Source organism: Triturus cristatus, chromosome 6 (assembly GCF_964204655.1).
Source record: "Triturus cristatus chromosome 6, aTriCri1.1, whole genome shotgun sequence".
Lineage (NCBI taxonomy): Eukaryota > Metazoa > Chordata > Amphibia > Caudata > Salamandridae > Triturus > Triturus cristatus.
Genome location: NC_140589.1, coordinates 1,025,261,192 through 1,025,405,370, shown reverse-complemented (window position 1 = coordinate 1,025,405,370; position 144,179 = coordinate 1,025,261,192). Strand labels below are relative to the sequence as shown.

Below are 144,179 nucleotides of genomic sequence, written 5' to 3'. Positions count from 1 at the left end.
AGCGACATGGCCACTCTTAGCCAGCTACACACTGCATCCTAATGTTGATAGATTACTAGCAGCAGAGGTGCGACCACTATACAGAGATCTAGTAACAATATACAAACGCTTGACACAGTTTATTATGTGAACATTAACACTTAACAGAGCACTCAAGCTTTACTACCACAATTGGCTACTCCTGACTTATGCAAACAACAAGGAGCTGCAGAGGGAAACAGACCACAAGTCGCCCTCCTCTCAATCAATAATCCTACACAATAGACTGGGTCTACGAAGGTATCACCACCATGTATCAGAATAAGCTGCGGTACAAATGCCTATATCTTTTGGTATTTTGAACTCCCCTCCTTTCTTAACTTGAGGTAGTCACCGACAGCTTTTCACCTTCAGTTTTAAGAAAAGCCTACAGAGTTTTTTTACTAATGGCAATCCCCACTTATAATTCTCTTAGCAAAAGTACAAGAAGAGAATATCAAGTCCCAACTCAAATACACCAAGTGTTTTGAATTTTGAAACAAATTTTTGAAAAAAATGTGAAAAGACAAGATGACACCTCACGTGCGCACCACCAATTGAGCCTGCTGATTGGTACTCACCAGCTATGCCCACTTTTATCATCATTGGTTGTCATCTTGCTCATAAAAAATATACATAAAGTGTCCACACAATTAAACCCAAATTGTGGTATTAAGTGGTGAGGCAATCACATACCAAGATGCGACCGAAATGTAAAATAAAATTGAAAGAGATGCACTTTTCACAGAACCAATTTTATTCTTCCTTATGTGTGCACCTAATTCAAATTTAAAAAAGGTTAGATTGTTGAATTTTATGGGAATAGGTGGAGAAAAAGACACCTGGGCATCGAGAATGCTTTTGAGAAGTTCTTTTAAAAGATAAGGGGAACAACTATAAGCAAGTGAAAAACATGGCAGAGAGAAATGGGTGAATTGCGATAAATAATCAAGGCAATGTGTGAAGTTCCCAGTCACCTCAGTCAGAATTTTGTTCGGTGAGTGTTAGATGCAAGATTGAACAGGGGTGTGCAGCGTCTAATGAGATACTCTGTTATTCCTAGATTTGCATTACAGCTGAATGCGAATCCATTGCGAGGACTCACATATGGAGCTCGTGTTGTGACCTGTAGAAACGAGCTGGTACGAGGAAGTGTGGCTCAATAAGGGCAAAAGAATATGTTTGTGTTCGAGATTCAGAGAAAATGACCATTTATCGAGAATTGGTTATTCAGCAAGAATTGTGTGTGTTTTGTCTTTTACTTTTGGCAGTCCCCGGAATAAATGTTAAGAAGTGTCCCCGACTGGTGCCAGGCGACTGTGTTTGCCCTGAAGAAATCGCCACAAATTTTTCATGGCGATGAAACATGTCGGCATAATACAATGGTATGCTGCCGTATATACTAGAACACATGGTACCTCTTCATTGAATGTTTTTTCTGCAGTGCTGAAACAGATCCAGAATGAGTATGGGGCAGAACCTGCCCTGGACTTGGGGATGAAACTGATGGGCAATTTTGCCCCAGTGTCTGCACTTATGTCAAGCAACATAAAGGGGGAAACAGCGGCGTTAGCTATATGCCAGGGGCATACAGTATTCAGCTCTTGCACAGCAGGCACGCAAATTACCTAAAATTATCAAAGCAATCTATGCTACACTGGGTAGAAATAATTTGGGAGCCAAACCTGGGAAACGACTATTAAAGAGTAATTCAGAAAAGGGTAACTCTAAGCAAGCACCCAATTCTTCTTTAAAGAAGAAGTGGGGTCACAGAGAAAAATGAAGAGAAGACTAAGATTTGCCAATGAATAACGCTATAACCTGCGTAACCGTGATAATATTAGACAACTTAATAGGTATCAGGATTGATTGGGCGGGGTGGGGGTGTGAGTTCCACTCGTGTTAGGTCTGGTCCTGGGGCTCTCTTTGGTATGTAATAACAAGATGTCTTGTTCAATTGAGTACACGAGAAAAGGGGGATCTAGTGCTGAACCTGAACCGAGTGTGGTATTGTTTTTTTTTATGAGATCTGTAAAACTGTTTCTGTGCAACTTTCATCATTTAACCTTCCTCAGGGTCCAAGACAAAATAAATGGTTCAATAAGTCATGCATTCTGACACTTAGTACTTTGAAAAAAAACCTTAGCAGTTCAAATAGGGTCCCGGCAGAAATAAGGAAGTGTAGGAAGCTTTACAAAGAAGCTGTCAAATTAAGGAGGGAAGAGGTTAGGAGGGAGGCTTAGGAACAGTTGGCAGCTGCTTGTGCAATGAACAACGGGACACCGTAGATACAACCATACATGAACATCTTTGGGTTGAGCACTTTGCTAAATTGTATGACACTAATGGGTGGGATTACCCTGAATACAACATCATAAAGAAGGTCCAAACACAGAGTTCGAGGAAGAATTGACAATCTCCCTTGAAAAGATGCCCTAGTAATAAAGCACCTGGACCAGATGGGGTCCCAGTTGACCTCTTCAAAGACAATCCAGCATTATGGGCCCCAATATTGATAAATGAGCTCCGAAGTACTATCTGTGTCTGGTCTGGGGCAATCATTTACCAAATTGATTCCACAGCCAAGGTGTTGGGCAGAATTTTGCTGGATAACCTTGATACATGGGCAAATGAGAAGCAGATTTTAACTATGACACAATATGGTTTCAGAAGGGAATTAGGAACCGTTGAACAGTGCCTAAATCTGCATCTAATTATCAGCAAGTATGTGGTTGCCAAAGAGGGGTGTCTTTTTAGCATTTATGGACCTGAGTGCAGCCTTCGACAATGTCTCTAAGGGGAAGCTTTGGAACATATTAATAGTAAAAGGTGCCAATCCAAACATTATTCATCTTCTTTCCAAGCTGCATGCAGAAAAAGAAGGCAGCATCATATATGGCACAAATGTAGAGTGCACTCCTTACTTAAAAATTAGGAAGGGGTCAGACAAGGATGTGTGCTGGCCCTGTTTCTTTTAAACCTTCATATTAACGATTTAGATGCGCCCTGATGGATGCAGCGGCTGATCCTCCTAAAATGGGGTCTCAGCAGTTACCTGTCTTAATGTACGCAGATGACTGTGTGCTCATGGCAAGAACAGATAAGTATCTTCAAAAGCTTTTAGACACCTTTGTACCTTTTATATCCAAAAAGGCCTCTCCATAAATTAAAACTAAATCCTTTGTCATGATTTATGGCCATCCTCAAATGTGCACCAACATATACCTATTTAGTGGTCCCATTTGATAGCTCAAGCACATGGAAAGATTTGAGAAAGGTGAGAGGAACCCAGTATGAACAAGCTATAGCTTCTGTGTTTAAATAATCTGCAAAGTTAAGTTCTATGCCCTTAGACACTGTTACTACTATATACAAAGCCAGACCTGTACAAATAGCCACCTATGAAGCTGGGGTGTGGTGATACAGTGACACTGACAAGTTTCTGATCCAAATTAGTGAAAATACATTTTGCGTAGATTATTATTACTCCCACCCAATGTCGCTTCTATCTTTTCTTTTCTCCTTCCCTCTAGGAATTGAGGCTATGCTATGTGGGAGATACCATAAGGTTGGCACCCAATATGTTATGGCTCTCAGTCTGGTCTAGACTAGAAGCAATGTTAGCCCTAATAGTCATTACTGACTGTATGAAACTCATAGAAGTAAATGAAATCAAATGGCTGTCATATATTACAAGTAAGTTGCGAACCATTAATAGAATTGTACTGTTTGTAAATCCAATTGGCATTGTTCAATCAGAAAGATTAGCAGTAAAAAACGAACTACTAGGGTCTATAGCAGCTGAAAGATAAGAGGGTAAACTGAGGAAGAGAATGCTGGTGCTATGCATCCCATTATGTACATCACCTAGCATTGAGCTGTATTTGCTGACGGTGACACACCAATAAAGATATTATTTATCAAGATTTAGGCTTGGCTTAGCTAATTTATTGGTGTTCTTATCCCTCCAATATATATGCTGACAAATATTTGATGCCATGTCCATGTGCTGCAACCTCCTAGCAATCACAAATACATAGGTTTTTGAGTGTGACCTGTATAAGGACCGAAGAATCCAAATATTAAAACCGCTCTTGAGGTATCTAGGTATTAGGAAATGTGACGAGGCCATGGAATATTTGCTCTTGTTGCAAACTGGCGAGGTATCTGTCACTATTTATAGATTTATTGCAACTGCAGTAAAGCACAGGAGCGTAATTTGGAAATAGAGCAAATTTGTTGGCTGGCTCCCCTTGTTCTAAAAAGCATTTTAAACTGGTATTAATGAAAAACATTTTTAAACTGGTATTAATGAATCTTTTTATGTTATGTTAAAACCGTATGCACGTTTTGTGATTGTTGGCAATTTGCCTGATTGATTGTGCTTATCTTATGGAAATTCTTATCTGTTTATATTTTATGATGTGCTTTTATGGTTTATTTTAAGAAGAATAAAGCTTTCTATTGATTGATTGATACACGTTTCTCCTGTTCCTTTCAGGATTCATCCAATAAACATTTGGAGAGTGGTGGACGGTCAGAGCGCAGATCGGAAGAGCATGTGAAACCAAAGAACGACTCACAACGCTCATCTGACTACATAATTTAACAGGAAGGCAGACAGAAGCCTTCCAAGCCTCAACTCACATAGAAGAAGGTGGCCGGACTTAAGAGCAGGCAGGCCCTAAATATTGAGGACTCTGCTTCTGTGCGGGGAAAGGCCAGTGACAATGCTGGACAGTTTGGTAGAAGCCTTGATAGTTTGCCAGAACCTGATGGACTGTTTGGTGGAAGTAACACTGAGTGAGTTTATGATGGCAGAAACACCTTATACCAGGGTAAGTGTCCCAAATTGTCTATATGAAATACAACTCCAGTTGGAGGGGGACATACCAGAAACATCAATGTTCTCTTTTGGGAGAACTTAACCCAAGGTTACGACATTCTGTTGGCTGAAAATGACTGGCCACCTGATTTTGTAATGGAGTGCCCAAACGGGGAAACAGTAAGTGTATCTGCTTTCTCAGACCTAGTTCCAGAATCGGTAAAACATTCATAGGTCAAGGAGTGGGTGCTAGCGCTAGCTTCTGCATTATATTTTAACCATGTGGGGTGGGATGACAAATCCCTTTACCATGAAATACCACTGAGGACATCCCCACAACCTCAAAGACAGTATCCAATTAAGCATGAAGCTAAAAAACAAGTTAACGAAATACTGCAACAACTTGAATGCTAAGATGTAATAGAAAGTTGCCCCTCATCAATGGATAATCCCTTGTTTCCTGTAAAGAAACCTGGTCATTCATACCGTCTATTATTAGACTACAGACACTTAAACAGCTATTTGCACATATGCAGTACAAAATGCACACAGTGCCGCACTAATGAACAACATCATGAGGAAGAAATATAAAACAACTCTTGCTATCTCGAATAGATTTTATGCAAAATATAGCACCCAGAAGAAGATATCTGACTACATTCATCTCTCAGAGTCAACTTCTTTGATGACCCCTAGGTTATAAGAATAGCCTTGGACTGTTCTCAGCCACAGTAACAGAGCTACTAAAACATTTTGATGACCAGGCATTGTCCTATGTTGATGACATTTACTTAACGGCTGATTACCTTTTGGAACACTTGACAACAGTAGAATGCATAGTTTTGGGGTTTAATGAAATGGACTACAAATCAAATTTAAAAAAATCGAAACTTGCCTATCTCAATGTCGTTTCTTTGGGAAATGAGCGGTCAAGGTAAAAGCCTTAGCAACACACTATTTAGAAAAGTGTGTGTTTCTGCAACCTTCAATTATGTTGAAGAGATTACAGTCCATATTGGGATTTCAAAATGTTGGCAGAATATATATTCTAGATTATGCAGAACAGGTTAAACTGTTCTACAAGCTAATACGTCCAGAATTTTCCAGTACATATTGGACTCAGGAACATACAAATATCTTACATTTCATACAAGCTGACATGATAGCTTCAAAACACTTACACACATGTAAACACAATGAACCTGGTGATCCACATCATCGCTAGAACATCTGGGTATAAGTACGTCACGTTCATTGAAGGTGACACAGTACTAATTGCATATAAATAACACCTATACACCAATGCTGAATTGCATTTTGCACCTACATAAAAAATACTGACAGCAGTACAGACTGCTGTGGTGAAAGAGCGAGCCCTAGCTCAGGGAAAATGCATCATTGTTGTTACCCCTGTACTGACTTTAGAGGCTGTGACCAGAGCAAGCCTTCCAAACACTAAGGCATTACATCCATGATGGCTGCAAAGGGCTAACTCACTCACCGCAACAGATGTAGAATACAAGTTTGATTCTACAGTACAAATGCAAGCCTTCCTGCAATATGTACAAGAATATCCTCTGCCTAATGAAATAATGCCTCTAGAATGCTATGATTACATCATATATACTGATGGTTCTGCCAAGCCTGCCGTGGGGACACCAATACTCAGCAGGGTGTACTATTGTAAGAGAAGCATGCACGGTGGAGAAGTCCACCCTGAGAAAACCTACACGCATTTACTTGGTGACTGCACTAGACATCTGGCTGAACTTAGAGACCTAATACTGGCACTGGCAAATACTGGATCCAGGATTCCCCACAGTTATAGTGTGCGATTGGAGCCAGAATGGATTCAGAGACTCAAAGGTTTGTACAATCAAGCACTAGATGCTTTGGGAACCGGTGGCAAAGCTGAAAGATTGCTTGCCACAGATTCATGTAATACACACATTGAGTCTTCAATGTGCTGATGTACACATTGCAGGGATTTCCATGGCTGATGAAGCCGCAAACGCAAAAGTTTGCACTGCTGCGGTTGCTGCAATCACTCTTTCAAGTAAGAGGATAGACAGAGACATAATGGTGGCTGTCAATGCTGCTCGCAATGACACCCATTTGACGAAAGGCTTTCCACTCAAGTACTCCTACAAGTTAGGTGCGCCAAACATTTCATATGTTCACATTCCTGGAGTGGGGGCTAGAGTAATACCTAACACTGATCACCGGATGGGTTTAATCCTAGTTGCACACGAGAGTCTAGCATCTGCACACACAAGTGGCAACTACAATTTCGTTATTGCAGCAACGTTACTTGTAGCCTGCTCTTTATAAACATGCCAAGGACTTTGTCCTTAAATGCGACATCTAACAGCAGATAAAAGGGTCTTCCAAGGAGCGTCCACCACAGACACCGCTACTGAGCCCCTGGCTTGTATTTACCTGGACCACTATGGCCCTCTGTCATCAGATGTACATCTTGGTAGCAGTGTACTCCTTCTCTTGATCCCTATGAGTATAGACATAGCGTGTAGCTCTAGGGCGTACAAAGAGGCCATGAGAAGTTTGGGTGTGACCCTACGTTTCTCATCTCCATACCCTCCTCAGGAAAATTCATTTGTGGAGAGGAACAACTGGGCTTAAAGCAGTCTTTAACAGCGAGGCTACTAGGCTCAGGCTGCAGTTGAGTCCATCATCTGTATGGGATCCAGGGGGTACTTAATAATCAGTCTAGAAAATCCCTGGGTGGTCTAACTCCCTTTGAAATCCTATTTTGTGTAAAGGTGTGGGTCCCAGATACACACCTAATATCAGCACAGTGGTGGCAGAATTACCGTTTGACACCACTGAATGTTTTGCTGTTTTATATTAACTGAATGAATTCCAGGACGAACATAGCAATGACCAAGTAAAATGCACCACCACTGAGGAAGTGAAGGAAGTCCCCTCAAGACCTGCCTGGGTCCCAAAGGTTGGGGACTTGCTCAGAGAGAAAATTTTGGACAAGAAAGAATTCAGGCCATCTTACAGCGCACCTGTTCCTGTCCTGGCTGTTGAAGGTTCCAGAACTGTACTTCCTTAGTCCCTTGCCTGCCTCAAAGACAAACGATTTGGTCCCCATTGATCTGATCAAACCATACCATGTGGCCGATTCTCAAAAGTAATCCAGGTGGTCTCCTGGGTAGCTACATGCCTCCTCTCACTACTGTGAAAAAAGTTCAGATGAAAACTTTAAGAACTAATGAAGCATCCTCTCTCTAACGAGAGACAACAATTAACAACAAAGAAGTATGCCTTCTACCTGTTACTACAGAAACAACTTTACAGTCAACTAGAACAGAAACACAGATATCAATTTGTAAACATGAAAAGAGCACGGTCTACATCAATGTACCACATATCGAGTCTTCTCCCAGTTTTACGAAACCTGCTAAGCTGCCAAAAATAGATCGAACTGCCTACCCCATCGACTTTGATGACTTCTCTTCTGACGCATCAGATCCACCACCACGGCCGCCTCTAACATTCAGGTTGAAAGTGTAAGTTTTCTATTTTAGCCTGAAAATGACATTTTGTTTCTCCATGGTTACATCTTTAGATTTCAATTGTGTTACTATTCCTATTGGATTGGTGACAGTCTTTTTCTTGCTCCTAAAAGGACACTATATCTTCCAGAACGCTCTGCAGTACAACTGGTGAACTTGTTTCTCAAACCACATCCATCATCACATGGTGAACAAAGAGACCTTTCCCTGGTGAATATTTTAGCTGTTCCAGTTCCCGATGGGATTGTTTGGGATAGGGTATCGTATGATGTGTACAACTCCAATGAACTTTTACAAATTCCACATCTGTTCAAAACATTTTTGAATGATGTCATTACCCTTAGTACTGTTTCTGATCATTGGGACATTGATATAGTGTATCAAATGCTAGAAGATCGGGAGCATTCTACTGTGCTTTCTTCTGTTGAATTGTTTGATGGTTCATCTTATTATGATAAAATATTTTGTTTTCAACATTCAACATTACAGTCATCATTTTCTGCATAAGGCAAGTACTTCATGTGTGGGGGGCCCAGAGAGCCCACGGTAAGATGGCCGCACTTTAGTGTAGCTCTACCGGCCGGGGCTCCAATCCATCAAGAATCCGGGTCTAAATGAGCCACCCATGCTCGAGCAAAAGAGATAAGCATCCTAATAACTGTCTGCAACTGATGAGGACTACGATGCACCATGTGACACCCTAGCAGCGGGGAACAGCTAGGTGTGGCAATTGAGCGGAATCTACACCTAAAGTGGCAGCATCCAGTTGGTGACGGCAGCGCTGAAGGGTGAACAGTTCTGAGCTCGATATCACGAAGCAGAACAGAAGCAAAGTGCCATCTCCCACCCAATTTTAAAGTTACTAGCCAGCAGTGGGAAGGTTGCAGCGGTTGGCTATGATTTCCTTGCCCATGCAGTGGTGTCTTCTACACAGGGTGGCGCAGTCAGTGGGCTTGTGGTTTGAAGCCCGCTATGTGGATCGCCGACCTGAGGCTGGTGGCAGTGATGTCTGCTGCGCCTGAGGGGCACTGACTAAGAATGTCAGCGCCTTTTCTGCTGCCTGTCCCGGAACCAGAGGTGATCCTGTGGTGATATCCTTAGACTCCATGGCGGTAGCCTTGATGTGCTACCAGAGCTCGTGAGGCCTGAGATAGTAAGTGTGGCTGCTACATCGGTTTTCCCTACAGCTCGAACACACTGAGGCCTGCCCACTTGGCACAGCGGTGTATGAAGCTGGTCTCCCCCCTAATCTAAGTGAATACCTGTCATTGGGGAGAAGCTCGACCACCATGCAGGGTTTATGAGCGCGTACCTTAAGGCCCCTAAGACAGCGCCGGCTGGGTGAGAAGTGCGGGAAGGTGCATGCCCCAAACTGCAGTGCCTGTAGATCCTGCCAGTGACTGTATTTTACCACAACTAGTGAGTTTTGGTAAAACAGAGGGGTTTGAGAGGGGGTTTGACAGGCATGCTGAAGAGCCCATTGGGTCACATGGTTCTGACAACAATATAGCCCCCTTCTCTCAGCTTATCAAGCTTTATTTACATCCTCAGGAGCCACACATTGCTGAGAGCTTGCCCTTGACAGAGAAATAATTGTGCAGCGGCACCCATCATTACACCACACATTGTTGAGGAGCACACTATTGCTCAGCATGGGGAAGGTGGATAGGCAGCAGACCTATCTCACGTTTGAGTCAAAGCAGACACCAAAGCCTTCTCAGCAAGCACACTCACACTCAGAGCAAGAGCTGCCGCATATCCTTGGAGACCACCTTACTGCCCATGCAGCAGGTTCTGCAATCTATAGACAGGAAGATAGATGCATTAAATATCCTCATGGATACTATGGCAGCCAAGCTTGACAATCACGCCACGTGCCTCCCCACGGCAAAGCAGCATATATCTGATGCGTAAGATGATTTGCAGGCTTGCATGCACAATCAGCTAACATGGACAAAATATCAGCTGTCATTCAAGCCAATAATGAGGACTTAGAGGCGTGTTCACACCGCAGCAACTTGCGCTTAATGGGTGTCCCAGAGTCCAACAACGTGGGCCGTCTCGAATGCTACATTGAATCTATGCTGAAAGAGATGTTTGGTAGTGAGCAATTGTCCTTGGTGTTAATAGTAGAGTGTGCTCACAGGACTCTGTAGGCAAAGCCTCCTTCGGGCCCCCCCCCCTCTGAGACTGATCATAGCAAAGATCCTAAACTACTGGGATTGGGACAAAGTGCTGCACCTGTCTCGGGAAAAAGGCACAATACAATATCAAGGCAAGGAAATCACCTTTTATCCCGACTTCACTGCAACAGTGCAAGCTGCTTGGAGAGAACTAGTTCCAGCAAAAAAGAAATTACAGTCCCTCGGTTGTTTTAATGTCATGCTGCCAGATTGAGTGTGGATTATCAGGGCACGCAAACTATTAACATCCCCGAAAGCAGTCATGGATTTCATTAAGTCTAAGAAGCGAGTCCACCACACTGCTCTGAGACCTGACCCGGATGCCGTGAACACTTGGGACTAACGATATATACACAGTGTAATCATGGCCCCCTGTAGATAAGGGTATATGCTGAATGATAATATAGTCTAAGGCTCACAGACTATGTTGAGTGCCTGTTGCACTTCATTTTGGTGCCTTGCTTTTCACAAAAGCCAATTGGTAGATAGTTTGTGTGCTTTACTTTATGCAATGTGCTATGTAAATTGTAACAGTTAATAATGTTGTGTTGTTTAGATAACAGCTTTGGAGGCTCCCCCGCAACCCCACGCTGAGCTGCTTCTCATGAGTTGGGCAGTTATTAACCATATCCTGACCCCCTCTATTCTGCAAGAGGGTATTTAGCATCTTGCTACCCCACGAGGGTATGCCCCACTAGGTTCTGATATATTTCGACTGTCCTTTTAACTGTTTGTGATTAATGCTTATGTACAAATATGTTTGAATTTTCTTTTTGTAATTGGGATGGCTTTGGCAAGTTCTTAATGCTGGAGTGTGTGGAAGGTGGGTATGTTACTAATTCATTGACACTCTGTGCACACATCTCCTATCTGATGATTCAAGTATCGTGTCCCACTGCCCTCCTCCTCATCAGTGTATGATGGGTTTGTTGTGTAATGGCTTCTCCAGTTGGTCATCTTAACCTACTTTCTTGGAATGTACGAGGCTTCAACAGCCTCAAAAAAGTCCGGCAGGTGTTCACGTACTTGGACCACCATCAGGTTCATGTCTTAATAATATAGGAACATAATATAAACAATGGTTCCAAAGGGAAACAAATAATTTCAATTGCAATAAATCAAACAGCAAAGATCAAAGAACAACGATCAAAAAGCACAGCATTGAAAAATCAATCAAATAATCAATAATAAACAATGAATTACAATTCGAAAAACAACAATTTATTTTGTATTGTCAGTTGGATATCAGCTTATTTGAATATAAACAAAAAATGAAAAAGGCTGTATATACAATATTTTAGAAAAACGACGCAGTGACAAAGTGAATAAAGTGACTAAGTGCAATAGTGAAAGTGTAGGTATTTACAGTATATGCACGTGATTATCAATAAAATCAAAGTATACACAAAATACAAATTTTACAACAAACTTTTTGTTGTAAAAGTCCTCAACTTCGTTATGAATATAGGATAAACCTTGTCAGACACATGTCCTATCTTTTTATGTTATACACAAGGAGTTCCAATTGGTAAGGGACTGTGGAATCGTCAACGTTTCGACCCTATATTGACCAGTCATTGTAAATAGTCATATCGGGTCTTCTTCAGGACCCAGAAGGTGTATAACAGCCTAAACAAAATAAATATATATAGATAAATATCTGTGCTTTATTAAAGACTTTGAGACAGGGAGAACAAGAGTATCCCCATACACTCACCTAGATTGCAGGTGATGGGACAGACTTTCACCAAAATGTCGCAGTTGCTACTCGTTACCAATCGGAAGGGACAGCCTGGTGACATGTATACATAGTAGTAAGAGTATAATAGATGCAAGGGATAATTTAAACCATTGAACCCATAGATAATTAATTACCAGGATCGGAGAGAATCTTGATTGTAAAGGAGAATCGTCTTAGTCTAATCGATAACTCTTTATTTTCTATCTTTTTACGCTTCGAATAGCAGAACCTGCTAGGGACTACTACAATTGTAGACCCAAATAGAAATAAAAATGATCAGAATAATATTCAAAAGACCAACAGTTAACACCATTCTAGGTTAGTAATGACACACGTGCTAGCTCACCTGACTTCAAGGTAGAGACTTAACGTGTACCACAGCAATCAGGACACGGGTTCAACTACAAATGCATAAGGCAAAACATCTTTAGTTCCACAGCTGAGGTCTAATCTGTTCAACATTTCTTTATCGATCTCGACATTGAGTCATAAAATACAATTGACAAAGTATGGCTCAATTCACTGAATTAGCGAATTGTGATTAGCATTAAAACAATGTATACGATACCATCCATACTAATAGGGTGATGTAGCATGGTTTAAGATAGATTTAATTACTACCCAAACCCACCATCCATTTCATGGCACACAATATAAAACTGCAATTCCACGGCTAGCCCATGTCTATCTAATGCAAGCGAAGAGCTCGAATGGCAGTCCATTTATCAAAAATAAGCTCACGGCCTACTAGACACATAATACCAACAGGACAATTGTAAAACGGGCGGTTGAGTCGCCTCCTACCTGATGCTTTTAATTATTTCACGCACTCAAGGGGGATCCGTTCACTCGAAGCTGCCAGCCCTGGAGGCGCGCGTGCAGCAGCTATATTGTTGCTGTCAAGGCACATGGAAACAGGACTGGTGCGGACCGCGTCAGCTGATCTAAAAGGCGGCTCACTCGGAAAATGCTAAATCTTCGTGCGTACAATACCAGACACAGTACCAAGGTGCAGGTGCTCTGTATTTCTATACAAGATATTTCAATCGTGCAGATATAAGGTATTTTGGCAGACGATGTAGGTTATTAATATTACGAACCTACCCATGTGACGAGTGTCATTTCAACTTATATTTTAAGTTCCGAATCTCTAATAGACCTTTCCTAAGTTAAAAACAGGTTTTATTATCCGAGTAGGACAGACAGCCAACCAGCAATAACATAGGGTAACTTGACAGAGTCATAGCTCAGGAGATATTGGCAGTTCTGATTCATAGTGCATAGACATTAAGACACAGTGTAACCCCTCAGATAGTTCACATAATCCAGTTTTTTTGAAAATTATTTCAAGTAAAGTATGTCAGATACTCATCAATACAGCGGAGGGATTTCACTACCGAACCTGGAGGCCTACTATTGGGCGGAACACCTGACCCCCATTAATGACTGGTTGCATACTCCGGCAGATCACCCAACCTATGCTTTGGAGAGATATAAACTATCCACACACAACATACTCCACTACCTGTACGGGGGTAAGGCGGAGAGAACGCTCTTGCCAGCGACTTTGATCACGCTTAGAGCATGGGCCCGAGCGACTAGATCCACGGGATGGGAGGGGAAGCCAACACGTCAGACTCCACTGTGGCACTGTACATGGTTGAAGGAACTACATAAACTGAGAGGCTTCCAAAGGTGGGATGACATAGGGATCTCCACCATCGGGGACGTGATTAGTAAAGGGGAATTGAAGACGTTCGCGGTGCTTCAGGCAGAGTTCGGATTAAACAACACTCAACGTTACAAGCACCTACAGCTAGTTCACGCCTGGAAGACACAGCAGGTATCCATACAGGGCATACCGGAATACTCACCTTTGGAAGGGAGACTCCTACAGGAGCAGATGGTACATCAGGCAGTCTCACTTACATATAAAACCCTCACAAACAACATGTTGGGAAATCTGGCGAAACTCAGAGCTACCTGGGAGGCAGACATAGGGCAGTTGGAGGACTTAGACTGGGAACTGATATTGATGCACCCCCGGGAAGTCGCCATTAAATCAAGGCTGAGGCTGATCCAATTAAATATACTACACAGGACTTACTTCGACCGAAGGCGTCTCCAGAAGATGGGTAGGATAGCGGACGCTACGTGTCTTCGATGTCATACGGAACAGGGAGATTTCTACCACACCCTATGGTCCTGTGAGGAAATTCAAACGTATTGGTCTCACATCTTCACAGAATTGGGGGAGGTGCTGGGAGTTGAGCTACCACTAGACCCGAAACTGGCATTACTGGGAATGGTGACCGACATAGACCTGCCGCGCCCACATATCATTTTCCTGGTGTTGGCGCTGGTGGTAGCGAAAAGGGACATCGCGAAATATTGGGGGGTGGCGGAGAGGCCGGAAATAGAGGAATGGAGGAGAGGTCTGGACCTCTATATGGCAGCGGAACGAGTGACATACAAAGCGAGAGGCTGTCCCAAAAAATTTCGAAAGATATGGAGCAAATGGAGGCAGTACCATGGCCTAGAGGTGGGACACATAGGAGGACACACATAGAAGGGAGGATGGGGGGGACGGGAGGGAGAGACAACATGATAACGAGGAGGGCCAGTGCAGGACAGTGACGGCGATTCATTGGGAGAGGCCACACATGCGAGGTGCCATATTAGGCGGTGGGGGGGGGGGGCAAGCGTGACTACACTATACCAGTATGACACCGGTGAACGGGAGACTCATAGTTGGCGCGACGTGGGAGTTGTTGTTTCACCCTGGAGGGAGACGTGCTATTGGTTCTGTGGGCAGGGGGGGGGGACGGGGGGGGGTGTTGTGGGAGAAAAACAATACAAAAGCAGGATTGTGGGGTTCTGTAACAGCTATGATCTCGTAACAAGCTATCAGTTGGTTATGTGGGTTGAGATGTGCCACAGCTGTAATCTTTTTTTCATGCCTGCACAAAAATAAAGTTTAAAAAAAAAAAAAGTATGTCAGACACTCTCTCCTATACAGAAGAGTATATAGCAAAACTGATAGCTGAACAAGGTGAAGTAAATGCTTTTGGAGTAGAGTTATCCGCTATTAATACGACTCTAAATGATAAACTGGTAAAATTGGAACGTTTGGAAAAGAAACTAGTACGAACACGATTACACGGACACTTCCTGACTAAGTATCTGCAGGCCAATATTATCCCTAAAGGTCTCCAAATCCGAAATGAACCCGCCATTTTCATTGACATCCCTAAATTTAGAGAAGGCTTTAGTTTTATTTCAAATAATTGCTACTGGTACTGGATGGTACTTGGAGTTGAAACTGCATTGGAATATTCAAAAAAACTAATTCAAGAAATTAATGACCTTAAAAGGGAAATAGTGGGAGACAATACATTGACAAACGCTAAAGAAGCTTTGGAAAAGGCAGAGAAAACACTTGCTGAATTCCATACATTTACGTTACACAAAAAGGCAGACAAGCTGCAGAAGGATATACAGAATTACGACAAAAAGATTACATATCCATACATCTCAGACGATTACTACCAACAGGATAGCCAAGGTTTCTATACCAATCGTAGCAGACAGGGACCACGAAGGTTTACTACTCTGTCCAATTCCTCTTTTGGGAGCAATTCTGAAGGAGAAACTGAACAAGCGTCGACAAGTACAGCACAGAGATCCCAAGGTCCTCAACAACAGTCTTTTTTAGGGGACGGACCATGGAGTTCCAGCAGAGGAAGGGGCTATCCAAGACAGAGAGGATGGAATCGTGGCAGGGGAGGGAACCAACAGATGTACACTCACAGGGTGAATCAGAATCCCCCACCCCAAAGCGGCAACCAACAAGTGAGATTCTTCGATCAGGGGAATCATGGGGAAATTTCAACGAGACGTCAGACATACCGGTGGTAATTTCGACCCCCTTAAATGCAACGTCCGATACGTTACCCTTCGATGGTAACAATGCAACGTTGCCACACACAAATGCCCCTCCCCGAGCTGAAGACACTAGAGACGCTCTGATTGCTAACAATGCCCACAAGAAATCTCTGGTTCTGAATGATAGTGACCCCATTATTAACCTTTCTAACTATAGTTTGTCACAAGAGGAAAATAACATTCTTTCTAAGGGTCTGTCTTTTGTGCCCACTCAAAGAACGGATCCCTTTATGGTAAAACTTGAACTTATGCAATTTTTTAGAAAGGTTAGACTAAAACACTTTTTTGCGCAAAGAGAACCTTGTCTTCGGTCGATTGCAGCAACACCTTTTAAACCTGACTCTGTTTTTACACCTCCCACACAGACTATGAGCCAAAAAATTGTAGCCTTTGAGCAAATTGTAACACAAGAGGTGTTGTCCATATTGGACAAACCTAGATTTGTTCCCTACAACATCTCATTAAGAGAAAAATCATCCCTTCAGTCCCTTGAGAACAACGAGCAGATAATTATTAAAGCTGCTGATAAAGGGGGCTCAATTGTAATACAAAATCGGATAGATTACATCAACGAGATTCAAAGACAACTTAATGATCGTGACAGTTACCAACCTATCACAAAGAATCCAACATCCGAAATAAAGATTCTGATAGACTCCCTAGTGAAACATGGCCTTGAATTAGGCTTTCTGAGTATCCCAGAGTCCAAGTTTCTTTTGAAAACTAATTCTAGAATTCCAACAATTTATACCTTGCCAAAGGTCCATAAGAATCTTGATAAGCCACCTGGACGCCCAATTATATCGGGCTGCGGTTCTTTATTAGAACCTCTTAATCAATACATCGATTATTTTTTACAGCCATTTGTGACTGCAACTAAATCTTATGTTCGGGATTCTACACAAATGATTCAGTTCATAGAAGATTATCCCTTCGACAAGGAGAAGCAACTGCTAGTAACTTTAGACGTGTCCTCCTTGTACACGAGCATTCCTCAGCATGAGGCACTTGCTGTGGTACAAGAGGTACTCAATACAAGACCAACTCCCCACAGAGTTCCCACGGAATTCTTAATAGCTATGTTGGACATTGCAATGACAAAAAATTATTTTGTTTTTCAGAACCAGTACTTTTTTCAATGCAAGGGCGTTGCTATGGGTGCGAGCTATGCGCCGTCCCTGGCAAATCTCTACATGGACAATTTTGAGTGGGACTATTTGTATGATGAGAATAACCCGTACAGAGACAGCATCGATATGTGGAAAAAATATATCGATGATGTCTTTATGATCTGGACCGGTACAACTACGACCCTAACGGCATTTTTTGAATGGTTAAACGAAAGATCCAACGATATAAAATTCACAATGAGTGAGAATAATGAAGCCATAAGTTTTTTGGACCTCAATGTGAAAACGATGGATGGGGTATTGTATACTGGGCTCTATAGAAAACCCATTGAGAGAAATGCTCTTCTCAGATACAATTCCAATCATCCCCGCAGTCTTCGTGATAATCTGCCCTACGTCAGTTTCTCAGACTGCGTCGTAACTGTACTCACAGAATAGACTATTTTACTGAAGCAACAGTTCTAACACAAAGACTAAGGAACAGAGGCTATACCAGTACTCTTCTGAAACGGGCTAAAAAGAGAGCGTGGTATTGTCCGCGGGAGACTCTACTAGAGACCAAAGAAAATGAAAAGGTAAATGACAGAATGGTATGTGTTACCACCTTTAACCCAGACAGCCAAGCAATCAAGAAAACAATAGTCAAATATTGGAACTTGGTAGCTACAGAAATTGGGACTACTGAATTACCATTGTTTGCTTTTAAACGTGGCAAAAGTATAAAAGATGCTGTAGTTAATGCCTACCTTCACAGTCCCCCTACACCAGACTTACGTTCACAATTATCATTACCACCGATCTTGGGCCACAAAAAATGTGGCAATTGTAAAGCGTGTGGGTCAACGATAGAAGGCCCGTTATTTGCTTATGGTACAAAAAGTTACACACGATCTGCATTCACTAATTGCAACAGTAACAACGTAATTTATGCAATATATTGCCCATGCGACAAAATCTATGTAGGGCAAACTACACAAAAAATAAAGTGCAGAATTTTACAACACATGAGCAGGATCAAATGTAAAACACAAGGGGCACCTATGGTGGATCACTTCCTCAGTTCCAACCATTTACCTGATAGTTTGAGATGGACAGTGATTGAGAGGGTGCGGCTGCATCCGAGAGGAGGAAACATTCACTCCATCCTCAACTATCAGGAGAGTAGATGGATCCACTCTCTGGACTCTGTAAATACAGGGCTAAACGAAAATGAGGAGACTAATAAACAACTAGGCATGTTATGTTTTGGATGAGTAGAGTTACAGTTGAAATTTTGCATGTCTTAGACAAGCCTGTTTATTTTGTATACTTATGTATGGCCCATTGTCTTTTTGTCTGTTTGCTTCCGACAAATATATGATATACACACTTTGTGCCCAGTGACACCATCCTGTTTCTGTCAAATATGTGGAAGAAAGAGTAACAACCTTTTAAAAATAATTCTTTTCCCAAATAGCCATGGTTTTCATTCAAAGCACTGTCAAAACTGGATTATGTGAACTATCTGAGGGGTTACACTGTGTCTTAATGTCTATGCACTATGAATCAGAACTGCCAATATCTCCTGAGCTATGACTCTGTCAAGTTACCCTATGTTATTGCTGGTTGGCTGTCTGTCCTACTCGGATAATAAAACCTGTTTTTAACTTAGGAAAGGTCTATTAGAGATTCGGAACTTAAAATATAAGTTGAAATGACACTCGTCACATGGGTAGGTTCGTAATATTAATAACCTACATCGTCTGCCAAAATACCTTATATCTGCACGATTGAAATATCTTGTATAGAAATACAGAGCACCTGCACCTTGGTACTGTGTCTGGTATTGTACGCACGAAGATTTAGCATTTTCCGAGTGAGCCGCCTTTTAGATCAGCTGACGCGGTCCGCACCAGTCCTGTTTCCATGTCCCTTGACAGCAACAATATAGCTGCTGCACGCGCGCCTCCGGGGCTGGCAGCTTCGAGTGAACGGATCCCCCTTGAGTGCGTGAAATAATTAAAAGCATCAGGTAGGAGGCGACTCAACCGCCCGTTTTACAATTGTCCTGTTGGTATTATGTGTCTAGTAGGCCGTGAGCTTATTTTTGATAAATGAACTGCCATTCGAGCTCTTCGCTTGCATTAGATAGACATGGGCTGCCCGTGGAATTGCAGTTTTATATTGTGCGCCATGAAATGGATGGTGGGTTTGGGTAGTAATTAAATCTATCTTAAACCATGCTACATCACCCTATTAGTATGGATGGTATCGTATACATTGTTTTAATGCTAATCACAATTCGCTAATTCAGTGAATTGAGCCATACTTTGTCAATTGTATTTTATGACTCAATGTCGAGATCGATAAAGAAATGTTGAACAGATTAGACCTCAGCTGTGGAACTAAAGATGTTTTGCCTTATGCATTTGTAGTTGAACTCGTGTCCTGATTGCTGTGGTACACGTTAAGTCTCTACCTTGAAGTCAGGTGAGCTAGCACGTGTGTCATTACTAACCTAGAATGGTGTTAACTGTTGGTCTTTTGAATATTATTCTGATCATTTTTATTTCTATTTGGGTCTACAATTGTAGTAGTCCCTAGCAGGTTCTGCTATTCGAAGCGTAAAAAGATAGAAAATAAAGAGTTATCGATTAGACTAAAACGATTCTCCTTTACAATCAAGATTCTCTCCGATCCTGGTAATTAATTATCTATGGGTTCAATGGTTTAAATTATCCCTTGCATCTATTATACTCTTACTACTATGTCTACATGTCACCAGGCTGTCCCTTCCGATTGGTAACGAGTAGCAACTGCGACATTTTGGTGAAAGTCTGTCCCATCACCTGCAATCTAGGTGAGTGTATGGGGATACTCTTGTTCTCCCTGTCTCAAAGTCTTTAATACAGCACAGATATTTATCTATATATATTTATTTTGTTTAGGCTGTTATACACCTTCTGGGTCCTGAAGAAGACCCGATATGACTATTTACAACGACTGGTCAATATAGGGTCGAAACGTTGACGATTCCACAGTCCCTTACCAATTAGAACTCCTTGTGTATAACATAAAAAGATAGGACATGTGTCTGACAAGGTTTATCCTATATTCATAACGAAGTTGAGGACTTTTACAACAAAAAGTTTGTTGTAAAATTTGTATTTTGTGTATACTTTGATTTTATTGATAATCACGTGCATATACTGTAAATACCTACACTTTCACTATTGCACTTAGTCACTTTATTCACTTTGTCACTGCGTCGTTTTTCTAAAATATTGTATATACAGCCTTTTTCATTTTTTGTTTATATTCAAATAAGCTGATATCCAACTGACAATACAAAATAAATTGTTGTTTTTCGAATTGTAATTCATTGTTTATTATTGATTATTTGATTGATTTTTCAATGCTGTGCTTTTTGATCGTTGTTCTTTGATCATTGCTGTTTGATTTATTGCAATTGAAATTATTTGCTTCCCTTTGGAACCATTGTTTATATTATGTTGATGAGGCCCAGGTTCCTTGGGTTATAGGGTTACCCCTGTTTATTTAACTTTTAATAATATAGGAGACACACCTCACTGAGCAGTCAGCTGCTACTATTGGGATGCGATGGGCACATACCAGATTGGCCTCCTCCTATTCCTCTTATTCTAGAGAGGTCCTTATTTTTATTAGGAAGGGTATCCCCTTCAACATACTCCATTCAGAGACAGATGACAGGGTCAGTAAAAAAAATGTGCAGGATAATTGTGAGGCAACTGTCCTGACCTTCATTAACCTATAAGGACCCAAGGTTGACGACCTCAAGCTGTTAACTAAACTATGCACCCTAATATATGATTTAAAACTCGCCACCCTATTATGGGGCAGAGATTTCAACTTTTCGCTAGACCTGACTCTGGACAGATCCGCTGTCTCGACATGGCACGATAAACAATCTCCTACGGAGCTACAATAGAGTATAGGGGATTAGGGCATCGTTGATATATGGCGGGTCTGTCACCCAGAGGATTGGGAGGGCACGTTTATATCAACTGTGCATAATATGTGGTCACGGCTGAATTATTAGTTGGTGACCAGAGAGGCAGGCACATGGGTGTCAGACGTGCACCACTTACCTAGAACACTGTTGGACCACTATACCGTGCGGATGTACCTTAGGCTCCCAAATCACGCACCAAAACCCTTTCAATGGCGGCTCCATGCCCGCTCTGTTAGATGCAGAGTTTAGAGACGGAGTTCAAATGGCGATCATACAATATTTTAACATTAATAAGAGGTCAGTTGAGGGAGCAGGCGTGCTATGGGAAGCATTTAAGGCCACTATTCGCGGATCCTGTATTGGGCTCCTTGTCAGGGTATTCTGTTCCATGTGCTCTCGCCCACAATTCCTCAAAAATACTTAGCATAGTTTGAAAAAAGCCTATGCAACCATACAGCGACATTAACAAGAATCAGAACACACCTAACTGAATATACTGAAGTGGCAGATCCAGAGGCTGAATATATATTTAAACACTGGGTGGCGAGGGCATTTTGAGAGGAGGGTCCCCCTGGTTGGAGCCTAGCGGCTAAGATTAAAGAACCCTGGGAAGCTAACCATATAGTGACCATTACTACGCCTGACGGGGAGCATTGTCATGAGTCTCACGCTATCCTGAACAAATTTGGAAATTTATTTACTCAGCTGTACAGTGCACACCCCTCAGCAGATGAGCATGAAATGGCCACGTAATTGAAATATATTGCACTTGCCTAGATATTGCCGGGACAGAGAGAATTTCTGGTTCAGTCGATAACTGAAGGGGAGATTGGGAATGCCATACACCTACTTCAGAATATAAAAGCACTCTGAAGCGACGGGCTCCCTAGTGAATTCTACAAGATGTATTCGGATTTTCTGGTGCCCCACCTCATGGACATGTATTGGGAGGCCTATGAGAGACACTCGTTGCCACCCACTTTGAGAGAAGCCCTATTAATTACGTTGTTGAAACCAGTCAAGGCGCCCAAGAGGTGCAACTCTTATCACCCGTTATTGCTGATAAATGCTCATGTTCAAATTCTGGCCAAAACTCATGCAACTTGGCTGCAACCATTGCTGCCTTCACTGGTCTTATTGGACCAGTCATGCTTTATTGATTCTAGATAGAATGCCGCAATCTCTGCACATTGTTTGCAGTTCAACACAAGTTAGACCCCTCGATACAGGTTGTGGCGGTCTTTCTAGACACCATTAAGGCGTTCAATTCCATACAGTGGCCATATCTGTCTGCAGTGCTGGCTAGTATGGGGATACCTCAGGCCTTTCTGCGCTGGATTTTGCTATCGTATAAGGACCCTATAGCCTGTGTCCGAGTGAATGATGTAACGTCCGACCCGCTATGCATTACAAAGGGATGAGACAGGGATGCCCACTCCCACCCAATTTTGTTTGTCGTAGCGTTGGAGCCGCAGGCTTGGATCATTAGGTAAAGGCACTCAACCCCAGCTCTGCGATTTTGTCAATGCCCTTTGGCCATATCACTGTGTGCGGACGATATGGTGGTGTACCCGAGAGATCCAATCGCCAATTTAGCCCCGACGGTGTGTGAATATGTAAAATATGACTGAGCATTTCTTGGTCAAAATCAGTCATCTTTCCTCGAACCCCCTCCACAGTTCCCCATGCACTATAATATCCACTAGAGTGATGTATGGAGTCTTTAAAATACTTGGGGGTATGGATACACCATGATCCTATGGTTGTATCCACAGCCATATCTAAAGTGCAGGATCAGATAGTCTGCAGGACCTGTCTTCCCTTATCGCTGGCAGACAGGTTAGCAATTAAGAAGATGGTTGTATTTCCCAGATTTCTGTATTTCTTTATCAATATTCCCATCCCTCTGACACAGGCATTTTTTTAAGCCACTTCAATCCTGCATGTCGACTTTGGCATGGGCTGGAAAACAGTCTAGAATAAGCTGTCAGACCCTCATATCGGTGATGGGTGATGTTTTCCCTGGGATCCTATATTACGCCAGCTGAGTTTCACGGGGACTGTGATCACACCACCTTCTGCAGATTTGTATATAATAGACTGGGGGTGGATATGAGAACACTGTAACCCTCTTTTACGTAAGAGGCAGCAGCGTTGAGATCCCTGCAGATAGTAAAAAACCTATCACCAAATTATGCAATGCCTCTCAATGTGAGCGGGATGAGTCTATCGACACTGCATATGACAAGTGGAACGCTATTTTGGACATCCCATTGTCACTAGAGGGTTGGGAGTTCCGCTGTGTCCTGCTGGGTAAACTCACATCCAATTGTAACTTGAGATTCATACACTTTAAATATCTCCAGCAGGCCTACTACTCCCCTCTTCAGCTGCAAAGATTTGGGTTATGGGTGCTCGCGTCTTGCGTATGCTGTGGGACCACAGCAGCAGATTTTTGGCATTTAGCATGGGCTTGCTGCTCAGTGGCTCAATACTGGTCACAAATCATGCAGACTCTATCTGATATGATAACTGAACATGTTGAGTGTACCCCCAGAGTGTGCCTCTGGGCCTTATAAAGTCGCTTTGTAGGGCGGGCCCCTAAACATGCAGAGTGGCTTCCAGATATGCTGTATTGCAAGGTTTCAACTAATAATCTATAGAGAGAAGCTCCCAACGGCCTCACGGCTAAAGGACTTCCGGGGTCTCTCTGTTTCCTATTTATTGTCTAACTCTGCTGACAAGTTGGATTACCTGTGGTCATTTAAGGCATCGTATATATGTGGGGAGGGTGGTCTGGGGTGAAGGAAAAAGTCCAAACTGTATTATCTATGGGGTTGAAGCATCAGAGTCTAAGATGTGCTGTTCATGTACTATTTGTTTCTTTAAAATCAGAAATATATATTTTTTTAAAGTACTCCACGTGCTATTTAAATAATGAACAATAAGAACAGTGCCCTACACCACCGCGGAGTAGTTGAAAAATGTTTGCATAGAAGTTTGCGTATTTTTCTGATTACGATACATATGACACAGCCTCTTATTATTAAGGGGTTGCACCATCACCTGCAAAGAAAAATATGCTAACTGACACCAAGCTGATATAATCTGCTTCTTTTCTTTCCGAGCTGTCCGTACAAGGTTTTGACTTTTGGAAGGACACTATAGATGTAAAATCTACTTGGGGACCAAAGACTGGCAGGTTCAGGGAATTTAAGCCTTGTTTAGAGGGTGCCTAATACCACACCAAATGATTTACCTGAACAAAACTGTGTAACAAACAAATTTCCTAGGATTAGCCAAGATGAAAGATTTGAACACATCACAAATTCCCACATTCGCACATTTCGGAAACTGGCAACAGTTTTCAAAATACAGTGAGGATACATTAGATACAATGCAATGTACTGGTACATGCAATTCACCAGACCCTAATTGGAAGGAATGGTTAGTTTGCTCATTAGACATTAACCGATGTCAGGCACGATTCCTAGATAACATCAAGGGATTCAAAACTGACATGCGGTACGTGCAGTCTGAACAATCAGGGGTGGTGACGACCTACAGTGTTGGGAAGTTGTGCACTAATTGGCTAAACACCTCAACTGTGTCCCATGTGACACAACACTTTTCCCTTTTATCTGATAACATGGAACTCCAGGACTTTTTATTAGGTCCTTATAAGACACTGTAAAAATGCTTCCTATATGCAATATAGAATGAAATATGGAAGGTTTCTCAGCAGGAAGCTGCTGAAAGACTATGCAAAACTGACAGGACCAATTAAGAGAAAGCTCTAGCGTTGGTTGACAATGGTATGACCACCGTGCCCTCTAGAATATACTCTTTGGGAAACAGTTTCATCAGCAATAGACATTGTTCAACAAGACATGTCCTCATTACAACATGGGCAGTCACAGCTTAGGTCTATTATGCTATTGAGCTGAATATTACAAACAATACATTCTGGCCACATGCCATGGTAACATGTTAACACTACTAGCTTGTTTGCCCAATACCAACTTACGAAACAGAATATGCATATGGTGCACAAAGATGCAAAATACACTATTCTACACATTGAGAAAATTACCGTTCACCATTGCTGAGGCACCATCAGTGGATTGGATAATCCATGGGTATATTACTCTGCCAATTTCGACATTTTATTTTCAGTACTGTCTGAAACACCACCAATTAAGCAGATATGAAGCATTGGGGGAAGGGCTTCTACACAAGTACTGGAATCTACCTTTCAAATTTCGGTGTTGAAATAGGGGCACTGAGGTTTTTCTCAGTGGTTCAGACTGCAAGAATACTTTGGTGTGCAAGGATGTTTCACTGTGCGGAGCCTGTAGTGCTTCTGTGGCAAACTTATCTTTCTACTTGAACGGTTACCCAGCGGCTGTGATATGCCCAGCTTTCAGATTCCGCTCTAATAGAAATTACATGATGCTAAACAGTCAAGGTTGCTGTGGGATGAAACCATGGGTTGCCTATCTGGTGGCGGTTTCTTCCATTGTTACTTGTTGTACACAAATACTGTTTCTGCCTGCCCATACGGTTAGGGAGTATACGCTTTGGCCTTCATTAAATCTTTCCAATGTGTGTTTTGATGCCCTGAGCAAACTAAAAGCCTTACTGTTTCAGAAAGAAGTGGCTTTAACTTCTGCTAGGGAGATGTTTGATCTTCAGGTTGCAAGGTCCTCTTCACAGAATCAGGCGCTACTCTCCATTAACTTTCCACAACATTTTGGAGAGCAGGTGAATCGTATTTTTTAACATATCTAGTACAAAGGGAATAGTACATTTCTTTAAAGGTTTAGGCTCTGGTTTAGTAAGCACCTACCAGACAGTTTTCAAAGTCATTTCCCCTTTTATACACTCCCTGCTCTGAAGTATCTTTGGAGGTCTTCCACTGGTACTGTTCTTGAGTGTCGAGACTGTGATTTAATGTTTCCTGCTCTGCAATGAATGTCCCATTTTAAGTACAAATGGGGCAAGCACTACCACATGTGGTGATGTGCCGTGAGCGCATGGTGCATTGCTTTGGCACACCCTTGCTTCAATAATTGAATGAGCATTGGTTCTTATTACTTCGGCCTGTGTGGCTTCACTGCGTACAGCCCATGTTCCGCTGTCTGCTGTGCACTTTAGAGTGTGCCTTGGATTTGTGCCTGGGATCGCAAGTAGTTGAGCCTTGAAACCTAAATGTACTGGTGGACCCCTTAAAGGCCCATATGGATATCTGTCCACTGTGTATTCCAATGCCCCTGGTGGCATTCTAGAAGCGTTCCTGAGATGCATCTCCTCCTGGTAAATTGGATCCTGGCTCTGGTTTGGCGGGATTACCCACAGCTGTAGTCACTCACTCAGTGGCTGCTGTGGGGGTTGAATGGGAACACATCTGCTCTAGAAACTTGCTCCGAGGTGTACCTCTGGGATCATCATCCGCGGATGCTGGGAACAGAAATGTTTTGTCTACCTTTCAGAACACAAACATTTGGATATTCTGTTTGGTGGGAACTTTAAAATTTGGCCTGTGTTTAACATCCTAAATTCTTTTTAAATCGTTTTTTTTTGCTTATATTTCGAACTGATTTTTTGTGCTTTGGGCTTCTAAATCACATGATTTACTTTTTTAATGGTTTTTAGCTTACCTTTAAAAGTGAATTTTGGGATTCCTTTTTACATTTATATTTGCTGAAGCATTTTTAGCCATAACTATCTGTTTATTTAGATAGCTTAGTAGTCGACTTATGTTTGTCGAATGGGTGTCATGTCTTCCAGTTAGGCCTAGAGGGAAACATTGCCATTTTACATACATAAGGGTTTCTCCTAAGTTGCCTTAAATCTCACACAATTACTTTTGACACACATTTGCGACTATGACAGAGCGGATTAGTTTCCATGAAACTATACTTGCTTACAAAATAAATTTCGTATGAAAACGGTCATGATACCTTGAACTTCAAGGTATACATACAGTGTGCAAATGTGATTGTTTGTTTTCATATCAGAAAAACTACCTGAACGAGTCAGGTAGACAGGAACCTAACCGGGAGAAACAAAAGGTGTAGGAAACAATTTGATCCTTAAAGACACCGTTATCAGAAAGAAAGGGAAGTATTATCTCTTTCTATAGTCCCCTCACTCACCAGGGTATCCCCACGGTGACATGCTTCATCATAGGGGTCCTCCCAGTCCTCTACGGACTGAGGCGTGCTACGACTTGCGGTGTTACGTAGGAGCACTAGAAATTTTGTAAACTATGTGTAGTGCAAGTGAAGTAGTGGTGGAGTGGGAAAATTAAAATAATCAGCTAGTGGGCTACAAAATAAACTTTATTGGTGCTCTAAGCTGAAAAAATTAAAAACGGGGTAATATGACAAGGGACCCTAACTATAATGGAAAGGTGTGCCTAGCATATCTTGAAGTCAACTAGTTTCGAGCTCCCCAGCTCTTCGTCAGGACTACACTGGGACCAGCCCAGTGTCGAGAAACTTGCCACTCCTAGTCAACCTTAATAGGGTGAAATAAGTGTGATGCCACAATAGTAAGGCATGCGTTTTTTTAAAAAAATATATACATACGTAATGTACGTTAGCACACTGATCTGTAAAGTACAAAATCACAGTTAATTGCGAGGAAAAAAATATAGATATATATATGCATAGTGTAATACGTAATTGTCGCTAAAGTTGTGAGCACACTACACACAGGTGGATGCACACTTCCATGACTGACGTGCCGCTAAGTGAAAGACAGAAGAGATGCAATTATTCACTCCATGCCGGCGTGGTGATGGAAAAAGTGTGCTGAAATTGAATAAATTATTAGGTCTGACTACATACACAATAACATACAACATAAAACATGTAACATACTTAAGAAAAAGCAACACTGTGCCTCATGGTCACTGGAGGGGATGCGGAGATCTCGTACATCTAATGGAGGATAGGAATCGAGATCGTTAGGGAAAAAGGCGTGTACCGTAATGACGGATCGCCCAGCATGGTGTGAGGGAGAAGGAGAAGGGTCTCCTCGCTCTGTCCGGGAGTTGAGAATGGCAGCACTTACTTGTACGTTGAACCCCGCATACTTCTGACACCTACTGGAAGCCAAACCTCTCGGACCGCATTCTGGCGTGTCCTCGTAGCCGCAATGTTTTTATGTGCTGGCGGGCGTGTTACAAGGCTAGAGATAGAAGAGGGCAAGCTCCGGTGCCGGTATGCGAGTGGAGCCGCCATCTTGGAAAAGGATGGGACTGTTGATTTTGATACTATTAAGTATTCAAATATATTTTCTGTAAGGTCTCAATGCTCCAGCGTGGGTATGTAATCACTCGCAACTCAAAACAAGTTATGAGGGCGAGAGACGGTGAAATATGGAGCCATAATATGATAAAGCTCATATATTGAGGAAAACTCGAACTTTATTGAAAAGACAGGCTGGAGCTGCTCAGACCTAGGTCAATGGGATCGGCTGAGATGAAAGCCGCCATCTTGGAGTGGGAAGGGGAAGTGATGAATAGTCATGAGGAATGGGATATTTGTTCCAATTATACGCTTGTTACAATTCGCTACGGGGCCGTGGAGAAATAATAATCATACCCGAAAGGGAGATTAAGGATGCAGGATTGAAATATGAAGGAGGGATATTGGCTCATGGAATGACGTAAATGTTACAATAATGGATAACAACGAGCGAGGTTATTGCCAAGTTCGGTGGTCCCATACTCCGTGTATGGCTCCTCGTCACCTCTAGTGGTTGGGCCCACTGTACTTGTTGTCCCTGTCTGGTTTTTCCTCTTCTTGGGGTCTTGCCTCTTCCTAAAAAAGACTGATTTTGTCCTTGATTTTGTGGACCATCCCAGTATGGGTATGGTTGGGGTGGGAAAGATTGATGAAAAGGTGGTGGTCCATAGAAAAACTGTGGGGGTGGGGCAAATGGTGGAATGTTCTGATAGGGGGGCCAACCAAATCCAGGTCCACCTCTGTTTCTCTGACGTCCTCCTCTTGATCGTCTGTTCCGATTATTGGGGTTATAGTTTCTGCTAGTATCAGATAGATCCGAACCTGTGTCTGAGCCATCGCTATCAGTATTATAACCTGGATTGCGATTAGTGGGGACGTAATCATCTTTGGTGTATGGGTAAACCTTTTCTAGGGAGAAATTCTGCTGATCTTTGCGCAGTTTTATATATTTTGCGTCCTTCAGACTTATTTCGAACTCGGTCATGGTCTTATTGAGTTCATCTAGTCTTTTTTTCAGTTCAGCTGTACTCTGATATGTTTTGAGGCGTATTTCCAGATCATGAATGTTAATTTTCATTTCTTCAGAGAGGCGTGCTTGGAACACATCAAGAATCACCCCAACATAGAGAAACAGCTACATGAGAAGGAACAACGTTGGGTGTTCAAGCTAAGCTCGGACGACAGGGGTCTCCAAGGTTGACATACCCTGGTGCCAGTTTACTTAATCACTGGAATACCCGCTGATTAAGTCATCATTTTCTATCAGGTTGGACTTGGCAATAACCTCGCTCGTTGTTATCCATTATTGTAACATTTACGTCATTCCATGAGCCAATATCCCTCCTTCATATTTCAATCCTGCATCCTTAATCTCCCTTTCGGGTATGATTATTATTTCTCCACGGCCCCGTAGCGAATTGTAACAAGCGTATAATTGGAACAAATATCTCATTCCTCATGACTATTCATCACTTCCCCTTCCCACTCCAAGATGGCGGCTTTCATCTCAGCCGATCCCATTGACCTAGGTCTGAGCAGCTCCAGCCTGTCTTTTCAATAAAGTTCGAGTTTTCCTCAATATATGAGCTTTATCATATTATGGCTCCATATTTCACCGTCTCTCGCCCTCATAACTTGTTTTGAGTTGCGAGTGATTACATACCCACGCTGGAGCATTGAGACCTTACAGAAAATATATTTGAATACTTAATAGTATCAAAATCAACACTCCCATCCTTTTCCAAGATGGCGGCTCCACTCGCATACCGGCACCGGAGCTTGCCCTCTTCTATCTCTAGCCTTGTAACACGCCCGCCAGCACATAAAAACATTGCGGCTACGAGGACACGCCAGAATGCGGTCCGAGAGGTTTGGCTTCCAGTAGGTGTCAGAAGTATGCGGGGTTCAACGTACAAGTAAGTGCTGCCATTCTCAACTCCCGGACGGAGCGAGGAGACCCTTCTCCTTCTCCCTCACACCATGCTGGGCGATCCGTCATTACGGTACACGCCTTTTTCCCTAACGATCTCGATTCCTATCCTCCATTAGATGTACGAGATCTCCGCATCCCCTCCAGTGACCATGAGGCACAGTGTTGCTTTTTCTTAAGTATGTTACATGTTTTATGTTGTATGTTATTGTGTATGTAGTCAGACCTAATAATTTATTCAATTTCAGCACACTTTTTCCATCACCACGCAGGCATGGAGTGAATAATTGCATCTCTTCTGTCTTTCACTTAGCGGCACGTCAGTCATGGAAGTGTGCATCCACCTGTGTGTAGTGTGCTCACAACTTTAGCGACAATTACGTATTACACTATGCATATATATATCTATATATTTTTTTCCTCGCAATTAACTGTGATTTTGTACTTTACAGATCAGTGTGCTAACGTACATTACGTATGTATATATTTTTTTAAAAAAACGCATGCCTTACTATTGTGGCATCACACTTATTTCACCCTATTAAGGTTGACTAGGAGTGGCAAGTTTCTCGACACTGGGCTGGTCCCAGTGTAGTCCTGACGAAGAGCTGGGGAGCTCGAAACTAGTTGACTTCAAGATATGCTAGGCACACCTTTCCATTATAGTTAGGGTCCCTTGTCATATTACCCCGTTTTTAATTTTTTCAGCTTAGAGCACCAATAAAGTTTATTTTGTAGCCCACTAGCTGATTATTTTAATTTTCCCACTCCACCACTACTTCACTTGCACTACACATAGTTTACAAAATTTCTAGTGCTCCTACGTAACACCGCAAGTCGTAGCACGCCTCAGTCCGTAGAGGACTGGGAGGACCCCTATGATGAAGCATGTCACCGTGGGGAAACCCTGGTGAGTGAGGGGACTATAGAAAGAGATAATACTTCCCTTTCTTTCTGATAACGGTGTCTTTAAGGATCAAATTGTTTCCTACACCTTTTGTTTCTCCCGGTTAGGTTCCTGTCTACCTGACTCGTTCAGGTAGTTTTTCTGATAGATATATTTGTGGAGGGTGAACCTAACTTTTACCTCTACTTTCCCCTTATTTCTGGATAAATTGTTTGTTTTCATCCATGCAATGACACAGCTATCTATAGAACAAAAGCAATGGCGGCCTGACTAGAATCTCGGCCCAAGGCTAGGATGCTTTCTGATATAAATAAACAAGCATTTCCAGGTTTAGGCAGAGGAGCACTTGCTGTCATTTGCAATGTCACTACACGCTGAAACCTCAGCCCAACTGTTAGCTGGTCCCTCGGTGAAGGATGTTCAACTTGTGACCACAACGGGGACCTACATTCTCTCCCCTCAGGTAATGGGGTTGGATCATCCAATGGTAGGTAATATATATGCCTGCCTATATACATTGTCTTAGCAAAATGGGGTAACTTTTCATTCAGTTCACTGTCCATATATTGCTAATCGCTTTCATCTGCTTCTGCCTATTGATCATTGCAGCACATATATTCTATACAAGAATCACAATGGTTCATTAAAAATTAAAAACGCCCCACTGTATATTCTTTGTACTTTTTTCTGAGAGAAAGAGAGCAAAAGTTACTGAGCGAAAAGGTTCTAGATCTGTTACCACGATCCCTGGCAGAGCTCAGGATTGTCATGTTCTATGGTTGCCAAACCATTTGATACCTATCTAGGTTTACGGGTGCATATGGTGGATCTGTGGGCTAGCTGGTCTCTAGGATGGCATATCCTGCGGGGTGTATGGAATCATTCTGGCACCATCCCTCCTTTTAAGTTGCCCAACAAACGTGCAGTTCATACTTAAATAGGACCCTGGAGTACAGTAGCTTAAAAACTATGCACTGTGAGTAATGCGAGCAAGGAAAGTTGTCCCTTTGACTGATGTTGGGTTAGAAAAATATAGCATTTGACGGGGTTCAATGACCCGTCAAAGTCCTATGCTTTGGTGCCACTGAACCTGCTGTATCAATGGTTGCTACGCTTTCGCAAATGTATGATGGCTGGTGACACCTCTAGAGGTTTCGAGGGGTCGCTGTGGCCCACATGGACCAGGAATTGTCCGTTCCTCAAGAAGCTGAGGATACCCCCTAGCTTCAAATTGATATGGAAAGGGGATCTAGGCCAGAGCCCTTGATCCCTCCAGTTGTTCTGTTCCCAGCTTCTTAGAAGCACCTCATCATTTGTGCCAAGGACAACCCCAGTATGCCTAGCTCAATCGGTTCAGACCCCGTGGGGCTTAGGTTTCAATACTGCTTGGCCCGCTCCACATTCTGCAGCCATGAAATAATTATCACCATGCTGCGTGATGTACACACCTATTGCTTGCGCGCCAAGACACAAACTAGTTTACATGTCGGCAGTGATGCACTTCATAGGCACAGTCCAGCCGACCTTAGGAAGGAGGCTACAAACTAGCACTCAACACACGGTCAGAATATGCACCACCTGCTCTGATGTGATCTTACCTATAGGCAAAAATGGCAAGTCGGACAGCTAGTGGAAGCCAAACACGTCAGTACGCCCCACTCACCACACCATCCATTTTCCCTACTGTGTAATTTGAGATGTCATCAGTGATGTACTCAGTGATGCCACTGACCATGTCATGAGTGATGTAATATTTGCAGTCATAAGTAGTGCATTGCGGGGGCGTAAGTTATAGTTAGCTGAGGTAACTATAACTGCTGAACTTCTATGGTGTTGTACAATATATATCTATATCTATATTCACTTAAAAAACCATAGGTTTCACACATGTTATAGTTACCCGGACATTTCACTCGTAAAAAACCAATGAAATTCCCCCGTTATAGTTAGTGCGGGCAACTATAACTCACGCGACCGCAATCCTCTGCTGATGACGTCAGATATTACATCACTGTATTTAGACACTTATTTACCCATGTCTTCTTCCATTAATCTTTAGCTATACATATATTACAAATATTTATTTTTCAGAAAGACACATATGTCATCAGTGTTGTAATATCTGACGTCATCAGCAGAGGATTGCGGTCGCGTGAGTTATAGTTGCCTGCACTAACTATAACGGGGGAATTTCATTTGTTTTTTACGAGTGAAATGTCCAGGTAACTATAACATGTGTGAAACCTATGGTTTTTTAAGTGAATTTGCAAGGTTTTTTAAATGCTAATTCGTAACTATAATGTGTGTGAAACCTATGGTTTTTTCAGTGAATTTCAAAGGTTTTTTAAATGCTAATTTATGTATGTATTTTTTTTTAATGGAATTTTCAGCTTGAGCGCACCATGCGCGCACTCGCGAACTTCGCGGAATTTTTTCAGTTTTTTCACCGTGCGCGCAGAGTGCGCGCACTCCGCGATTTTTTGAAAAAAAAAGAATCTTTTTTTTGCCCTTGGGGGTCCTTCTGGGACCCCCTGACAAAGGCTAGGGGGTCAGGAACTGTCCACCCTGCCCCCTTTTCACGTTCTCCACCTTTGTTTTTCACCCCCTCAGACTGCGAGAGACAAAATGGCGGCCGACACTTCCTGGTTTCGACCGATTCGAATGTTTACCGACATCTAACAACCAATCAGAATTGCGCTCACGCACGTAAGTGTGCGCGCACCGTGCGCGCACGGTGCGCGCGTATAGATATTGATATGGTTTTAAATGCTATTTTCTCAGGAAATACTGAACAGATTTACACGAGACCTTCAAAAGGCACTGCCTTGACCTTATGGCTACCTCTCTGCCAAATTTCACGTAATTCTGTTCAGCCGTTCGGGCTGTAGCTGCGACTAAAGGTCCTATGGAAAAATGCATGGGGAAAACGCGTTTTGGGACCCCCCCTTTTTCTCGGCCCCCGCTTGACGAATCACCCCGAGGCTTTCAGGGTAGGAGCTGAACGGAGCGCCCCGTTTGTTTTGAAAATTTCGCGAGGATTCGTCAACCGGCGCCAAAGTTATTCAAAGTAGAATTTTGAGACTTCCTATGGAAAATAGGTTGTAACTATAACTATCTACTGGCGACCGCCAGTAGATAATCTATATATATATATATATATATATATATATATATATATATATACATACGCATCTCCACTCCAAGACACCCCTGCCTACCACACTCATAGGCAGGTGCTGGACTCACGGGGTGAATCTGCGATCCCTATCACACCTCCAATTGAAAGAAAAGGTCAGCACTCACAGAGATGGAACAAATCCAATTTTTTAATGGATCATTTGTGCAAACAGACACGTTTTGGCAGACGGCTTTCTCGATGTTGGCGGGCACCCCGTTACATATGTCATTATATGCATCACCAAATGCGCTACTTAAAATTAATAGAAATCAACACAGGACACTATTTCATTCAGATTACATGTGTCGTATGGCTGCTAATTATAGTGCACCATCTTAAAACATGATATAATCAGATTAATACATCCTATAAACATACATTTTACTTTCTTGTAATGGTGTGAATACATTTATATCTTGCCAGATCTCCTCCTAATCAAAGTGTAATGTGCCTACATTATTACTGGCGATCTACACCTCAGTCAATCTCCATTCCACTTCATATCCCCCTGTATGGGCTATAGTGAAATTACATTGTTTGTATTTCCTAATATAGCACAGTCCTAGTCAGGTTATTTTTCAAAGTGCAGTCGGCTAATTCAGAAGTGTATTGTGCCCTATAGGAGTATATTTGAAAACACTTCATCAGTGTTTTCAAATTGTATACCACATGTTCCTTCATATATTATTTGTACACAGTTATGCTGCCCTGTATGGGCAATTCTTACATTGCAATTTTCCCATAAATAACTCCTGAACTGCACCTGTCACTTTCAATATTCTATAAACTGCTCACAGACAAATGCTATATCCTTTAAAATCTACACAAAGCAGAAAGCTCTATCATAAGAATCCATGTTTTCTAAGGATACATAATAAAATATTGACACTTATTGACTTTACTAAGTAGTGCAATAATAAAATTAAAAGAAACCAACTAATAATAACTACTTCAGACAATTCATTGCATCATTCATCTCGAGAAAGTCATATTTGATTAAGCTTCTGTTTAGCGCTCTGACTTATTTACAAGTGTACCACCATTTCTTCTCCACTATTCAAGCCATTGGGGTCTTGGTTTGCAGATCTATGATATACCTTGATTCTAGTCTGCGGAGTTTCATCACTCTATCCCCACCTCTGGCATCTGATGGTACATGATCTAGGCAAAAGTAGCATAGACGATCTTTGTTGCTGCTATGATGTGAATTAAAATGTCTTGCTACTGGGTATGTCATGCCTTTATTTGCTATTGCTTTCAGATGTTCGGGATACATACTTTGGTGGGATGAATGGTGCTGCTGATGTATCTTAATTGGCAGTGACACACTACACAATAACCCGTGAAGGTTGTGTTGCAATTCATAAATTGAATTATTTGCTTAGTTTTTTTCAAGCCTGGAATATTATATGTCTTATTCCAGGAACAGCTTTACAAACAGGCACAGGGAACAGCCATGGGCACCTGCTTCGCCCCCAGCTACGCAAATTTATTCGTGGGCTGGTGGGAGAAGCGGATGACCTGGTCACCTGATGCCAGGTAAGGTGGTTTGGATTTGGTAAATATTTCCTGGTGCAAGATGAAGCTCCCTATGTAGATAATTATATCTCTAGGTCTATTGTCCAAAGTGTTTTTTAGAAGTTGCTGCCTAAGCAGATAGCTAGTACCCTTCCCTTTGTTCATTTTGCTTTTACCATCAGCTGTGTTGGCGGTATTGTCCATGTTTAATATAACCTGCCCTGAGATGGCATTTCAGGCTTGTTCGCATAAGTACTCATTTGCTTTGTAAGACCTTGAGCTGTCGATTTTACTCCCTTTTGGATACTATTATCAGTCGTTTTCCAAGCCTGGCTAGAACACTTTATACACCATTGCTTTGCTCCTCTCTTCTTATCTATCTGAGGAGGAGCCATTCGTGGAGAAGGATATAGTTTTGCGGACTGTGAATGGCCTTGAAAGAAGTTGAATTATTGCAAAAGGGCCCATGGGCACATGAAACATGGTGGTGCATGCATTTGTGCTCAATATTTGACTACCATCAGCTTAAAGGTAATAGCCTTGCTGATTATTTTGTAAAAATAGATGTGTTTGGTTCAATCACTTGGTGCAGGTGTGGTGTCTATCATAGTTGCATGGTTGCTGTCCTTTAACCCTGTCATTTCTTTGGCAACTAAATGAGCTGCACACCACCTTTGTCTCATTCACTCTGTTGACATTCTACTATCTGTTTCAGAACGTGTCTGATGCCTCTATAGAACACTATTTCTGAAAAAAATATTGAGCTTAACTGGGCCATCTTAGAAGCATAAATGACATTTGTATGGGAGGCAATATGACCTTCTCTCTGAAAATTATAATCAGGAAACCAGTCAATCAAACTGTTCTTATATAGCATCTTATCAGCAGTGAGGGTATCCAGGCATTGGGCTTTGGGTCTCAATCGCAGAACCAGGGCTTGAGTCTCTTCTTAAAGTCCCTCAGAGAGAGTGATGTTCGAAGGTGGAAGGAAAGGGTGTTCCAGGATTTGGCAGTGAGGTGGGAGAAGGATCATCCTCTGGTGCGCAGCGGTGGGTGTGCGGTGTCTGTGCGAGGGCAAGGTGGGCAGAGGTTTGTTTGTGGCTGGTGGAAGTTAAGGCTGTGGTTCTTGTATGCCGGCCCTTGGTCGTGGAGGGCTTTGTAGGCGTGGATCAGGAGCTTGAAAAGGCATCTCTTCTAGATGAAGAGCCAATGGAGGTCTGTTTAGAAAAAAGGGGACCCCTACATAATTAATAGACTTGCTATACGTAAGGAAAAGAGCTATTTAGGTAAAGTACTATAGCAAGTGGCTAAACATATAACAAGACAAATGCTAGGTGTGAGCCATGAAAGAAACCACTAATAGTACCAAACTTATAAATGAGGCTTTCATACACAAATATAATTTAGAAAAATATATAGTATTTATTTTTCCATTTTTTCCTTTTTTCATCTGATATTTTTAATTGTTGTTTGTTCTTTTTTATATATCATTATTTAGCGTGATACTCAAATAAAAATTATGTATCAGTGGACTGAAATTTCAATAAAATATTTCATCAAACACAATATCTGTTATGTATTCCAAACAAATGATGCAGACAATTTATACATATATAGTTGATAGAGGCAATGCGGTAGATGGAAGCAAATGGAGGTCTCTCAGGAGCTGGGAGATGTGGTTCCTTTTGGACAAGTTAAGGGTCAGTCTGGCTGCTGCGTTCTGGATTGTTTGGAGTCTTCTCATGAGTTCACCGGTAGTGCCTGCATTTAGTGCGTCGCCGTAGTCCAGATGGCTGTGATGAGGGTCTGTGTCACTGTTTTTCTGGTGCCAGGGGGTAGCCATTTGAAAATTCTGCAGAGCATGTGGAAGCAAGCTGAGGAGATGCCATTGACCTGTTGTTTCATGGAGAGTTTACTGTCCAGGATGTTGCAGAGGTTGCGGGCATGTTCTATCAGAGTGGGGGTGGGTCCGAGTTCCGATGGCCACCAGTTGTGCCAGAGGGAGGTGTGGTTGGCAAAAATCAGTACTTCGGTTTTGTTTGTGTTGAGTTTCAGACAGTTGCCTTTTATCCAGGCTGAGATGTTCTTCATGCAGTTGTGAAATTTGGTTTTCATCATAGTGGGGTCCGTTGAGAGTGCGAGGACAAGTGGGTTGTCATCAGCATAGGAGATTATGTTAATTTTGTGGGCTCCAACTATGTCTGGTAGCGGCATCATGCAGATGTTGAGGAAGGTGGGACTGATGGACAAGCCTTGCAGAATGCCTCAGAGGGTGCGTTTGGGCTGTGAGGTGAAGGGAGGGAGACAAATCCTCTGTGTGCACCCCGAGAGTAAGGATGCCATCCATCTGAGGGCAGTGTCTTTGATTCCAATCTGGTGCAGTCTGTATATGAGGGTGTAGTGGGATACAGTGTCAAAGGCATAGGAGAGATCGAGAAGGATCAGGGCGGCTGATTCCCGACTGTCGAGTAGGGTACAGATATTGTCTGTCGCTGCAATTAGGGCTGTCTCTGTGCTATGGTTGGCTATAAATCCTGATTCCGAGGGGTCTAGAAGGTTATATCTCTCCAGGTGTTTGTTTAATTGAAGGTTGAAGGCCTCCTCAAGAACTTTGTCAGGCAACGGGAGCAGCAAGATAGAGGAATAGTTCTGGAGATCGTTGGGGTCTGCGGAGGGTTTCTTGAGGAGGGATTGGACCTATGTATGTATGTTTCCAGGGGTCGGGGAAGTTAGCAGGGATGAAGAAGGTGTTAAGTATGGTGGTGTGCTGGTGGCTGATCTCGTCACTTCCGAGGTTGAAGAGTAGATGGGGCACAGGTCGGTGGGTGCTCCTGAGTGGATGGAGCTCATTAAGGCCTTAGTGTTTGCTGTGCTGAGTTGTTCCGATGTGGCAAAAGGGTGGTCGGCAGCTGTCTTTGCGGGAGTGGGGATGCTGAGGAGTTTGGTGGCTTATGGATCGAAGTTCCTGTATATGGTGGCTATCTTGTTGTGAAAGTGGTCTACAAGAGCATCACAGAGTTCTTGTGAGGAAGGCATTGAGTTTTCTGTGGCTGATGGGCAGTTGAACCTTTGGAAGGTGGTGAAGAGTTCCTTAGTCTGGATGGAGCTGGTTTTGATGCAGTGTGTCAAGGCTTTCTTTTTCATGGCTTTGAGTAGGGGGTGGTAGTTGTTCAAGATGGATTTAAAGATGGCTTGATCATGGTCATATCTGCCTGAGTGCCATTTTATTTAACATTTTTTGCATCTGTGTGTCGCAGCACTGGGGTGTACCAGCTGGCTCTTTCGATAGATCCTTGCGTTCTGGCTGTCATCCGCCGGTATATGCACGTAACTGCCTTAATTGTACCCGCCGCTAGCACTACATATTGACAGACCATGGAGGTCTTTGGTTCAGGTGTCTGGCTGGGAGAGACTGAGGGAGTACAATAAACATGTTATGAGTTTTATCAGCCAAATCGTTTTGATTTAATCCAGCTTTAATCACATCTGTAGTTTAACTGTTTGCAGCAAGTAACTGCATAATGTTGTATAAACTTGTATCACTTGGGACACCACCTTCAGTAAATTGCTCCGACATAGTATCCTCACGAGGAGACAGTGAATTGATTTCTCCCATTGAAAGTTGATCCATGCTGCCTGTGCAGGAAGGGAGTACTTGAAGCATTTCTGCTGGTTTTATTTTCACTATGCTGTAGTCCTCGTGTCTGGGAGCAAATTACTGAGTTCCAGGAGAGTGCTGAGCATCAGTGTTGAGGGCCTGTGTCTGTTTGCATGCAGTATTCATTTAAGAGCAAGCAGTAGCAAGAATTGTGGGCTGTCAGACAGTTATCTGGTCACCAAAGAAGGCTCAGTACAGTTCCACACTTTATGTAAGGATCGCCATAGACTTCAATGGAGCAGTCCTGTTGCTGATGATACAGGATACTGTGAATGCTGTAGGATGCACTGGTCATGTGCGGTCAACAGGGGTCTTCCTGGGGTTATAGCTGCGCCCACCAGTGAGGTGGGGCGACTTTGGCCACAGGGGTCGTTGTTCCTCAATGCCCTCTTTGATCCAACAGAAGTCCAGCTACAACTGGACTGCTGGTCTCTGGTCACAGCAGGTATAGCAATTTCTTTTGGTGTTGGCTAGCGTCCGTCTTCGGCGACCAATATGCACTCTGACAACTCTCTTGGATCCAATAGACTCGGAGAAACGTTTGAACACCAAGGAGTGGTCTTGTTTGCTGCATGTCGGTGGTCAGGAGTGATTTGGCAAAGTTGGCTACTGACTAGCCAGACCGGGCTACTTCAGCTTTTATGGGCCTGGTGCTGGAACAGGGAGTCAGACGATTGACCCTCGGAGTTCACCTTTTCTGACTGGGGCTCTGAAATTACTTTTGTATGAGCCAAGCACGACTTGCACTATCATCTTTTTGCTAACCCAAGGAGCTTCATGTACAGTCCAGCTGTGGGGCAGCCTCTCTTGCCAGGTCCTGGGCTCAGGAGAACAGTCCTTTTTCAGTCCTCTCTCCAATAAAGCTGTGATCTGAGGTCTGGGTGCCATGGGTGCCATATTTATGCCCAGAAAGTGCCCCTGTGGGATGAAGCGGTCATTGGCCAATAGGCTACCAGGTTCCCTCCCACTTGATGATGACTTCCAGCTATGTTGGGCATCCTTTAACAGAGTACACTATTTTGCCCACTCCCAAGATATCTGAACTTTTTCAGCTAGTGTGAAGCTTGGTAACCCACCCTAAAGGTTTGGTTAACTGTGGGTTTCACGCCCACGGAAAATACAGCTTGGCAACTGGTTTCCCTTCTCTGATCCTGCCGCTTGCTCCTCTGCCTGAACAAAGGAGCAGCCCCTCTCAAATGTGGTTGCCATTTGCCCTTCGAAGGAGGCTTCTCCTTTGAAGCTCGCCTTTTGGGTCAACAACCTGTTTGGGTTTCTGTGAGGGAGAGATAAAACTTTCCGCTGCGGCAGACCTCTATTGTTCCTGTACTAGGGAATTGTTGACACTCCTCCCCAGGAGGACAGAGGGCTGTCTGGTGGACATCATCTGTGAATTACCACTGGAGTAACTGGGCAACAGAGCGGCAACTTTCTAAAAGTTGCTTTTCTATTAAACTGACATTAAATCTGACATAGGTATCAAGTCGAGTCGGGTGCCACGATTAATGTGATGCTTTCAAGTACCACCTTTTACAGTCTCATTCAGAAGTGACCAGGGCTGAGATGTCAGCCTGTAACCCTGCACGTGCCAATGGGCCTACTAACCGATAGTAAAAACATCAATTTGGGGTTTTTACTGTTCGTACATATGGAAATAAATGTCCTACTTAATTATTTTTTTTAAATATATTTTTATTCAATTTAACAAAAGAATCATCCAACATACACAGGATATCAGGTACCTACATCATCAAGTTGGTCTCCAAATGATGAGTGAATTCCAGCTTGTCATACAGTTCTGGGCTGCTGCAACATAGTTCAGTACTAGCCATTAGTCCGATATATCACATAACAGCTCCAAAATTAGTGCAAGACCATCATATCCAAGTCAAGATAATAACATTCAAGTCAGCAGCTTACAAAGAACAAATACTGAATAAAACCAACTCAATAATCCCCTCCCCCAACAACAAAATCTCCCTCTTCCCCCTTGCCCCTCCCCACCAGACGTGACACGTTTAGCATGCAAATCCAACGGCAATAGTATGTAGGTACATCGTGACAATCAATTACAGCACTTTTATACATTTCTATGGATAGCACTAGGGTCTATAGCACACCTAGGATCAACTACAGATCTCAGCCCGACTTCCACCTATCTATAGCGCCCTAGCGAGCCTTAAGCAGGGGCACTCGAATCATTCAAAGCATTCACTGTAGAGTCCTTTCAGATTCCGTGTCTGCCGTTTTCAGCAATAATGTAAGCGCTTCCCAGGCCCTTGCGGCCTCCAATGCCTTTTCACTATTTTCACGGCTTACTGCTTGCAATCTGGCAGTACCCTCGCATTCTGCCCATCTGAGAAATGCCGTTCTCCATCTTTGATAGCTCAGGCCCTTCTTTGCCTTCCAGTGTGCCGTAATCTCCCTTTTAGCTAACACCAGCCCTAGATCTAGAGACGTGCTAGTTATCTTGCTTTTGGAGGTATGAGGAAACCAGTGAAGCAAACAAGGGCCAGGCGCCAGATCAATTCGTCTCTCGGTGATATCGCAGAGCAAGTCCAGTACCTCCCCCCAGTACATCAATACATTGGGACAGTCCCACAGCATATGTCTAAAATCGGCCCCCTCTCTTCCACACCTTTGACACAGCGCTGTAGTCACCCTAAAGTATTTGTTAATCTTTGCCTGGGTAAAATATGCCCTATGGAGTATATAAAACTGGACCAGTTGAAATCTAGCATTCCTAGTGTACTTCCAGGGTCGCTCAACCAATTCAGCCCACACCTTCTCCGAGATCTCTGCACCCAAATCCGCCTCCCACTTCTGCTTTAATTCTTCTAGGGGGGCAAGTCTCTCATATGTCATCCGCCGGTATATGCACGTAACTGCCTTAATTGTACCCGCCGCTAGCACTACATATTGACAGACCATGGAGGCCTTTGGTTCAGGTGTCTTGCTGGGAGAGACTGAGGGAGTACAATATACATTTTATCAGTTTTATCAGCCAAATCGTTTTGACTTAATCCAGCTTTAATCACATCTGTAGTTTAACTGTTTGCAGCAAGTACCTGCATCCTGTTGTATAAACTTGTATAACTTGGGACACCACCTTCCGTAATTTGCTCTGATATAGTATCCTCACGAGGAGACAGTGAATTGTTTTCTCCCATTGAAAGTTGACCCATGCTGTCTGTTCAGGAAGGGAGTACTTAAAGCCTTTCTGCTGTTTTTTTTTTCATTATGCTGTAGTCCGTGTGTCTGGGAGCTAATGACCGATTTCCAGGAGAGTGCTGAGCATCAGTGTTGAGGGCCTGTGTCTGTTTGCATGCAGTATTCATTTAAGAGCGAGCAGTAGCAAGAATTATGGGCTGACAGGCAGTTATCTGGTCACCAAAGAAGGCTCAGTAGAGTTCCACCCTTTATGTAAGGATCGCCATAGACTTCAATGGAGCAGTCATGATGCTGATGATACTGGATACTGTGGATGCTGTAGGATGCACTGGGTGATGTGCGGTCAACAGGGGTCTTCCTGGGGTTATTGCTGGGTCCACTGGTGAGGTGGGCGACTTTGGCCACAGGGGTCGTTGTTCCTCGAAGCCCTCTTTGATCCAACAGAAGTTACAACTGGGCTGCTGGTCTCTGGCCACAGCAGGTATATCAATTTCTTTTGGTGAGGGCTACTGTCCGTCTTTGGCGACCAATATGCACTCTGACAACTCTCTTGAGTCCAACAGACTCGGAGCAAATTTTGAACACCAAGGAGTGGTCTTCTTTGCTGCACGTCGGTGGTCAGCAGTGATTTGGAAAAGTTGGCTACTGACTAGCCAGAACGGGCTACTTCAGCTTTTATGGGCCTGGTTCTGGAACAGGGAGTCAGTCGATTGACTCTCGGAGTTCATCTTTTCTGTCTGGGGCTCTGAAATTACTTTTCCAAGTACCACAGGCACTGTCCTCTTTTTGCTAACCCAAGGAGCATCAGGTACAGTCCAGCTGTGGGGCAGCCTCTCTTGCCAGGTCCTGGGCTCAGGAGAACAGTCCTTCTTCAGTCCTCTCTCCAGTCAAGCTGTGATCTGAGGTCTGGGTGCCATATTAATGCCCAGAAAGTGCCCCTGTGGGGTAAAGCAATCATTAGCCAATAGGCAACCAGGTTCCCTCCCACTTTTTTTTTTTTTGAAAATATTTTTATTGAGCACTGCAAGTAACATACAGGTACACACAATCGATGATACACATTGGAGTACATTTCAAAATAACCAGTCGGCATAAATCTTGTCTGCATACTTAGGCAAAGCCTACGTGGAGTGGAGATACTCTAAATGAAGTTCAACAATATTTGCATCATAAGTGTACAAACTATATAGTCATAAATCGAATATCGACCTTAATATGTGCGATCAGTTGCAGTACCCCTTACCACCCCCACCCAAAACATCCCACCCCAAACCATACCCAAACTTAAACAAGTAACATAACCACCGCCACAGAGACAATACACCACGCTGATGTTTCTGCGTCCAGTGCGTATCAGGCCTGAGGTCCTCAGAGAAGGGTGTGCAAAGAGGGGGAGGGGAGGGGAAAACAGGGGGAGGACCCCCGAAGGGGAGGGAAGAAAGAAGGGGGACGAATAAAAGGAGCAAAGCCGGAGATAAGGGAAAGGAACGGGAGGCGCCCGGGCAGAGCGTGTACAGGCATTATATCGTTAGTAGTCAGACAACTGTACCATTTTCCCGCACACCACTCTGTGATTCTACAGGCTCATCACCCTCGACAGCCTTAAATTGTTCCACCAGGTGTGCCCAGTCCAAAGAAATCATCCGCTTACCTAGTCCCCTGTACAATTTGCGCTGCAAAGCCTCCCTCTCACCAACCGCCCATCTGCCCACCTCTTTGCGCCAAGTGCCTGCCCGAGGCTCTAGAGTGGACTTCCAGCGCTGCGTTTTCATGCGTTTAGCTAACATCGAAGCCAAACCCGCACATCTGTGCAGCAATTTTGCCTTCTTAGGGAGAGGGAAAAGTCCCAGAAGGCAGGCCTCAATTGTGACCCATGATGTTCGCTCCGTTAACACCGCCAACCCCCGGAAAACCTCTGACCAAAACCCCCGCAGCACCGGACAATACCACATCATATGAAGGAAATCAGCGTCCGGCGTCTTACACCGCGGACATGCCGAGGACGCAGTAGGAAACATCTTTCGTATCGTTCCCGGGGCTAAGTAGGCTTTATGTAATATAAATAATTGAATCGTTTTGAGACGACAATTCCGAGAGACTCGCCGGGGATGTTGCATTTGAGCCCACTCTCCATCTTCTAATTCCTGCCCTAATATCAAGTCCCACTTCTGCCTAAGATGCAATAATGGAGCATGTAAATGTTCCCTCAAGCCTCGATAGAGCCAGCCCACCAAGTGTTGGCCGTGACCCATAATGTGTAGCGATTTCAGCAATTGGAAAGTTGGGGGTTCTGTTTGATCTGCATGCCAGTAAGTGAGAGTGAAGCGCACTACTGCAGCATGAATGAGAAACAAGGTTTCAGGCACTGAGTAAGTATGTGCAAACTCAGCATGCGGCATCAATTGGCCCTCTAAAAATAAATCCCCGACTGTCTGTACCCCGTCTCGTGTCCACCCCTGTATTTGATTCATCGAAAGTATCCCACGCCTAGTAGGCAGTCCACATAGGGGGATATTCGGGGCATATGGAAATGGCACCCTAGCCAGTCTTTTCGCCTGTTGCCAATAATGTAATGCAACGTGCAGCAAGTAAGGAGGATCACGCAGCTTTTGTGCCGCCCGGACAGAGCTGTGATTGAAGAATTCCACGTTTTAAAAATTCCAGGGAGTACCCTATTTCAAATAAATTCTTACCCGCCAACCAATATGCCATCCACTGTAACTGTCCCACTACACAATACGTTTTAAAATCAGGTGCCCCGATGCCCCCAGCTGCACTAGGTAGCTGCAGTTTAGACAGTGCCAACCGGTGCCTGCCCGTCCCCCATATCAACGATGACAACAGTGTATCAAGAAGTTTAAAAATCCAGGCCGGAAGGACCACCGGCAAGTTCACAAAGTAATAAAGGAGGGGGGTAGCATAACCATTTTTGATACAGCTACGCGGCCCACCACTGTCAATGGCAACAAAGTCCAAAATGCAATCTGGGAGCGCAGCGAACCAATGGTGCGAACTACATTACCATCTATAGTATCGGCATTCGTTCTATAGACATTAATCCCCAAATACTTAAAAGTGACAGGCTCAACTCGGAAGTGCATCAGGCCAAATTGTAGAGTGGGAGAATCACAGGTATTGTAGAAGGCAAAAGCGACCGATTTAGAGGCGTTAAGACACAGGCCAGAAATCACCCCGAATCTAGAAAAGGCAGCAGCTATCATGCGTTTATCAGCATCCAAATCTCGAAAATATAACAGCATGTCATCTGCATATAATGATACTGAATGTATCACCCCACACAAGGGGATGCCGTAAGGGAGCATAATCTGATGCAGGAACTGCGCTAGAGGTTCGAGGGCCAGTACAAAAAGCATGGGGGATAGCGGGCAGCCCTGGCACGTACCCCGGGATATTGTATAGGAGGGAGAGATGGTCCTACCTGTCCTAGCGTGCGCCGTTGGACAAGTATACAACAATTTAAGCCACCCACAATAGGACTGGGGCAGACCAAATTTAGACAACACTGCTAACATATACGGCCAGCTCAGAGTATCAAAAGCCTGGCGCACGTCTAAAGATAAGCAACCAGCAAGCGGGGACGTGGCGGACGCTGTGTGTATTAGGCCATAGAGCGGGCGGATATTCAGAGAAGTACTGCGTTGGGGTATAAATCCACCTTGGTCCGTATGGATCAAGCGAGGAAGGAGTGGAAGGAGCCGCGACGCCAAGACCTTACTGAGTGTCTTGTATTCTGTGTTCAGAATAGAAAGCGGCCGATAAGATAGAAGATCAGTTGGTGCCTTATCTGGTTTTAATAAGGACTTGACTATCGCCTCCCTGGTAGTAGGAGGCAGGCCATGTCCTCCAAGGAAGTAGTATAAAGTTGCAACAACCTCGGGACCAAATTATCAGCAAAAGTGGAATAAAACTCCACAGGGAAGCCGTAGGAGCCCGGCGTCTTGTTACGGGCCAACGCCTTTATCACCACCTGGATCTCTGTGGCAGTAATCGGAGCAGCCAAGTCTTTGGCAATTGAGTCAGAAACTGTGGGAAGCTGGACTTCGGACAAAAAGGAAAGTGTGGGAGCCGAGACATCTAAACATGGGGTGGTATACAAACGAGCATAATACTCCTGAAACGCAGCATTGATCTCACTCTGAAATGTAACTAATACAGTATTAATTGTATTCACAGCTAAAATGGGGGTAGGACTCACCGTGGGTTGGATTAGTCTCGCCAAGAGTGTACCCGCCCTATCCACCTCGGAGTGTGTACGCAGTGTGTAGGCATTAAAATCTATCAGACGTAAGCGCTCCAACAACTCTGCATACTTAACCCTGGCGGACTGTTGTGGCTCTGCGCCGTCTACACTCCTCTGAGCCGCTACCTCCAGGGCCTGCAATTCCCCTTCTAGGTCAGTTATGTCCCATATCGTTTCCCTCCGCGATACTGCCAAAGTCTCCATGGCAACCCTACGTACAGTTACCTTGAGGGCCTCCCACTCGATAGATCTGGACGAGGCAGTACCCTCATTCTCCACATAATATGTATCAATAGTTGTAGTCAGTGCGGCCCGATATACCTGGTCTTCCAATTGTACAGGCTGCATTATCCATGTTGGAATTGGAGCAGGGAAACGGCCCCAAGTCAACAGTAATTCTATGGGATTATGGTCAGATATAGTCTTGCCCAGATACTCACAATGTTTGATAGAAGAGGATAAATCTGGGGAGCAAAGAAAGAAATCCAGACGTGTGTGCAGCTTATGGGGGTAAGAGTAAATGAATATTTCCTCATGTTCACGTGCAACGCCCTCCAGACGACTAATAAACTCCAGCCATGTGCCCAACGTGTTATGGTCACTGCCTGCACCCTCGCTGCAGTGTTAACTAAAGGGGGATGGGAACGATCCAGACTAATGTCAAACACCGCATTTAAGTAACCACCCAAAAGCCACGGAAAATGGGACCAGCCAGCAAGTGGGAGACCCGTGTAAAGAATACCTCTTGATCCGTATGTGGTGCATAGAGGGACCCCAGCACTACCTGTCTACCATCCAACGTTCCCAGCAGAAGGACAAACCGGCCCTGATCATCTATTTTGCTCTCATTAAGGGAGAAGGGGATGCCCGCCCGGATCCAGATGGCAGCCCCTCTAGAAAAGGCAGAATATGCTGTTGCATAAAATTGACCCCGCCATCCCCTTTGTAGTTTCGTAGTCTCAGTGGGGATCAAATGTGCCTCTTGAAAGCAAATTATGTGTGCCTTACAGCGATGTAATTGCGCAGCTATTCTATGTGGTTTAGCCATAGAACCCATCCCTCGAAAGTTCCACGAGACAAATTTATAAGAATTAACCGCAGGCATCATCAAAAAGGAATGAGAAACACCCCCGGTCGCAGAAGGGAACAGTGCCATGCTACCATCGGAGTCAGTGTCCGTATTCAACCCCTCGGACGGGCTAGGGCTGATAGCCGGGCGAGTGATGTGAAAAGTTGAAGCAGTGTGTAATGCCCTTCGCCTGCCCTCCAGCGCTTGTTGACGAACCATGGAACTGGAGACTGAACTTTGAGTAAGAAGCACCCTCTTACGCCTCCGAGGGGGGCTGCGATTTGGGCAGTGAGGAGTCCATACGTCTCATAGGTTGGACATCGGGGAACGTCTTGGCCAGCCATTCCCATGCGCCGTCAGGGGTATAAAAAAACAGGGAGCGCTGGTTATAGAGGATTTTCAGTTTTGCCGGGAATAATAAGGCAAACGACAGGCCCGCTGCCCGAGCACGTGCCTTTACCTCCATAAAGGAAAACCTTCTGCGCTGCACTGCCAAGGTGTAATCTGGGAATATTGAGACCTTTGCATTATCAATCTGTAGTTGGCCATTATCTCTCGCCGCCTGCAGTAGGTGATCTCGATCCCTGTAATTTAAAATCCTGGCCAAGATGGGACGTGGGTTGGCGCCTGGAATTGGACGGCGTGTGGGGACCCGATGCACCCGCTCGACCGTGAAGTGCGCGGACAGTCCGGTAGGGGCCACAGCAGACTTCAACCAGTTCTCAATGTATTCCGTAGGCATAGCGCCTTCCGTTCCCTCCGGCAGACCCACGATTCGGAGGTTGTTCCTGCGTGCCCGGCCTTCGCATCATCAGCCCGTGCCTGGAGGGAGTCGATCTGCTGGCGCATATGATTTAATTGCTCTTCATGGGCCTGTACCTGGGGTACCACGGTGTCCACAATCTGCTCAACTGTTTTAACCTTCTCAACAACTTTCTTATGATCATCCTTCAATAGGTTTAGATCTACAGAGATCACGCTCAACTGCGACTCCAACACAGAACGAGAATCTCCGGTAAGATCATGTCCAGCTTGTCCTCCGAAGTGGTGGTCTCCATGACTCCTTCCTTTTGTGGGGACAGGGCAGAAGAATGGCCCGAAGTTGGAGAGAGAGATCCCAATCTCCCGGACCTCGTGGACGCCCTAGGCTTTCCCTTGCCCATAGCCGGCGGGGTGGAGGGGCCAGGCCCTGAACCCCCAGCAGTAGTAATTGGATATCAGAGTCTACACCTCAGACGGTGGAGAGCCTCGCCAGAGAACAAGCAGCTACCCCCAGCCAGCAATACAAGTCAGTGTCTGGTAAGCCACACAACTCAACCACAAGGGCATCCCAGGGTACCCAGGTGGGGTATGGCAGCCAATATCCCGTACAACAGCGAGCCCCTCCAGCACACCGGAACGGGATCAGAAGAAATGGCGTCAATAGGGTTTCATGCAGCTCCCGGGTGTGAAGGCCAAGCAGTCCAGTCAGTCCACTGTGCAGCCCGGTGCTCCCTCACCCAGCACACCAAGGCAGGCCACCCACCACAGTCCCAACACGCCTCCAACCCCAATCCAGCGCTGGGCACCACCGGCCTAGTCAAGATTCCGCCGTGGCCACGTGGTAGGATCGGGCCCCACAGATATGCAGGAATCTCCTCGCCGCAACCTCCAGTGTAGGAGACAGGAGGGGGGCACACCAACCAACCCTGGCAGCCTGCGCGCCTCCAGTCCAACCAGCAGTCCGGGGGGGAAGCTCCAGATGCTGCCCGGCGCAGGGGGGGCCAAGGAACCGCTGCCACAGCGCCCAGCAGCAGTGCTCACCTTGATCACATCACAGATGCGGGGGGTATCAATCCAGCTCTCCTAGCCACACCCCGGCCAGTATAGCGATGCGGGCGCAGCTGGAGACCGTGGCGCGATAAGGTCCCGCAATCGACTGGGGCCTTTCCTGGGGAGCTCCCCCCGCAGCGGGTACAGCAGCACTAGCACGCCAGGAACCCGGAGCTCCCCAGCAACCCCGGGCAGGATTCCGACCAAAGGAATCGGCGGCAATGAAGGATCGGAGTTCCAGAGCCAGGGTCTCGAGTGGACACTGCAGCCAGGATCAGGCGTCCGCAGCCCCGCCGGCCCACAGGACAGCCCGCGGCTCTACACTCCCAGTGGACCGCAGAAAGACTGAGAATCTACGCCGCCCACAAGACCTCTCCGGGGGGGGTCACAGGCGTCTACAAAGCACCATCGAGGCAGCCGGCCAGTCTGGGTATTTCATCTGCACCCTAATCACTTTCCGACAAGGTAGGAAGAGTCGGATAATTAATCGGATGTAAAGCCCCAGTTCGGAGCTCGTCACTTAAGCGACCGCCATCTTGGGCTGCAGACCACGCCCCCTCAGGTTCCCTCCCACTTGATGATGACTTCCAGCTATGATGGGCATCCTTTAACAGAGTACACTATTTTGCCCACTTCCAAGATGTCTGAACCCTTTCAGCTGGTGTGAAGCTTGGTAACCCACCCTAAAGATTTGGTTAACTGTGCGTTACATGCCCACGGAAAATACAGCTTGGCAACTGGTTTCCCTTATCTGGTCTGGCGGCTAGCTCCTCTGCCTGAACAAAGGAGCAGCCCCTCTCAAATGTGGTTGCCATTTGCCCTTGGAAGGTGGCTTCTCCTTTGAAGATCACCTTTTGGGTCAACAACCTGTGTGGGTTTCTGTGAGGGAGAGATAAAACTTTCTGCTGCGGCAGGCCTCTATTGTTCCTGTACTTGGGAATTGTTGACACTCCTCCCCAGGAGGGCAGAGGGCTGTCTGGTGGACAGCATATGTGAATAACTACTGGAGTAACTGGGCAACAGAGTGGCAACTTTCTAAAATTTGCTTTTCAATCAAAGTGACATTAAATCTGACTTGGGCATCAAGTCGAGTCTGGTGCCACGATTAATGTGATGCTTTCAAGTACCACCTTTTACAGTCTCATTCAGAAGTGACCAGGGCTGAGATGTCAGCCTGTAACCTTGCACATGCCAATGGGCCTACTAGCCGATAGTAAAAACATCAATTTGGTGTTTTAACTGTTCGTACATATGGAAATAAATGTCCTACTTAATTATTATTAATATATTTTTATTCAATTTAACAAAAGAATCATCCAACATAAACAGGATATCAGGTACCTACATCATCAAGTTGATCTCCAAATGATGAGAGATTTCCAGCTTGTCATACAGTTCCGGGCTTCTGCGATACAGTTCAGTACTAGCCATTAGTCCAATATATCACATAACAGCTCCAATATTAGTGCAAGACCATCATATCCAAGTCAAGAGAATAACATTCAAGTCAGCAGCTTACAAAGAACAAATACTGAATAAAACCAACTCAATACCCCCCTCCCCCCATCCCCAGAATCTCCCTCTTCCACCTCCCCCTCCCCACCAGACGTGACACGTTTAGCATGCAAATCCAACGGTAATAGTATGTAGGTACATGGTGACAATCAATCACAGCACTTTTATACATTTCTATGGATAGCAGTAGGGTCTATAGCACACCTAGGATCAATTACGGATCTCAGCCCGGCTTCCACTTATCTTTAGTGCCCTAGCGGGCCTTAAGCAGGGGCACTTGAATCATTCAAAGCATTCACTGTAGAGTCCTCTTCAGATTCCGTGTCTGCCGTTTTCAGCAATAATGTAAGCGCTTCCCAGGCCCTTGCAACCTCCAATGCCTTTTCACTATTTGCACGGCTTGCTGCTTGCAATCTGGCAGTACCCTCGCATTCGGCCCATCTGAGAAATGCCGTTCTCCATCTTTGATAGCTCGGGCCCTTCTTTGCCGTCCAGTGCGCCGTAATCTCCCTTTTAGCTAACACCAGCCCTAGATCTAGAAACTTGCTAGTTATCCTATTTTTGGAGGTATGAGGGAACCAGTGAAGCAAGCAAGGGCCCGGCGCCAGATCAATACGTCAAGTCCAGTACCTCCCCCCGTACATCAAAACATCCGGACAGTCCCAGAGCATGTGTCTAAAATCGCCCCCCCCCCCTCTTCTACACCTCGGACACAGCGCTGTAGTCACCCTCCAGAGCCCCCGCCTGAGTAAGCCATTGCAGTTGGGACGCAAGGTAATAAGACTCAAAGTCCGGTACTGCTAATCCTCCCTTCCCTCTCTGGCGTAGTAAGGTCTTCAGGGCCACTCGTCGCCTACCAGTGTGCCAAATAAATCCCGTGATCATTGCACTGTTTAAAAATTGGAGGAGTGTCCTAAAAAAATACAGAAGCCTAGGCAGTGTCACCATCTTAAGCAGAGCTACTCGTCCTGCCACGGACAGTGGAAGCGTTCCCCAGAATGCCATACTGCCATGTAGTTCCCTCATAGCCCTGCCCACGTTGCCCTCTAACAGATCTGCTTGTGTATGATAAATACGGCTCCCTAAGTAAGTCATACAATTATACTCCCAGTGCATCCCTTTAGTAAGCAGCGGGCCCTCGTCCCGTGGCCCAGTGGGGAATAGACACGATTTCCCCCAGTTTACCCTGAGAACTGCCACTAATTTAAGGTCTGCCAGCAATCGCTGCGCCCCTAGGAGAGCACCCTCGGTGCTTGCCAGACACATAAGAAGATCGTCCTCATAAAGTGCGATATATTGGATATTCCCGTGCACCTGAAGGCCCTCGTACCTACGTCCCTTCCTGGCTTGTGCAGCTAAAGGCTCAATAGCCAAGGCAAACAAGAGCAGGGATAGTGGGCGTCCCTGCCGTGTCCCTCGGCCTACCGCACAACTATCCGAAATTAAGCCCCCCGTTTTGACCCTTGCCGTGGACGATCTATATGATAATGCCGTCCAGTTCACAAAGCTGTCCCCAAGTCTGAATGCACGCATAACCTGAAATAAATAAGGCCACTCTAGGCTATCAAAAGCCTTTTCGATATCTACCGAAAAAATAGTGGCGGCTGGTCTCGAATATGTGTCAGCCTCCAATATGCGGAGTAACCAACGCACATTAACCGCTGTGTGTCTTTTCGGGATGAATCCTGCCTGATCCTCGTGCACCAATTGGGCCATGTGGGGGAGTAGCCGAGTCGCTAGAATTCGGCTCAAGATCTTATAGACGGCAGTAGGCATAGACAGAGGCAGGTATGCAGTTCTGTTGGAGGGTGTCTTCCCCGGTTTCAACAATGGGACTATTAGTGCCTGTCGAGTAGATTCCGGCAGCTTCCCCACCCTATTAGCCTCGTTATAGAGGGTCACTAATTTGGGCACCAACAGGTCTATGTAGGTTAAATAAAACTCGATTGGCAGGCCATCCGTCACGGGCGTTTTCCTACGAGCCATGTGTTTGATCGCCCCTCTGACTACTACTAGCGTTATATCTTGCCCTAGTTTTTCAGCCTGTGTTCCATCAAGTTGTGGAAGAGTAGCCTCCCCCAGAAACCTTCCAAGAAAGCTCTCGTCTAGTTGTAGTTTGCTCTGATACAATTCCGCATAATATGCGAGAAACTGCTCATTAATTCCCTGTTGCGAGCGATGAAGTTCTCCCGTCGGGCTAGACAGTTCTAGTATCGATGATCCCCGCCTCTCTGGGTTGGCTAACCAAGCCAATAGGGTGCTGGATTTATCTCATTCGACATGAGCGCGTGCAAGGTATGTTTTATAGTCATTGCACCGTAGCCTCTCAACTTCTATCGCTACTGCTTCTTTTGCATCCAGCAGGTCTTTGTCCCTATGAGATTGCTCGGGCCGAGCCCGTTCCTGGTCCCGAAGCCTCTGATCCGCGACTTCTAAGTCTCTAAGCAAAAGTTTCCGTACCCCAACCACCCAGGAAATGCACAGGCCCCTCACCACTAATTTAAAGGCATCCCATTCGACAGCAGTCGAGGTCGCCGTGCCCCCATTCTCAAGGAAATACTATGTCACCCCAGTGTTCACCACTTCCCGAAACACTGGATCCGTCAGGAGCTCCGGGTTTAACCGCCAGTTTGGGATCACAGAGCCGACCTGTTATGTTATGTTATTATTTTATAAAGCGCAACAGCTGCCCCAGCAAAGGGGCGTCCCGGCATCCACTGGACCCTAATCAGTAGGGGGTTGTGATCGGAAATTGTCCTGGTGAGAAATTCGCAATGCGTGACTTTGGTGTGCAAGTCTGGGGAGCAAAGTATAGCATCCAACCAAACTTGTAGTTTGTGTAGTGCCGAGAAATAAGAATAGTCTCAGTCCAATGGGTGGTGTGTCCTCCATGTGTCCACCAACCCCCAGTGTGCCTGCAAAGCCCTCCTGGCTCCAGCTATTTTATGCGAAGCGGCTGTAGGAAGCGGTGGGTGGGATCTATCTAGAAGGACATCGGTGATCGAATTGAAGTCTCTGCTGATTATTACATCGCCAGTTTAATAAGTCACCAGTTTCCCAGATAGCTGGGCAAAAAAGGACAATTGGTCTATATTCGGCGCATATACGCTGCCCAATGCCACATCCCTACCGTTAAGTCTACCCATCACCATCACATATCTACCCTCCGGGTCTGTAATCTGTTGTACCAGCTGAAAAGGGACCCCCGCTCTGATCCAAATGAGAACTCCACGTGCAAAAGCAGAAGAACCCGTATGAAACACCTGACCCCTCCACCTACGCTGCAACGCCTTGCCCTCTTGTCCCGTGAGATGGGTCTCTTGGAGGAAAGCTATTTGGATCCCGCTATGAACCAAATAAGAGTGTACTTTATATCGGCGGTTTATTGTATGCAGACCCCTAACATTCCATGATATGCATTTTTTATCCATTAATGTGCCCATCTTGGTATCTGTGCCCAACCTATAATAAATAGTTTAACAGCGCCACATCTGGACCCCCATGAAACAATCCCAACTCCCCAACTCCCCCTCCCAAGGACAGTAACTATAGAACGAGCTCCCATCCAAACTGTTATTTAACTAACTCTATAGGAAACCTCCGACTAGTTCAGAGGACATGGTGTACGCGGCTGACCAAGGGCTTGAAATTCTACTTGCGTCACACCAGTTGCAATATGACACAAATATCACAGGGACCATAGGCTTGAATAAAACATAGTAAATTGAGCCATGAGAGAGTCACAAACTCCATCACCTGATTACCCCGTATCTCCAACACTTTGAGGAGTTATCACCGGGAGTTTCGCACTGCTCCCATTTGATGTGTCCGAATCATTGTCGTCGGATTCTCTACCAGTACCTGCGCCATGATCTGTCTGGGTTGGACTCCTGTTCTGCAATAGGGCCACCCCTGCCCGCAGCGCTGCTGCCCGCTCCCTTGATGCTTGTGTAGTGCTGGGTTTCCTGCGAGCTCTCCTCCCTTCTCGTCGTGGACCACCGGCTCCTGAGGATTGTTTCTGCTGTGTGGAGTCCTCATGGGCTGCAGCTAGTGTCAATCCGCCTTTGTAGGCTTCCAGCCAGTCCCATGCCTCAGAGGGAGAATCAAAGTAGTGAGTGGTATTGTCCAGAACAATGCGCAATCGGGCCGGGAACATGAGGGAATATGGAAGCCCCTCTCCTCTGAGTGCTTTCTTGACCTCCAGGTAGGACATTCGCTTCCACTGTACCTCCAAGGTGTAATCCGGGAATAAATTGACCTTGCTATTGTCCCCTAGGAAGGGACGGTTTCCTGCGCTCGTTGCAGCAATATGTCCCTGTCACGAAAATGAAGCTGACGGGCCACTACTGGTCTATGGGGCCTACCTGGTGCCAATGGTCTGGCAGGCACTCTATGGGCCCGCTCCAGCATGTAAAAGGTGTACAGTCCTTCAGGAGCCACTACTGTTCTGAGCCAACATTCCAGGTAGGACACCATATCACCCCCTTCAATTCCTTCCGGCAGCCCTACTACTCGGACATTCTTCCGCCTATTTCAGCCTTCTGCATCCTCAGCCCTACGTTCCAGCAAACCAACTCTATCTGTGAGAGCATGCAGCTGTTGTTCTGTTGCTTTGTGCACTGGGCGCAATTCCGCCAAAGAAGTTTTATTGCTCTTGACCCTTTTAGCCAGTTTCTTGTGTTCCTCTCGTAAGAGCCCTGATGTGAGTACCCTAGGTACCTTCCAATTGGATACTGAGGACACCCTATCAGCCCCTTGAAGATGGTACCCTAGGTACCCAGGGCATGGGTCCCTCAGAGGCCTACCAGGGGCTGCAGCACTTATTGTGCCACCCCTGGGACAGCCATACCAAATGACACCACCAGACCACTACTGTAGTCTGGGTAAGGTGGTGCTTGCACTCCTTACAGGGATATAGGTATCCTGTATCCCACTTAATACAACACATATATCCTCATAGGTCACCCCTAAAGCAGGCTTTGCTAATCCTACAGGGCAGGGTGCTGAGATATGTGTGAGGGGGGACCCCTACCTGAGTAGGGCCCCTCTGCAACCTTCGTAAAATCATTGCTGGGTTGTTTGTAGTGTAGCCATACCATATACTCTTAACCGCATTATATGTATATTGCGATAGCGTGATAACTTGAGAATGGCTACACAGAACCATATCGTGTTTGGTGTCAAACATGTAGGAATCATACCCCCAATCCAGCCATGGGACTGAGGGCATGATCCCCCCCCCCCCCTTCTAGAGGGGCGATATGGGAAAAGCGGCAGAATTTAGACACCAATTTAAAAGTGCACACGTAGTACAAAATGGAAGCTACCCGCCACCCACACGACTCTGGCTGCCTGTTGCTGGGCAGAACTCCAGCCACGGCAGCTGGAAAATAGGGATCCTGTTGCAGGGAGGTGTTCCCACCTCCCCAGACAGACTATGTGGATTAGAACTGGGTGGGTGCACCATAGGATGCCTTTCAGAGTTGCACGTAGGCTTCCCCAGTGCCTACATTCTGCATACACCGCCTGGAACCGGTTCAGGGGCATCCTGTCCCCTGCCCTGGTGGGAAACACACAAAGGGGAGAGGGTGTAGCCACCCTTTCCCGCCTGACCTCTCATTGGTGGGCTCTGATCTGGACACTCCCCTAATCTTTGGATAAAGGTGAATACTGGGTCCCCAGAGCCTCAGATTATTCTTGAACTTCACAGACTTGAACTTCGACTTGCTGCCGCACAGCTACCTGAAGAAATCTCCCTTGGGGTAAAGGAGTTACCCCCCTGCTTGGCAGGCACCTGAAACACTGCAAGTGACCGGGTTGGAACCTCGCTGCTCCTTCGGACATCAACGACTCTTTCCTACCTTGAGGTGGGTTTCCAAGCATCCCAGAGGACAGTGAGTGTGCCCAGCAAAGCTCAGCACCGTGGACCCCGTGGGTGCCAAGATCCCCAATACCCCAGGACACCGGCCACCTCTTGCACAGCACCCGACCCCGACAAGTGGGGAAATTTTGCTTTGGCCCAATATTGAGCCTACCTCTCAACATTATCTGTGCCAAAGATCGATGCCCTAGCCTGCTCCGGCGACCCGTGGGCACATCTTTATGCACGCCAAATTGATGCCTCCTGCGGTCCCTTGTCTCTCGACTTGTGGGCCCTAGTGGAGGTCAATCTTCAATTCCAAGAGTTCTCCAGGTTTCTCCAGGCCTGCTCTTTAGTCTCCTTGCTGGAGACCTTGCACAGACCTCGTGGGTCTGCACCAGTAGCAGTTTTGTGTTTCTTGCATTGGTTGCGGTTGCCAAGGCTTAGTGGATCCAATCCGGACACTAACACTGCAGCGACCCTCATCCTTTGTGGAACAGTTGCCCTCCAGAAGCTGGCCTTCCTTGACGCCTCCTGGACCCCATGGCTGACGATCCAAGCTACACCTCTTCTAACTGGAAGCACCTGACATTGAAGGGCTCCTTCTCTTGAGCCCCCTGGTCACTGTGCCATGACCCAGACTCTGTCCCCTCTGCTTTCAGGTCCTTCTCTACAAGATATACATTTTCATTCTTCACGACAACGCTTTTGGCTAGTAGCAGTTCTTCACGTTTTGCCATTGAAAATCAGCCCGCGACCCGGCATCGAAAACGACCTATGCACCCGGCTTCCCTGGGGCAGGTAACAGTGGTACCTCGGTACTCTCATGGGTGTGGGCCCTTCAAAAGCTTAACTCTAAAGTATTGAACTTGAACTCCTGCTAGAAGTGTTTTTAAACTTGTAAAATTCAACCGCGACATTCTCAATAGGCTTTAATAGAGATCCCGACAGTAGCTTTAGCCACTGCATGCATCTCCCGTGGGTCCCCTTCCTCACTACCTTGGGTGGTTTCACAAGGGGCCAGCCACCCTAAATGCCCTAGGCATTGTCTGTAGAATTGTCGTGGTTCTTATACCACTTTTTAAATATATGGTTTGGTCCCCCCCTGGGGCCCTGTGATTCCAGTGCTATTTATTGTAACTATCAATGCTTGTTTGAATTGTATCTTCACCTCTAGCCTCATAAAGAGACTAGTGGGGTTATTCCTAGAATAAATACATATATTTTATATATATACCTGTGTGGACTACTCTTTCATTTGGTTATTCAAGAGGTTATCTATGGTAAAACAATAAGCTTAACACTCCTTCAAGACTTAGCCTGAAGGCTGCTCTCCACAGCTACCACTAGGATAGCTTTCTATAAAGGTTGTCTTTAACCTATTACCATAAGAGTCGAATTGGACTGGTACAAGGTGTCCCCTTTAACTAGAGGACAGCATATGCCAGGCCAACTTCTCACAGGGTGGCTTTGCTGTCAGTGATGGCGTCCAATATCTGCTTCAGCTGCTGCTGGATTGGGTCTCCCTGGCCCGGGTTTGAGGTCTCATTTGCGCTGTCCTCGGGATCCACTGCAGCCCCGGTGGCCTTATTCTTGGGAATACCCATATTCGCAGGACAGCCCACGGTACCAGGTCTCTCTGATCTCCTAGATGTGCTCACTGGTGGGCCTCAGGGGTCTCTCAGGCTTCTTGTTCGGCCCGGGTGCAGCTAGTGGGGACCACCAGTTCAGGGGAGCCACTCGTGCTGTATTATAGAGGTACAGGCTCTTCCCCTCCCACGCTCAATCCACAGCGCCTCCAAGCAACCTAGATGGGGCTCCCTGAGTCGTGTATGGGATAGGGGTCAGGTCATTCCCATAGGCGAGTGGTATTGGAGAGAGTCGGTAGTCTGCCAGCCCCCTAACGCAGACGGTGGAACAAAGGAATTAGCTGGCGCTTCCCCCCTGCCTTCACCAATGGCTCGGCTTCGCATTCAGATCACCGCTCTCTGGGTTTCAGCGCACGCCAGATTCAAGGCAGCTTGGTTCCAGCTGTTAGGCCCACTCTCAAAATGGCGGCCAGGCCGCGTTGCGCAGCAGCGATTGCAGTCCTCCCATATAGCCCCAGTCCACTCCACTCTTTAATGAAATACGGTGCGCTGCTGTACCTGTTCCGTGATTCCGCTCATAGCCATGCCCACTTCAGGGAAATAATGCCGTAAGGACTAAACTGCGCCCATATCCAGTTGGGCCTTGCCTCCGATGCTCGCAGGTCTCGGCGTCCCGATCCCTCACAGAGTGCGAGCTTCAGCGGCGAACCCGCTTCAGGGTCCTCACTAACTGGGAGCAAGGCGGGTCCTCTCCGTTCCTGGTGGCTATCTCCCAGGACTGTGCAGCACAGAGGCCAGCGGCCCGTATACCTCCTCAAGGCCGGGGCGTCGCGTATTCAGATGGCAGCCTCAGTCCTCCGGCCAAACTGGCTCCTCCCCTTGAGGTCTGCACCAGAATGTGGCGCCGGCTGATTCTGGGGTCGGGAACCCCCGCAGGCACCTCTACTTCGCTTCATCTGGTCTCCTTGGGGTCAGGCAGCCGTGAGACCCCACCGCTCGCTCCTAGCCGGTCCGGGTGACAGGATAATTAGGCAGCCGGTGCGGAGCTCTGCACTCAAGCGTCCACCATTGGCCCCAGGCAAGCCACGCCCCAAAAACTTAATAATATACAGCCCTGTCTTAGGACTTGTTAGGCCTTCCAAATGGGTGACTTATATATAACATATAGGGCTTTGCCATAAGTTTAAATGGCAAAGTCGAACAAGGAGCTTTAAAACTGTTTCTCCATTTTGCAGTGGCAGGTTGGGAGCCATGATCTCCTTTGTCACACTCGGGAGGGGGGGGCACAATCTGTGCTGCAGCCCTGATTGAACACATTAACTCATGTGCCCCGGGTACCTCTGGTGGAGAAATGTGGCTCAATGATTAGAGCGGCAGACCCTGATGCAGAGGTCTAGCCTGGGACCAGGGTTCAATTCCCCGCCTTGGCGGGTCTTGGGCTCAAAAATTCCCCGGACCTGATAATTCTCGCCTCGGTGCCTATTCCAATCATGGAGTCCCACTCTGGGCAATAGCTTGCTTAATCTCCACAACAGCCCCCACAACACTAAGGATGCCTGACCTCCACCTTGGGGGTGCCCAGGAGTGGACGCCTCACAGGGAAAGCCAGGATGGGTTCCACAGCGGTATTCGTAGAAGCGCCTTGAGACCCTTGCGGGTGAGTAGTGCGCTATACAAGTATCAATTTACATTTATATTTTACATTTACATATACTAGAGACTTATATGTAAGTTAACGCATGCCACTTGGGAGTAGTCAATTCAACATATACTTTGTAAAGGGTTGGAACACTGACACTGAGATCGGGTTAGAAGGCCTCAGTGCACTCTCAGTCTCGAAAACCAGCAGCATCAGTTCCAAACTTTGGGGCTGATCATCCAAAAAGAGGCATTTCCCTACAGTACTGTTAAAACAGTAGAATGGACAGAACGGAACAAGGGATTTGTTTATAATCATGAAATGAAAAAGAATGTATCAAGATACTAGCATTTGTATCTCTCTCATATTAAGCACGAATAGAACAATGAGCAGTCTATTTTTTGGCCCCATCCGCCTGATCATGTGATGATTTTTACTAAAGTATTAACGGATACAATTTCCTGAAACTCAATTAAATTCTGTCTAGTATCAGTGAATTTAAGGGCACCGGCAGTATCAGATTCAAAATCTACTTTTGCAGTAGGAAAATATAAGATTAAGTCCAAAGATACCCAGAGCAATCTAAAAAACGAATTTTAAGGCACAGATAGGTGCGGAATAATCTAAAAACGTTAAAGACCTGGAAGAGACCTATTATGTTTAGGGCAGAAGTCGCCGCACTTACTGGGCGCTCATTGCATCCGATACCACACTCAAACTGCACAGAAAGCGTGAGCCTTTGAGCTATTTAAATAACTGGCCAAAAGGTCCACATCGCCATGCCCCCAGCAATAATGTGATACATTAAATGAATTCTGAAGGTCTCAAGCAGATCCTTTCAGCTTGTGCATTACAATAAAGACCTGGACTATATGGAGACATGGGGATGGCCCGCCAATAGGCTTTTGGTGTGATTTCTTACCACCCAAACCCAATTTCAATAGAAAATGTGTTCACTATAAAATGGCCAGACTCAATCATACCACTTTTTAGGAAAAATATTTAGAAAAACGTTTCAAAACACACAACTAGAGACAATCTTCCCACATATTTCTTTAGGACCCCCCACAATGTCCAGCAGGTGGTATTCCTCTCATACACTAGTTCATACAGCAAGATTATTTTTAGCATTGATGCTGATAAATTGGCCAGCACCCCTACTCTGAATTTTTTTCCAGCACCACTGCCTCATTGTGAAAAATAAACTGAAGAGATTTCTTAAATAACCCAATTACTTTGGATTCTTTATATATCAGGAGGGCAATGTATATATGAATGATAATAAACACATGGAATTTAGTGGATAACTGTGTGCCAGGTGAAACGACTCGTGTATACAAGGACCTTATACAACATCTTGCTGAGATACTTCTTTCACTATGCACGTTCAAAAATGAGTAACAAACTGTGATGTAAGAATCCAAATATAAAGACTGTGCAGCCGCAATGATTTAATTGCTTTATTCTTGGATTCGTATGACATATTTGCAAGGATTCTTTTCGATTTCCAGGAAAGTCGTGTCTCCATCAAAATTGTAATGTCTCAGTTATCCCTTTTTAGATTTGCACAATTTCCCAAGTATGTGGCTCCATAACGCTGCAGGCTCTGCATATTTCTGAATTGGCCTCATCTGTTGAGTTATAACAGGGGAAATCATATGCTAGCAGTTGCTTTATTACATTTCTGGTGAATTAATGTTATTTTACTAATTCAAATTCTGAAAACATTTTCTGGCTCGGTGTGGGAAGCATTTCAATGATTTGCCAGAATACAGACAACTGAATTTGCCGGTACTGGTGGTTGGATTGGGAATGCAATCCATCGAAAGATGCAATAACTTAGAGTTCCTTATTTAGGTCGAGCCTAGGCAGCGCGCATTTGCTGTCTGGAAGACCTGTAGTATTCAGTCAAAGGAAGTAGCTCCCCCCTGCTGCTCGCCACTTGTTCAGGGCAGGGTCTGTCTTATTTGCTGCCTTATGACTGGCTTAAGCAGCCAACGTCACTTCTGTTTTTTTCCAAGTGCAGCACCGACTAAGTACAGTTTTCTTACGCTCACATGGCTTATCTGTGTTTTGGGGAGCTCTTTTCTTTGTTAATTGAATTGCTTTAGGCTTGTGTCAGTGCATGTCTGTGTCATCCCCCCACCCAAGCGCCACCCGCCCGTCGCTCCTTGTTTGTCATTGAAGTGCTTGTTACATTTATAGCGAATGATGCAGTGTGAGTAAAATATACTTTTATTTTTCTTACTCAACGAGATTTAGCTTTAATACTGCGCACTCGCGCCTTTCTTTTGTTGTGCACTTTAGCTTTAATACGGCGCACTCGCGCCTTCTTTTGTTGTGCACTTTAGCATTAATACGGCGCACGCGCGCCTTTTCTTTTGTTGTGCACTTTAGCTTTAATACGGCGCACTCGCGCCTTCTTTTGTTGTGCACTTTAGCTTTAGTACAGCGCACTCGCCCCTTTCTTGATTTCACCTTTATACAGGACAGAAAACACTTGATAAAGCACTGCGGGAGTGGGGAGCAAAAGGAACGGGTTAATATTTATAAAGCGTGAGGGAGAATTTTTTATTGTTGATTTTAATATATAATTCAGGACAGCTGTGCCCTTAAATATTTTTGTTTTTAATGCTCATGAGTATACATGTGAATTGAACTGTTTTAAATAGGCACTAAAATGGCTAAGAGGCTCTAGAAATAGACATTTCTACATGCTACCCATCGAACCTCGCACGTTGAGCAATCACAAGTGGCATTTGTTCTCAATGGGGAAATGTTCCTGGTTGCTCTCTGGTGTAACTCCTTGTGTTTCTAGACGTGATTGAGTTTATCTGGTTGTTTGCTTTTCTCCATTGCTCTACTTTAGCAGAATTCTAATCATGGTTGTACGGTACATAATCGGATGTTAAGAATGCTTTAGTCTTAAATAGCCTGTTTCGTTATTCAGTTAAAGTTGTAAACGTGATTTGCGATTTAGCTTTAATACGGCACACTCGCGCCTTTCTTTTGTTGTGCACTCGGCACCTAAACATTGTTTTTTTAATATTTAAATCAACATGACATATGCACACAACAATGGCGCCTGCCACCCGCAGCCCCCTCCTCCTCTGGAATGCTTTCAGTTTTAATCAGCCTGTTTCACTATCCAGTTAAAGTTGTAAACGTGATTACATTTTCTCGCGAATTTCTGTTCTTAGTTATAAAGTGAAAAACTTGTGCTTGTTGGCTGTTAGTAGCCTGACTCCCTCGGCAACAGCTTTACTAATGTCATGATTCACGCTGTAGCTATAATACGTGTGCGACTTGGAGATCTTATTTTTATTTCGGTTGCTGCTATTTAAAGAGAGGGCTGGTTTAATGGACCAAATTTGTGGAAAGCACATGCTGTCTTGAAGCCGCCCTTAGCCATCCTGCACACCAATAACAACCAACCCCGTCCATCTTCTGTACATCATGCTGGTACAAATGCGTTTTGCACCAGTAAAGGTAGGCAATAGGTCTAGCATTTACGCGAGTTTGAGCTATTGGCATTGTAAATGACAAAGCCTTTTATTTATGTTTTGGTTTTTAAAATATAAATAAAAGGCATAGTTATTTACAATGCCGATAGCTTAAACTTGTGTAAATGTGAGACCTATTGCATTGCAAATGCTTGTTTAGGTCTGGGATTAGTCCAGTCCTTTGGATAAGACTAAGATATGTATAATATACTTACATATGAGCTTTCAGCCACCTCTATTCATCCATTGGTCTGTTGTTGCATCATTCACATTTTGCTTCCATCCACTACAGCATATAGCATAGGGCAATGGGTCAACCTACTTAAGCCACTAGTTAACTGCACTGTGAGTAACTGTATTTTCGGACCTTTGCAGCCTCAGACCCTACACCCGAATATAGCCAGCCTGGACCCTTGGCCCTTCGGACAGGGTTTAGTTTACCGGATCCTCAGGTTAGGACTGAGGGCAACTATCCAGATTCAATTACTTTTAAGGAGGTAGAATCTGTGATTGAGGGTTTGCCCCCAAACAAAGCCCCAGGACTCGATAAGCTCCCGGGGGACCTCTTCCGCTCTCAACCTAAAATTTGGGCCCCATATCTGACTGTTCTGTTTAATGCGGTTCTGACGGGTTCTGCATTGCCAGACACATGGCTGAGATTGTACCGATCCTTAAGAAGGGTTGCCCACTAGCCCCATCCAATTATAGACCCATCAGCCTATTGGATTCCACTCAAAAATTGTTGGGCCGAATTTTATTGAACAGACTGCTAGACTGGATGGAGGCGAACAAAGTATTGACTCCCCTACAAGCTGGCTTTAGAGCCGGCATATCTACCTTGGACCAGATCTTTCGGCTCCAGGTCCTTTTTTGGAAAACAGCATATGTGGAGGGTGGCAGCCTCTACCTTGTTTTTGTGGACCTGCGGGCTGCATTTGATCTGGTCCCTAGGCAGAAACTTTGGATGGTACTGAAGGACCTTGGTCTCCCACCATACCTACTTGATGTGTTGATTCGCCTCCACACAGGGAACTTTGCATAGGTGAGGTGCGGGAAGAATGGGGAACTATCTGCACGTTTCCCTGTAACTCGGGGGGTACGACAGGGCTGCGTATTGGCCCCTACATTATTCAGCCTGTACGTCAATGGATTGATTGACGAACTAAATGGTATTAAGGGTACTGATGCCCCACGACTGGCTTCTGGTCGGGTGCCTGCTTTGATGTTCGCGGACGACACATTGTTGTTATCCCGGACATCATCGGGGATCCAGCGGGTATTGGACGGGTTCGCGACCTTCTGTGCTTCGCGGGGATTGGAGATCAACTTGGGGAAAACCAGGTTTATGATCTTCAATCCCCCGAGGCACACACGCCCGAACCCTGTACTGGGGGGTGTCGCCTTGGAAAGAGTCAAGACCTTCACATACCTGGGGGTCACGCTTACTGAGAACTTTGCCTGGGATGCTCAAGTGGTAAAATCTTCTTTGAGGCTATCTCAGATATCGGGGGGTATTGGTAGACTTCACAGAACTTCTACTTTCAAACCTGTTACCCCTGTATTAGAGATCTATAAAACCCAGGTTAGGTCCGCAGCATTGTACGCTGCAGAACTGTGGGGTCATACAAACACATCCAATCTTCGGAAGGTGGAACAAGCCTTCATGCGTGGTCTGGTTGGCCTCCCCCAGAGTACGCCTCTAATACCATTACGCTTGGATATGGATTTGGTTCCCATTAATGACTTAGCTGCCGCACGACCACTGCTCTTTTGGAGAAGGCTCTGGTCGGTCCCTGAGCTTGAATTCTTCAGAGCAGAATTTAGTGCAATCTGGGGGATGCTAAAGTGTAAGAATATTCCCTGGCTACTCCATATAAAGTCTTCCTTTTACCAAATCGGCCTGCCCCAACTTTGGGACACCCCGGATATTAGCTGTATGAGGACTCAAAGGACTGAGACACTGGCAGCTGTCAGACTTTTTAACTCTAATATATTAAGCTGCTCAACTTCTCTGGGCAGGTTGACCTCCGAGTTTCTATTGATGAAAACTGAATCTAAATTGGAAGTATTTCTGGATGTAGTACAGCGTCCACTGGCGAGAAAACTTTATACCCAGTTGAGATATGGTTGCCTCCCAATTGGGGTGTTTACATCAAGCTGGGGAAAATCGATTGAGGCCAACTGCCCAGTATGCAAAACATGCAAAGAAGATGTTGTGCACATTTTGTTCTTTTGTCCAGCATATAGCACGACCCGAAAATGCTGGCTTTTCCCTTTGTGCAAAAAATTGGGCCTCAGAAAATGTGTACAAGCTCGCAGAGTTCTAACCTATGATACCAACCCACTTATTGTCTATGCTGTTTCCCGTTTTCTATTTGCCATGTGGAGGAGAAGGATGAGTTTTATTAATTCATAGTAACGGCTATCAGTTTTTATTTTTCTATCAACTGATCATGATAACTCATTGTTTAATAATTGTCTTTTAAATTAACATTTTTCTATTTATGATCTTATTTTTGTACTTGTATATATTTTATTGTACTTTTATGGTCTTGCGACTGAAATAAAGTTATCAAGAGGTAACTGTATTTTGCTCTTTCACAAGGAACACATCAGCACACAAGGTAGTTCCCTTCAATGTCAATGTTTTTGTTTTGACTTTATAATTACTTAGGGTTGCCTTTTTGTTTAGATCTTTATGGGATAGTGGAGTGTTTCCGATGTGAGCATAGGGCACATCCCATGTTAATTAGATGCCATCTCCTGACAATGCTGTTGTAAATTCCTTTAGGAGTTTTTTGCTATTTCACAGCATACCAGACTGTGTTCACTTGAAACTGTTCTGTATTAAGTTATCCTCTTTTTACTTTTTTCTTTCTCTCCTTTTTCTTTTCTTTCTTTCTTGCCTTATTCCCTTGTCTCTTTCATTATTTCTTGCCTTCTTTGCTGCTTTCTTTCTTTTTGTTTCTTTCTTGCCTTCTTTCATTCTTTCTTTTTTCATCCATCCTTCATTACTTCCTACTTTCTTTCTTGCCATTTTCTTTCCTCCTTGCCTTTTTTCTTTTCCTCCCTCCTTTCCCTCTTTCCTTCCTTCTTTATTTCTTCCCTTATTTCTTGTCTGCCTTCTTTGTTGTGTTCTTTCCTGGTTTCTTTCCTTCCTTCTTTCAATCCATCTTTCCTTCCTACTTTCTTCCTCAAAGACCAGACAATTAGTTCCTTTGATCCTTCCTACAGAAGGAGGGGGGGAGGGGGGGTGGAATTGACTGCTCTGGATCCGGTTCTCAGTCAGGGGTTCGGGTCCGCATAGGTCCCCACAGAGGCCTCTCCTCTCGACAACAGTTTGAACTAGGCAATGGTACTTGTCCTTTACAGTGGTCCCCTCTGGCATACGGGGTTACTGACCTGACTCCGAACATGGGCGACTACTCAATCGGCATGGCAGTAACTTCTCCCTCTGGCAAATAGGGTCGCTGACTTCACTCCACAAATAGGCTATGGCCCAATCATCACAGCAGTAATCTTTTCGGCGGCCCCAGCATATAGAGGTCATTGACTTCACTATGCACACAGGCTACGGCCCGATCGGCACTTTAGGGATGACAACCATGCCTTCTTCATGGGGCCCCATCTGGCATACGGGATTGCCAATTTGAGCCTGCCCATTGGCGATGACTCTATTGGTGCAGCAGCCATCTCTTCACACCTTGCTATAGGGATCCAATCGCCAGGAACCCCACTGGGCCTTGCTTTCTCCAGCGCTCCCCTTTCCCTCACAGGTCACACTGGTCTTGGCAAGCAGGCAGACTCCAGGGGCAGATGGTCTTAGATTTCCCTGCGTGATGTCCCCTCCCTCAACTGGGAGACTGTCAGGCCTTAGGTCCTAGCCCTAGTCACAGGCAGAAGTCTTCTCTTCCTCACACATCACTCATCTTGATAGCTGACAGTTTGGGGGCCTTGAGCTCCCCTTCCTATTGTCCACTTGCAAGACATCAAATACGATTTAGGATCTGAGTCTCTGAAGTTTGTGTTGGGGGTCAGCTTCATTTTGAAGTGACCAATCCTTTACCCTTGGACAACACAGGCTATGAGAGTGACTAGAGATTCACATCTGGATATCAGCCACAGTGTATTTGCATGAAATGGTTAACTCAGGGCCCCATATCTACTCTTTATTAATATCCTATCAGACCTATCTCCTTCCTGAGATCTGCCCAGGTCCCTTTCTAGTGACCTCTCCCTCAACCAAAGAGGACTCGTTGAAATGTGCTTAAGAGCTCTAGGGTATCCCTATACCTCCACATGCTTCTCCTGTCAGACCCGGGTCTCCCAAAATAGAAACCAGAGTCTTTCATAAGTTGAACCATTTAAAGATACACATACACCCAGCACATGCATACAACAGCATATGCGCTGCACATCTCTACTTGATGTAGCTCAAGGGTGAGTTAAGTACACAGGGCAATGCGCTTAAAGGGATACACAATTGTTGTGATCAAAGAAGTCACAAATTCCAACTTCGGATCAACACAAACAGTGTTTTTTGAGCAAAAAGCTCCCAGTTTAAACCCAAAGACAGACAGACGTTTCTCACTGTTTCCGCAATACTAAAGACCCCCAACCTTCTACCACTAGTACTTTTATCATCTAACAACATTGTAAATTCTATTACATATTGAAGGTTCTATACTTACTGTGAATTTACAGCATCTTTCTTTTTCCACAGAGAAAATATAATAAACACTAATACAGAAGAAAATCAGAATATTTCCTTAGCACACAAACCTGCCTTCTTCTTGAGCAACATGGCCGGCTAGTCGTGATCGTTGGAGCTCCGACTGCCCTACAATAATCCTGACTGTAATCCTATTTTATTCGCCACCATGGACGTCTGATTCTCGCTGCTCTCTACCCCCGGTGTTGTGGGAGAGTGTCAGGTGTGGTTTACTGCTGCTGACCCTGCGGCGAAGATATGGCCCGGCATGGAGAGCGGTGTCACTGTGGATTAGCGGCGGAGACAGCCGCACTTATGGAACATCACCTTGAGCTGCACTGGTGCCAAATTCTCGAGAGCATCTGCGGCATGGAGGGCTGATGGGAGAGGCGACTTACGTGGTCGGAGCCCATCCCTGCATGTTGGCAGGCCGAGACCCGGGGGACTCTGGTGGCGGCCTCTCCCTGCCGAGCCAAAGGCGCTGCAGCTGGGTGAGTGCAGGCCCAGAGAACCCAATCTGGTGAGGGCGGATAGGCCACTGGAGATACCGGTCCCGGGGGCACGCGAACTAAGGGATGACCGGGTGCAGACACCGGATAAGAGCGGCCTTGCCGGAAAGGCCTCGGGGACTCGGCACGGCCCGGCCTGCACGCACATTGGGGAGACGCGACGGGACCTCCCCAGGGGGAATTTGCCACCCACGCCCATCTTGATAGAGGCAAGGAATTTAGTCTCCCCAACAAAATTAGGAGGCCAAGACCGGTTATAGCTGGAGGAGCAAGCAACGGGGCAGGAGTACGGGGGGGAGGAAATTACCCTAGAGAATGATTGACCCTGGATAAACAGCCCTTGGACAGAGATTTCCACCCCCTGCGTTGAGAGACTAGTGAAACACAGGCCCCGCTTGCAAATTGTAAAACCAGTGCCATATTTACAAGGCAGGGATGAACAGCCCTACATCTTCCTTGCTGAACAGTCATGGACAATTAATAACAGGAGACAATTATATTCCCACTGCAGAGAGAGACCCAGAGGAAGAAAGGGAGTTACCTCACAGCCCATAGAGTCCGGCACCGGAAAGGGTTAATGTAAGTGCCCCTGCATGGACAGCAACCACAAGATAACCATTGCCTCACAACGCTGGGAAGTGAGAGGCAGACGGCTGATATCCCAGGGTTGAGGCCAGGGCCGTGCAACAGTGGGGCAGGAAAGGGGAAAGGAGACATCACCAACTGACGTATTATCCCCAGAGCAGTCGGGGTGACAACAGATACAGAAGTCACACAGTGACGCCCCATAGTAGAGTCTCCGGTGGGAGCTGCAGAAACAACAACCAACCCACTGACAGATTCCACCCAACCTCCGACAAAATGGCAAGAGACGAGGAAACAAAAACCCAGAAACAGGACAAGATGGACAAATATACGAAAATGATTCCGCCACCCATGGAAACAGAGGAAGAACCCACGGGACCACCAGATAATTCAGCCCTCCTCCAGGCGATCCACGCATCCCAAGATGCCATTGAAGGTAAGATGGCATAAATTGGATCAGAAGTCTCCCTCATACACCACGACATGCGCAATATTGCGGAAAGGGTGACACAGGCTGAAACGCGTATTTCAGAGGTGGAAGACACAATGCATAAACTACACTCAGACGTTAAAGATCTAAGGGCAACCATGAGATTGCCTGGAGAGTCGATGATGCCCAAAAGAGAGCACGCAGAAATAACCTCAGTTTTATTGGATTTTCAGAAGGAACCGAGGGCCTCGACCCAGTGGCATTCCTGCTGTTGTGTCTGGGAGACTCTCTCCCAATGGCCAAGTTCTCAACCTGCTTTATCATCAAGCGGGCCTACAGGATGCTGATTATGCGACCACTGCCTGACGTCCCTCCACGACCCCTGATCACACGTTTCCTCAACTATCAGGACCGTGACATAATCCTCAGGGAGTCACGACGACTGGGAGAGATCAAACTAGATAATACCAAGATCATGAATTTCCCTGACTACTCAAGGGAAGTGCAGAAAATGAGGCGGTCCTTTGACTCGGTGAAGGTAAAATTGATAGCTATGCAGATTCAATATATGTTACTCTTTCCTGCCAAACTCAAAGTTGTATTTCATGGGTACCTCGCTGTTCTTCCAGTGTCCAGAAGAAGCATGGGCTTGGATAGAGGAGCGGTCCATGCCGCGGCAATGCAATGTAAGACCTAGTGAGACACAACCTAAAGACACCGCTTCACAATGGGAAAGCAGGCTCCAAAGAGTAAAAAGGCGACGTCTACTTAGGGGATGACACAGTAAATGGACGGAGACCCCACGAAAAGACTTGCAACACAAAATAGGGACACAGCACTGTTCGGAATCAGAAAAAGACTCGCCCCAGGATCAAGCCCGAAAAAAACACTCCAGTCAGAGAGACAGTACCCACACAGACTACTCGGATAAAGAATCCCAAGCAGACACAGAGAGTGAGTGACCATTCACTTCTCAGGAACATTAATCGCCTTGAGGAACAGAATGCCAGGGAACAAAGTAGAGATGACATAGGCCAACACCATGAAAAAGGTGACGAAGAAGGCTGAGATATGGGCCACGCTGTCGGTCAATAGAGGGTAGAACTGCCACACACCTTCCAGATACTATCGTGCTCTAGTTTATTTTTTTCAAATCGTTTCTTTTGAAGTTCATATCCTTTACTGCGTTGAATAAAACGTAGCAGGTTTGGGAAAGGGTGGGATGACAGACCTCTCAAACAAGTCTTACGCCACAGTTGTCATGTTGACAGTTTTGGGAATGGGCGTAGGGTGGGAGAGAGAGTGGGGTGGGAGGGATCGGGTCTAATGAATGGGTTTTGTTTTATTGTTTGGGTATTACACATGTTACTAACATGGCCAGAAGCAGGAATATTCCATCTGACAGACAGAAATAGAGGTCAAGTGACCAACAGGCAGACCCACCCTGAGATAAAGACAATGAGGCACCATGCATACAGATAATGGAACATACACACCACTGACATGGAATGTTAATGGGTTAGGCAGCAAAATCAAAAGAGGTATGGTCATCAGATACCTTAAGCGACTGAAGCCAGACATTGTCTTCCTACACGAAACCCATCTACGGAGCTCACAATGCGCCTCCATTGGGAGGGGGACCTATGTTACTCCAGCCCATGCGGGATTGTCCCTGGGGGCACGTCGTTCTTACACCATTCTTATTTTAAAAAAACTACCCTTCCGCACGACTAAAACCAGGGTAGACCACAACGGGACCTATGCGGCTGTCCAGGTATACTGGGGGAGACGCAAAATTACATCAATTAGCGCTCTGCCACGATTGCAAACTCAAACCTTAGAGGCACTGGCCAAAATATTATTAGATTCAGATGCACCTACCCAACTTATTTGAGGTGACTTTAACAATGTAATTGATCCAACTACAGACCGAACAAACATAGCCACAGGAACGTGTGTTCCTACCCCGCTAGTGGATTTCGTGAATTCGCAGGTGCTCGTTGACCTTTGGCGGCAACAACACCCACTAGACCGTACATATTCCTATTTCTCTGGGGTTCACAAAGTTATCTCTAGACTAGACTATCTCCTTGCTCCGGCAGGTGAGATACGCACAGTAAACAAAGCAGCATACATGGCGAGAGGTATATCAGACCACTCACCCCTCTGTTTGACGGTGAGAGGCACAGATAACAGACAGCGATCAGACTGGAAACTGAATGCGTGGGAGCTCCAGGATCAGTCTGTCAGGGGAATAATAGGAGAGGAAACCAAGATATATTTCCGGGAGAACGAGGGCTCGGTTACCTCACACACTACCCTCTGGAAAGCCTATAAGGCAGTGCTCAGATGTAAAATCCAAGATGTCATATTGCATAAGCAAAAAAAAGAACCCAACAAATTGAGTCCCTAGAGGATAGACTCCTGGAACTTGAGAGTCGCATAACTCCCGACACGGAAGCGGCCCACCTGAAGCAGCTGGCAATTACACACAAAGAACTACTGGAACTGACTGAACGTGAGGTGCAAACTCAAATCCAAGCCACTCATCACAGACTTTATGAAACAGGAGACAGGGCAGGGAAACTCCTAGCTTGGTTGGGTAGAAGAGAGATGGTGGCAAATTGGGTGTCCCAAATACGAGAGCAGGGAAGGCAACACACCACTGAACAGGATTTAGCAAACGCCTTTGCACATTTTTATATGGGGCTATATAGAGCACAACCCCTTGCTGATCCTACACAGATAATGGCCTACCTTGACAATATAGCGACTCCTGTCCTACAAAAAGATGAAAGGGATGGCCTGGAGGCAGAAATCACTCTAACTGAAGTGCAAATGTCAGGGAAAACCCCAGGGCCAAATGGACTCCCAGCAGAATTTTTCAAACAAAACACGGGGCTTTTGGCTTTCCATCTCTTAACGATGTTCCAAGCTGCAAGGAAAGAGGGGATTCTGCCGCTGGACCTTCGTCAGGCCACAATGGTTGTCATACCACAGTCAGGCAAGCCCCCAGAGTGTTGCGGAACTTATCACCCGATCTCACTCCTGAATATTGAAACAAAGATCCTGGCTTCTATCCTAGCAACACAGCTTATACCCGTAATTGCATCCCTGATACATCTTGACCAATTAGGCTTTATGCCTGGCCATGCTACACGCTTTAATCTCCGTCGACTGGCCAATTGGCTAGATACAGTAAAAGATAGAGCGACCCCACACTTGCTACTCCAACTAGTCCGGGAATACGGTAAACACTCCGGGTATAATATCAATTGGGAGAAATCGAGCCTATATCCTGTAGGAGACTCTGGAGATATATACCCACTACCAGAACACCTAATCATTACTGTAGAGGGTTTTAACTACCTGGGACTATTCATCTCGACGAACATGACTATCTGCCTCAACCACAACATTAAACAAGTCCTTGCGGAATGCCGGGATGACGTGGCCAGATGGAGGCGTCTCCCCTTGACCATATTTTGGGGAGCAGCCATGTACAAAATGGCAACACACCCCAAACTACTGTATATACTCCAAAACATGTATCATAAGATCCCAGACAATATCTTCAAGATGATCAATAGAGAATTGCGGACACTTTTGTGGGACGGGGGACATCCTAGAGTGGCATTGCAAACACTGCAACGCGGCCAGTACAACAGGGGATTGCCCTACCAGACATCATATTATCAAGCGGCACGTATAATCGCTATTATTGAAGGGTGCCATGCTCCAGGTGACCACCCCACTTATGCCCTCGAGAGACTCCAGTTCCAGAGGTCCTCCTACCTACATTACCTATTACCTATACGGATGTGCTGGGACACGGAGCCTGTTACCCGCTACACAGAGGGCGATCGAGGCGTGGAAAGGAGCAGAAAAACAGATGCGCTGGACAAGAAACTAACCAACATGGTTGGGATAATTTCGCTAGGAGACATTAATAAAAAGGGGGAGCTAATTACGTTCACAGAGCTCCATGCAGACTATCAATTGACGCACAAATAATAATATAAGTATCTACAACTACAACAGGCTTGGAGAGCGCAAAAGCCTGACATACTGGACACCCCGGAATACGCTCCATTAGAGGGGAGACTACTACAGGAAGAGATGTCCTCGAAGGCAGTCTCCTGGACATATAGAACCTTAATAAATTATATCCCTGATAGATTGCTAGCTCTTAGAGGCAAATGGGAGGAAACTACAGGTACACTTGAAGACATAGATTGGGAAGCGGCGCTGATGCATGCTAGGGATGTGGTAATTAAGCTTTGTCACCGATTAATACAGTTTAAAATAGTGCATAGAGTGTACTACGACAGAGCGAGACTCCACATAATGGGTAGGGCTAACACACCCGATTGCCTGCGCGGCAAGACAGAGCACAGAACATATATACATACCCTGTGGGACTGCCAGCAAATACAAAGGTACTGGTCACTAATAGTCAAGGAGTTAAATGACATATTGGAAGTGCAAATTCCTATGGATCCAAAATACGTCCTGCTAAGCATCCCCAAAGATGTAGACATCCCCAGATACAAACTCCTATTGAGTAATTTAGGACTTATAGTGGCCAAGCATGACATTGCTAGGTACTGGGGTAAAACAGAGTTGCCTAACATGGCAGAGTGGCGGACCAGTATGAACTTATACATAGGGGCAGAGAAAACTGTTTATGCGGCTAGGGATTGCCCCAAAAAGTTTGGAAAGATTTGGAAACCATGGTTAAAGTACTACAATCTGGAAATGACTGAGAAAGAAACAGACAATACATGCTCCTCCAGGTTCGGCCCATAACTTGTCGATTGACATTCTGGTCTCCTAAAAGGGTACACTTTTTTTCTTCTCAATGAATTTGAACACTTTGCATCTGAATTAATCGCATGAGAACATTCAAACATTTCATTACGATCAGAAATACATTCTTGAGATTCTGTGTTCTCAAGTTCACTTATGCTATTAGATGCAACATTTGCATTCACCATTCCAATGTGTGTCTCAAATTTTGAATTAACATTTTGAAAATCATAGAAATCATGTTCAACAATTAAAGAGTCATTTTTATCATCAAGTAATCATTCTTGCTCTGGCTTTACCACTGTTTGTCTTTCAATAGCAATGATCTTTTAGCTTCTATCACTACAGGTGAAATGTAATTTGATTCTACTTTTCTTTCTCGGTTTGATTTCTAAATTTACCCAAAACATTTCTGTAGAATTTTTTCTTTATTTTTGGAAACTTAATCAAAGTAACTTTTACTTTTCAATTCTGTCATCATTATTTTATTTCAACCTGTAAAAGTTTGTCATCAATTTTATGTACGCTTGTTTGTGTTTGTGTTTCTTGACACTTGAAAATTAGCATAATGGCAGTGCAACCTCTTCTCCCTTATATTAAATAAAAGGGAGAATAACCAGTAACTGTGTGTGGTGTATTGTTGTAACTAAAAAACGTTATCCTTCACAAACTTCTTTACTGATATATTGGATGCTATAACTAATTGAATGCCTTCTTTCATCAATCTGCTAGTCCTGTCAACTAGACCATTTGATGAAGGATTGTATAAATGTGTCCTTTCATGTGCAGTTCCCCACATATCCAAAACATTTGTCGATTTATGCGACACAAACTGGCTACCCTTATCTGACACTAAGATTTTTGGAAACCCTTCATATGTAAATATTGTCTCCAGAAATGCAACAAAACCGCAGTAGTCGGCTGAGTAATAAAGTCATAATGACTCCATTTTGAATAATAATCAGATAACACAATTAGATATTTCATGCTGTCATCTAATATGTAAACTAGTTCTGCAAGATCTATAGCTACTTTGACTCAAGGTCCATCTGGCAGCTTTACCAAATGCATACTCTTTTTTGTCAGCTTCCAATGTTTATAAGACTTAACACATTCTGAACATCTGTCAATAAAACAGTCTACATCAGAATCAGGACCTGGCCACCAATAATGTTCTCGTAAAATTTCTTAGTGGCAGTAATAGAACCTGGGTGACCTTCGTTAGCCAAATTCACAAGTTTATTTATTAACACAGCAGTAGAAATAGAAACATACAGGCACATGCATCAAAAAGAGAGTTTGCGAGTCCTTATTTGCGAATTTTAAGGAATCGCAAATAAAGACTCGCAAAACACGATGCAACAAAAACATTGCGAGAATATTGCGAATCGCTAAAAATCGCTAAATAAATTGCGATTTCGGCATTTGCGAACTCGCTATTAGCGATTTCGCAATTAGCGAAATCGCTAATACCGAAGTCGCTTTTTGATGCATCCTGATGACATCACAACCAGGAAGTGAGCAGCACCAGCCTCATTTCCAGTGCACAGTGTCAGGGAGAGGAGGGAGCTGGCTCTGGGAGCAGAACAGGAGTGTGACAGAGACAGAAGAAAAACTTGTGATATCAAATGGAAGCCTCACAAACAGCAGAGGAGAGCCAAACAGGCAGGAAACGCAAAATTAAATTTGCAGAAAAAGAAATTGACACCCTCATTGAGGGAGTAGTCCACAGCCATGACAAGCTGTTTGGAAAGGCATCATTGAAAGTGGCAGAGCAGGAGAAAAGGAAAATCTGGCTCCGGATCCAAAACAGGGTCAATGCCATTGGGGTGACACACCGCACCATTGAAGAACTCAAAAAACGATGGTACGACTTGCGCAGTCGGGCTAAGGTGCGCATAGCTGACCGCCTGAAGGAGGCAAAGAAGACAGGAGGGGGAACACCAACAGACACTGGGAACACTCCCATGGAGGACTTGATTGAATCCACCATCCAGCCAGAAGCTGTTGTTGGTGTGACCCAGCTGGACACGTCCGGAGCAGCAAACACATCTGAAGGTAAGATGAATGTATGTTTTCTTAGTGTTACAAAATGTAAAGGTAGAACTCGACCACAGCACAGCCCAAGTGCAGACCCTGAACATCCAGTACACAATGCATTCAGTAGGTGAGGGGCATTATGGGAGATGTAGTCAGGTCAAGCAGTTAAAATGTCAAATCTCAGAGTAACAACCCAAAAAAGCTTAATAGAGTAGAAAATCATTTACAAAGGCAGAAATTTATTACTGTGCAATTAATATCACAGACATGAAATAATACAGTGTTGCACTGTTTCACCTCACAGATGCACAACGTGTAGAAGATGTGGATAGCGATTCCCCAGACATGCAGGACACCAGCGCAGGTGAACAGATGGACACACCTGTGGTGCAAATAAATCCCTCACGTCCAACAAAGTCACGCAGGGCTACTGTTCCATCCCTAGTCACCATGGAGTGTGAAGATGATGAGGCTGATGCAACACCAGGTGGCAGCCATGGCCAGACAACTTCCATCACACAAACACAACCACAGGTCCCCAGAACTAATCACAGAGCCCGGCGTAGGAGAGGAAGAGCACTCAGGACACAGCAGGAGGAGCAACCAAGTGATGTCTGGGGTGGTCTTGAGGGACAGATGCTCCGTATGCAGCGCCTGCAGACAAAAAACACACGATTAGTACAATTGCAAGTTGGCAAGATGGCTAGCAACATAGCAGTACTGTCAGAAAGTGTGCAGCAACTGAGCAAGGTGATGCATGAGGGAAATGTATCCCAGAAGAGACAGCATCGTCAACCAATGCTGCAATTGAAAATGTTTGCTAAATCAAACAATAGATTGGCCACGACAACTGCACTGCTGGCACGTAGGTCTGTGACCATGCAAACTGAAATGTGCCATTGGAGCGGCGATGTGGCTAAAGCACTGGACCAGGTCACAAATGCAGTTGATTTGCTAAATGCTTCCACAATTGCGGCCAACAATTCCACGCCCGAAGAGGGTAGTGAGGGTGGCTCAAGCCTAAGTAGTGTGGCAGTTCCAGTCCGCACTGCAGGAAGACGCAACACACGCAGCAGTACCCCCGCCGCTTCCAACATAACGGATGACAATGCTGGGTCTGACAGGCGTCTGGGTGTTCGTGGGAAAAAGCGCTAGACTGGCATGTACAAGTGCATTCCACTATGGTGACGTAACCATTTATTTGGATTTGACTTTTCACAGAGTGACAAGTGAATTGACATTTGCAAACCACTTATGTCCATTGCACTGGTCAGATTACAAGTGTGCTTGAACACTCATGGCAATTTTATTTAATTAAAGAATACTCTGATAGCAATAGTCAGTTTCTGTGTCATCATTACTCACCTCAGAAATAATTTTGTGTGATGTCAAATCTTCTCCTACGCCCTTCTGCTGCGCCTGCCCCTTGTGCTGCATGGTGTTGTGGCACTTGCTGGTTCCCATCCTCCGAATCGCTGTCAGACACCTCGATGTCCATTCCTCCCCTTGTCGCTATGTTGTGCAGCATGGCACATGCCGCTACTATCTTGCAGCATTGTTCAGGGTTGTACTTCAGTGCTCCACCGGTCTTATGTAGACATCTGAATCGGCTCTTCAACAGCCCAAATGTGCGCTCTATGATGTTCCTTGTCGAAATATGTGCTGCATTGTACCTCTGTTGATTGGCAGTTGTGGGATTGAGGTAAGGCGTCATTAGGTAATTACGCAAGGCGTATGCGCTGTCACCTACATGTAATGGAGCAAAGAGTCAGTGGCAGCTTCACATTGACATACGTACAATGACAGTGATAAACTATAACACATATTTACCAAGCAGATGTCCCTCTCCAAATTCACCCCTGACAAGACGGGTGTGTATGCCACTTTGCCTGAAGATATAAGAGTCATGTGCACTCCCTGGAAATTGCGCAACAATGTCAGTGATAATGTTTTTGGCATTGCAAACAACCTGAATATTGAGGGAATGGTAAGATTTCCTATTTCTATATATATATTCCTGTGTTGCAGGGGGACATATTGCAACGTGGGTGCAATCAATACAACCCAAAACATGTGGGAAACGAGCTATCTGGTAGAACTCCTGTTTGGTTTTTGCAAGGTCAAGCGCGGTGGTAGGGAACTTGATATGAGACCCGATCACGGCCATCATGGCATCAAGGAATGCTTTCAATATTCTTGAAAGTGCGCTTTGTGACACACCTCCCGCAACAGCAATGACCCCCTGAAAACTGCCTGACGCCAGAAGGTGTAGGCAACATAGGACCTGCACATGCGTTGGGATGGCATTGGTCCTACGTGTCTGTCGTTGCATTATGGGGTCCAATTCATTGATTAGGTCATGGATCATTGCTGCATTGAGCCTATACTTGTCGTATATCTCATCCTCTTGCTGGCCTAGCAAAGTTATGCGGACTCTGAAGATGCGCTCATTCATTCGCCTCCGTCTCTGTGCGGCAGCCTGCAGCCTCATCCTCCTCGCCATCAGGTAAATCCCTGCCATTGTGAACAGTGCTGGCTCATTCTGGGTGTGTTTAAATGGGTTTCAGTTGGTTTTCACCTGTCTGTGATTTGCACTCATGATTACCACCTGGTTGTGATCCTTCTTATTTAGCGATCGCTAATTTGCGATTTTCATGGAAATCGCTATTTGCGATTTGTCATGCATACATTTTGCGATTCGTTGTTTGCGATTCGGTAATTGGGACACGCTAATACCGATTCGCTATTTGATTCGCAGAATGTTTTGCGATTCCTTATATTTGCGAAAAAATGGATTTTCGCAAATATACAGTTGATGCATTTCAACACTGACTTTTGCGATCGCAAACGGCCTATTTTTGCGATTCGCACCCTTTGCGATCGCAAAAAGGTTTGATGCATGTGCCTGTATATTCCTAAAATGTAAAGTACCTTTAATTGTAAATTATTGAGCCACATGGCAAAAAATATTTAATTACTTTTCTAAATGTCTGACATGTAGCCATCCTGCAATAACATGCTGCATTTCTTTCTGTAAGGTTACATAATTTTAAAAGTTTCTAACCATTCTTTTTCTGAAATCATTTTCCTATGTGACTGAACTGCATCAGCAGTAGTAACCACACACTCTTGTTCACCATTCATATGTACAGGCTCATCTTCATCAATTATTGGCATTCTTGACAAACAATCTGCTCTCATGTTTAATTAACCTAGTATATATTTGACAATAAAGTAATACTCCTGTAATCTTGAGATTAACCTCACAAGCCTGGATGAGGGATTTGCTGTGCTATGCCCACATCCATCCATCATAAACAGTAGGGGTTAATGATCAGTTATTAAATCAAATTGTCTACTCCATAGGTAACTTTTAAGTTTTTAAATTGCCCAAACAAATGCCAAGACACCCCTTTCAATCGTACTATAACGTCTCTCAGCACTATTCAGTGTTCTAGAAATTAATGCAACCGTAAACTCTCCTTGTTTGTAACATCTCTCCATGCACACTTATTACATCTAGCATGATAGTAGGCATAGTCACTAATGGGTTATCGACTTTTAATACTCTAACACCCGTTAGCCCTTCTCCATTGTGGCCAGACTCCGTATTAGATGGACAGGCGACATTATGTCAATCATTTCTTTCAGTGTACTTGGTAATGCATATTGGGGAAAATTTGGCCCAGCAGAAATTGATCTAGGGGGTCCCCGGTCGACTCCTGTATTAGTTATAGGTCTTAAGTGTCTATAGAAAAGCCAAGAGGTAGGAGGGACACATTGTAATCATATTGTAGTAGTGCCACTGCTCTTTCCAGGATATTCCTAGCCCAACTGGGGTTTCTAAAACTAATAATAATGCAGTCTCCTATAAGGCACTTGGCTAAGGGGCCAATGCAACTTACTCTTCTTGTTAGAAGAATCTGGCTTGCGCATCTCACTGGGTAACCACAATTCTTATCTAGCCAGTGAATAACTTTGTTTTTCAGGGAATGGTCTGATTCCTTTTGGTCCGGTTGTAATTGTAGCACGTTAATCATTACTGCCACATTTGGGCAGCACTCGGGAAGTAAGTTTATAGAGACATCCACTCTACTCTCAGTAATCTCCTTACCACCTGGCTTAGTACAGTTAATAGTTGGTCGATTCAACTCATACCTATCCCCTCTAGCAGGGCATGATCGGTTAAACTGGGGTTGCCTTGATTGGGGGTGAGTTACTGGCTCATTATGGTCATCTTTACTCCTGAAGTTACTCTTTCTAGGGATACGAGACCTGAATTACTGCCAGTTGGCATGCATGTTACCTTAGTGGTGGCAGCTATTCCCTGGGGCGGCTGTTTAGTAAGGACCCCTGTTAGGCCACTCAACCTTTCCCATGCACTATCTAGATTACTTATTATAACATTAATCTTAGCTATTTCTCCATTCAGGTTATCTAGTTTATCATGAAGGGGTTTTAACATTTCTTCTATTTTCAGTGCTACAAGAGCTACAATGTGTGTGGCATGTGTATTCATTAAAGAATCTTGCTCGGGAGGGACATCACAGGCCTGGACTATTACATTCTGTAATGGTTCTTTATTGTTTTTATTACTCCCTACCTTTACCTGGCTCTTTTTGCAGCCTCTTTTTCTTTTAGGAGTAGGGGAACTATTGAGCGAATGTCATCGTAATGTGTTAGTCTGTAAATGCGATTCAGTGTCGAGGTTAACAATACTGTCTGTTGTCCTTGGGGTACCTGATTGCTTGTTGTGAGGGGATTCCCTTAATTGAGCATTCTCCTGCTGGACTACACCACTAACCCCACTATCCATCCCTTCTATCACTGTACCTGATCCTAAAGATAGGTGGCGTTCCGCCCTATCGATTTCTACGTTAATTGCACTGACAGGACGCACTAGATAGGAATCAATGGTAGTACATGGGGGTTTACCACTACTTTTTGTATTTTCCGCTTGGCCAATTCTATTACTCCTTTTGCAAAATGCCGTCCCTTCGTTCAACTTTAAAGTGCAGTGTCCCTTGATAGAAAAGAGTGCAAAATGCAGAAAGTGCAAAAAGCCAAAAAAGTGCAATTGCAAAGTGCAAGTGCAATGACTTAGCGCTAGGGGTTTTAGGGTCAAAGTGCCGAGTATAAATACAGAGGGCTAGGATACACTAAGAAATATGAGCTTTATAAAAAATCCTCCACAATTGAAAATTGTAAAAGAATTTAAATACCAAATGACAGGGATAACAACAACACTATATAACACTCTGTGTTTATACGACAGTTAAAAATAAATGGTGAATACAATATTAGAATAAAGCACTATTTGGCTGAACCGTAAAAGTCCTTTAAATCCGAAAATATAATGTCTTGTTGTTTGCTCTCGCTACTTGCAAAGCCCTTCTACTGCCGAGTAATGTGGGGGGTTCACCAGGATTTAAATATTCAGATATGTAAAAGTAAAGTAAAAGAGATATTTATACTGAAAGTCTCACCGCCTTGCTATTCTGTTCAATTAAGTTCAGGGTTGTAGAGTCTTATCCAGCTTAGTCTCTGCCGTAAATCCGTTGGGAAGACCAGTATGCGATGCCTCAACCCCTTTGCCCAAGCCAAGCGGGTGGCTCTGCCCAGCCTCAACCGGCCGCAGACAGGCGCAGATGGGCCCACCCATGGCCCGGACCCGCCAGTGCACGTCCTGTGCTGCGGGAGATCCAGCAGGGATTTAACGGCGCCGGGAGGGTGACGCCACCTCCCGCACCGTGTGAGCAGTGGAGACTTCTGGGGGACCGAGTCCCACCCCAGCGATGGTGCTGGCTCCCTGCTCCTGCTCCTCTTGTTGTTGCTGGCCCCCCTTAGGTGGTCATGAAGTGGCGTTGAGGCTCCCGAAGCCATGTAAACAGATCCCGCACTGCGGAAGATCCGGAAGGAATTTAACGGCCCGGAAGGGTGACGTCACCTCCCGCGCCATGTCAGCAGTGGAGCCTGCTGGGGGACCAAGTCCCACCCCTGCGATGGTGCAGGCTCCCTGCTCCTGCTCCTCCTGTTGTTGCTGGCCATCCTGGGGCGGTCACAAAGCAGCAATGGGGCTCCCAAAACCCTGTAAACAGATCCCACGCTGTGGGAGATTCGGCAGGGATTTAAAGGCGCTGGGGGGATGATGTCACCTCCCACGCCGTGTGAGAAGTGGAGCCTATTGGGGGACCGAGTCCCACCCCAGCGATGGTGCTGGCTCCCTACTCCTGCTCCTCCTGTTGTTGCTGGCCCCCCCTGGGGTGGTCACGAAGCGGCGTTGGAGCTCCCAAAACCCTGTAAACAGATGAAAATATGTTGATTCACTTACCGCAGACAACATGTCTTGTATTTTGGGTAAGGGATGTCAGTCAATAACTATGCTTTTATTTTAAGACCTTAAATCTGCACACAATCTTATATCACCTGATTTTTTTGTGATAACCACAGCTGATACTCATTCTGATTAATCTATTGGCTCAATTGTTTCATCCTTACTTAGTTTGTTAAGAGTTTCTTTAATTCCTCAATAACATAAGGGTACTGATCTAACAATATGCTTAATAGACAGCATTTTCTTTTAATTTAATATGGTGTTCTCCCAACTCTATTGGATCATCAGAACCATATTTTAAAATGATTCCTCATTTTCCAAGATCTCACTACCCCACTATGTTTTTGCCTTTTTCTGCTACATACATTTCTATTTGTACCAAACAACTTCAAAACTCCATAGCAACAATGAAATAACCTAGCATAGTTATATCAAAGTCTTCAAATGATTTATGGTTAATATCAGATTTGATCAAATTTACATTTTCCCAATGAAAATGAAATGTATGAGCTGATAAAATGGTTACAGGTGACCCTGAATCTGCATTATATTCAATTTGATTTACCCAACATGAACTATACTTATGGGACTTTTATTATGTCCTGTTCTGGTGTCCACTGTAGTGACCATTTTTGAACACAGTTCCCCATCTAAATCATCAACTGTACTAATTCTGTTTTATTGTTCCTGCATACTACTGCAAAGTGATCTGTCTTCTGACACTGTAAACACCTTCTTATATTTGCTGGGCATCCATTATAATTACTCAAATGTGACTTCAATCAGGATCTGTAACACACACTATTTATTTTCCTTTCTACAATTCTGTACCTGGACTTGATGTCCTGTTGTGACATTAGCACCTCCGTTCCTCTTCTCATTTACACTTTCATACCTTTTTTTTCAGTCACATTACAATTGTATAATTGTGTAACGTCTGTGGACAATAATTTAGATGACAGTAAAGGGGAGAGGATGTAGCCCTACGGCTAGAGCGGTCGACCTCGAAGCTCGAGAACCAAGTTCACGTCTCGGTAACGACGCTCAACATCCTGTGATTTGGGCAAATCACTTAATCTCCCAGTGCCTAACAAAAATGAATGTGTCCATCTGTAACAAAACAGGTGCTCATGTAAAGCGGTCTGATACCTGATATCTTTGGGTCTAGTTAGCGCTATATAAAACTTGGGAAAAAAAACACAAGAAAAAAGAACGCTCTATTCCCTTAGCAATATCAACAATGTTGCATGAAGCAACCTCTCGTAGGACCTTCTTTGAATAGCAATGGCATATAACTGATCTCTTTATGTGTTTATCATATTACAAAATTCACATGATGCAGCTAATATATGAAATGCCGTGATGTATTCCTCAATTTTGTTCCTGGTCATACTGTCTACTCATGAAAAACAACGCCTTTCAACCATGACACTTGGTTCTTCAGTGAATTCCTCCTCAAATAACTTTATTCGGTTATTTGCACAAAACCATCAAAGTATACAAAAGATAAAAAATGTCTATTTACAATTTAAAAGAGTGTAAAAACAAATCCATATCCAATTGCTATTAAAAAGAGGAATATAAAAATGACCAGCAAAGCATGCACCAAAATTCATTGACTAAGATTGATTGATTGATTGATAGGCTTTATTTCGATATATAAATATCATAAAAGCTTTACAACAAGTAAAAATAGTCACAGTTATTACAATATATACAAAAGAGAAAATAAAAGCAGTGACATGATCCAATAAAATACAGTTAAAAATAGAATTAAATTGAGACTGACAGCCTTTTTACACGAATCAACCAAGACCACTTTAGAAATTTTGACACCCCACAAACCACCAAGGTGGATGTGTCGGACAATAAGATGCGTAGGGCCACAATATGCTGGCGAGTACCTAAAAGTCTACACAGTGGTTTGAGCCAGCGCCTCCTAGGTGTACAATAATCTGGGCATTCAAAAAGATTGTGTGCCACCGTCTCGACCCGCGTGGGACAAAGGGCACAAAAGGGGGAGGACTGGAGGGATGATTTCCACCGGGCTGTTAGGTCGCCTACAGGTAAAGTCCCTACTCTAAACTTGAAGTACAAGGCCCGGTCAAACGGAATGCGAATCATGTCGAGATATGGTTCATAGGCCACCACGTCTTTAATCCTCAAAAAGGCTGCGGTGGAATTGCAATTACGTGGATCGACAGTGAGCTTATAGGAGACCCATTCCCAATACAATTTCTTTATCGTAGCTTTAGGTGGGGCAGATCGAGTGGCCCAAGCTTCACCAAGACCCAGCTCCCCTAAGAGGCATTTAACGTCCCTTAACCATTTGATCCTATGCCAGCCCCCCAATGCCATAACCTCGGACAGTGCCTCAGAGTAAGAGGATAATTCGGGCACCCTCCACAACCGGGCCCACAGGAGCAAGGGACGAAGTCGTGCTTGGTCTGCAATCGATCTGCAGCCTAGATCCAGCAGCACAGGAACTGTGGGTGTGCTCAAAGGGAGAGCCATCAGGTCTTTCAGAAATTTGCTCTCAGATTTTTCTAGTACTTCTAGGTTACATGTACCCCACAACTCCGCCCCGTATAAAGCAGCGCTAGCCACTCTGACTTTATAAATCTCCACAACTGGGGCGATAGGTTTAATTGTGGAAGAACGTTGTTTCCTAAGCAAAACACCACCCACCCTTTTGTGGGTGAGGAGCATCTTATGGATGTGCGGGGTCCAGTTCAGTGAATCGCTAAGGCGGATTCCCAGGTAGTCAAACTCTGATACCCTTTCTAAAGGAACAGAGTTCAAGGCCGGGGGACGCCCTAGTTTCTTAGGAGGATTCATGATCAAGAATTTGGTCTTGTCGACATTGATCACCAACCCCCTAAGGGAACAAAACTCCTGGAAGTGGTTTAAAAGTTTTTGAAGGCCCTGGGGGGTCTTTGAAATGAGGAGGGTATCATCTGCAAAGAGCAGTGTTGGAATCCGTTTGCCCGCCAGGGAAGGTGCGTCTGCGGGTTCTTTTAGCAGATACTCAAACCACCCCATTCACATAAAGGGAGAATAGGGTGGGAGCTAGCACACATCCCTGGCGGACACCCCTCCTCACTGGAATCCTGTCAGTTTCTCCCCATTCATACCCCATCGCACCTGCGCATAGTTGCCTGCGTGTAATTTGTTCAGGAGCGATAGGATATAAGGGGGCAATCCCAGGCCCTGCAAGACCCTCCACAGTTCCTCCCTAGGTACCAGGTCGAAGGCAGTCTTAAGGTCAATAAAGGCCAAATAAAGACTGCCCTTGCCCAGCACGACCACCTTCCAGTACAGGAGGGCCAATCTGAAGGCCTGCTCAGTGGTCCCAGTTCCAGAGCGGAATCCAGCCTGGAGATCTGACAGAATGTTGTTGTCATCCAGCCATTGGAGCACCCTCCCCAGAATCAACTTCCCTACCACCTTTTGGGATGAGTCAATAAGGCTTATGGGCCGATAGTTGGCGGGGTTGTCTCGACATCCCTTCTTAAATATAGAGACAACCTTCGCCCCCTTCCATGATTCAGGTACAGGGGCCCCCCCCAAAATAGCGTTAAGTAGGGTGGAAACCAGCTTCCCCCATTCCTTAGGCTTGGCACGTAGCAAATCACTGGGTATCCCATCAGGCCCAGCAGCTTTTAGGGGTACCAGGGACTTGATTACGACCTCCGCTTCTCTGGCGGTAAAAGCATCACCCTCACTGACCCTTGTGTAGTCGGCCAGAGGAAAGGAGTCGATAAAAAACCCCTCAGGAGGAGTATAGAGGGACAGGAAATGGTTGAACCAGTTCTGGGCTGGCATGTTGCACGTCAGTAAAGTTCCGACAGGCCTGTCCCACCCCTGCGATGGTGCAGGCTCCCTGCTCCTGCTCCTCCTGTTGTTGCTGGCCATCCTGGGGCGGTCACGAAGCAGCATTGGGGCTCCCAAAGCCCTGTAAACAGATCCCACGCTGTGGGAGATTCGGCAGGGATTTAAAGGCGCTGGGGGGATGATGTCACCTCCCACGCCGTGTGAGCAGTGGAGCCTGCTGGGGGACCGAGTCCCACCCCAGCGATGGTGTTGGCTCCCTGCTCTTGCTCCTCCTGTTGTTGCTGCCCACCCCCCCCCCCCCGGGGCGGTCACGAAGCGGTGTTGGGGCTACCAAAGCCCTGTAAACAGATTCCGCGCTGCGGCAGATCCAGCTGGGATTTAATGGCGCCAGGAGGATGACGTCATCTACCGCGCCGTGTGAGAAGTGGAGCCTATTGGGGGACCGAGTCCCACCCCAGCGATGGTGCTGGCTCCCTGCTCCTGCTCCTCCTGTTGTTGCTGGCCCCCCCGGGGGTGGTCACGAAGCGGCGTTGGAGCTCCCAAAACCCTGTAAACAGATGAAAATATGTTGATTCACTTACCGCAGACAACATGTCTTGTATTTTGGGTAAGGGATGTCAGTCAATAACTATGCTTTTATTTTAAGACCTTAAATCTGCACACAATCTTATATCACCTGATTTTTTTGTGATAACCACAGCTGATACTCATTCTGATTAATCTATTGGCTCAATTGTTTCATCCTTACTTAGTTTGTTAAGATTTTCTTTAATTCCTCAATAATATAAGGGTACTGATCTAACAATATGCTTAATAGACAGCATTTTCTTTTAATTTAATATGGTGTTCTCCCAACTCTATTGGATCATCAGAACCATATTTTAAAATGATTCCTCATTTTCCAAGATCTCACTACCCCACTATGTTTTTGCCTTTTTCTGCTACATACATTTCTATTTGTACCAAACAACTTCAAAACTCCAGAGCAACAATGAAATAACCTAGCATAGTTATATCAAAGTCTTCAAATGATTTATGGTTAATATCAGATTTGATCAAATTTACATTTTCCCAATGAAAATGAAATGTATGAGCTGATAAAATGGTTACAGGTGACCCTGAATCTGCATTATGTTCAATTTGATTTACCCAACATGAACTATACTTATGGGACTTTTATTATGTCCTGTTCTGGTGTCCACTGTAGTGACCATTTTTGAACACAGTTCCCCATCTAAATCATCAACTGTACTAATTCTGTTTTATTGTTCCTGCATACTACTGCAAAGTGATCTGTCTTCTGACACTGTAAACACCTTCTTATATTTGCTGGGCATCCATTATAATTACTCAAATGTGACTTCAATCAGGATCTGTAACACACACTATTTATTTTCCTTTCTACAATTCTGTACCTGGACTTGATGTCCTGTTGTGACATTAGCACCTCCGTTCCTCTTCTCATTTACACTTTCATACCTTTTTTTCAGTCACATTACAATTGTATAATTGTGTAACGTCTGTGGACAATAATTTAGATGACAGTAAAGGGGAGAGGATGTAGCCCTACGGCTAGAGCGGTCGACCTCGAAGCTCGAGAACCAAGTTCACGTCTCGGTAACGACGCTCAACATCCTGTGATTTGGGCAAATCACTTAATCTCCCAGTGCCTAACAAAAATGAATGTGTCCATCTGTAACAAAACAGGTGCTCATGTAAAGCGGTCTGATACCTGATATCTTTGGGTCTAGTTAGCGCTATATAAAACTTGGGAAAAAAAAACACAAGAAAAAAGAACGCTCTATTCCCTTAGCAATATCAACAATGTTGCATGAAGCAACCTCTCGTAGGACCTTCTTTGAATAGCAATGGCATATAACTGATCTCTTTATGTGTTTATCATATTACAAAATTCACATGATGCAGCTAATATATGAAATGCCGTGATGTATTCCTCAATTTTGTTCCTGGTCATACTGTCTACTCATGAAAAACAACGCCTTTCAACCCTGACACTTGGTTCTTCAGGGAATTCCTCCTCAAATAACTTTATTCGGTTATTTGCACAAAACCATCAAAGTATACAAAAGATAAAAAATGTCTATTTACAATTTAAAAGAGTGTAAAAACAAATCCATATCCAATTGCTATTAAAAAGAGGAATATAAAAATGACCAGCCAAGCATGCACCAAAATTCATTGACTAAGATTGATTGATTGATTGATAGGCTTTATTTCGATATATAAATATCATAAAAGCTTTACAACAAGTAAAAATAGTCACAGTTATTACAATATATACAAAAGAGAAAATAAAAACAGTGACATGATCCAATAAAATACAGTTAAAAATAGAATTAAATTGAGACTGACAGCCTTTTTACACGAATCAACCAAGACCACTTTAGAAATTTTGACACCCCACAAACCACCAAGGTGGATGTGTCGGACAATAAGATGCGTAGGGCCACAATATGCTGGCGAGTACCTGAAAGTCTACACAGTGGTTTGAGCCAGCGCCTCCTAGGTGTACAATAATCTGGGCATTCAAAAAGATTGTGTGCCACCGTCTCGACCCGCGTGGGACAAAGGGCACAAAAGGGGGAGGACTGGAGAGATGATTTCCACCGGGCTGTTAGGTCGCCTACAGGTAAAGTCCCTACTCTAAACTTGAAGTACAAGGCCCGGTCAAACGGAATGAGAATCATGTCGAGATATGGTTCATAGGCAACCACGTCTTTAATCCTCAAAAAGGCTGCGGTGGAATTGCAATTACGTGGATCGACAGTGAGCTTATAGGAGACCCATTCCCAATACAATTTCTTTATCATAGCTTTAGGTGGGGCAGATCGAGTGGCCCAAGCTTCACCAAGACCCAGCTCCCCTAAGAGGCATTTAACATCCCTTAACCATTTGATCCTATGCCAGCCCCCCATTGCCATAACCTCGGACAGTGCCTCAGAGTAAGAGGATAATTCGGGCACCCTCCACAACCGGGCCCACAGGAGCAAGGGACGAAGTCGTGCTTGGTCTGCAATCGATCTGCAGCCTAGATCCAGCAGCACAGGAACTGTGGGGGTGCTCAAAGGGAGAGCCATCAGGTCTTTCAGAAATTTGCTCTCAGATTTTTCTAGTACTTCTAGGTTACATGTACCCCACAACTCCGCCCCGTATAAAGCAGCGCTAGCCCCTCTGACTTTATAAATCCCCACAACTGGGGCGATAGGTTTAATTGTGGAAGAACGTTGTTTCCTAAGCAAAACACCACCCACCCTTTTGTGGGTGAGGAGCATCTTATGGATGTGCGGGGTCCAGTTCAGTGAATCGCTAAGGCGGATTCCCAGGTAGTCAAACTCTGATACCCTTTCTAAAGGAACAGAGTTCAAGGCCGGGGGACGCCCTAGTTTCTTAGGAGGATTCATGATCAAGAATTTGGTCTTGTCGACATTGATCACCAACCCCCTAAGGGAACAAAACTCCTGGAAGTGGTTTAAAAGTTTTTGAAGGCCCTGGGGGGTCTTTGAAATGAGGAGGGTATCATCTGCAAAGAGCAGTGTTGGAATCCGTTTGCCCGCCAGGGAAGGTGCGTCTGCGGGTTCTTTTAGCAGATACTCAAACCACCCCATTCACATAAAGGGAGAATAGGGTGGGAGCTAGCACACATCCCTGGCGGACACCCCTCCTCACTGGAATCCTATCAGTTTCTCCCCATTCATACCCCATCGCACCTGCGCATAGTTGCCTGTGTGTAATTTGTTCAGGAGCGATAGGATATAAGGGGGCATTCCCAGGCCCTGCAAGACCCTCCACAGTTCCTCCCTAGGTACCAGGTCGAAGGCAGTCTTAAGGTCAATAAAGGCCAAATAAAGACTGCCCTTGCCCAGCACGACCACCTTCCAGTACAGGAGGGCCAATCTGAAGGCCTGCTCAGTGGTCCCAGTTCCAGAGCGGAATCCAGCCTGGAGATCTGACAGAATGTTGTTGTCATCCAGCCATTGGAGCACCCTCCCCAGAATCAACTTCCCTACCACCTTTTGGGATGAGTCAATAAGGCTTATGGGCCGATAGTTGGCGGGGTTGTCTCGACATCCCTTCTTAAATATAGAGACAACCTTCGCCCCCTTCCATGATTCAGGTACAGGGCCCCCCCCAAAATAGCGTTAAGTAGGGTGGAAACCAGCTTCCCCCATTCCTTAGGCTTGGCACGTAGCCAATCACTGGGTATCCCATCAGGCCCAGCAGCTTTTAGGGGTACCAGGGACTTGATTACGAACTCCGCTTCTCTGGCGGTAAAAGCATCACCCTCACTGACCCTTGTGTAGTCGGCCAGAGGAAAGGAGTCGATAAAAAACCCCTCAGGAGGAGTATAGAGGGACAGGAAATGGTTGAACCAGTTCTGGGCTGGGATGTTGCACGTCAGTAAAGTTCCGACAGGCCTGTCCCTAGATCTTACCAAACTCCAAAATCCCCTAGCATCCCTGCCTAAACTTGCCTCCAGAAGGTCCGCCCAGAAATTTTCCTCCCACTCTCTTTTTGCTACTTTTATAGTCTGGGAGTAGTCTTTCCTTGCGAGCCTAATTGCAGCTTGAGATTTAGCTTTAACAGCACCTACCAATACTTTTTTCTTTTCCCTGCATTTTTTGGTAAACCATCCCTGCACTTTAGGCGGCTTCTTCCTATTACCAGCGCGGGGAGCCATGCTTTGGGACAATGAAGAGATTGCTCAGGGCCCTGGTTAAGTTGCAAAAAGTCATAGTGACTTCCTCAGGCAAATGGGTCAGCGAGTCCAGCTTACACTGTGCTGCAGCTAGGAGCACCCCTATAGCTGCCACTTTCTCTTCTGCCATAGTGACCTTAGCCCACTTCAATCATCTGCCGCAGTTAGATGTGTAAACTTCGTGGGTGTTTGGTGCTATGCGAGATAGAGTTCCCCCCTGATCATTAAGCCACTGGGGAGAGAGGGCAAGTGAGAGGAGATTGTGATCACTCTCAGTTGTCGGTACAACCTCCATATCCCTCAGGATACTCCATGAACTGGCGTCAAGAAGAATATAATCTATTCTTGATGTGTGGTTCGGCATGTTATAGGTATGGGCTCCTGCTGAGTCAGACTTTGTCCTCCCATTGACAGCCCTAAGGTCAAATTCCAAGTTTAGGGAATTAATCTGTACCGCCACTTGGGTCCACCTCCTAATGGGGGGCAAGGCTAGGGCAGGAATCCCTCTCCTGGAGTCCTCCTCATCAATACCCAATATATCGTCCAGGCCCAAGGGCTCAAACGTACAATTCAGGTCTCCCGCCACCAGGGCGCGAGATTTGTTGGGACGCTGCCTAAGCGAGCCTTCTAATAGAGCTATTATGGGAGATTGTAAACCTCCCTTCGTGCCTCTAGCATAGATATTAAAGATGTCCAAAATCAGGCCACCCCGTGCACCATTTATTGAGATGTTAAGAAGATCGGGTGAGTTGATGCGATGCTGAACCACCTGACAATCAAGTGAGACAGCAACCCATATGAGAAGACCTCCCGAGGGGCGTCCCTTCCCTTAAGGGGGGCTACAGCGGGAACAAAATAAGATGAATAACCTACCTTGTGGCAGGGCTCCCTACACCATGTTTCTTGGAAAATGCAAATAGAGTAACCCTCCACAAGGGCATTCCAGTCAGGTAGGCCCAGCTTCCGCGAGATGCCCGCAACGTTCCAGCTCAAAATCCTAAGGTCTGGATCCGCCACAGCCGGCTCCCTGCGGGGCTCGGGGCTAGGTGTCCCCTCCGTCTGATCTATTAGCCCTAGTCCACTGCCCCCACAATGGCCCCCAACAGGCAGGTCAATAACCTGCGCTAGGTGGGTGGCTTCATCTGGTGGTGAAGGAGGGATGGTATTACTTTTACCCAACTCGTATGACTCAGGGGCGTAACCTAGACTTAGGAACCCGGTGGCCACCCCAGGACAGGTATCGGTTCAATATCCAGGCAACCTCCCATGATATCCAGGACAGGCTACTGGTTGGTAGAATGGGGGGGAGAAAGGGTTCTCAAAGTAAGAAAAATTGTTACTCCAGCCCCCACTTAAATGAGTACCATTATAGTTTGCTACAGGACTTGGGTAGAAATAGGTTAAATCTACCACACCGATGCCAGCTCCCCCAGTACCATGCTTCTGGTTGCAGATCGTTTGGGCGACCCTACTGTCTTTGAAATTTACCACCACACAGTCTCCATCTAGGTGCTTATGTCCATAACCTACCCACCCTACCCTTCTCACTCCTAGGATCAGCCCATCTAGATCCCTAGGTAGAGGTCTGTTAATCTTTAACCAGTGCAGGGTTTTGTTTTTTAGTGCCTGATAGGATTCATAGTGATCATCCTTCAGACAGGGTACGTTTGTGAGTATGACGACATACGGGTGGCACTCTGGGGGCAAATTCACAGGTGGAATTTTTAGGGCCGCTTTGGGGGGCGGTGCTTCTAGCTGGGACGCTTTTGGGAGATTAATACTATTTCTACTCGGATGGGCTTGTTCAGCGCCATTGCCATTCGCAGTTCCCTTCGGTTTTACAGGACCCTTCCTACCGGGTAACTCAACCCGAGTAGGCTTCTTGACCGGGGCAGTACGAGGTTTGGGTACATTCAGTTGTGCTAAGACAACTGGAGCAGCCAGCCCTGCTTGACAAGCACTACCTAAAGGAACCGCAACATGGACAGCAGGGGCATTTGCCACTGCCATCACATTTACAGTACGTGCCGTATTAGAAGCAGTAGGAGTGGCCTGTGGGGATGCGGGAATCACCCGAGCGCCAGTTTCCCCTCCCTGCCCATCCTCCATAATTCTGGAATGCAATTTAATGAGGGATTTTAGAGAAAAAAAATTGTCCAGAGTTGCCTGCTCAAACCTATCCAGCTTTTCTCCCAACCCTTTAACTCTCTCTACAACCAGGGACAGCAGTGATATCATTAGTTCCTCTATTTGTACAATTGTAAGAGGATCATTAGATGGAGCTACATGGCCGTCTGATGTTAGCTCTACACAGATTTTCTCAACTATATTGCCAGAATGTTCTCCCCCCTTACCCCTCCCGGGGTTTTTCGTGCCCAGCCCCTCACCCGCACCCGCTTTAGTTCCACCTGCCCTGATACCCTGCTTCCTCGGTCTCTTATAGAGTTTTGGAAAGCTGCCTTTCCTCGGGCTAGCAATCCTTTTCCTTTTGGTATGAGCTGAACTCTTAGAGGCCGATGGCGGCAAGTCAGGTGGCTCGGAGATACTGTTTCGAGTAATAAGAGTAATAGGGCAGGGTGTAGGGACACTAAACTCGCAGGGCCGTAAGTCGGAACTGATACCATCAGTAGGAGTAGATATGGATATGGCAGCCAGGCTCTCCAGCCTATCTACACTAGCCCTCAGAGATTCAACCCGTGAATGCTCTAGTGGGGGGGAGATAGTTAACAGGGGGCCGGGGCTGCATACAGGCGAGGGAACAAGCGCCAAGGAGCCCAGTAAGGACCTTTTGGACGGAGGGTGTTCATGGGATAGGCGCCGCTCTTTCATTTCAATTTCCTTCTCTATGACAATAGCTACCCGTGTTATGAACTGGTCCATAGTGCCTATGATACGACAGGTTTCCCCGCCCCCCCCCCCCCCTCAGGTTCCTTCCTGAACGGGTAGACATTAACACGAGCTACACAAGAGGCCAGATGTTAACAATAATAATATGCCCCTCTGTACCTACAAAAGCAAACAATGATGTCAGGGGGGAGGCCCAGCCCAGCCTTGGCCAGCCCCGGACGGCCACAGACGGTCCCGCCCTTGTCCCGGGCTTGTCCCGGGACGCTCCCGCGCAGCGGCTGACTGGTACTGCTAAACACACGCGGGGGGCGTGGCAAGCAGGGAGAGCGGGCTAGGTGTAGCAGGTTGGCCAAGCAGGGACTCCTGGGAAACGGAGTCCCTGCAGCTCTGCTCACAGCCCTGCTACTGTCCCTCAGCAAGCCCCAGCAGACCTCCAGATGACAGCACAAAGTCCGGGACCCCCACTTGCAGGTTTCCTCAACGAAGCGGGACCCGCGCAGCGGGTCCGGCGAGGTGTGGCGTGGCGTGCAGAGCTGCAGAAGGGTCCAGGAGAAACAACCACCAGGCGAGGTCAGTTCACAAAGGTTGACTAAGAGCTGTGAGGCATGCTTCCTACTATAAACCGTACAGCATGCAAGACCCAAAAGAAAAATAGGAAAACAATCCAGCAATCCGCAATACATAAAGTGCATATTTGACATGAAAACAGTTTATATTACGGTGCAATATGCGATAAAAGCTTCTGTCGGATTGTCCAGAAGGCAAATAGAAAGCGGCTGACATCAAAAACTATTGACTCAGATACATCCGCTTATAGGATTCTATACACAATCTGATGTGGCCTAGCCCCTAAGTTGAGGCAGATTGGTCTTATCTACCTCCTGCGTAACTGATGCTATCCAGGACAAAAAATAAAACGTGTTCTTCAGTTTCCTTAACATTAGTGCAGGCAGGACAAGAATCTAGTAGTAAGCCAACCTCTTCCTTTCTAGGAAATCTTAAGAGCAAATTGCCGTATCTGAATCTAACATATAAGATATTTACAAGGGGGGAGCGAAATTTGGTCCAAAAAAGGTTCGAATTGCGGACATGATTTTATAGCTAAGAATTTGTAAGATAGCTGACCACTAGACAACTTATTAGTGTAGTGATCTCCCACCACCTCCCAGTATTTGACTTTTAATTTCAATAGATCCTCTCTTGTAGCCCTATCCGGATGTTCCCACAAACCCATCATGTTCATTTGCTTGCACCAATCTGCAATGTGCTTAAACCATGGTATTTTTGATGCACCATTGATCTTCATAACCTCCCGCAGACAGTCTCGATAATCAGTAAGTTGGTGGGTTATCCATAGATGCACCCAGTAGGTTAAGGGTTTCAGAGCAGCCAGATCACCAATTCTCTTTAACTCAAGGTAAAAAAAAAGGGGGAATTAGAGGAGTTGTGATAGGTGCCGAAATAAGGGACCTAACAAAGATGTTTTCACAAGTCGTTAGCTCATTAACAGTGGTGTAGCCCCAGATCTCAACTCCATACAAGGCACCACTTTGGGCTTTTGCACGATAAATTTCTAGGGCTGGGGAGAGGGGTTGGATATAGGATTGTTTATGAAATCTTAGTATGGATTTGGATCGCTGGCATAGAGTTAGATAACTCTTATTTAACTGATATTCCCATTTAAGTAACTCATTCAGTCCTATGCCTACGTAGTCAAAAGCTTTTACCCGTTCGAGGGGTTCATGCGTGATCTTAATCTCCTGTATACCACCCCGTACTTTTCCAAACATCATGTATTTAGTCTTAGAGGTGTTAAGTTCTAATCTCCTGTCTCTACAAAATTCTGGAAATCCATCCAGAAGTATTTGCAGACCCATGGGTGTTTTAGATATTAGTAGGGAGTCATCTGCAAAGAGCAGAATAAGGACTTTCTCGACCATTCAGGGAAGGTGCATCATTCCTACAAGCCATTAAGCAACTCGCCACATCATTTATAAACAGGGAAAACAGCGTGGGGGTGAGAACACACCCCTGTCGCACCCCTCGCTGTATTGGTATCTTCCCTGTTAATTCGCCATTCTTCCCCCATCTAACCTGGGCATAATTATCCATGTGCAGGCGGGCTATCACTGCTACCAAATCCGCAGGTGCACCTAGGTCAAGCATGAACTTCCAGAGCAAGTCATGTGGTACTAGATCAAACGCTGCTCGCAAATCCACGAATGCTACATAAAGCTTCTGTTTCCTGAGTAGCACATATGTCCAGGTTAATAAAGTGAATCTGAAAGCTTGGTCACACGTGCTTACTTTGGATCGAAACCCCGCCTGGTAGGTAGACAATATCATGTGGTCATCCATCCAGCATTGTAGTTTATCTAAGACTTGCCTAGAAAAAATCTTTTGCAGGTTGTCTATCAAGCTGATGGGTCTGTAATTGGAGGGGATAGCAGCATCACCCTTTTTATAGATGGTAATTATCTCTGCTCCCCTCCAGGTTTCTGGAATGTCCCTACCAGCCGAAATACAATTGGACAAGAGATTTATATACGGGGCCAATATCATTGGTTCTGATTTGTACAAATCTCCCGGAATCGAGTCAGGGCCAGGGGCTTTGCCTGTCTTTAATCTGTTAATCGCTGACAAAGTATCCTCTAGTGTAAAAGCCAGTGCTAGGTTGTTTGCATTCATCACAAGGGCGATGGTAGCTGGATTGAGTTCAGCCCTGTTGGTGTCTGAATTGCCCTGAGCCTCTAATTTGGAGTAGAGAAAAGTGGTCCACCCAAGCCTCTGGTTGAATATGATAGCTAAGAGTGGAAACATTCTCCGTGCTCCCCTTTGAAACAATATGCCAAAAAAGGCGACTATCCCAGCTTTGAACAGCTAGGACCAGATCTTGCCAGTTTTTATCAGCAGCGTCTCGCTTGGCTTTGTTTAACGCTGCTTTATAGCTGTTACGGGCCAAAATTACTTCGGTTCTAGAGGATTCTCTAACTGCTAATTGCAGAGCCTTCTTGGCTCTCTTGGATTCGTGGTTGAACCACTTCTTTTCCCCTACACAAGGGGGCCTTCTGCCAGAGCTATTTCTAGTAAAAACTGTTTGTAAGACTTCAAAAAGTTTGTGATGCATCGTCACTATGTGCGTTAATTCTAGTTGTTGTATGTTTCCTGTGGCACTGCACAAGTTAGTTAAAAACAAAACGAAGAGCCTATATATTCTAGTATATAGGTCCTAGTCAGCTTGGACTTTGGGCCAAGTAACTCTTCTACGATTACTAGTTACGTGCAGCTCTTCATTTTTAGACATGTGACTAGAGAAATTCCTATCGAGATCCATACCCCTCATTGTTAATAGCAAAGGATTATGATTGCTGTCATCCCGTTGTTCGATACTCATATCTTCTACCAGAGACCAAACCCTTACATCTAAAAATATATAATCAATAATACTAGTGTATGCACCCCCTTTTAAAGGCAACCTTCCTCCCTAAATCAGATCTTTTTCTCCCATTACAGGCCCTCAAGCTCCTACCTGTGATTAAAGAAGCAATCTGCAAGGAGACATTTGTTAGGCGATGACTTTGTTCGCCAGTAACCAGATTACGCATACTCCATAGCTCATACTCTTCCTCGAGCAGGGCACTCAATAGGATAGACGGTTCAAATGCATCATTGAAACCCCCGCGACTATGATTTTAGAGTTAGTTTGGTATACTCCAACCAAATCATCCAGCAGCGAGAGTACAGAAGATTCGTTGCTAGATGATTCTGACCTGGCATAAACATTAAACACGGTCAAGACTAAGCCGGTCAGAAAGACAAGCTGGATCCACATAATATCTTGGGAATTGATTGGTAAATGCTTGTACTTCAGTGAATTGTTTCTCCATTATTTTCACTTCTTCTGTGTACTCATCCCATGGTACAAATTGGCCTAAAAGAGGGTCAATTTCTGGTAGACTGTCGAACACTTCTTGGCCAGCATTACCCAACAGTCGAAACATTAAAGCTTTTTTTTCTTTTTGCATCAGATTTTTTTCCATCTATGACTATTAAGTAGTTTTCAAGGGCCTATGCCAATTTTTCGACTTCACGGCTGGGTTTTCAGCAGTTTGTAGACTTAAAGCAGGCTGATTTATGCCATTAGAATTAGCCATGACTTTAACACAGTGTCAGAAAACTACTCCTTTGGAACCAGATAAGTATTATTAATCACATTCCCTTTTTTAACAATGTAAAAGTACACTTGTAAATAGTAGGTATTAATATAGGATTCACGTAATACCCACAAGATTTCAAGACAATGTTCTAGTTTATGTTCTCCATTAATACCCATGTGCTAAAGTCATCACTTTGCTTTTCAAAAGTTGATTGACAGCCTGCTGATTGACCTGAAGACTCTGCCAGTAAGTGCACTGTGAAAATGCTGAATGTGTTGTGGCTCCAGACGCACGGTAATCAGTGGCAAGTAGCCAAGTAAGCTGCTTACGAACTCTGATCCCCGCTGAAATCCAATGACAATAATAATGCGGTAGTGCGAGATGGACTTGCAGGCAGCTTAAACTTTAGCCAGTGGCCTGCAACAGTAGCTCTTGAATGCCTTCAAATGAGGTTTAGCAGGGTGGCCGTTCGACTTATTTCATGCTGTGTATGCAGCCTCCTCATAACCAATAATATGCCTGCACACTTGCCTCCATTACACTGGCAGGATATGCATGTCAAATGAATTGTAATTAATGAAATCCGGTGACTGGTGTGCATTATACTTATTTTATTAATTATTTACCTGTAAAAACATGGCCGAAACATGCAGCAAGGAGGGACACAGGGGTCCTAATTATACCCTAGACCATCTCCACATTTTCATTTTTTAATCCTATCCAGGAAACCCATGATTAAAGACTGTTAAGGGTATTGCGGAGGTAGTTTTATGTCTACACTTTGATTGTTTATTTATATGTAGTTTACTGAGTGGATCCCAACATATTTGTTTGTTTATTCCTCCCCCTCCCTTTGCTCCATCCCAGACGTTGGTCTGCGCTGGGATGTTGTAGCAGCCCTATGATGAAGCATGACACTATTAGTAGGTAGGGTGGTACTTTGAAACAAGCCTTGCGTTTTCCCTGAGGGGGTGTGCTTTTACACCAGCATCCTCCTCCTTTTCCTCTTTTTGTGGGTGCTTGAGGTCTACGATAGGGAGGATGGAAAAGGAGTAGTACCGCTCTCCCCTTTTTGATCAGTGAGGAAATGGATGCCAATAAATCACAACAAATAGCCAATGGAGGGCCCCCATGGGAAACATCCTTTACAACGAAGGCAGAAGAACCAAGACCTGCCTTTACAGTGCCGTCACTACCACAGAAATGTATTTGGGCAAAAGCCAGCTGTCTAACAGAAACAACATGTCACAGCTGGAGTAATGCTCATCACAAATGCACTGTCAAAATAAATAGTGATCATTGGGCAAAGCGTGGTATTGCTAAAAACCCTATTGAATGCCTTGCCGAAAAACAGTAATGACATAACAAATACTGAGTTCCAAGTAGACATAACGCCAAACGTCTATCACAATACTATTCCAAGAAACAATGCTGCTCAAATTATTAAACAAGGATCATGAACATGTTTTTCTGTTTCAGAATGCTGTTTGATAGATTAAGTTCTGCATCACAGTAGTCTATTAGAATCAATATAATTCTATTACATATCTTGCAGCATACATCTCAACAGTCCATCCTTGTTAGTTGAAAACCCTTGAAGTAATAGTTGAGGTTTGTGCAGTCTCTGAATTTGTTCAAGATAGATTTTAGCTTCTGTTTTTTCCTTTAATCTATGTAGACTGGTTTTACTTTTCCCACGTTTCCAAGTAATGTGGATATTTGGTTCCTTTTCATATATTTCAACCTGATACACATAAAAATACAGATGTGAAAAAAATACAAAAATAATAATTTCTAAAAGTAGCATCTCACTACTTAGGGCCTTATTATGATGTCAGCAGATCACCTGTGGAAGTCCGTCTGGCGTCTGAGACAGCGGTCCAACTGCCAAACTAGGATACTGGCGGTCGGAGCACATCTGGTGAAGAGGAAAGACCGCCACCTCCAAAAGGCTCAAGGAGCCCGCCCGGGTGGCGGTCAGAACCTAATTCCCTACAAAAGAGGCAGTGCCTGCGGAGGCACCGCCGTAGGGATTAGCATGTCATTTTCCACCAGCTTTTTCATGGCGGTCCGACCATGCACCATGTGCCAGCCCTTTTCCGGGCTGCAGCACAAGCCACATTAGAAAATTGCATGTTTCCAACAGCCTATATGGCGGACGTATCATAATTTGGCGGGTGAAGCCATCAACTACATGTCGGGCGGTCTCCGCCGACCGCCATCATAATGAGGGCCTTGATTCCTGTAATGCTGACAACCTTAGAACACACACAAAAGGCTGAAACAGATACTACAAATTAAGGGGCTGAGTTACTGTCCATTCTCTTGATACAATCTCTCCAGGACATCAAGAGGGGCTGTAGAAAAGCTGACCCCTACTTCCAGCACCACTAGGGTTTGGCTTTGTTATATATGGGGTACATGCCTTTTTGAAAGGCAGCTTGTTTATAGGATGACGGATTATGGACGGTGGGTGTGCTTGGAGGCAGATTAGGTAGGGGTAGTGTATACGGTTCCGATCGGTAGAAGAGACTACAAGAGCGAGAAGGGGCAGTGTGGCCCCTGAACTGTAACAGGTAGGGAATCCTAGACCTATGGGGGAGGAGGAGCCTTAACTCAAGACTAGCCGAGCAGCAGCTGCAGGTTAGTGCAAAGCAGTTTAAGGGCTTGGGACCAGTTGTAGGAAGCAGTGGTGCTGACACTCAAAGTTCCTAGATGCCTGGCTCTTTTCTCAATAAGTTTCGCATTATGTATTAGGTTACTGTCTGTTTCTCTATCTTTTTTGTTGCTAGCGCCTTGAGACCTTTTGGTGATTTGTGCACTTTATAAGAATATTTGACATTGACATAGATGCTGCGTGTCCCTTTCTGCCCCTCATTCTGTAGTGGTCTCATTTTCCCCTTTTGCTTCTGCGTGTTGCCAGTCGGCTCAATTTGAACACATTTTGTTGTTGACCCATGAATTCTTCCTTCCCCTTTCTGTCTGCCTCTCATTTTTCCTGACTTCCTTCTTCAGCTCACGTCCCCCACTTTCTGTCTGAATATTTTCCATCACGTGTCTGTCTTTCTCCTTTTGTGACTTGTGTGCCTCCTTTTAGCTCTATTTTCTTAATTCACACCTGCTTTTCCTGATTCTTATCTTCATTTTACATCTTTCTTCCCTCCTTGAGCTTACCTTATTATGCCCCTTTCTGGGTTTTTTGCCCCTTTTCTGCCTTTTTTTATCCTGTCATTCCCTTCCTCTCCCTATATGCCTTCATCTCTGTGCCTAGCAATGAAGTATTATCTCATTCCCACCACTCCGGCTCACACTTCCTCTCTCCTGGCTGAGCCTGCTCACACTGGGACAGAACCTCTTATACTGAGAGACTTGCTGTGAGCTGCCTTTTCTTCTTCCTTTCCTTGGTCAAATTCCCAACTCACTTTCCCTGTTTGAATTTCTTCCTCCTTTGCTCCTTCCCCATCACCCCTAGCTGTATATTCTTGGCTGGCTTCATTCCCTGAGAGGTCTTCCCTTGCTATTTTCTCATCCTTCATTTGTTTTCCCTCCCTCGAAGTGCCCGACTTTTCCTATTTTTTCCATTCTTTATTCCATGAGCTGTTGTAGTCTCACTACACCTGGGCCTGTATTAGAGACACTATCCAAAGGGTGCATCAGTACTGTGTTCCCATTTTTAGGTCTCGCCTGAGCCAGCACGCATGCGCTGATCTGCGAGGCCTTTTGTAAGGGCTTTTAAAATCCAAACACACACTTGTGAGTGTGCTTGGAACTTATCACTTGCTATTGGGCTTTGCATGCTGTCTTTCTAAGAAAGACAGCACGCAATTGACCCAAGGGAGGTGCATGTCCCACCTTCTCTGTTCTGTGGCCTAGGGTCTGCGGGAGCGAGCATAAGCGCCGTATGTTTCCAATTATCGTGCTACGTCTCGCGGTCGCGCTAATTGGAAACAGATGGGCAAACGCAGTGCTTTCACTTTCGCAACGGCGGCCACAAGTGCGCTTGCGCGCGCACCACTTCCAGGCTTATTAAGTTAAGCATTCACATTTCCTATAATTCTCCAGTTATTACAAGTAATTCTACCACTGCTGTGAAGTAAAATGGCATAAAACACCGTTAAGAGTAGTGCTTATCTGGGAAAATCTGCTATGTGATAGATTTTATTTTATTTGAAAAAGTAGGAATCTTGTATTTTCACTTTCACGATTCCCACGCCACTTTCTTCACAAAAGCAGTTAATATGGACGCCCTATTCAGCTCTCGGTGAACACACAGCTTTAAAAAACCCTTGTAAACATAAATAAAACTTGAGTAGAAACATGCAATTAATTTGCAAGTGGAGTTGTGCATGGCTCACCAACAGCTGCACTCCCTCCCGAGATCAAAACAACTAGTAAAAACAAAATCCTAACATTCCAAAAGTTTCCAGTCACTCTTGGTGGTTTCTCGCGACCTGCAATTTTAATTACATTTATTTCTCACACACATTTGGGCGCGCTGGTGCTAGACACATCCCATCACATGGCATAATGCGGGTTTAAATGCAATTTGTTTTAAGATTGGCGGGGCTGGTTCACTGCAAACCACAAATGTGCAGTTGCAGAGCCAGCGAGAGGAGGGTCTTGAAAGATGTAATTATAAAGCCAGCATAAACTCCCTTGAGACTTGCGCTGAGGATTGCCCGTATGGGGCCAGGCGAGGCAGTTATTGCAGTCATGATCTTCCCGGAGTGGGTACATAGGGCGCCCCCGCCCAGCCTGGGAAGTGGTAATATCTACGCCAACCATGAACGGTGTTGTTCCTTTGCAGATTGGGATCTTTAGTGGAACAATAGGAAACCTTAGGCTGTGAAAAGAGGAGATTATCTCTCTGACACCTAACGCAATCCGACACCAGACCCTTGAAGGGCCTATCTCACTGGTAGTAGAAGGGCCCTTCCATAGAATCACTCACAGTTTCAGCAACTCGCACCGCAAAACAATGATACACAGCATGGGCTGTGTGCGCTGTCAGGGGGCGGGGCTGCGATGGGCCACAGCCAGAAGCACTCCACTTCACCCTGTGGGCATCTACACTAATAAACACAACAAGAATTTGTGTATTGCTCTCCATGTGTGTTTGTTGCCAGAATTCTAACTCAGTGTAACTTTCTTGTGCATGCATGCACAATGTCCACTGAGTAACACCATAAACTGGGGCTGTGGGGTGACAAGAGCACGATGCACATGGAGTGGCACTTGACTGTGGTATGATACTGGGGGCACGGGGCTTTAGGGTGTGGTATGAGCATGCTACACACGGAGGGACACAGCAGCCTGTGATGTGAAGTTGGAGACATGGAACGCCCTGCAGAAAAATCCACCCCATGTGTTGTGTCTGTGGCATAGAGCACACTACACAGGAAGTCCCACTGTGAGCTGGGACCAGGTGCGTGTGCATATGGAGGTTGGGCATATGGCTCACTGCACGGACTCACACTGTATTCTGACAACTGATAGTGGGAGCACACTGCACAGAATTACACTCTGAGTTGGGCGTGTAGGCACAGAACATGCATCACACAGACTGAGAATGGAGCATGGAACATGCTAAAGAAACGGTCATACTATGTGCAGATGGAATTACACAAGACCCCTCCTGTATAAATCACCCCCATGCCTCCTTAATTAAACTGTAACATCGATGGGAGGCTGCCTCGGATCCAGGCAAATGACCCCTGCAGTTTACTAAACCTGCCCTCCTTTAAAAAGTCCACTTTATTAAAATCACTCCACGTTCACGGATGACGGGAACGGGAGTTTTTTCACCATTAGTCTAGGAGAGATGCTGCACTCCTTCCAACAGTATGGCTGTAGCGTGGCTGTGAAGAGAGAAGAAAGGAAAGACAACATGCAGACAACCATCAAAGTGGGCAGTAGGCCAGCCCCAGCATCTTCCATTTGACCCCTTTTAAAATAGACACGCGTATGTTTCTCGAAAAAGACCCAAGTATGTTTCGTGCAAAATGTATGACGTCTCTTTTACGTTTAAACTCAGCTCTATCAAATGCAACACCGCTGTGTTTGCAATTACTGATCTCCTAATGCGCAGCTAGAGCATTATTAAAAACACGCGCATTTCATACTTAACTCTCTTGCTTTCTTTTCTTCGGGTAAATTTGTTTCCAATTAGGAATCTTAGGCATGGTATCCATTTCTCTGATCTTTTTAAACGAATGGCACAAGTGTTTTTTTTTTGCAGAAAGCCAAATGGGAAACGCTCTAAACAAGCATTGGCATAGCCAATAGGTCTCTCCTTTGAGACCTTGTAAGTAAATAAAAAAACTGAAGTGTAAGACTTCACGTTTACATTTACTGCATCCTAAATACGAAGTAGATTTAAACGTGAAGTCTTATACTTCAGTTTTTTTTTTATTACAAGGTCCCAAAGCCGAGACCTATTGGCTCTGCCAATGCTTGTTTTGTTTGCATGCCCGCTGCACTTTTGTTTTGCAGAAGGGTCCACGGGTGCTTCTGCAACACATTCTATAATGCTAATCATGCTGATGCTATCTTAAGAGGGTTTTCCTTCATTTATATGGTGGCATGGCACTATTTATAATAGAGAGAAACACTTTGCCTCTGAGCCCTCATTGTATTATGGATGTGGGTGCAGATGCAAAGAGGTGGTCAGAAGGTGCACTGATTATACACCACAAAAAGATGGTGTACATGTGTGAGTGATGTGTGCGTGTTGTGACTATATGAGGAAGTGCACAGTAAGAGGTGTGCTTTGAGAGTGCATGATAAGTAGTGTACCAGTGTAAATGCAGTTTAGGGAGAGTGCTTGTATGAGTGCAGGATGAGCAGTGTGCCTTTGATTGTAGGGTAAGCAATGTGCCTGCATCAGTGCGAGGTGAGCAGTTTGGTTTTGTGGGTGCAGAATGAGTGGTGTGCTTTTGTGATTGGGGATGAAAGGTGTGCCTGTAGGGTAAGTGGTGTGCCTGTAAGAATGCAGGGTAAGCAGTGTGCCTGTAGGAGTTCAAGATGAGAAGTGTGCCTGTATGAGTACATGGTAAGTGGTTTGACTGCATGAATATAAAGTGAGAAGTGTGCCTCCATGAGTCTAGAGTGAGCTGTGTGCCAGTGAGTGCAAGGTGAGGGGTATGCATCTGTGTGTGCAGCCTGAGCAGTCTGCCTATGTGACTGCAGGGCTGCAACTGTGGGAGCAAAGTGGGAGGTGTGTGCTTGTACAAGTGCCGTGTACTTGTGTGAGATCTGGGTGATCATTGGTTCAGTGAGAATGCAGTATGCGAAATGGCCTTTGGGAGGTTGCTTGTATGAGTACAGGTTGAGGAGTGTGTCTATGTTTGTAAGGTGAGAAGTGTGCTTGAGTGAAGGGGTGAATCTGCGTTAGGGGTGTGAGTAACTGACGTAATTCTCTCTAGTGTAATTGCTTGTAATTACAACAAAATTACTTGTAATTATACATAATTGTGGGAAAGGTGTACCACCTTCAGGGCATCCCGTCCCATCCCACTCTGTGCTGTTGTGTTCCATTTAGTCAATCCAAATAAAGAGGGAGGAAGAAGAAAAACTGGGTTCACCCTCCTCAATGATACTTTATGAACAAAAAAGGAACCCAGCAAGGAGAAAAACTAGAGATAAACAAACTCTCCACAGCAAAAGAAATGAGAGAAAAACTCCTCTGTTTTTCTTAAAAAACCCTCATGAAGCATGCTCCTTGGAGGCATGCCTCATCAGTGGGGTTCTTCCTGATCCGCTATGGATCGTGCTGCGACCAGACAAATCCACAGGAGTACTTTTTGTTTTCTTCTATGATAAAGACGATGGTGTGGGAGGGGAGTTGAGTGAAGGTGATAAGCAAGTTTTAAAAATACCTGACTAGTAGTTCACCCAACATTATTCCTGCCTCTAGTCGGTATGGTTAAAATCAGGGGGATAGCGTGGAACAAATAGGTATTAATTAGTCTATTTTTTCAGGTCAATATGTTTCGTGCCTTGCCCCTACTGGCTCTTCGTCAGGACCATAGGAACCTAGTTCCTTTTGGTACTACTCATTAATGTCCCAAATGGGAACACATTTATATTGCATGCCATGCAGAATCAAACAACATACAAACGGTATTACTGAATGGTATTAATTAACTGGGTATATTAGAGACGCTGTATTAGTGCGTCATGATCTCTCCGGGGAGGAGGAGGGCCTCTAGTTACACCTTTGTCAAGGCTGCCCTCGGTCTCTACGCCTAATCAGCTCACGTGAGGATCGGATGATGAGAAATCATGACGCACTAATACGGCTGGTCTAATATACGGGGGGATATATATAAGGGGGGATGCCATAGATGAGGCAAAGACAAAGATGAAGAAATGGTAGTGAAGGCAGCAGGCAAAGGGTGATGATTCAAACATTTATCTATTCATTTAGTTCGCAATTTAATTATCCATTTAAAATCAAGCAAGCTGCCGTGTCACTGGAGTGACAAAATAAAGGGCTCCTAGGAATTTCATTAATAGTACCACACCCCCTAACTCCTCCTCATCACGAAAATACAGCCAACCATGCACTTAAATATTTAGGTCTTTACAAAAAGCACTTGCTGCTAATTTCTGCCAGTAACAATGGTGCTTTATTACCCTAAAATATGTTTGTTGGAGAAGGCATCGGAGTGGATTCATTTTTAGGTCTCGTCTGAGACAGCGCTTTAGCGCTGTTCTGGCGAGACTTATAGTAAGCGAGTTTTGGAAGTGCAAACAGTGGCTTTTCAGGCCTCCAAATACAGTGCATGTGCCCCGGGCACGCGCACCATTTGGCAGCCTGAAAAGCACTGCCTGATCACTTGCTTTGATGTCCTCAGTGAGCCGCGCGGCCACTGAGGACATCAAAGTGCACACCATTTGCCACCCCCTTCTTGCTTGTTTCCTTTGATCCCTATCTTTCCCTTTCTCAATGTCACCCTCTCCCTGCCTTTTACAACTGCGGCCCGCACCACTGTGCCACTCCCTGCCTTGCTATCTTTTTTTTTCCCATAGTCCTGTTTTCGGGTTACCTAAAATGCAGCCACATCATTTTAAAAACGCATCACGCCTACACATATACCCCCAACACGCCCCCCTCTGCACTGTTAAAGTCTCTCATCTCATTGACCAGCCCCTGCCAGTCGCTCTCTGTCCTATTAGAATTCATGGCTGAATAAAGCATCGGAGCTCTTGTTCGTAATTAGGTTTGGGTTGAGGAGGGCTTGATGTCGTCACCGGAGAGCAGCGCGCGCAGCACTTGGAGACAGAGGGCCGGCTCTCCGGACTGTGCAGGGCATTACCTCATTCCCTATGAGTAATGCATATGTGCAACGCTGAGATCAAGAGCCGCCGAGTCCGCTGCTTATTGGACCTGCCGTGGGCTCCCATCCCCCGGATGAACTAGTTATTTCTAACCGCTGTAAAGAAGAGGAGTTATTATTACCCAACGTGACAGTACTCACTCTGTCCGCCTTAGAAGGATGAACGTCTGAGCTGACCTGTCGGTATTCAAAATCATGGTATAGACTGCACCAGAAGTCAGCACCAAGTACTGAACCTCCTGCGCTATCTTGCTATGCCAGGAGTACACCCATGAGACAGGTGGTGAGGTGAGTAAATGGAACAAAAAGCTACAAGTCACCCTACAGCCCACCGCAAACACATTTCACTCTCTTTGTACAGGAAAAATACACAGGACCCAGTAATAGAATGTGTGTATACACTTACATTTGGGTTTAAGATTTATTGCATATTATACATGCCAATAGAGTAAGATTCTGTAATGGGAATGTTAGGGTATGAGCAGATCATGGCAAAATGTAAAAAGAAGCAAAAATATGAAAAATCACAGAAAATATTTAGTGGCACTTTGGCGTAGGTATCATGCATTAAATCAGACAGCTACATGTGTATAAATGACTTAATCCTTAAAGTTGGATGTGGGAAGGAGCTTGGATGCACACCAGTCTGCTTACAACATTAAAAGAAACTCCCGGTTTTTGCACAGCTCATGCAGTTGAGGGGGAGGGGTAGTGGGGTCCCAAGCCTGGGTTAGTGGGCTGCCTTCTCATCAGAGCCAACATTACGTTTTCAGGTTATCCGCTGTCCCGAGCCCCGAAGGAGGAACCAGGGCAGTGGTGTTAAATGTATTTCACCCGTGTGCTTGCCTAAGAGTTAAGACCCTAGCGAGAACCACTTTGAAGTGTTCGTAAATCTCAGTTACAGACAGGCGCGCAACACCCATTGGACTCAAAGGGCTTCAGCACCCCTCCGCGCCCCCCCCCCCTCCCCCCCGTCGTGTGTGGCAGCCCGGGATGAGACAGCGTCCAGGGCACGCACACAGCCGCGCTCAAGCATTTCACAGGTCTTTAAAAGACCATTTGCATGTTAGTGAGGCCTCGCTGTTGTTTCACCCCTTCTAAGAGCCCCTGCAGTTCCACTTTGCCTATGGCTTAAAAGATTCAGCCGCCCCCGAAATTTTTTCTTAGCACCCCGAAATTTGGCTCTAGTTGCGACTCTGGTTACAGATAATGGGCTCTGCATGCTTTGATCTGCCCCACTCCACATGAGTTATCCACTATGTGACAGCAAGCGGTTTTACCCCACGCTTTACCACTGTGAAAAATCATCAGCCGCCATTGCCTGTGGGATGATAGCATCCTATTGGGGGATATCTATTCCACTTTGTCTCTCATGCTTGAACAACCTCTTCTACATTTTACAAGACTTTTTAAAAAGGGAGATCGCACAATGCAGCTGCAATGTAGGCATAAAATTAAGACTCTGAAAGAAAGAAGGGCAACTACATTAGGCACAGACTATAAACATTCTGGCTTCTCTTAGTAATGTTAAAGATCACTATAAACTTCCGTATCACACAGCTCTTATGCCCATGTATCTTCTTACCCATTTCTTAATCATAACATATAACTTGAACTCCATACCTTTTCTTGACTTTCCTTCACAACATTTTTTTTTGTAATCCAGGCCTTCCATATGCATCTTTACACACTGGGTGCTAGGAATGCTAGCCTCACTCTTACCAGTGGGGGACAGGATGTGGCCTAACGGCCAGAGTTGCCGCATTTGGAGCTGTGGAACCAGGCTCGAGTCTAGGTATGGGCTCAAAATCCAGTGAGTCTGGGCAAATCCCTTAATCTCTCCATGCCTACCAAAAAACAAGCATTTGCAATGCAACAGGTCAAGCATTTACGCAAGTTTGAGCTATTGGCATTGTAAATGACAATGCCTTTTATTTATGTTTTTGTTTTTGAAACATAAATAAAAAGCATTGTCATTTACAATGCCAATAGCTTAAACTCGCATAAATACGAGACCTATTGCATTGCAAATGCTTGTTCTTTAGGCCGTTCTGACAGGGTTTAGGGGTCTAATCTGATTTTAACAGCTTGTGTTCCATGGCAGCAAGTGAGCAGAGAACTGGGATGTACTTCAGACGTCTATTCACTGCGTGTCCACACCATTGTTCCAAGAAATTCACATTTGCATCTTTAGCAGAAAAGAAAAAATTAAAGTATGTCGATCCAATTCTCTTTTGGAAATGAATTCATTTGATACTAAGTTCAGGCTAGATGGAGCAGAGCGTGCCAAATCCCACTTCTGGAAAATGTGAGGGAACGAGAAGCGAACAGCTGCAACGAAAAACCAAAGGCAATTTAATACGCAGGTCTCCAAGGATGCTGGCTCTACTGAGTCTTTTTTAATATGACCAATCATCATTTTGAAGAGAAATGTGCATTCTGGGGCTTTTATGTAATGCTTCATTTTGTAAATGTACTATTTTAGTGCCTCTGATGAATTATAGCTGAATGTCTTAATGTCTGCGGCTTAGTTATGATTGGCTAGACGTGTTACATGAATGGATTCAAATGTATTTCTTTGCTATTAGCACCAAATGAGAAAAACTATTCCCGCGCCGTTGCACGTACAACTAGTGTGTGGTCTACGTAAAGGTAACAGAATGGTCACTTTGGACGCAATAATTGAAGGGTAAACTGCTTCACCTCGACGCCGATGCGAAAGGAGGCATTCTCCAAATGCATACTTCATTATTATTTTGCTAGGAGTTACTGCCAGCAAAGGACGGATTTCTATGCCTTCTAGCGCATTACGATGTGATCATCTTCATGCAAATTTACGCCATTTCTTTCTCTAAATGGGTATTAATGTGCAAAAAAAAGTGTTTCTGGTAAAACAAATTGCTGCAGAACTCTAAATATGGATGATTATTACTCATGTATGTAAAAAAATAAATACACTTTAAAAAACATTCTTGTGTTACACAAAAAGTATAATTTTTTTAAGGTTCTCTTGAGTAATGAACAGTGTGACACCCCAGCTAATAGGTACACAGAAGAGACAGCACACAGGAGTTGTTGAAGCCTCAATTCGAGCGTGCCAGCTCCTATATTTACTAGTGCAGTCACGACATGCCTGTCATCACCGTGTGTGCAACAAACTCTGGATGCTGGCTGGCACGCTACATCCCTCAGCAACTTTAGAAAAAATTCCTTAACTTATATATTCTCAACAGGCCTCTTCCCCTTCGTGCTGGGCATATGTTCAACAGGTCACAAAGTCTTTCAGCCTCTCAGAGTGTCTGGGCTCCTCCTTCAACGCACAATTCTCTGAATTATTAGGTGAATTTCCTTACTGTGCTCTGGGGCCCATCACTTTTGAGATCCTTGGTAGAGGTCTCTTCTCTCTGGGTATGGGGCTCTGCACTCTACTGCTGGAAAAGTCTGCACTGAGTTGTGCCAGTGAGGTGTGCATTGACATGCATGTTGGAACTGGTTCAGTGTCCATTACATGTTCTTGCCTTGATCCATGACTTTGTTGAGCATGCCCATCAATTGCTCAACTTGCCAATTAACCTCAGCCCAGAGTGGGGTGATCCTGTGATGGTGGATTCTGACAGACCATAAGCAATCCTGGAACTCACTCCCAATGTAGAGAGGTTCGTTGTCAGTTTGGAGAGTGGACGGAGGCGCATACATCGCGTCTTCTCCATCTTGGGCTTAACATTTTCAAAAGCTAGGAAAGCTACGATCTAAACCACTGGATATTTCAAGAAGGTGTCTATGAGGACCAGCAGCTGCTGACCCTATGGCAAAATGAACAGATCAGCGCTCACCCAGACCACATTGTCTCATAGCTTCTTCAGTGAAGATGGGAGCTGGGTGTGTGCTTGTGTCTGTGGCTGGTAGGTTACAACACATTATGGTGTAACATTCATACAGGTAAAAATCTAAGTAGGAGGATGTTAGCATTCTTCCACATATCCTTCTCACACTATGTTTACAGAAAAATGTGGCATTCCATGAGGTTTTCTAACCTAGACTCAGGATAGAGAACAGGAGGACAAGTATTCATATGAATTTTGCTTTACAGATATCACAGGGGAGATCCTTTTAAGGATGCACAGCCACCTAGGTTGCATGCTTCATCATCGGGTCATGCTCAACACTGGGTGGGCGGTGCAATGCCCAGCGGGCCCCTCAAAAGGGGGCTTTTTGGTGGAGATCTTTTCCTGCACTCGGGGGGTTTGGTGAATAGATGGTGATAGTGAGTAGTTGGTGCATTAAGGAAAATTAAAATTGCCTATAGATATCCGAAATGTGTTGCAAGCACAAGGTTGATTCAGTTGGACATGCCTTTAGATTTAATTTAAACAGATATTGTACTTTGAACAATGTATTTTTAAATGGATTATCTTCCATATCATTGATTAGCATCTTATAATATTAGAATTGAAGATTGTTAGATATCCATGATGTACTGTATTCCAACTGACATGGCATTTTAGGGATAACATAGAAGGGTGAACTATAACAGAATAAGATTTTTTGATTTATTGTAAAACAATTTGCACTTTTTTCTGGTTTCTTCTACAAAATGTATAGAATGACTTTAATTATTTATATATGTATTGTGTTTTAAGCTCTATACATTTTAGAACTTAATCTGACACTCTAGAGCCAATTCAGAAAAAATCTCATTGTAAGAATAAGATTTTTAAACCCAATACAAAAGCATAATGCACTTTGAAATTTTGTAAATTACTATAGACTTTCTATTTTAGACTCCACAGTTCAAAAGCTTGAAGGCAAATGAAGATTTTTGATATTCCACTGTCCTTGGGGCTTTTCAGTTTAATAAGTATTTGTGTATCATCTGCATAATTACAGCATGTGAGCTGAAATTCATTGATCATTGGTGATAATGACTTCCTGCAGATGTTGGAAAGCATGGGTGAGATGATAGAACCTTGAGGGTCTCCTTCTTCTATGATGTAGGGATTGAATGGAAAAGGAGGAGTATGTATGATATTTGTTCTGGTTTGACAGTAGGATGTGATCCTGTCCCCTCTATGCTGGTGTGGAGTCCTTGGAGTAGAGTATCATGATGAAATGTGTCGAAGGCAGCTGAAAGGTCCAAGAAGAGAAGTAGTTCAGAAACCCCTTTCTGGTCTCATGTGTTTTTAAGGTCATCCCAGATGGCTAGGAAGGCAGATTATGTGCCTCTTCCTGGACGGAATCCGGTTTGAAAGTCAGAAAGTATGGAGTTAGTTTTAATGAATAGTGACATATGGGTGAATGCTGACCTATCTCTCCATTTGCCCTGAAATGGTCCATTTGTAGTCGGTCTCTAGTTGTTTGGGTCATGTGGGTCCAGATTTGTTTTCTTTAATTATGGTTGTATGTGTGCCTTTTTTAAGTCTTCTGGAAAGACTCATGTTGTTAAAGAATTATTGATGGTTGTTCTGACTGATGTAGGAGCAGAGGTAGTTAAAAGGAACTTCTTGAAGATATATGGTGGACAAAGGTCAGAAGGGCAGACGGCTGGCCTGCTTGTTTTGACAAGTTCCATAAATTCAGTTTACTGATAGTTGTTTGAAGGCATGCAGAGGATGGCTTGGTCTAGCCTTGGAGAGGATTCTTGGAAATGAGTTGGTGCTGGTGGTTTAACTTTATTTTAAATAGGAATCCAACATGTCTGCTTTGGTTGTGTAATGATTTACCAGTTTGTCAGCAAATTCTGGAGAAATGGGTTGAGTTCCTTCTCTGCATTTTGGTTTAAGACATTCAGTGATCATTTTCTAAAATCCTTTATTTGTACATTTAGCATTTTGAATTCTATTTGAATAGTACCTTTTTAGCTTTTGGATAGTTAACTTGTATATTCTGTTAAGTTTATGCAAGTTAAGTTTGTCTTGGGTGTCATTTGTGTTGCGCAAGTTGCGTTGTAGCTTTTATGTTTTATGTTCTTTAGTTCTGCATTCATCCAAGGTGCTTGTTTTCTTTTGTCCTACTTTGTTGTTTTGTAATGGTATTAGGATATCAAAAGCTTCCTAGGGCCGTATTAAAGAGAGGGCGCAGGGGGCACAACGGGCATTTTCGCCCGCTTTGCACGCCGCTGGGGCACTTTGGTATTACGGAAGAGGCCGCAGACGCATGTGTAGTCCCTTCTGTAATACTGAGAGTGAAGGCGCGTATAAAGCGCCTGTGCTATCTATAGGGGGCGCTTCCTCATTTGCATGAGGGCATGCCCCATGCAAATGGGGGAATCTCTATGCCTCTGTGCCCTCATCGTATTACAGACAAAGGCACAGAGGCAAAGAAGCTCTCAGGAGGTGCACTGACAGTGCACCACCTAAAAGGTGCACTGACACTGTGCCCCCTGATGGCAGCCCTCTGGAGGGGGTGAAAGGGGTCCCATGGACCCCCCAAACATACCCTTGCAGAAGGGTGCAGCCACTGACTGCACCTGCCTGCACGGGTATCTCTAACCCCCTTTAAAAGTGCAGGCGGATTGCTGCCTGCACTGTGAAAACACAGAGCGGCTTTCAAACAGCTGCTCTGTTTTTCACATTGAATGCCCGCACTGGGGGCGGAGCGAGTTTGCAGTTGCCCTGGGGGCAGCACATTCATGGAAATAGGGCACATTTTCATTGTTTGTAACGGGCGCACCTTTTAAAAACTGCGTCCGCACAAATAATGAAAAGGCACCTTTACTGTAATACAGCCCCTGAAGGCATTGGGTCTATATCTGTGATGAGTGTTAGATGTGCTTCTAAGTACTCAAAATTTAGTTTGTTCCACGGTCATTATGTGATTGCATGTAAGGTGGCCTTAGGTGTGGTGAGTTGTGGTGTTTTGTGGTGGAAATCTACCAAATTGTGGTCTGACTCTGTGACCGGAGTAATCATTTGAAAGGTAACTAGTTCTGGATTTGCAAAAATTACATTTATGATGTGTACAATGATGTGTGGGTTTGGGGATGATCTGATGTAGGCTCAGTGTGTCTAGGCCAGAGATGATAGTTCTTGGATGGGGCATGTTGGACTTGGCCCTTTTTGCAGGGTCATCCCTAAACTTTTTGCCTTCCTCCCGTATTTTCTTCTGACCTGTTGTTGGCTGTTTTATGACTCTGGGCACCTTACCACTGCTGATCAGTGCTAAGGTGCATATGCTCTCCCTATGGTAAAATGTTGATGTTCATTGGATTCCATGATTGGTTTATTTGGTTTACTGTCAGACCCCAGTAAAGTGCACCAGGAGTGCCAGGGCTTGTAAATACAAATGCTGCTGGTGGGCTTGCAGCACTGGTTGTGCCACCCACAGAAGCGGCCTGGTAAAATGTATCTAAGGTCTGCCATTGCAGAACCTGCGTGCAGTCTGGTACTGTCATGCTGACTGGGCAAGTGCACCAACTTCCCAGTCCCTAAACCTTCCTTTAACTTCATATTAGTCACCCCTATGGTAGGCCCAAGGGCAGGGTGCATTGTAAGCATAAGGTAGGACAAGCCCTGATGTGTGTGGCATGCCCTAATAGTGAATTACAGCCATTTTCGTTTTTCACTATTGTAAGGCTACCTGTTCTCCATAGGCCAGAATGGGCTGTCAGAATTGTTACTTCCTGGAGGGCGTGGCCAGCAACATGGCCGAGTAAGACGTGCTCCGCGCTAGCTCTGGTTGAGCTGCTCTAAATCCGGCGTTCCACATGTATCTGGCGGTCCGGAGAAGAAGAGACTGACATGCCACCAGATCGGGGGCTACTAAAGAGTCTGGGGGAAGAAGCGGGAAGTGCACCGAACCCGGAGAACGCGAGGCGCTGCCCGGGAGGTGAGCGAGGCCGAGGGGCAGTAAGATGTCGGCCGCTCTCGGAGAGCTAGAAGACGGCACAGCAGCCGGACGGAGTGTGGCGTAGAGATCCAAGGGGCAGCCTCGACGCATCGTGTGGGCAGGCGGGGGCCGTTGAAACCCCCGCATATCCCCGGTAAGCGGAGTCAGGCTGGATTGGGGGCGCTGGGACGCTTGTCGCCTACCCCCGGCGCAGGTGCGCGAGCCGGAAGGACGAGGTCCGCAACAGCGATCATCTCAGTGAGACCCGGCTGGACTGTGGAGAACCGCCGGTGGGAAGTCTGCTGACAGGAGGAGCCGCCCGGGGGTGTGCATAGAGGTGGATGCACGGCCACAGGGGAATCCAGGAACGCAGGCAGCAGCGGGCCCGGGAGACAGTGGAACCTGACCGGTGGGCCCCGGACATATCTCTACCCTGGTGGTGGCTGACTCGGGGGCCCGGGCCCTTCACCCCAATCGGTGGCCGGAGTGCGGGCGGGAGTGCGGCCCCGTTGCGCCTGCCACGGAGACTCGGCCGCAGAGAACACTAGCTCTGCTAAGGCAGTTCCACCCGAGGCAGCAAAGTCCATGGTATAGGAGCAGTGCAGAGTCCTTTGCGTCAGCGCAAAATAGTCTGGCGCAGCCAAGCCCACGGACGACAGCAGCGCCCGAGAAGTGGGGCCTATCGTGAGGGGATATTGTGGCGGGGTCCTATAGGGAACGGAGACAGCTGGCAAAAGCCCCCAGGAGCGGGGGGTGGAGAACAGGCCGACATCCCGCGCAGGAGCCGGTGACCCTGCACCGCGGCTGGAGATGGGGAAAAAGGCCCCGCTTGAGAAACCCACCAGGCAAGGGACCATGGAGGATTATGCACGTGTCCGGACGCAGACGGGGGCGCCACCTTGCCCCCCTGTCGCGAGCTCAGACACGGAGATGCTGGTGGAAGCCATACAAGCCTCCAGGATGGAGATCCACGAGTCGAGGGCAGCGCTGGCGGTCAAGATCGGAGAGATGGGCTCCGAAGTGACACTGCTGAGGCAGGACTTCCGTAACTTGTCGGAGAGGGTACAGACGGCAGAAACCCGGATAAGTGAAGCGGAGGATACCATCACCCATCTCCGGAAGGATGTGGCGGAACTACAGGCCTCGCACAGACAACTGCTCTGGAAGGTGGATGATGCAGAAAACAGGGCAAGACGCAACAACCTGCGATTCGTGGGATTTAGAGAAGGCATCGAGGGGACATGGCGAAGTACCTCCATAATTGGCTGAAGAGCACCTTTCCACAGACCCAGTTTTCAAACTGTTTTGTGATTGAGCGGGCACATAGGGCGCTACTGGTGAAGCCGTCGGTGGGCGCACGACCACGCCCCATCATCGCACGTTTCCTCAATTATGCAGACAGGGATCTGATACTGCGAGAGGCTCGAAAATGGGAGAGATACGACAGGAAAAAACAAACATTTTGATCTTCCCGGACTACAGCCAAGAGGTGCAAAAGCAGAGGCGAGCCTTCGATGGGGTAAAAGCGAAATTGAGAGACCTACGCATTGCCTACATGGTGCTCTTCCCGGCGAAGCTTAAGGTGATACATGATGGCAGAACTCAGTTTTTCACACATCCAGAGGAGGCCTGGCAGTGGCTGGAGGAACGACCCGCGTCCAGTAGACTGAGAACCGAACGAGGCGAAGGCCGAGAACGACCGACTGGCAGGGGCGCAAGGCCCAAGGCAGCGGCGCCAATACAGACTCAGGGACAGACAAGGCGGAGAAATGGGAAGCGGCTGCATAAGATGCCATACTCGGATGGCGGCTCGCCGAGAAGCCGAAAGCAGGACTCCATGTCACCTGGAGGGACTAAGGTGCCGGGATCTCGATTTAGCTGGCTGGCGGGCAACGGCAGTTCTGAGGAGGACGATGATGGGGATGGACACGCATCCGGGGGGGGAGAGACGGAGCAGAGCTCCATGCACCCGCTAGAAGCAGCGATCCGTGACCTAGAGCGGGACGCACCGGATCTCATGGAAGACCTGAGACCAGATACCCAAGACTCCCACTCCTGAGTGCGGATGGACTGAACAGTAAAGATTGCAGCTTACACCCGATGGAGCACGCAAGTTGCTACACCCCCTTTTATTCTTTGTTTGTTTCTCATTTTGTCGTCAATGTATTTGTGTTCTTGGACTAGGTGGACTGGGAATGTTTTAGTGCTGACCATATAGAGGGCACACGATAGGTTGATGACGGAAGGGATTGCAAGGGAGGGCGACAGGCCTACTCCGCCAGCAGTCCTGTTTCCGTGGAAATTCGAACTGACGGGGGGGGGGGTGGGGAGGGGGGGATCAGGGGAGTGTTGGGAGTTCACAGTTTGGGGGTTTTGGGGGCTGGGGGGGAGGGGATGGGACAGTTGGGGAAGGTTGGGTGGGAAGGAGACGGAGACAGGTCAATGAAGGCACGCACGACACGAGACGGGGCTTGGCCACCACCGGGGAGCTACCACACCACTCACCACAGGTGGAGACGCAATGCATGACGCCCAGGTAACGCAGGGAGTAGACAGGGAAGGGTTCTCGATCCTGACGTGGAATGTAAATGGGCTGGGTAGTAAAATCAAACGAGGCCTGGTAAATGCATACATTAAGAAGCTAGGCCCAGACTTGGCGTTATTGCAAGAAACACACCTTATGGGGAGTAAATGTGGATTCCTAGCACGAGGGCACTACAAGGTCCTAGCGCATGCGGGATTCACTCAAGGTTCGAGAGGAGTGGCAATCCTGATACGGAAAACACATCCGTTTAGGGTGACACAGACGTGGACGGACTCACTGGGGACTTACGTGGGGGTCCGGGGAGTGTGGAGATGGAAAGAATACACAATAGTGTCTGCCTATGCACCACCTAAACTCCAGGCAGCCACGTTGAAAGGAGTGGCGGAAATAATGCTCGATACGTCGGATACTGTGCAGGTGCTTGGGGGGGACTTTAATGACGTGATGGCCCGGACGCTTGATAGGACAGGAGACAGGGGGAGAGACCTACCTCCGACTGCCCTTGCCAACATGATTGAGGCTATAGGTTTGATAGATCTGTGGCGATGGTTACACCCGGAACGGCGAGATTATTCATTTTTCTCTGATGCCCACAAGGTGTACTCCAGACTGGATTATATCTTCCTGGCTCGACACATGCTGACTAGGGGGGCTCTTTCCGAGTATAAAGCGAGGGGTTTATCAGATCACTCCCCCCTTATGGTGACAATGGGACACCGGATACGGGGACAGGGGCACTGGCGAGTATCAGCATGGGACCTGCAGAACTCGAAGGTACTGAAGGGCATACGAGCGGATGTTAAAGACTGCTTAGCCGAAAATGAGGGCTCAGTGTCGTCGCCGGTGACCTTCTGGGAATCCATGAAGGCGGTCATGAGGGGTAGGGTCCAAGATAGGATTGCAGAGGAGAATAGGGAAATGCAGAGAGAACTGCAGAGACTGGAACGTCACATATGTCAGCTGGAGAGGGAATATCTCATTGGTAAGGAACGGGAGACACTCCGCCGGTTGCTCGACGCTCAACGGCAATATAGAGATCTTGCCACGGGAGAAGCCAAAAAACAGGCGATGGCAACGCTCCATCGTCTATATGACGTCGGAGATAAGTCAGGCAAGCTGCTGGCGTGGTTAAGTAGAAAGGAGAGGGACGCAAGGTGGATAGAGCAGGTGAGAGATGTGCAGGCGAATCTGGTGCTTCCGATGCTCAGATTTCGGAGGCATTCGCGGTGCACTTTCGGGCATTCTATGCAGCAAGGGACCTGGGCACGCAAGATGACGCACTGCAGTACATGGCGGATCTGGACCTACCAGTGCTCGCGGACGGAGACCTCAAAGAGCTGGAGGCTCCCCTCACATTAGACGAGGTCAAAAAGGCGCTGGCCAAGCAGCGGGTGGGGAAGCACCGGGCCCGAACGGGTTCCCGGCGGAATTCTTTAAAAAAACGGCGGATCTTCTGGCTCGCCATTTGCTGGCTCTATTTGAGGGGGCGCGGAAAGAGGGGAGCCTCCCTCCGGATCTGCGATTGGCCACAATCATCCCGATCTTCAAAGAGGGGAGGCAGCTGGAGGAGTGCACCTCATATCGCCCGATATCCCTACTTAACACTGAAGTGAAACTATTGGCGACGGTGCTGGCCCTCAGGCTGCGGAAGGTGCTCCCGGGTTTGGTTCACCTGGACCAGGCGGGCTTTCTCCCAAGCAGAGCGACAAGACTGAATTTACGGAGATCGCATAACTGGCTGCAGGCGGTGAGCGGCAGGCAGGATCCCCACTGGTTTCTCTCCCTGGACGCGGAGAAGGCGTTCGATGAGGTACATTGGCCCTTCCTGGAGGGGGTCCTGGGGCGCATGGGCTTCGGACCCGTCTTCCGCCAGTGGGTGCGGCTGCTGTATACGGACCCACGGGCACGAGTGAGAGTAAATGGGGTCACTTCCGGGGATTTCCCTATCTGTAGGGGTACACGGCAGGGGTGCCCCTTGTCCCCCCTGCTTTTCACAATGACAATTGAGGTACTGGCGGCAATAGTCAGACAACACCCAGGGGTTAGGGGTTTTCGAAAGGGACCACAAGACGAGATGGAGGAAAAAATATCCCTTTATGCGGATGATGTCCTTCTCTATGTTACCCACCCGGCCACGACGATCCCGATAATCTTTTCAGAGCTGGAGCGGTACGGTGCCCACTTGGGATATAGGGTTAACTGGCACAAGTCGGTATTGTACGATCCAAGGGGGCAGGAGCACTGGCTGTGTCTCCCGGACAGGCTCCAGACAACGAAGGAAGGGTTTCATTACCTTGGAGTGTTCCTAACGCTTGACCAGAGCGTCTCTTACAGTAAGAATGTCGGAAGGGTTCTTAACAACTTTGTAGAGGACGTGCACAGATGGCGACGGTTGCCGCTTACGATACTGGGGCGTGCAGCCATGTTTAAGATGATGACGCTACCCAGGTTCCTGTACGCGTTCCAAAATGAATATTATCCAGTTCCCAGAAGGGTCTTCCGGGAGATCGACTCGGAGGTCCGTAGCTTCCTCTGGTTAGGCAAGCAACCCAGGGTGGCGCTAAAGACCCTGCAGCGGCACCAATATAGCAGGGGGATCTCACTTCCCAACGTTGAGGCCTACTATTGGGCGGAACACCTAGTGTCCATTAACGACTGGTTCCATGCCCCAGCCATGCACCCAACGTATGCTTTAGAGCGGTTCGCCATGAGCGCACACTCATACAATCACTATCTCTATGGTGGTAAAGGTACGGGACGGCTACTGACGGCAACTAGAGTCACCCTGGTGATATGGAAAAGGGCGAACCAGGTGATTGGATGGGATCAGAAACTTACTAGACAAACACCTTTATGGCACTGCACGTGGCTACCGGAACTGAATAAGTTGAGAGGGTTCAAACACTGGGATACCATTGGGGTTTCGACGTTGGGGGACGTGCTAGTGAGGGGGAACTGAAGTCCTTCTCGGTACTTAGGATGGAATTTGGCTTACTCCCCACGCAATATTACAAATATGCTCAGCTGAAACATGCATGGAGGGCGGGAGAGCTGCAGACGGCCTCACTCCCGGAATACGCACCCCTGGAGGGGCGCCTGCTGCAGGAACACATGATAGAGAAAGCGGTGTCCCTCACATATCGGACCCTCATGAACAACATGCCCGACACTCTGGGGGCGCTTAGAGTAACCTGGGAGACAGAAGTGGGGGAGATGGACGATGTGGATTGGAACACAGTTCTCATGCATCCACGAGAAGTGGCGATTAAGTCTTGGCTGCGGCTGATACAATTTAATATCCTGCATAGGACCTATTTTGACGGACTAAGATTGTACAAAATGGGAAGGATAGGGGACACTTCTTGTCTGAGATGCGGAAGGGAAGGGGGGGACTTCTATCACATACTCTGGATGTGCCCACAGATTCAGATGTATTGGCGAGGGATCCTGGAGGAATTAGGTAAAGTGCTAGAGGTTCCACTGCAGGAGGATCCCAAACTGGTGTTACTGGGCATGACGAACGATGTAGACCTCACCCGCCCACTGCTGACCTTCTTGGTTCTGGCCCTTGTGGTGGCAAAAAGGGACGTGGCGAAATACTGGGGAGCGCCCGCGCCACCCCGACTGGAAGAATGGAGGAGGGGTCTCGTCCTATACATGGCAGCAGAAAGGGTTACATATAAGGCGCGGGGATGTCCCAAGAAATTTAGCAGGGTATGGTCCCGGTGGAGGAAATATCATGGCCTGGAGGGGGGTCTCTAGAAGGGTGGCTGAGAGGGGGGTCCTGCACCGTTTACGGAAGGTATGAGTCGCCCAGGAGCATGGGCGGATGTGAACAATAAGGACGATGGTACAATCAGCAGAGCAATTATTGAACGGGCTCCTCGTATGAAGGGGGCGGGGGGGGTGGCCGACAAGCAAAGTGGGTGTGCTGACCAGTGCTGACCTGTCTGTTTGGCTGTTCTTGTTTTGTGATAAGAAAACAAAAAAAACAAATGCAAATACAAATATTTAAAAAAAAAAGAATTGTTACAGCCTATGATCCTAACAGATCCAGGGAACATGGTAGAAATTCGAGTTTAGTATGCCTGAACTCAGAATAATAAAATACATCTTTTAGTAAAGTTTATTTTAATATTCTGTGTTTGCAAATACCACTTTTAGAAAGTTGGTATTTGCTTGCCTGAGCATTTCAGCCCGCCTCTGCTATGATGTGTATCTGCCTGTCTGGTTGTCTGAGTGACAGGGCTGGGGAAACCCAGAGGGGCAGGGCTAGGTAGCCTGGTGGTGAATAGGAAGATTGGCAGTCAGATGGGTGGGAGGAGTACACCTGGGCTCAGAATAGGGTTGTGCTCTGCTACCACAATGCTGTCTCCACCTCCTGCGGAGCGGCTGATGTCTCTGCCCTGCACCCTGAATAGAAAGGCAGAGTCATGTCAACAGAGTGCTCAAGAACTGGTTTGGACTGGGCAAAGGCCCCTCTACCCCAGAGGAACAAAGGAATTAGGGGTATAAGTATTGGGACCCTGCTCCCAAGAAATTAGATCCTGCTGAAACAAGAAGAACCTCTGCCAGAAGAGAAGGAACTGGGAAAGCTGTAGGAGGAGTACTGTCCCTGACCTGGGGGATTGGCCTGCAGTGGTTGCCTTGCTGCTGAAGGAGAGGAGAAAGACTACTAAAGACTTTGCTTCAACTTGTGCTTTAAAAAGATCTCCAAGGGCTTGAACTGAGCTTGCCCCCTGAACGAAGTCCCAGGACTTCACTCCCAGCTCCCCAGAGTCTTTTTGGAAGTGCCTGCTGCTGTTGTTGGGCCTTCTGAGAGACTGCGTGTCGCAAGGAGCTGGAGGCGCGACGCAAGGAAGAGAAGCGTGCCACCGTCGGAGCTGTTGCCTTCGCATCTCGCAGAGAGTGTCGCCGCTGCAGCATCGCATCGAGCGGAAAAGTCTCGCATCATTCCGGAAGTGTCTTGCAACGCCGAAGAAGTGTGTCGCCATCGCAGCCATCGTAGCTGTCGCATTGCACCGCATCGAGAGAAGAGTCTCGCATCGAGGAGGAAGCGTGTCGCCATCGCAACCATCGTAGTTGTCGCATTGCACCGCATCCGGAAAAGCGCCTCGCATCCACGGAGAAGCGTGCCGCCGTCGGAGCTGCTGTCGTCGCATCTCGCAGAAGAGGTGTCGCCGCTGCAGCATCGCATCGAGCGGAAGCGTCTCGCAACGTCGGAGGAGAGTGCCGCTGCCAAGGCCGCTGTCGTCGCATCTCGTCAAGGGTGACGCCGCTGTAGCTGACGCATCGAGTCGAGTCTTCTCTCAACATCGGAGAAGCGTAACGCATCTGGAAGATCCCGTCTTTATTTCTTTTGCACCAAGAACTTCAAAGCATCTGCATCGCTGCAACACTTTCGTTGCCCTGCGTATCGCATCTAAGGTACATTGACTTAAAGTGTCGCATTTAAGAACTTAAGAGAAACTAAGCAATCTTCTACCAACTAAGCAACCGTATTGTGTATTTTTAATCGTTTAATGGTCTTGTGATAATCCTATATAAAGAATCCTCATTTTTAATATAAATACCTGTGTGGTGTCCATTTGTAGTGTTGTCACTTGGTTACTGTATGTGTTCACAACTGCTTAACCTATAACGCTCTGAGATAAGCCTTGTCTGCTCGCGCCAAGCTACCTAGAGGGTGAGCAGGGGTTATTTTAGGAGTGTAACCCCTTACCCTGACTAGAGGAAAGGTTCCCTGCTTGTCACAAGTACCTACCTGTGCCAACCAGAGAACCCGGATTCTAACAGGGCATATTAGGTTTGTCAAACTATATGTATAGGCCACCAAGGATGCTGAGGTTTGAGTGTAGTGTCAAAGTTTGAAACGGTGTCTGGAAACATTTCTGGGAATGTTACAGGAGGTAGTTGATGCAGGGCAGCATCTGGGATGAGGGCCTCACAACCTTGCAGGGAAACGCCCTCAGCTTTGGTGTGAATAGTTTCTTACCTGTAACTCCTGTTCTCTCATAGGGGAATTTTCAAAATACTCATAAGCATTGAATAGTCCTGCCCACATGCAGGGATCCCCCTTCAGTTTTTCAATATGCCATCTAAAGTGTGGAGCTTCCCCTTTCTTCGGGAAGACACTTAAAAGGGCCAGATAAAGGTAAATGAGGACACATTTGAGATGATTTGCAAACAGCATAAATCTCCCTCACAAACCCTTGTTTATTATAGAGACGAAGAAGAGCAGGACAGAGTAGCCTCATAGTCTGTCATTATATGGCTAAAAAAAGAAGTTGTGCCTTCAAGAACCCAGAAAACCACCAGTATCCCATCATGCACAGCAGGTGGCAGTTGCATACTGCTGTCCATTCTATCGGGGAGGAGGGAGGGTTGCTTATGACTATAATGGAAATTCCCCTATGAGAGAACAGGAGTTACAGGCAAGAAACTATTTTTTCTCTCATAGCGGATTTCCATTTATATTGATAGGCACCGAAAAGTAGCGAGTCATCCCCATATAGCACAGTGGAGGAGACAGAGGATCAAATGAGAAGCTTAGCAAATAGATTTCTGAGGGAAGCTTTCCCTATTTGAGCATCTTCTCTAGTATCGTAATCTAGGCAGTAGTGCTTGGTGAATGTGTATTACATAGTAAGGCAGCAGTAGCTGCTTTTTCCCTAGTGGAGTATGCTTTAGGCATAGCTGAGAGTGTTTTGTCAGCCTTTTGATATCACAATAAAGTATAAGACACTATCCATCGTGAAATGGATTGCTTGCAGGTGGCTAAGTTAATAAAAAACTAGTCCGATTTGCGGATGTCTCATGTTTTCTCTAGATAGAATTTTACAATTTCCTCACATCCAGGGAGTGGAGAGATCTTTTCGCTGGAGTAGAGGGATTCTGAAAGAAGTTTGGTAATGAGATTGTCTGTTTGACATGGAATTCTGAAACAACCTTAGGGAGGAGCTTCAGGTGAGTTTTCATAACCAGTTTGCTGGAATAAAATACTGTGTATGGTTCATGAGAGAAGAGTGCTTGGATCTCGCTAACCCTGTGGACAGATGTTATCACCACAAGGAAAGCAGATATCCAAGACAGATGTTGAAGAGATGCCTTGTGTATGGGCTCGAAGGGGTGCTGCATAAGGGGTGAAAGGACTACATTAAGCTCCCATGATGGAGAAGGGCTCCTGATGGGAGGAAAACCCTTCTTCAAACCCTCTAGAAAATCCTTGATGATGAGGATTCTGAAAAAAAGAGGTTTGTGGTGGACATTTTCTGTAGGCAGTAAGAGCTGCCAGGTGAACCTTTATAGAGGAGAATTGCAAGTCAGAAGTGTAGAAGCTATGGAAGAATAACATCTTCTTAGCGGGTGGTTGGGTCCACGTTTTTAGAGGAATGCCAAGAGCAAAATCTCTGACACTTGAAGGCTTAAGCGGAGCGAGCAGAAGGACGCTTAGCCTCCATGAGGATCTCCAAGTAGTCTTGTAGCAGGTTTAAGTGCCCATACTGCACTAGCTCAGGAACCATGCAGCCAAATTCAAGAAGGAGAGATTGGGGGTGTACCATCAGGCCTCCAAACTTCGATAGCAGGGCTGGTGTGGATGGGAGCTTGAGATGTGGATGCTATGACCAGTGAAGAAGGTTCAGGAACCACCATTGGTGTGGCCGCTCTGGAGCGGTGAGGATAATCTTGGCTTTAGAGTGGGACAGCTCGATGAGGGCCACCGGGATCAGGGGAAATGGTGGAAAAGAATAAAGAAATTTGCCAGACCATTCGAATCATAGGGCATTCCCTGCATCTCTGGATGGGAGTACCTGAAAGCGAAGCTGTGGCGAACAGGTCAATAGGAGTGGCCCACATTTGGAAAAAATTTTGAACAACCTTGTCGCGCAAGACCCATTTTTGGTTTTCGTCGAGAGCTCTGTTGAGATTGTCTGCCTGAACATTTTGGACACCCAGGAGGTGAGTTGGTATTTTCAGGTTCCTGGTCATGAGACATTTTCAAATCGTCTGGGCCTCTGGTGACAAGACTCTGTATGGTGCCCCCCTATTTATTGAGGTAGTACATGGTGGTTGTATTGTGTGTCTGAACAAGCAGGGAGTTGGTCATGAACTATAATGGAAAGGCCTTGAGTGCTAGATGCACTGCGCAAAGTTTGAAGAGATTGATATGGTATGCCATCTCTCTTTGAAACCATGAGCCATGAATTTGGAGGTGATCGATGTGAGCTCCCCATCCAAATAGTGATGCATCTGTCGCTATGGTCTGAGATGGAACTTGTTGGTGAAACAGCATGCCTTATAGGAGATTGGTTGGATATCACTACCAATTTAGGGACTGTATCGCATGGCTGGATAGCGTGATTCTGGCCTCTCAGTTGCCGGTCAGTTGATCCAACTGGTCATCTACACATTCCTGGAGAGAACGCATGTGGAGGCAAACATCAGGACTGAGAAAGATGCAGGAGGTCATCGAGGCCAGAAGAAATGATACAGCTCTTAATGTTGGATGAGAGACTCTCATGAGGATCTGAGATTTCCGAATGATTGTTAAGGGTCGCTCCTCCGAAGGACACACCTTTGCTTGAATGGTGCTGATGGAGGCTCCAAAGTAATGTAAAGTCTGGACTAGAGTGAATGTCGACTTGTTGAGGTTGATGTGGAGACCCGGCCTATGAAGGAGATCATAAGTCCAATTCAAATGCAGTTCGGCTTCTTGAGAAGAGAATGCTTATATGAGCCGGTCATCCAGATATGAGTTGACGAAGAGCTGGTGCTTTCGTAGATGGGCTGCCATCACAGTCATTCACTTTGAGAATGTTCTGGGTGCTGATATTTGGCCAAAAGGAAGTACTGTGTACTGGTAATGGTTGAGCCCCATGATGATACTTCGAAACCTTCTATGCTTCTTTGCAATAGGAATGGAAAAGTATGCATCGTGAAGGTTGATGGAGCACATCCAATTTCCCTGGTACAATTGGGGTTAGATGTGATGTAAAGCCAGCATCATGAACTTTTCCCACATTCCATTTGTTGCCACTTTTGAGGTCAAGAATGGGTCAGAATATGTGTTTGTCCTTCTTTGTCTCTAGGAGGTATCTGGAGTAAATGCCCTTCCCCATTGTCTGTGAGGAACGGCTTCCACCTCATTCTTCTGCAAAAGGGTGCAGACCTCGGACTTTAGCAAGTTGAGATGGTAAGTGGACGGCTTTGATGGAATGGAGGAAGGTGGGGTGGTAAACCTGAGACAATATCAATTTTACACAATATTCAGAACTCAGGCGTCTTTTGTTATGCATTGTCAATCACTATGTTAGGTAATGCAAAATACTTCCCCCTACCGGAATGGGTAAAGTAAGAGGGGGAAGGGAGGACTCATGATTTGTTTCCTGTCACCTGTTTACCCAATTGGACAGGGTGTTGGGCAGAGCGTCCTCTTGTTTGTTTTCACTGTGGTTGGTAAGATCTCTGATGTTATAACTGAGATCTACCTGTGGTCAATTGAGGGGTTTGAACCCTCTGAATGTAAATCCGACGTTGGTAGGGTCTGAAAGGTTTTGGTTGATCTTTTGGTTTTTCAAGACCCACGGCTTTTAAAGTCTCCCTTCGGGATTTCATTCTTGCCATCTCGTCATCCGCTTGGCTTCTGAAAAAGCTTAGAGTCTGAGAATGGTTCTGAATGCGAAAAGATGTCAACCGGAGCCAAGCATGTCTCCTTAAAGTCACCCCGTGACAGTAAGCTTGAGCGGTTAATAGTAAAGAATCTGTTGCAGTGCTTATGATTCGATTCAAGATCATTGCACCCTCACTGACGATTTCCGAGAAATACTCTCTCTTGTCTATGGGAATATGCTCAGATAAATGCTGTATGGAATCCCACAGGGCGCAATCATATCTGCCCAAGAGAGCAGTAGTGCTGGCAGCCTTCATAGATGTGGCTGCTATGCTGCAGACTTTGCGGCCTGCTGAGTCCAGTTTTCTGTTCTCCTTATCTGGAGAAGGAGATGCTGATGGAGAGGTGGAATGGTATTTTTTAGAAGCCAAAATGACCACAGAGGCAGGTGGAGGACAGATCAGAGAAATAGAGGGTCTTGATCCGGTGGTCGGTATATCATTTGAAGCTTTAATGAAGCAGACTTCCCTTTAGCTGGTGTTAAAAAGACTTCCATGGCAGGTTCAAGGACTTTGGGAACCAGTGGAAGTAAATGTCTTGAGGCTGTATGTTGGTGTAGCATTTCGAAAATGACAGAAGTTGAAGGAGTAGGAGCACACATCAGTATGTTAAGCTTGGCTGCTTCTCGGACTAGAACCTCATGGAAGGTTGTAATGTCATCCACCGGAGAGACACGAGGCAGTGGAGAGTTTGTTAATATTGGGAAATATCTTCCTGTAGTAGTGGAGGAAGTTTCAGTATGGTGTCGATCAGATCGAGACTTTGATCTGGTGTGCTGAGACCTATGTCAACGATGAGACTGCAGTTAAGAGGAAGAGCATCTAGATTTATGGCGGTCACGATGAGGAGAATGGTGGCGCGATCGAGAGCGTGTTGTAGGCTTTCGAGGTGGAGGTATTGAAGTCTGTGTAGGAGGCACTATAGGAAGAGGCGCTACTGGCAGAAGAGGCGCCACTGGAGGAGGAGGTGCTGTTGGTGGAGGTAGTGATGGAGGAGGTTGTACTGGCTGTGGAGGAGGCAATGAAGGAGGAGACATGGATGAAGGCATCTCAATAAGAGAGGGTGAATACGCTTCTGAATATAGAGAATCTGGAGAGGGGTATATTATTCTCCTCTATTACCTGGTCTCCAGTGCTCTCCTCGACATCCAAAAACTCCTCAACGTGGATCTACTCTGATGATTGGATGTTGGTGCTGTCCTCACATCGACCTCCCTCAAGGTCTCAACGTCGAACCACTACTTCTTGACAGCCAGAAGCTTCTCGAACCCGGTCAGTCAATTGATGGCGTATGCCCTTTTGACAACGACTGGGCTTGTCTCGACAGTGAGCGGCAACATCGAGACAGCTCATGACGGTGAACAAGTCAGCGCCTTAACCTAGTATGCACTTCAACCCTCTTGACGTCGACTGGGACAGATGTCGTTTTTGGCCAGACAAACACTTCTCAGACCTTCCATGTCATCTGGAGGTTGAGGGAAGAGGCCTGGTAGAAGACTAACCTTTCCCTCACGCTGAGGTCCCACTTGTAGGATGTGTCTGCTAGCGGCATCTCTCTTTAGTTGCCTGAAGGCAAATCTTCACTCTTTCTCGCAAAGTTTGCAGTGAAAAGTTCTTTCAGATATCACAGGTGTCCGAACGATGAGATGAAGGAAGGCAGATGATACAGACCTCATGAGGGTCTGTTTTGGCCTTTTTCCTACTGCATTTAGTGCACTTGTCAAACATTTAAGGCATTTTATTTGACAAAATGCCTCACTTTTCTGCCAACAAAAACACAGATAAAGGCAGGGAGAGATGAAAAATGCCAAGTAACAGTGGCATTTCATAAGTTCTATGAACATCTTAAGAGAAAAAACCTATAAATGGTCGACCTCAATGCTCCAGTGTCCTGTCAGCAGGAGCAGGAAAAATGATCTGAAACAACTGCCACCCGCTGTGCATGATAGGATACTGGTGGTCTCTAGATTCCTAATTCATTCATTTTTAGCCACATAACGACATCCTATGAGACTACTCTGTTCAGCTCTCATTCATCTCTATCATAAAAAAGGGTATGTGAGGGAGATTTATGCTATTTGCAAATCATCTCAAATGTGTCCTCATTTATCTTATTCTGGCCCTTTTTTGTCTTCATTATGAAGAATTGGGCATTGTAGCCTAGGTACATAAGCTGCATAACCTGTCTCTTTCTTAAGTGTCTTTGCAGGCCTTCCTGAAGAAAAGCAAAATTCCACACTTAAGAAGATATTTTGAAGAGCTGCTCCGGGGTCCCCACACAATATTCATTCATTCTTTCATTCTAATTCACCCATAGCCACCATGATTTAGGCTTTACTTTCATCCAGTCTTTCATCAACATTTCCAATCTATTATCCATCCAGTCAATATCAATATCCACCCTTTCTTTCAACCATCCTTTCACCCATCCATCCCTTTACCCACCCACGCACCCTTTCACCCATTCAACCTTTCACTCATATTATATACCATTTTCAATCATCTTTCCTTTAAACTTCTGATCTTTCATGCTTCCCTCAAGCCATCAACGCTCATTCTATGACCTTTTTCTAAGTTGCAGATAGAAGAGGCCATAATAACTCAACCACCACTGCAACTGGTAAAGCTGGGGGATCCACGGTCACATGTTGATGACACCCTGTACTAGCTAGTGAGTATAATAGTAATTGTCAATAAACAAGAAAAGATGTGACTTACCATACCGGTCCATGCTGCGGCTTCGCCCCTTCCAACTGATTGTATTCCTGCAGCGGCACTTGAGTCTGCGTCACTGGTGGTCTGTGTGGTCAGAATAAAAAATGTATACATATTTTAGATGTCAGATATGCCCCCCCTTAAGTTTTTTCAATCAAAAAAATACAACTGCAATAGATCTCTACAGTTCGGGTAGCAATGCAGTATCTTCTAACAAAAATATCACTCTGGGCATTTGTTTGGCTCCCAATGTTAGACAAGCCAGGTAGTGAAGCCAACCAAAAACCTTTCATAATAGAAGGGCAGAGCTATAACCTATCAGGATCATAATGACTCAGACATTGAAGCACAATGAAGGGGTGAAATAATGGTCAATGAAAGACATATGGTATTGGTTGGCAAATGCAATGGAACCTCTTACTTTCCAGCCATGTTGCACTGTCATGGAAACTGCTTCTATACAGTATAAATGAATTACACAGCACACAATATGGGGGGGGGGGGTCCATCACCTTGGCCACTCTATTGTTAACTCAACTGTTAGAGCGTGAACAGGCAAAAGAAAACCTTCTCAACAAACATACATGGAAATATTATTTAGAATGCTAGTTTACTTGAGCCTGCACTCTTCACGGTAGACAATAGAGTACCAAAAAAGTGGTCTCAGTCTTTGCACAAGTGGGTTTGTATCCTGTCATCGTCGCCATGTGAAAGAAAGACGGCAGGTAAGGGTGTCAAAGCAACTTTATTTCTCCCCAACAACGCCAACCTCCAAGCAGCAACTCCCATCCTGGAACCCAGAACCAGCATTCCAGTACCACAAGATTCTACCCTAAGCCCACAACGATCATAACACCCAACATTAGGGCAATGCTAATAATAAATAAAAGGACTTACTGGGATTAGCAGAGTCCTCGGCAGCGACGATGGTGGTCGGTGCCTCCTGCTGACCAGCTACTCCAGGACCCATCTCCGCAATGTCCCTCTCCTTGCCTTTGTGTACTGATGTAAGTAATGAAGAAGATAAAAATAGATAATTGATTCAGTTAATCTTCACAAAATTATGACAGGCAAACACAGTCATATTGTACTAGTCTGGAGACTATCATGAAGTTCCTCATACTAATCCTAAAATCCCTATTCCAAATTTACTTACCAAAACCTACTTTTGTAACTAATGCATTGCAGTGAATGATCTTTGATTCTATTCTCAGTCAGTCAAAATCATTTTATACGGTTATTGAAAACCATAAAAGCATGTTAAAATACCCATCACTTAAAAAACAAATTTTACACAGAATCAATCGTAGTTAAAATACAATCCCAGATCGAAATACACATAGAAAATACTTCTCTAAAAATGTGAGCAGTGAGGTATAAAATACACATTGTAGGAGAGAAAATCAATTACACATTAAAAAGAGGAGGCCTACACCTAATATGGAAAAGCTGTCTAAAAAATTCACGCAATGTGATATACCTGCATATAATTGGTCTGCTCACCGCTGCTTAGCGGGCCCGGTTCTGAGGGTTTAGGAGCTTAGTCTCGATCTTTGTTTGGGCGCCATCTTGGGAGGGGTAGTGACGCTTTCCCAGCGCCATATTGAGTGTCCTAGTGGGGCGGTTCTCACCTCACCTGGCGGCCCTACTTAAGGCGGTCCGTTTTGCTGTTCTGCCCTAACAGGTTCCATTCGTCCTGCTTGGCAGCTTGGCAGTGCATTTAGCGCTGTGTTTGAAGCGCGCTTGTTTTTAAAGTACCCGTTTTTTATTTATTGTTATTTTCTTTCTATTTGCCCTGTTTTTAGTGGGGTAGCTGTCCCCTTACCTGCATATAATTGGTCTGCTCACCGCTGCTTAGCGGGCCCGGTTCTGAGGGTTTAGGAGCTTAGTCTCGATCTTTGTTTGGGCGCCATCTTGGGAGGGGTAGTGACGCTTTCCCAGCGCCATATTGAGTGTCCTAGTGGGGCGGTTCTCACCTCACCTGGCGGCCCTACTTAAACCAGTCCTCTGCGCGCAGCGGGATCGCGCAGCGGGTGCGCCCTCGCTGTGCCAGAGTCTTGCCAGAGTCTTGCCAGAGTCTTGCCAGAGTCTTGCCAGAGTCTTGCCCGTCTGCGCCCGTCAGCGTCTTGGAGGCGTCGGAGCGGCGGGTGGGGTCGGCTTTGTAGGATTAGGAGTGGTGCTGATAGGATGATATGTTATTCGCCGCAGGAGCTGTGCTCCTTGCAAAAGGTATCGGGCGCTTGCCATGCAGTCTTTCCTGGCCGTTTCAGGGGTAAGAGGCGCTGCCCGGCCTGTGGCTGGACACCAGGTACTGTCCCGACTATCCAACTGAATACGGGAGCGGGCAATGTGAAGCATAGTTGCATGCTTTTAAATACCAGATCTGTGCCCAGACATGCTCAGGAGATCTTTGATCTCATTGTTACGGAACAACCTCTTTGCCTGATGTTGACAGAGACATGGCTTGGGGACTTGTCCAATCCTGATATCGCCATAGCAATTCCTCCTGATTATAATATTTTTAGGCAAGATAGGCTGGAGGGGAGGGGTGGTGGTGTGGCACTTATAGTGAATAAACTTGCCGCCTGTTCCATTATCCCTATGGATGCTATCACAGGCTCGGAATCCCTCGCCTTTTCTATCGTACTGGCCGCCCACCAAGCTCTTAAAGGGCTGTTGGTTTATATACCCCCTGGACTGGCTGGCTCCTTCTTCGAGGATCTGCAGTCAGCTATCTCGATGCTGGCCTTAAGAGCGGAACATTGTGTGTTGGCTGGAGATTTTAACTTTCATATGGATGAGGGAGAGGACCCTGAGGTGATTAAATTGATCGATATTACGGCCCCTCTAGGCCTTGTCCCTCACCTCTCCAGTCCAACACACGATAGGGGCCATACCCTGGATCAGGTTTTCTCGACGCTCCCCTTAGAGGGGTTAGAACTTTTACCGGTGCTTTGGTCTGATCATAGATTGGCCAAATTTTATGTGCCAGGCTTGGAGAAACCCTCTAGTACCATTTTTAGACAGCAGGGACTAGGAGTGAGGGCATTCCATCGGGTGACTCCAGAGATGCTAGCTCAGGCTTCTCTTGATCATCCTTGCCCGTTTTCGGGCGATTTGGAACGGGACCTCGAGTCTCTGCAGGCGTGGCTGATGGACAGGCTAGATGATCTCGCCCCTGTGAGGACACCCCGAGCAACATCAAAGCGGGTTTCTGCCCCTTGGTTTACGGAAGCACTGTCAGCTTCTCGCCGGCAGTGCAAGGTGGCTGAGAGGGCGTGGCGCTCACATTATGACCCGGCGGCCAGGCTGCTGTATAGGACCACGATTAAAACATACCATCGTGACATCCTCCTTGAGAAAAAGGGTTATTTTGCCAGGAGAATAGAGGCTGCCTCAATTCCTGCAAGGAGATTTTTACCATTGTGAGGGAGTTCATGACTCCACGGTCTAATGTAACCCAGGCCGCGCCCACTGAGTCGTGGGTGTCTGCTCTTGCCAACTTTTTTACAGCTAAGATAAAGTTGATTCAGGACTCCTTTCCATCAAGGATGGTGGAAGCGTGCCTCAGCTTTGCGGATGAGCCAGTTCCATCGGCTCCTGAGGAGTCCATCTTGGCCGATTTTCCACATATTTCAGCTGCATCGTCATTGGCATTGATGGTCAATCTTAAATCTGGGTCGCCTCTTGACCCATGCCCTGCCAAATTCTTGGCGAAAATGGCGGCGGTTGTAAATCCCTTGGCAAATCCACTCTTGAATCTCTCTTTGTGTGAGGGGGTGGTCCCGCAGGCTTGGAAGCAGGCAATGGTGATCCCCCTCCTCAAGAAGCCTGGCCTAGACCCTGAGGCGTTGGCCAATTATAGGCCAATCTCTCTTCTTCCTGCGCTGGCTAAAATTGTGGAGAAGCACGTGCACACCGTGCTCTCTGGATTTTTGGAAACCAACGATCTGCTTCATCCTACTCAATCTGGCTTCCGCCCCAATTTAAGCACCGAGACGGCGCTTTTGGCGGTGTCTGAAGCCATTAAGGAGGCACTGGATTCAGGAGGTAAAGCTATGCTTGTCATGCTTGATTTGTCGGCGGCCTTTGACACCGTCCCCCACGAGGGTCTCCTCGTCAGACTTCATGAGATCGGTCTGAGGGGGACGGTGCTCAGCTGGTTTAGATCATTCTTAGCGGACCGTCGACAAACGGTCTGGGTTTCCCCAAGCTCTGCCGTGGTGCCGCCTTTGGGAGTCGGAGTCCCTCAGGGCTCTGTGTTGAGTCCGACTCTTTTTAACATCTTTATGACTCCATTGGCCGCTCTGGCGGAGTCCTTGGGGGCCCAGATCGTATCCTATGCCGATGATACTCAGCTCCTCTTTACGTGTGGGAAAGGTGAGGAGTTTGACGGAGAGAGTATTCGTGAGTGCCTTGGGGCTGTTTTCAAATGGTTCCAGCTGAACAGCCTCAAATGCAACTCAGATAAGTCTGAGGTACTCTTTTTTGGTTGTACATCTGATCCAGATTGGCAGGAATGGTGGCCGACTAATATGTTTCCTCCTGCACATTCCTCCCAGCAGGCAAAAAATTTGGGAATTAAGATCGACAATGGTCTGACGCTGAGATCTCAGATCCTCGGTCTTACGGGTACTTGTTTTGGCCTCCTGAAGATGCTCCGGAAGCTTCTTCCTTTGCTTTCAGAAGAGCACAGAAGGATTACTGTGCAGGCCTTAATTGGCTCCAGATTGGACTATTCTAATGTCCTATATCTGGGTCTTCCGGAGTATCTGTTACAGCGCCTTCAGGTGGTCCAGAACTCGGCTGCTCGGGCTATCTTCGGCCTTCATAGGCGAGACAGAGTGTCTGGCCTTCTGCAGTCGCTGCACTGGCTGCCTATCCGGAAGCGGATAGTTTTCAAGGCGTTGACGCTGGCTCATAAGGCTCTCTATGCCTCAGGCGCGAAATATCTGCAAAGGAGGCTTACTTTTTATCGCCCGGCTCGATCTTTGCGATCCGAATCTCTCTTCCTTGCGGTGGTCCCTCGAGTAAAGAGGGCCCGCGTAGGGGGTCGTTCCTTCAAGCTGAAGGCATCGCAGCTTTGGAATGCTTTGCCATTGTCTGTACGTAGCACGTCTAATTTGCTGACCTTTAGGAAGGGCCTTAAAACTTGGCTCTTTGCCTCTTAGCATGCTTTCTTCCTCAGTTTTGCTGTCTTTTTTTTGTCTCTCTGTGTTATGATTTTATGTTTCCAAGCTGCCAATAAAAAGCGCCGGGACACTCCAATGGAGTAGCCGTGCGCTATAGAAATCCTAAATAACATAACATAACATAACATATAAAGTGCATATAGGACGGAAAAACAAAATTTCTCATTTAAAGGAAAAGGTATACATTTAAAAAGTCAAATCACATAGGCCCACTCTCTTATCATTTTCTTTTTTTTCTTGCTCTGACTGCTGCTACTAAAAGGCTGGTGATATTAAACATTTTCCAAGGGCTACTCAGCATCTGCAGATATGTTAGGGCCGGTCTAACCTGCAAGAAACCTTTGTCCTTTAAGATTGGGAAAATAAAACGTTTGCGAATAAGCAAATAATGGTCACAAAACAGGACAAAGTGCAAGGTATCCTGCCTCGAAAAACGACAGCAAGAGCAGGATCCCAAATCCTCTATCTTACGCCAGCCCAAGGGTTCAGCCAATAGAAATTGTAAATAGTTAAACCTCAATCTCGTCAGGAGAAAACGATGTTGAGGCTTCGTAACTATTTCCAGATAGGGTTCCATAAAATAGGAGGAGCACGGACAGTAGGTTTCAGTAATTATGTGGCCTCTCTCTCTCTCTACGGATGCTAAGCGTAAAAATTAGGTCTTCGCCCACACCAGAAATTTTTGCATATTATTTCTGGTTTGTCAAATACTTTTGGACGACCTAACAGCTTTGCTGTGATTTTCACGTGTCTCAGCCATGGGATACTGCTAGCCCTATCTAGTGTGATACAGTCTTGTTTGATCTCTTGGTTTATCACTAATTCTGTATTAGACCAGATCAAGATCCATTTAAGAAAAGGGGACATTCTAATGAAATCAGACACATAACCAATACCCACTTCTTGGTGGATTATATAGGAAGGTATGGATTGGGGGACTGTGAGCAAACTTCTTAAAAATGTATTTTCCACGTTTTGGAGCGCTGTACAGTTTTTATAACTGCAGATTTCACAACCGTAATTCGCAATGGCAATTATATATATTTAACATTGCCTACACAGACTTGGCACCCAGCCTCCGAGCAAAATCGAGTACCGCACCTGTGTATCTTGCCATAGTGTTTCTCTTCGCCCTCCCATGGGCACCTGTCATCAAATAAAACACCTAAATACGGGAATGTAGTGACCCTTGTTATTTCATTTCCGTCACAACAGTACGTTTTGGGTTTTCTTAACTTCACTCCCATAATTATGGTGTGTGATTTGAAAAAAGTTTACATTTTGATCCAGTGAGCCCATAAAGTTTGCAAAGTAGGTCAACAAGGGCTGGAGCCCCACCGCTGTGCTTGCCAGTAAGGCAGCGTCATCTGCATAAAGTAGTGCAGGGATCAATCGATCCCCCACATGTGGAATATCCTTGGCAGCTCTGCACAGGACCGAATCTAGGTTATTGATATAAAGGGTGAATAGAAAAGGAACCAGAATACAGCCCTGTTTGACTCCTCTTATGACATCTATCTTTTGCGTTAAGTTACTCTTTTGATCGAACCTTACTGCTGTTGAGAGATCCCTATGCGGATCAGATAAGAAATACACAATGTTTTTATTCATACCCATTACAAGCAACACGTCCCAGAGCTTTGATCTATTTACTCGGTCAAACACCGAGGATAGATCCATGAAAGCGAGATGAAGTGTCCCTTTCTTGGCTATTGTATATTTCCCTATTAAGAGATAGAGGTTAAGGCCCTGATCCAGATTGCCTCCACCTTTCCTAAAGCCACATTGAAGGTTTTACAGGACATCACGTTCATTAATCCATCCAGTTAATTTGCTGAGAACCACTCTCCCCAACACCTTAACCGTAGAATCAATCAACGATATTGACCTGTAGCACCTTGGATCCCCTGTCTTGCCTTTTTTAAAGACTGGGATAATAATTGAGGTTGACCAGGATTTTGGCAGTCCCTGTTGACATACCGTATTTAAAAAATTGGCCAATATCTTTGACCATAGAATAATATCCACCTTAAAAAGGTCGACAGGGACCCCATCCGGGCCCAGTGCTTTATTGCATGTCATTTGGGCTATAGCCGCAGCCACTTCATGTTCTGAAACATTTATACTATATGCTGCAGTTACACACGTGGGGCCTGTGTTTGCCTGATCAGGCTGGTCACCATAGATGTGTTTAAAATGATTAAACCAGAGCTCTTCTGAAATGTTACACTCAACAGTGTTACCCCCAAGTCCAGAGACAACAGTTCATCCCAGGCTTCTTGTTTAATTTCCAATTTGCGTATACGCAGTGTCCGCTTATACTCTAACCTTGCCGCGGCATTGAATTTCTATCCTGGGGTTTTTGTTTCAGGCCACATAAAATTTCTGGTGGGCTTCTGTACAGTTGTGATCAAACCACCTCTCTTCCTTGTGAATACCATCCTTATTAGGTAGGGAGAGGGCACTAGCTACCTGCTTACAAATCCTGCTGAAAGCTGCGGCAATCACCACTCCCCCTTGGGTACTGTCTTGACATATGACTATCTTGTTCCCTGCAATATTTAATAAATCATTTAAAAAAAGGTCTGGTACCACCTTGGCCCATTTCAATCTACGTCCTCGATCCCTGGTTTATTATTATAGGGGTTGGGGCCATAATCTCCACAACATCTGTAGTCTTTAAACACCCTCGTAAACTGATGTGAATGGGGTTATGGTCACAAAAAGGTGACCATTGCACAGCATAATCTGTGACAAGGGGAATTAGAGTTGAGTTAACAAATATATAGTCAATGGTAGAGAACATACCCCTGCCCTTAAAAGAAGGAACACCCACACCATCTTCTGCCGTATTTGGGAGAGCCAACCCAAAGTCAGCTAGAATGTCCTCTAAATATCCCCCTTGGGTGGAATGTTCAAAATGAATCTCTAGGTTACAACCGGGACCAAGTTTGTCAAAGACCTGACACTTTTTGTTACACAAATGAATGTTAAAATCACTGTTGGACTTGGCCCTTTTTTGCAGGGTCATCCCTGAACTTTTTGCCTTCCTCCTCTATTTTTTCTGACCTGTTGTTGGCTGTTTTATGACTCTGGGCACTTTACCACTGCTGATCAGTGCTAAAGTGCATATGCTCTCCCTATTGTAAATTGATGTATGAATTGGTGATTCCATAATTGACTGATTTGGTTTACTTGTCAGACCCTAGTATAGTGCACTGAGTGTGCCCAGGGCTTGTAAATCCAAATGCTGCTGGTGGGCTTGCAGCACTGGTTGTGCCACCCACAGAAGCAGCCTTGTAAAATGTGTCTAAGGTCTGCCATTGCAGAGCCTGCGTGCGGTCTGGTACTGTCATGCTGACTGGGCAAGTGCACCCACTTGCCAGTCCCTAAACCTTCCCTTTTCTTCATATCAGACACCCCTATGGTAGGCCCAAGGGCAGGGTGCATTGTCCTAATAGTGAATTACAGCCATTTTCGTTTTTTACTATTGCAAGGCTACCTGTTCTCCATAGGCCAGAACGGGCTGTTTGATTATTACATGTTTATAATCTTAACTGGCTCAGGGAACATGGTAGAAATTCGAGTTTAGTATGCCTGAACTCAGAATGATAAAATGCATCTTTTAGTGAAGTTGGTTTTAACATTCTGTGTTTGAAAATACCACTTTTAGAAAGTAGGTATTTTCTTTTCTAACTTTCCAAGCCTGCCTCTGCTAGGTTGTGTATTCCTTGTCTGGAGTTTGAGTGACAGGGATGGGGGATTCCAGGAGACAGGGTGAGTCCGCCCAGTGGTGAATAGAGAGATCTGCATCTAGATGGGAGGGAGGAGTTACACCTGGGACCTGAATAGGACTGTGCCTGCCCCCCACAGTGCTGGCTCCACCCCCTGTGGTGCGTCTGATGTCTCTGCCCTGTACTGTGAAAGAAGAGGAGGAATCATGTCAACAAAGTGCACCGGGCTGTGCTTTCCCTCCACAATGCTGGCTCCACCTCCTGTGGGGCGTCTGATGTTTCTGCCCTGCACTGTGAAAGGAAAGAAGGAGTCATGTCAACAGAGTGCCCCAGAACTGGTTTGGACTGGGCAAAGGCCCCTCTGCCCTCAGAGGAAAAAGGATTTTGGGGTATAAATATTTGGACCCTGATCCCAAGAATTTAGATCACTTTTGGAACAAGAAGAAACCTTTACTGAGGAGCGGAACCTGAAGAAACTGAGGAGAGACTATCCTTAAGCTGAAGTGCTACTTGGGGGATTGGCCTGCAGTGGTTTGCCTAACTGCCAAAGGAAGGAGAAGAGACTTTGTGTGCTTATTTAAACTTATAAGGATCTCCAAGGGCTTGGAACAGAGCTTGCCTCCTGCTGAAGTCTCAGGGACAACAGACTTCAACCCCCAGCTCCCCAGAGTTCTTTGGAAGTGCCTGCTGCTGTTTTGGGCCTTCTGAGGGACTGCGTGTCGCAAGGAGCTGGAAGCGCGACTCAACTAAGCCGAAGCGTGTCGCCGTCGCTGCTGCTGCTGTCGCACTTCTGAACAAGGGTGTCGCCGCTGGAGTTGTCGCACTGCACCGCATCGAGAGAAGCGTCTCGCAATGAAGAGGAAGCGTGTCGCCGTCGCTGCTGCCTGCCGTCGCACTTCTGAACAAGGGTGTCGCCGCTGGAGTTGTCACAATGCACCGCATCGAGAGAAGAGTCTCGCAACGAGGAAGAAGCGTGTCGCCATCGCTGTTGCTGCCGTCGCACTTCTGAACAAGGGTGTTGCCGCTGGAACTGTTGCATTGCACCACATCGGAGAAAGCGCCTCGCATCCCCGAGAAGTGCGCCGCCGTCGGAGCTGCTGCCGTCGCATTTCTGAACAAGGATGTCGCCGCTGTAGTTGTCGCATCGTGCGGAAGCTTCACGCATCGTGGGAGATGAGTGTCGCAGTTGGAGCTGTTGCCGTCACACTTCTGAACAAGGGTGTCGCTGCTGCAGTCCATGCATCGAACCGAGAACTTCTTGCATCCCTGGAGAAGCGTGTCGCATCTGGAAGATCTTCACGTCTTTATTTCTTTGCACCAGAACTTTGCCGCATTTCCATCGCTGCGACATTGCTTGTCGTGGAAGCGCAATGCATCGTAAGGTACATTGACGCAAAGTGTCGCATCTTAAGAACTGAACTGAACTAAGCTAAAAACTACCATCTTAAAGTAATAGTATTGTGTATTTATGTCGTTTATGGTCTTGTGGTAAATCTATATAAAGTATACTTATTTTTTATATAAAACCTGTGCGGTGTCCATTTGTAGTGTTGTCACTGGATTACTGTATGTGGTCACAAATGCTTTACACACTGCCTCTGAGATAAGCCTGTCTGCTCCTGCCAAGCTACCAAGGGGTGAGCAGGGGTTATTTTAGGAGTGTACCCCCTTACCCTGACTAGAGGCAAGGGTCCCTATTTGTCACAAGTACCTACCTGTGCCAACTAGAGACCCCCAAATCTAACAATCACCAAGTAAAATAATCAAAAAATGGGTAACTTGCTTCTCCCTGTATAGGTCTAAAAAGTGATTTAGGCTGCATAAGTGTTTGTTTATACTTTAAACTTTTCAAAAGAATTGTAAAAGTTAAGAACAAGTGTCTTCGGAGCATGTGCTGGATTGATCTCAACCGCTAACCAATTTGTGGACCCTGTATCCAATTTACAATGACTGCCCCTCACTTTTAAGGAAATCAATGTTAATAAGCCGCCCCTCGAACGACCTGCAACCGACGGTCGCGCGGCCTCCATATAAGTTGTATGAACATCCAGCCAACATGTGTTTTCAGACTCCCATGTTTCTAGAAACCCCAGTACATCATGTTCCCTCATCAGGCCAAGCCACATCGGGTCATCACACTTATTTTTTAGACCCGTTATATTCCAGCTTAGTATTTTTGAGATTTCCAGCCCCCTTTCTGCTTCTCTTGTAGGTGTACTCATACTAGGGGTGGTCTGACTCGGGTAGGTCGGATCCAGTGTAGGGGTGTGACTTGATAGTCAGTCATTAGAATCTAACTGGCTCAAAGGGGAAAATCTATTGGCCAATTCTAGTGTATTCCCTGATGGTCTAAGACCTGGGGCAGCCCCAATTGTTGACAGACTTGTAGGTTGTGGATTTGGGTTCTTTCTGTGGAATGGCCAAGCAGAGATGTAGAATTCTCAGCTAGGTTTCTCACAGGTGGACGATAACAAAAAACCCAGGGGAAATGCTCTAATCTCTCCCGGACCACAATTACCATGCTCTTTAAAAAGGAAACAATCTACATTAGCCTGATTAAATTTGATGAAGACAGAATCGGCATCAACCGTCTTCATGCATTGGCCAACCCACCCCCACACGCCTAGCCATGATAATGTGTGGTGCTGCTTTAACCCCACCATCCAACAACCTTGTGCACCAAAATTTAACTTTGCGAATCTATTCATCAGGGGTCTCATTTATATTGTCTTTAAGATGAGGAACCCCTACTAACACAGCTGTCAGAGGGGTAACCTCCGGGGGTAAATGGAGCCTGCATTTATTTCCCTGCCCTTGTAAAAACTGTGAATTCCGCTCTCTACGAGCAGAAATTGCTAACTGTTCAGGCAGTGGTTGGGACCTTGTAAAAAAAGATTGGGCTTATCGTTATCGGCAGCTAAATTATTGAGATCAGGTTTAGGATTCCCTGGGTGTTGGGCAGTATGTTGAACTCCCATGGACGGTCCTGCCTGTGTATGACATATACCAACATGGGCACCCAATGCCACCTTACTCGGTGCGATATCCTTATTCCAACCAAATCTATGCTCCCTCATTTTACTTAAAGGTGATTCTATGGAAGCCAGTTAGATTGTCATGACCTCTAGTGCATTTTTTATACAAGTAGTTAAGGCCTTTTTGAGGGTCACAAGAAAAGTCTCAAGGTGCATTTGAATAGAGTTTCCAACAACAGTAGCGAGATGAGCTTTGACCCAGGCTTCTATGCCTGAGGCTCCTCTGCTCCCCGCCCCAAGCTGAGGGTCAACAGTATTTGCCCCCGACTTCAAACCCTTTTTCTGTTTTCTCTTGTTTGTGGCCCCCGTCGAGGCAGCGGGTACAACTCCCCCCATCCTTCCACCAATGTCTGCCACGGGATCCTGAGCAGTGGACAAAATGTCTTGTGGCACCCCAGTAGAGGCACCATCTTCCACCTCAGCGTCTGAATCGGTAATAGCACCGTGTAATTCAGATCATACAGTCTCACTGGGGTCTCACGGGGGGGGGTTCTGTAAGTTCTCATCAGGTCTAGGTCATCCCCCTAATCCCAGCTGCTCCTCCACATCATGAATTTCCTCATTTAGCACCCCCACAGCTGTCATCAAATATGAAATAATGAAGGCACAATTTCTTGGTATCTTGGCTTTTACTTTTCCCCCATCAGAATTAGAGGGTAATTTTTGCTTACCCATGACGAATTGCGGATGAAAGAGGGCTGGCCCAGTCTAGTCTCTTCCAGTCGCTGACAGGCGCAGACGGGCCCGGGCGTGGCCCGGGCACGCCCTCCCATGTCCCGCACTGCAAGAGCCCGCCGGGGATTAAATGGCGCCTCTAGGCACAGCTTCCTCGCATCAGAGTGGGGGGCTGCATGCCGCATAGGATCTTGGGACTGAGTCCTGGTCCACCCTTCACGAAGTAAACAGTAGTGGCACAATAACGGACTTCCCG

The 144,179-nt window shown here is 45.8% G+C and overlaps 1 long non-coding RNA gene across 1 annotated transcript; it reads right to left on the bottom strand.

The window, feature by feature from the left end:
• Positions 1-77,523: 77,523 nt before the first annotated feature.
• Positions 77,524-79,052, bottom strand: LOC146820946 (uncharacterized). Its single transcript, XR_014963074.1, has 2 exons — positions 78,670-79,052; positions 77,524-77,958 (listed from the first exon to the last, which is right to left on the bottom strand). It is a non-coding gene; the product is annotated as an uncharacterized LOC146820946 (long non-coding RNA).
• Positions 79,053-144,179: the final 65,127 nt, after the last annotated feature.